Source organism: Salvelinus namaycush, chromosome 37 (assembly GCF_016432855.1).
Source record: "Salvelinus namaycush isolate Seneca chromosome 37, SaNama_1.0, whole genome shotgun sequence".
Classification (NCBI taxonomy): Eukaryota; Metazoa; Chordata; class Actinopteri; order Salmoniformes; family Salmonidae; genus Salvelinus; species Salvelinus namaycush.
The window spans coordinates 5,021,548-5,153,800 of NC_052343.1; the positions used below are offsets into that span (position 1 = coordinate 5,021,548).

General features: G+C 42.4%; 2 protein-coding genes across 2 annotated transcripts; one reads left to right on the top strand and one right to left on the bottom strand.

The window, feature by feature from the left end:
* The first annotated feature begins 7,713 nt into the window (after positions 1-7,713).
* LOC120030831 (transmembrane protein 74-like) lies at positions 7,714-9,668 on the top strand. Its single transcript, XM_038976289.1, has 2 exons — positions 7,714-7,801; positions 8,465-9,668. The coding sequence occupies exon 2, from the start codon at positions 8,527-8,529 to the stop codon at positions 9,373-9,375; it is 849 nt and encodes a 282-aa protein (XP_038832217.1). The 5' UTR covers positions 7,714-7,801; positions 8,465-8,526; the 3' UTR covers positions 9,376-9,668.
* A 51,670-nt stretch (positions 9,669-61,338) lies between these two features.
* LOC120031036 (ER membrane protein complex subunit 2) lies at positions 61,339-121,106 on the bottom strand. The gene is made up of 11 exons (XM_038976574.1): positions 121,043-121,106; positions 116,227-116,340; positions 101,605-101,669; positions 98,039-98,124; positions 90,286-90,343; positions 81,019-81,104; positions 80,592-80,651; positions 77,444-77,525; positions 77,072-77,182; positions 73,889-73,993; positions 61,339-61,894 (listed from the first exon to the last, which is right to left on the bottom strand). The coding sequence occupies exons 1-11, from the start codon at positions 121,080-121,082 to the stop codon at positions 61,808-61,810; spliced, it is 894 nt and encodes a 297-aa protein (XP_038832502.1). The 5' UTR covers positions 121,083-121,106; the 3' UTR covers positions 61,339-61,807.
* Positions 121,107-132,253: the final 11,147 nt, after the last annotated feature.

Sequence of the window (132,253 nt, forward strand, 5' to 3'; positions counted from 1 at the left end):
TATCACAGTACTTAATTAAGCAGATATCATTTAAGAGTCAGCGCAGGCAGTGAACATATAATCATTAAAAAACAACACAATACCTGAAATGACATGCACTCTCACGGGTGGCCCAAAATTACAAAGTGAAAACCACGCCCCATTAGGCCACGCCTCCAACTCTTATGCTAGACTATCGCCACTACATTGCACCCATCGCTATGCAATGTGAATGCGCATGAAGTGTTGTAAGCAATTGAGAAGCATCAATTAATTATTATTTTTTATCACATTGATCGGTCAAATTCGTTATTTGATTTCAGACAAATTGAATTGAATAGGTTGAACGAACCAAAGTGTAATTTTGAATCACAGTGTCTAAATGACTAAAATGTACAGTACCAGTCAAAAGTTTGGACACACCTAATCATTCCAGGGTTTTTCTTTATTTTTACATTGTAGAATAATAGAGAAGACATCAGAACTACGAAATAACACATATGGAATCATTTAGTAACCAAAGAAGTGTTAAAAAAAATCTAAATATATGTTATATTTGAGATTCTTCAAAGTAGCCACCCTTTGCCTTGATGACAGCTCGGCATCCTTTTTTACATATTCAACCCCTTTTATGGGCAGGTACAAAACTACCGTAATACTTCCGTTCATTTAAAAAAAAAAAAACGGTACCGGTTACCACCATTGTGTTCTTGAGAGTCTCCCCTTTCCACAGAGTGGTCATAATAGTTATTAAGTCAAACCGTTCAGACCCTACAGGAGTTTTGTGTCATGGTCTGACAAACACTGCTCTAGCTCAGCCACCTTTCACCACAGATGCGTAAGTGCCACAGTGCTAGTTTAAATTGACAGATTTTGATGGGGATTTTTGTATTATGCTAGCGAGATTGACGCACCGGTTCATCAATCGACTCCAGGGCATTTTAAGCACAATAAATGTGTAACATATTCCATGAATTGGATTTATAACATAGCCTATCATACAAATTCGTAACATATGACACAAAATGGATGCGGTAGTACACAATTGGATGCAGTGGTGGGCCGTCAGGGCCTGCAAGGCCTTCTCTGCTGGCCTAAACATCATCAGAATATAATATTTTTTTTAAATATATTTTCCCACAAATATGTATTAAATTATTCCCCAGAGTAAGAGTTATACTCTTCATTTCATAGCTTTCCTCTTGGTTGCACTGCTTCCAGCCCCAGGTTGAGATTTGGAGGGCTGGTCTTTATGTTAGATCTTTTATCCAATCATATTCAGCCATCATGTGTTGCCAGGGGTCTAAAATCTGCCCTCAGGCCTTCAGAATCAACAGTGCGGGCGCTTGTAGCTTATAGTGAATGGAAATGAAAATTTAGTGTCAACCAATCAGCTTTAGACATTTACATTTAAGTCATTTAGCAGACACTCTTATCCAGAGCGACTTACATTTTTAACCTTTATTTAACTAGGCAAGTCAGTTAAGAACAAACTCTTATTTTCAATGACGGCCTAGGAACAGTGGGTTAACTGCCTTGTTCAGGGGCAGAACGACAGATTTGTACCTTGTCAGCTCGGGGATTTGAACTTGCAACCTTTCGGTTACTAGCCCAACGCTCTAACCACTAGGCTACCCTGCCGCCCCGGCAGAGTTGGCTATTAGAGTTGGCTATTGTACGCCTGCTGGCTGGCTCCAGTGTTACACAGGAGCCAGCTAGCAGGCGTAGTGCGTGCACGTCTTTTGATTGGATTACCAATATTGAGAGGCAGGTCCTATGGGCAGGTCTTTGCAGATCTAGGAAACTGAATTTGATAAACGAATTAATTCGCGTACTACTAAGCTGTTTTTTCAACCCACAATGGCGGAAGGAGGAGAAGATATCGATTTGGTCGAGGATATAATTATAACGCCATTCTCAAGACGAACTTTTCAAGAAAAGTTAGACATTGTAAGGAGAGGTCGCCCGACGCTACAAAGCCTGTCACAGGCGGGAAATGGGTTCGTTCGCTCGCCACTTTCAAAGTTTCAACTACGAGCGCTGTCAATGGCTCACAGGCTCCTACAAGCAATGGTGCTTTTGAAAACTTTTGGGGACACCGGAGTGGATCTACAGCTCAAAGAACAAGCGCACAGGGCAACGGAGCTGCACAATGAAAAGGTGAAGGGAAATATTGAAAAGACTCATTGATTGTGTCATGTTTTTGGGTAAACACTGTTTACCCAAAAACGTCAATTTGTCAATTTCAAGGTGACGCAACGCCTGGTTATACTGCGTTTCTGTCTAAATGTATAGTGTCTAGAGCCATGGCATCATAATGATGGTATTAAGAGGTGGATTAATTCGGGTGGGACTGTGTAGTACCTCACTGAAGGCCCAGGCCCCAGGCCCACGGCACGCCACTGATTGGATGAAGTAGTACACAAAAAACGGGAAACCCGTTTCGGCTTGTGAGCACCACTTTCAAAACTACTGGCTGGAGTTAAACATAAAGTTCAAGAGTGCATCTGTGTTGAATGGCTGAAATAGTTAATGCTGATAATGCATCAATTAATAAACGGTCTTGTCTGCTGTGACCCATCTGCTCCTGTGTGTCATTACTTTATTGTCATGGCTCTGTCGACCCATACCATGTCAGTAGAGGGATACATATATTAGTTATGTAGCAGAATATATATATAGTGTATCCGTCCTCACAGGCAGAGTTCAGGAGGTTAAGAGCACACATTTTTCAAAGTACAGATGGAGAGAGGCATGTAATTACAATTGGACACCCTAAGCACAATACCTTCACTAAAGGGGTTCAAAATGACCTCAGTCTAATATGTTATCGATACATATTGAAGGGTTGATTTGAGGCCTCGACTCCCAAGGCTGATGTGATAAATCTCTGGGTTGACGTCAATTTATTTGAATTTATTTATTTAACCTTTATTTAACTCAATCAAAGGGTTACTGGGATCAATATGTCAGGTTACTGCTGTTGTGACCTGGAGCAAGGTACTTGTTGTTTCCAGTCTGTCGTGGGTTTACAGCAAAAATAACAATGAATGTGCAAACGGCCAATAAAAATATCCCATTGTAAAACCTCTCTGTGATTGGACATTTAAGCATGATTCAGTAAGAAAATTGTTATAGTTCATATATTAATATACCACACCACCTAAATAATAGTCATGGACACCGCTCACAAAACAAATGTGACTTGATCAGTGGAGTGTTCTCATAATCACATCGACATGATTCTGCAGGTACTCACAAGTATTATTAGAATGGGCTTTCACTGCCATCTTGTGGACAAATTGCAAATAGAGGGACTTGGGGAAATACATCCACCACAATTGTGTGCTTTTGTTTAGGTCAAGGAATGCCTAAAGGAATATGAAACACAACAATTAATTAGGACTCTTAACAGACCCAATTATACTCAAGGGGGATAATTATGAAAACTGTAACTTCTTAATGCAGATTCATTCATCACTGACGACTGCCCCCCCCCCCTCGCACCCCAACCCAGAACAGCCTCATTTCATCAGGGGATTGACTGAATGAACAGGATACGACAGGTTATAGAAGGATTTTTAAGTATGTATTGTATTGTGTATGTGTGCCATTCAGAGGGCGAATTGAATGGGCAAGACAAAAGATTTAAGTGCCTTTGAACGGGATATGGTAGTAGGTGCCAGGCGCACCGGTTTGATTGTGTCAAGCAAGAACTGTAACGCTGCTGGGTTTTTCACGCTCAACTGTTTCCCGCGTGGAACAAGAATGGTCCACCACCCAAAGGGAATCCAGCCAACTTGGAGTCAACGTGGGCCCAGAAGCCCTGTAGAATGCTTTTCGACACCTTGTAGTCCATGCCCCGGAGAATTGAGGCTGTTTTGAGGGCAAAAAGGGGGTGCAACTCAATATTCTAATGTTTTATACAGTCAGTGTATTTTTAAAAACAGTCAAACTGTCAATTGAATCCCCAAACTGTTTTGGTATCAGTTCAACTGCACTCTTGCAAAATGGTAATGTTATATTATAGAGGAAGAGGTAAAAACTGCTTTTGTTTCTCACCATGTGGACAAGTTTCCTCTGTTACCACCAAACATATTTCAATTTTTGAACTGCTGCATTCTCTCAGGAGGGGGGGGGGGGGGGGGGGGTATTCCTTTAGGCTAAATAATCTCTTGGGTGTGTTTGCTGAGCGAGTAGTCTGAGACATAATTAAAATGTTGGGGTCATAGTTGACTGGCTGTGATGGATTATCATTAATCTTAAACTGAAACGTGAATGTGTATCTGACTAAGTTATTGCAGCGTTGTCAGGTAGAAGGAGTCCATTAATTTATGAATATCTATTTCATAAAATGTTTGACTGTGATGTAATCCTATTTTATGCTAATGCCATGAATTATTTATTACAAAGCATTTTGTGAGAACATTCCTTTTCTAATTTAACTTTCGAGCTAAACTCCACAACAACAAAAATAAAGGTTTGTTTTATTTTTTGTATTTGCCTTGGTTACTTTGCCAACAGACTTCTCAAGGTTTGGTATGTTTCGCCTCCAAAAATGAATGACATTTGGCCCGAAGTCAAGCTTATGTAATTTGACTAATGAACAAAACCTATCCCTGCTTCAAACCTGTGTGTTTTCCATAATAAACAGCTTTCCTGCAAAAAAGTATGCTCTGCATACAAAAAACACCAAATAGCTGTTTTTATGACCCAACACTAAATCCCCATGACGTGGTTTGATCGCAATAATAGCAAATATTGCTCACTCTAAAACTAGATTTTCAACTGTATGGTGTAATAATATCATAATTAGATACAGTAAAAGTATCTAAATATCACAAAGAGATAGGACTAATATTTCAGTTGCATAGACATTTAGGGGCAAGTCGTAGAATTGCACAAAATAGCTTCCAGATAAATTAGTATGCAAAGGAAGCCACGCTATGGTAGAGGCCTTAGTTGATAGCATTAAATGAATTATAATGCAGAGAGTGCGGGTAGACAGAAAATAATAATCAATTATCCCTGCCTAGAAGTTTAATCGAATGAGCAGCATGAGTTAATGATTGTTGCAAAAAAAGTGTTTTATCTCTTTATCTTTTCATCAAAAGATGAATGTCTTCTTTAATCTGCCAATCTGGGGCACACACACACACACACACACACACACACACACACACACACACACACACACACACACACACACACACACACACACACACACACACACACACACACACACACACACACACACACAGCCTCACCTTCCTGTGTTTTTGCTTCCATCTTTTGAGATGTATTCCTTCTGAAAGGCATTAAAAAAAAAAGCTGATTGATATTCAAATGAGAGAAAACAGCACTACATTGCGAGAAGTTACAACATAACCCATAGTATCCATGTCAGGGCAAGACCTTGGTCCAATTAGGAAAACCATTCAATGAACCTTCAGTGCCAACTACTGAATATTTGATGACCCTGTCTAACTGTTACCAACCTCTACAACCGCTCTCAGATTTCTCTACTACTCCCTATCTCTCTATTATACTCTGTCCTTTTCATCTCTAATAGTGTCCCTGAGGTCATTTTGTTTTCTCGTAATGCTCTGGCCACCCTGCCTTGTCCTCCCCTGAAAGACGGTGTCAAAACATCTCAAATGCAGCTAGGGTTTGCGTGACAACTCTCAAAAAACAATCTCTAAGGCACACGCCACTGAGCCACCTCCGTATTATTAATCCAGCAAGCATTGGCCTTGAGATGCCCAGAGGCTGATGCTTGATCATATTTCCTTCTGTACACTTGAAATTGCTCGTAAATGTAATTGAAATAAGTCGAATAGATGAATCGAATCATATATCATCACGTGACATGGGCATGTACAGTGGGAGCCTGTTACCTGTTTACATTAGCTGGTTAATGTTTAGTGCTTAGGTTTTAGACCTAGGCTTTATGTTCTATTTATGTACAGTACACTGCCCGCACCTCCGTACCATAACAGATAACTAAATACCACAACCCATCTATACTGCAATAATAAGTATGGTGTTTTATAGAACAGTGTCAAGATTGTTCTAGTACATACATATTCTTTGTACATCCAGCATACTTGCTTGTAAATATCCTTTCCTATTTTGATGTTGTTAGTTAATATGTTACGTTGTCTTCATTGTGATCGCTGCAAAAGGAATTGCCTCTTTGAGGACATGGACAGTTTTCTGAATCTAAATGTGTTATCCCCTAAAGATAATGCACAAGGAGTGGCCTATCCATGTATATCATCTACAGCCCATTCTACCTTTGGATGTGCCAGTGGCATGAGACACTCTATGAAGATGTACTGGCCTCTGGGCTGCTGTCTTTGCCGCATGCAGGGCATTTGTCCTTGGCGGAGTGGTGTAGCCTAGCTGTAGCAGATAACAACCGATGGCCTGTAAGTCTGAGATAAGTACACAGTCACATACTGTACCAGCTCTGTTCACACTTGGAATAGACAGCAGCCTGGCCATTCTCATAATGCAGGGGCATGATACATCAAGCCATGACTGAGCAGTATTGCTTCCCAAGCTCTGCTGTAACAACTGGCTAGATTAATCACTTCCCTCCTCTCTCTCCTCTCTCCTCCAGCCTCATCTGTTAAACGGTAGCTTATTGGGCCATGGGCCAAAGTCCTTCTCCCTGTACTGCTTCTGGTCTGCTGCTGGCAACGTGTGACTGGGCAATTCTGTCTGATGCTGTTGTCTTTTTTGTGGTCTGGAATGTATAGTTGGCTCTCTCGATATTTGCATGACCTCAATAGCTTTGAATTGTGGTGCATGGGACACAGCTGCATAAAGGGATAGGGTTATACTAACAAATATGCAGGTGGAGTTGACAATGGCATCAATTGAAATGCAAAGTGTTGCCATTCGGAAAAATCATTGTACTGTATCGTTCGGATTGCTTTAAAGCTTTACAAAGATGAGGCGGGACTCAGGATATGTGAATGAATGACATGTACTAATATTTTCAGGGCTAGCTCTCTAGATTTAACATGGATTAAATTATGCCTTTGACATAGTGACCACTAATCTTCCATGGGGCCAGGGCACAGATTGTTGGGCCAATAACCGAAAGGTTACTGAGCAAGGCAGTTAACCCCCAACAACTACTGCTCCCCTGGCGCCGATGACGTGGATGTCGATTAAGGCAGCCACCCGCATCTCTCTGATTCAGAGGGGTTAGGCTAATTGCGGAAGACACATTTCAGTTGAATGCATTCAGTTGTACAATTGACTAGGTGCCCCCTTTCCCTTTCTCCCATGTGGATCAGTTGACAATTCACTGTAAACTGGCTAGTGGTTTAGGCCTATGCATGTTTTCACTTGATGCAACCAAGCATCTACACGAAGTATACATCTTGAGAAGATTTATTAACACAGCTCTAGTAACGTTAATTGACATTTGATCAAATAAACGATATCGAATTTCCATAAGGTTGATACTTTAGGGGCAAAATATTTAAGTCTATATGGACTTCAAATGCAGAGGTCCATAAGAATTAAATCCTCTCTGGTGTGTGTTTATTTGAATGCACACCGAAGTAATCTGCATCTGTTCAAGGGTACCGGGGGTAGCCAGCTCATTTCAGCACCATAGCGAGGCAGCTTAAACCCGTGCGTGGGAGGGAGGGACTACAGCGACAATCTTTCCTCTCAAGCAGACGAGGACTCGAGGCTACGGTTTCAGTTTCGTTAAAGGCATTTAGTCATCGATCTATTATGATTCCTCGATACAAAGTATTCTGGCATATGAAGACAATTCGACATAATGAATTCTGAAGAAGTAAGTGCTTTTATATGAATTATTTCCTGAAATGCAGTAGTTTGTATTAGCTGAGCACACTAAGCAGATGCGCTGTGGCTAAAGGGAAGACTAGGCATGCTCCAAATACACATCGCAAAAACTATACCGTGATTTGATTCATCTTCAACATTTCACAGCGATGTTGTGAATAAGCATATTGCAAGGCGTTGAAAGCGTTTTATCTACTTCAAACTCATCCCCATTCCGGCACAAAGCAGCCTACTGAAATGATTTATCTCCATAACAGCCTATTATTGGAAATTGTATGTGCCCTACGATACAGTTATGTACACTTCTCATGACTAGGTATAGTGAAGTGTGTGTTCTTCCATAATATGATATACATTATGTTTGAAAAATAATTACAGATAATCGGGTTTAAGGGGATTGCACACTAATTGGATACTGCTAATCGGTCACTTTAATCGCTTTGTATACATGGAGCAAATTACTTAAACCCAAACAATTGTACAATTTTAGGCTAAGTATTTCTGATAACATCATGAGCATACTTGCCCAAAATGCGCTTGAAGCGCCACAAATTACGCACAGGTGTCTGCTGTTTTCCCAATGCAATAATTTGATCGTTTTTAATAATCAGGCCCTATGGTGACATCTGCTTTGTCAATTATTTCTCATCAGGGATGCTGCGGACTCAGAACGCCGTGGGGAAATAATTGAAGTGAACCAGCGGAAAGAATCGAATGGCTTCTGTAGAGCTGCTTTATATAGATAAGGGAGGAAGAGGCAGACAACCCGATCCTCCCTGCGTCCTTGACTGGGCTTCCAATCCGGTTCATGTTCGTAAAGCGAGCAGTTCAGCCGGAGGGGCGCTCTCTATCTCAGCTCCGGGCTGCAAAGGACTGTGTAATTCAGCACCAAGGACGGTTCCCCTTAACGGAGGTCCGCATTTTAAACACGGTCACCCTGCGGTGGAGAAGGTCAGAGTGTGCTGCGACGAGGAATCAGAGACATCTTTCACCTATGTCGACGAGAATGTGAATTTGCGCCTGGCAAGCCCTGGGAAAAGTGGGGAAAGTATCCACAAATCCTGGTGTAGGCCTAATGACTGTGCGAGCGACATTCGGCCCGAGGGGTTGCATGAGCTCTCCCTAATGTCAGATGACGATCTCGCATCAGAAAGTTCGGGGGCATCTGTAGATTACGGTTTTATAAGCGCGGTCACTTTCCTAGTCACTGGGATCTCGTTAGTGATTATATCCTATGCAGTCCCTCGCGAGGTCAAAGTGGACCCGGAGAGCGTGTCCGCGAGGGAGATGGAGAGGCTGGAAATCGAAAGTGCCAGGGTAGGGGCACACCTGGATAGGTGCGTGATAGCAGGGCTTTGTCTACTGACGCTGGGCGGGGTAGTGCTGTCCACTCTGCTAATGATATCTATGTGGCAGGGAGAGATGTACAGGAGAAAAGCCTTTGCATATTCCAAGCACTCAGCGAAACTATATGGCTCCATCATTTTAAAAACGAGGTCTAGCCCTAGTCGGTCGTCCGCACACCTGTCTATGAAGGAAGAGATAGATGAGACCTTGAATTAAAATGATATCCAGTTGACAAAATACTTTGTCTTGTGTTACTAAGCCAGGGCAACACAATGATGCATGGTGTAGGTACTCCAGACCCAAAGCGTGCAACCTGAACACATCAGTCGGTCTACCTACAGTCACATTAGCATAACTGTTCAAATATGAATTTGTTTTAATATCCAAGATTATGAAGTATACATTGTCTTAAAGTATCATCTCCATATAATTTAATGGAAGTGCAAGGCATAGGCCTATTTAACCAGGTAAGCAAATTGCCAAAATGATACAGAATAAATAAGCATGACAACAATAATAAAAAATAAAAAACATCTACGTTTTTTTTATTTTTTTAACTTGTTTTTGGAAATGGAAAATGCTGGGTCACATTTTTCCTAAATGCAATCTCTGAGAGGTTTCATTTATTATTAAGGTGATCCATTTTTTATGTGAAAGTGCCCGACAGTCTGTAATGTGATGCATACACGCATTTTAGAGGGAAAAGTGTCTGTCTCATGAGTTTAGAAAGTGAGATATATTAGCCTAGTCTAGTGCACTATATCAAATCTGATATGACAAAATCTGCTCAGTGGTGCACATGCTAACATCCAATGACCTTTCTTACTTCCTCAATGCAGGTGAGCATAATTCTCACTGTGGTTTCTCACTGTGTGTGTGTACAGAGGGGGGCCACATAATCACACATGAACGACTTGCCCCAGTTTATAAAGCTGTCCTGCCCTGTATTGTACTGTACACTTCAAATAACCTACTTCTAATGTACTGTACCTGCAGTATATGCAATTATCATACTTGAATGATCACGCAACATGAGAACTCACTGGGTCACAATATAACAATGCAATTAATAGTGTATCTTTAAGAGAAATAGGCTTTTATTTATAGGCTAGGCCTACGCTACCAATGTTTTTATTATAGGCCACTAATGGACGCACATCCTACAACACTCTAAACCGTATTGTATTCCTTTGAGAAGTCTCAGATATGCCTTTAAAATGTTACTGGAAGAGGGATCTATTTCTTTTAACAAACCAGAAATGATGGGTGCAACAAAAACAGGAAATGTTCTATTCAGTTCATAGAACTGTTGTTTGAGAATCATTTTCTCCATGGTGAAGTGAGACACACCACCACTGTCATTTGCGATCGTCTCTGTATTGTAGGACTACTGCAGTGGCCTATAAGTCAAGAGGCATCAAAGGAGACTTGTTACCTTGAAAATGGTTCCATGATTTCAATTCTTCAAAGCGTTTATTCACAATCACAAGTGTTTGCCTCGAGGGAAAATATGCTTGTTGGTTATCACTAGCAACAGCTAATTCATGTTGTCATTTTGTGGGGCAAATTCATGTTGTACTCATTATACTCGTCATGTGTTTTCCACTCTACTGTTCGATCATGCATATATACGGTAATGGAATAAAATATACACCCCAAGAATTACAGCAACATGGTAAGACTGTTGTTACTATAACTGTAATGAGACCCTACAGTCTCGAGAACATCTTCTTTTGTGACAATTGCACAGTTATGGCTAATGTATGGTACAGTAATACTACATTAAATGTACTGGTAGTGTAACTGTACAGTAGCAGACTGATGGTGAAACATAAACTCTTCAACTCAATGCATTACTTGACACCTGTCCTAAGTACCTTTAACATCACACAACCTAGCCTAGTTGGATTAGATTTTTAGCAGACGGTTTTATCCATAGCAATTTTCAGTAGCGCCTGCATACATTTTCAAATGTGTTTGTACTGGTCCCCAGTGGGGATTGAATCCAGAACCCTGGCATTGCAAGTGCAATGGGCTACCAACTGAGCTACACGGCAAGTTTGTCTCAGTCTAAATCCCTCCAGTGGAAAAGGACTATCACTTTTCTTGTTCACTCTTCCCTCGTCACCTAGGATGCATCCCAATAATCTCTCCTTTATTTTGAAGTGTGCACTTCCCTTAATTGATTTGACAGGAAATGACAGTCATAAGGAACTCCTCCAGCCCATGCCTACACCAATCCGATGCTTTTAAATGTGTGGGGAGTAGTGACCGAGAGCACACTTCAGGAAGAAGGAAAGATTATTGGGACATACTTCTTATTCTCTGGTCACAGAGGAGTAATGGAAAAAGGTATCTGCACCAGAGAAACGGGAGAATAAGGAGAATAAAATGCCAAATCAGAGAGCTTTCCAGAAAGTTATATTAAAAAATATGTATATTTCTGTACATCCAAGAATATTATGTTTGGAGGCAAGGAGATGAAGAGGGGAGAGGCCACAAAGATGCAAGGAAACATAATTGAAAATGCTATCTCGATTTCGATTTGCACGATTCCTCACATCCTTTCTCTTCGCCTCCTCGATTCCTCACATTCCATCTCTTCGCCTTCCTCCCGACAATAAAGGAGAAGAAGGTCTAAGGTCCCTCCCGTCTGACTTTACTCTCCAATACATTTTCAAAAGGAGGCGAGGTGGAGGACGTGAGAGATCCCGTTCTCCTTGTTGACGTTGTGCTGTAGAGCTCCCGCCGTGCCCCCGTCTCTCTGCCATCCAAATGTCTCTAAGGGATTTGATCAGGGATTTGCTCAGTTCGACAGCATTTTACAAGTCAAGCTCAAGTCTATTTCCAGAGGTTTCATGCATAAGCTCTTTATCTGTGTGAGAGAGCGCTTCACAGCTAAGACACACTGATTGATATTTTGTAGATCCCTGTGTTGGAAGATCTACCAAGGTAAGACAGGATCAGAGACAAGAGAGGGGCTGAGCTGCCATTAGCATTCATTTCCCAAGTGTACTACATGCTAACGTGCTGTCATTTATGTTAATTGGCCAGTGTGTGTGTGCATGTGTGTATGTGTGTGTACGCATGCATGGGGGTTCCTGCGCATGAGGATATGGGTGTGCATGTGTGTGTGTATCTGTGTGAGGATGAGACAGGCAGAGCTTACTTTCCTCTGCCATACAACTGATTTATATGGCTTTTGTGAGGTGAGCTCATCCCTTCATCTCAGGCGTACGGTAAGCGACTCAGGAAAAGTTTCCATTTCTATTGATTGCTCATGAGGGGCACACTAAAGGCGAACACTCCAGGGACGTGACTTCACTCTTGGCCACTCTCACCAGCCTTACTCAGAGGGGTTATTTTTAACAAGAGTGCATAATGCATTTTCTGGAACGCTTACAAGCTGTTATTTACATTAGTTGGAGCATCTTGTTGTATTGTGAATTTAGTCCAGTAAGCTTCTTGCTCAGAATACACTACTAAGCCGTGCCGAGTTTTTCATTTAGAATGCATCGATTTCCATTGTTCAGCCCATGTAGGCCCTCTTGCGTATTTTTCATGTTTGCATGAAATTAGTTCTAATGCTCTTTGGAAATCCAGGTTTATGTTGACATGACCTCTTAAAGCACACCTCATCTTGAATCATACCCCCTCCTCTGTGCCCTTCTATTTCGGGAATACTCAGTGCTTCAGCAATGTATTATATATATTATATTAGCGTTTTAGAGAGACATTCTTAGGAGCAAAAGGCAACACGTGCAGCTCCATGTCAAAACGATTTACACTTCTACGACTTCTGGTCGTCCGTGTTCTGCGTCATTGACATTGAGGCGGTCGAGGGTAGCGGCACTCTGTCACTCGCTCCGTAGCCAAATGCTCTGAACTCCTTTGAGCTGCATCATCCTTCAGCCCCACAATCAAGTCTGCACAGTCCTTTCCTGTGTTGCCCTTGGCACTTGCAATCACTTTCTTCTACACCTGAAACTATTAGTCCGCCTGCCTCCTTCTGCCTACTCTGTGATTCCTACTCTGTGATTCCTACTCTGTGGCATCTAGTCCAACAGGAAATTAGGTCATTGTTTTGGTCAATCTTAAAACCACTTAACCAATGTAAGCAAGAAGGAGATGCCATGGTGCACATGTGTGTTTATTTCAAATGCTGAAGGAGAGTATAATTGCAAAGTGGGCAAATTGAATATTGGATGAGCAGTAGTGTAATATAGGCTGTTTGCTACGACACTGGCCATAATAGTCGTACCAGTGTGGTGGTTAAAGAGTACCGTAGGAATTCATGTGGATATAAAAAGCCTGCTGGTAAAGGCCTAAATGCAATATTGGTACCATTTGTGTCACTTCACATACAGCGACTTCGGGAAACTATTCAGACCCCTTGATTTTTTCCACGTTTTGTTACATTACAGACTTATTCTAAAATGTTTTTTTTTTTATCTGCAATCTACTGTACACATAATACCCCATAATGACAAAGCAAAAAGAGACTTTAGAAGTTTTTGCAAATTTATAAAAAATAAAAAAACAGAAATACCTTATTTACATAAGTATTCAGACCCTTTGCTATGATATTCGAAATTGAGCTCAGGTGAATCCTGTTTCCTGAGTCCATCTGTGGTAAATTCAATTAATGATTTGGAAAGGCACACACCTGTCTATATAAGGTCCCAAAGTTGACAGTGCATGTCAGAGCAAAAACCAAGCCATGAGGTCGTAGTAATTGTCCGTAGAACTCAGAGACACAGATCTGAGGAAGGGTACCAACAAATGTCTGCAGCATTGAAGTGTCCCCAAGGACACAGGGGCCTCCATAATTCTTAAATGAAAGAAGTTTGGAACCACCAAGACTTTTCCTAGAGCTGGCCGCCCAGTCAAACTGAGCAATCGGGGGAGAAGGGCCTTGGTCAGGGAGGTGACCAAGATCCCAATGGTCATTCTGACAGAGCTCTGGAGTTCCTCTGTGGAGATGGGAGTACCTTCCAGAAGGACAACCATCTCTATAGCACTCCACCAATCAGGCCTTTATGGTAGAGTGGCCAGACGGAAGCCACTCCTCAGTAAAAGGCACATGACAGCCCACTTGGAGTTTGCCAACAGGCACCTAAAGGACTCTCAGACCATGAGAAACAAGATTCTCTGGTCTGATGAAACCAAGATTTAACTCTTTGTCCTGAATGCCAAGCATCACGTCTGGAGGAAACCTGGCACCATCCCTACGGTGAAACATGGTGGTGGCAGCATCATGCTGTGGGGATGTTTTTCAGCAACAGGGACTGGGAGACAAGTCAGGGTCGAGGGAAAAATGAACGGAGCAAAGTACAGAGAGATCCTTGATGAAAACCTGCTCCAGAGCGCTCAGGTCCTCAGACTGACAATTCACCTTCCAACAGGACAACAACCCTAAGCACACAACCAAGACAATGCAGGAGTCGCTTCGAGACAAGTCTCTGAATTTCATTGAGTGGCCCAGCCAAAACCTGGACTTGAACCCGATCGAACATCTCTGGAGAGACCTGAAAATAGCTGTTTAGCAATGCTCCGAATCCAACCTGACAGAGTTTAAGAGGATCTGCGGAGAGGAATGGGAGAAACTCCCCAAATACAGGTGTGCCAAGCTTGTAGCTTCATACCCAAGAAGAATCAATGCTGTAATCGCTGCCAAAGGTGCTTCAACAAAGTACTGAGTAAACCGTCAGAATACTTACAGTACCAGTCAAACGTTTGGATTTCTACAGGATCTCTACAGATTGGTGTTATATTTGAGATTCTTCAAAGCTTTCACCCTTTGCTTTGATGACAACTTTGCACACTCTTGGCACTCTCTTAACCAGCTTCATGAGGTAGTCACCTGGAATGCATTTCAATTCACAGGTGTGCCTTTTTAAAAGTTAATTTGTGGAATTTCTTTCCTTCTTAATGCGTTTGAGACAATCAGTTGTGTTTTGACAAGGTAGGGGTGGTGTACAGAAGATAACCCTATTTGGTAAAAGACCGAATCCATATTATGGCAAGAACAGTTCAAATAAGCAATGAGAAGTGACAACCCATCAATACTTTAAGACATGGAGGTCAGTCAATTCGGAAAATTTCAATAACTTTTAACGTTTCTTCAAGTGTAGTCGCAAAAACCATCAAGCGCTATGATGAAACTGGCTCTCAAGAGGACCGCCACAGGAAAGGAAGACCCAGAGTTACCTCTGCTGCAGATGATAAGTTCATTAGAGTTACCAGCCTCAGAAATTGCAGCCCAAATAAATGTTTCACTGAGTTCAAGTAACAGACACATCTAAACATCTACTTTTCAGAGGAGACTGCGTGAATCAGGCCTTCATGATCGAATTGCTGCAAAGAAACCACTACTGAAGGACACCAATAATAAGAAGAGACCTGCTTGGGCCAAGAAACACAAGCAATGGACATTACAAGGGTGGAAATCTGTCCTTTGGTCTGATGAGTCCAAATTTGAGATTTTTGTTTCCAACCACCGTGTCTTTGTGAGACACAGAGTCGGTGAACGGATGATCTCCGCATATGTGGTTCCCACCGTGAAGCATGGAGGAGGAGGTGGATGGTGTGGGGGTGCTTTGCTGGTGACACTATCTGTGATTTATTTAGAATTCAAGGCACACTTAACCAGCATGGCTACCACAGCAATCTGCAGCGATACGCCATCTCATCTGGTTTGCGCTTAGTGGGACTATCATTTGTTTTTCAACAGGACAATGACCCATTAACCTCCAGGCTGTGTAAGGGCTATTTGACCAAGAAGGAGAATGATGGAGTGCTGCATCAGATGACCTGGCCTCCACAATCACCCGACCTCAACCAAATTGAGATGGTTTGGGATGAGTTGGATTGCAGAGTGAAGAAAAAGCAGCCAAAAAGTGCTCAGCATATGTGGGAACTCCTTCAAGACTGTTGGAAAAGCATTCCAGGTGAAGCTGGTTGAGAGAATGCCAAGCGTGTGCAAAGCTGTCATCAAGGCAAAGGGTGGGTACTTTGAAGAATATAAAATATATTTAGATTTGTTTAAACACTTTTTTGGTTACGACATGATTCCATATGTGTTATTTCTTCTTCTGACGTCTTCACTATTATTCTACAATGCAGAAAATAGTTAAAATAAAGAAAAACCCTTGAATTAGTAGGTGTGTCCAAACATTTGACTGGTACTGTATGTAAATATGTAAATATGTAAATGTCAGCTTTTTATTTTTTATAAATTAACAAATATTTCTAAAAAAAAAACGTTTTTGCTTAGTCATTAGTTTTAGAATAAAGCTGTAACATAACAAAATGTGGGAAAATTCAAGGGGTCTGAATACTTTCCGATGGCACTGTATGTAGCATATGAGATGAACAGCATTTGTCTCCATATCAGAAATAATCACCTTGCTGGCCCTCCTGTATTTGTACAAATGAGAGATTAACTTCATTCCTTTCTTCTCTTCGATCTCTGTTTGTGTTAAATTACTAATGCGATTGTGAGTTGTGGCCTCTCATATGAGTGTATCAGCCTCTACGTTGTATCACTTCCCACTGGGCAAAAACTGGTTGAATCAATGTTGTTTCCAGATCATTTCAACCAAAAATGTCATGTGATGTCGTTGAATCAACATGAGCGACTGATTGGATCATCAACCTAACGCTATTTCATATTTTTTTTATACAGCTAGTATTGTAATCTAGGCATTAAAATGTTAACTTGCACTCTATCGCAGTGAAAAATAAATTTTTATTTCAAAGTTCTTACTGCACCATCAGAGGCATATTCAGAAACGTATTGCATATGTTGCTGTTAAATGATTTTTGGCGTCATCTTGCAAGAGAGTTTGCCATAATAACAATGCACATTATGTTTGGTTGTTTTCACCCATCTTTTAACATAAATCCAATGACACAGTGACATTTTTCTGTCGATTTCACATTGAATTCACGTTAGTTGACAACTCAAAGAAATGTCAATCAAAACTAGACATTGAACTGATGTCTGTGGAGGCTGGTGGGAGGATCTATAGGAGGATGGGCTCATTGTAATGGCTGGAGTGGAATTAATGGAACAGAGTCAAACATGTGGTTTCCATATGTTTGATGTGTCTGATACTGTTCCAGCCATTACAATGAGAACATTCTCCTATAGTTCCTCCCACCAGCCACCACTGGTGTCCAGTAGGTCGTTACATTTGCCTTTAATTACGGCTGAGAATGATTGCTCCCAAGTCTGGTGTACTTAATTAGTGGAGTGGAAAGCGTAGCTTTTAGAAAGCTATCAGCGTGCCAGAGGAACGGTGTGCCTCATCTTAACCCACAGTGCCTGGAGCAACATCTGAAGAACAATACAACACAAATGAACTAGCATCCTGAGCAATTTGGCATGTCGAAGTGTGTGTGTGTGTATGTGTGTTTGTATCTGTGTGTCTGTGCGAGTGCGCGTGTGTGCGAGCGAGCGAGCACGAGAGAGAGGGAGATAATTAGTATAACTTAGTTGGTGTTTGTAGTTGGAAGCCCTCTCTGAAAGCCCCAACTGAGCTCCATGTTTGCGGTTAGCAGCACCTCTGATGCATTGTTCAAGGCTCTACAATATGGCTCGCTGACGAAGAGGAGACAGAGATCAAATCAGCTCTGTTTAGAGTGGGAGACGCCTTGCTGCTGTTAGACAATAGGCCCTGGATGCCTGCAGAGTTAGCGGTCGGCCCGAGAGCCAGGGCCAGATTGGGAGAAACAGCCAGTCCAGTCCAGGGCTGATTGTTTGCGTTGCACTTCATTTGCTCCCTGTGTTGTGTTTCTGGAGAGAAGTGGACTGATGATGAAAGATGATACACACTGGTCTGGTGGGAGAGTGCCAATTAACAGTATGTGATGTGGAGAGAGAGATACCAATGGGTCGAACTCTAACACACTATTACCCTTTTTAACTACTGAGCCGAGCAGAGCTGATCTGTACTGTGATGGCCTGGTTTCACATCCACTATAGTTGTTGGAATGGTGCTGGATAGGACCATTTCTAAATAAAATATCTGAGCCAGCAAAGTACGGTCCGGCACTCACTCACACTCTAAACACGATATAAACCTTTGTCTGGACTTGTTTCCCAAGATAGATTACTTACATATAATCTCCCATTTAGTCATGTTTCTCAACTCAACAGATCAATCTATATCACACATACAGTAAAGTACTATCATGCATTATCTTGGCATGGTGATTGTTCCAAATATAACCAGAAGATGGCAGCCTTAGACCTAAAAAAAAACACAACCACATTTTCGGGAAACTTGCTCAAACATACACGATGTCTTGAGTTGAAAGCAATAAATTGCAATTGTTTGAATAATTTTTTTGTTCTCTACCTTTCTCACTCAGGATGAGTGTATGCTTTCATGAGTCACACTTTCAGTAAAAGGTTTAATCCAACGTGATTCTGAGCCGGTCAAACAGCGACAACAACTGGGGTGTCATACTCATTCCATGTAGGGCCTAGTGTCTTTTAGTTTTTTTCCCCATTCAATTAAGACCTAGACAACCAGGCGAGGGGAGTTCTTTACTAATTAGTTACCTTACTTCTTCATCAAGTACAAGGGAGGAGGGGAAACCCACAGACACTCGGCTTTACGTCGAATGAGTTTGACACGTGCTCTACAGTATTTCTTCCACAATGGATCCACTCACCCTTGAGTACATGCATCAATGCAATCCCACAGACCACGCTCTCTAGAGTCCTCCTCCTAAATAACAGCCCCCTCCTTACCTTCCGCCTAGACCCTAGCGTGTTATTGGACAACATCTGGCCCAGGCTCTGTATTGATCTTGGCTGGGGTCAACATGGAGAGGCTCCTGTGAGTTAAGTGCACAGGGCCTTTTTAAAGACCTCTTGATTGTCCCACTACTGCACATTTACCATCAAGTGGAGCTGAGCTCTCCTCGTCGACCCAGGATCCCTCCAGAGACCAACTCACCAGGAGCTGAATTATTCATCCAGGTCTGGTCAATGGCCCTCAGAGGACCAGCATTCTGGGCTGACCGTAGAAACGAAAGCACCTCCTTTCCATGGATCTCACTTTCTTCATCTCTCTCTCTCTCTCTCTCTCTCTCTCTCTCTCTCTCTCTCTCTCTCTCTCTCTCTCTCTCTCTCTCTCTCTCTCTCTCTCTCTCTCTCTCTCTCTCTGTCTCTCTCTGTCTCTCTCTGTCTCTCTCTAACAGTTTCTTATTATCTTTCTGCTGTGGCATGGAGTGTTTTTGCACTGATATAAGATAAGACCGGTGATCTGATGTTTTTAACGTAATAAAACCTCCACCCTGCCCTCCTCTGAGGTCTACTGGAGGAAAGAGCCTCTTTGCGGGAAACAGTATCATACAATCGTATCTGCTCCCATCTCAGGTTTCTAGTGGCACAGTCAGAGACGTGATGCATACTCATCACTCTAACCTTCAGCCAGCTCTCCGGCCCGCACTTCACAATAACACAGATAGAGAGGGGGAAGGAGAGAGTGGGAAGAGGGAGAGAGTGATAGAGAGATGACGTGAGGAGTGGAAAGCAATATGTACAAGCAGTGGCGATTTTAGCATGTAAATCTTGGTTGGATGCATGCCAGCAAAGCCACTACACAACACACCACTAAGCAATACATGAATTTCACTATACCACTGCTACACCTGGCTATCAGCGGAGCCTTGTCTGGCAGCGAAACAGTTCATTTCAGCCGCATTTACTGCCTTTTTAAAAAAAAACATAGCTGATATGGCTGACTTGCTTAAACAAATGTGGTTTCTACTGACAATTGAGATGTACAAACTATGGCATAAGGGGACGACACGTGGATCGTCTTCAATGAAGACGTTAATGAGCGAGCTAGGACAGAAAAAGTCTGGAGCTGCTCTTCCAGACTTTGGCCTGCCAAGGTTTCATGAGTAGAGTGTTGGTGTGTACTGTGACTAGGTTCTAAAGTTAATGCTGCTCAAAATAGATTCATGTTAAGTGAAGCGGCTGGCTATTAGAACGGTTTTAGAGAGGGCCTCAACTAGCACATTTGGTTGCTTGGATGTTGTGGGAATGTATATTTTTGGTTTCCCATTGGTTCTGGGAACGAAGCAATACGTTTCCTGACCGATAAAACTGAACGTTTTTTAAACGTTCTGAGAGAGGAATAAATATTTTGCCTGTTCTGTCAACTTGTTGTGTTTTATTTGTTTGTTAAAATAGGGGGTGGATCAGTTTTAAATATTGCAAATAGATTGTGGCTTATATCAATGTAATTGTCTGCATAATTTCCAATCCCCCATTTATTTTTCAACTGTGCTGTGTATTATTATATTATTGTATCAATAGGACTATGACTTTTCAGATCAGAGAGTTGCAATTGTTGCAATTCTTGTTGCAATTCTTCAGACATTCCTGAACCTGCGACCAAAAACAAGCTACAAATGGACAGTACCAAAACAAATGATTAGTGGAGGCTACTCAGAGGAGGAAGGGGAGGACCATCCTCCTCAGTGAACTTCATAAAAATGTAAATGGTAAAACATTTAAAAAGGTATCCTTTTTAGATAAAACTATACTAAATATAATTGCATCACCAAATAATTGATTAAAACACACTATTTTGCAAAGAAGGTCTACAGTAGCCTCAACAGCACGTTGTAGGATAGCACCAAGGTGTAGCCAGAGGACAATACAAAACCTAGGAGGCTCATGGTTCTCACTATGACAACTTCCGGAGGACATCCTCCAGCCTATCAGAGCTCTTGCAGCATGAAATTACTTGTTGTCCACCCAATCAAAGGATCAGAATGAATCTAGTACTGAAAGCATAAGCCAGCTAGCACTGCAGTGTATAAAATGTGGTGAGTAGTTGACTCAAAGAGAGAGAAAGACAATAGTTAAACAGTTTTGAACAATTTAATTTATTCCAAAATGAAGGAGAAAAAAGAGAGAAATACAGAGAGAATTTCCAATTTTTTTTCCACTTTCAGTTTCACTTACTTAGCTAGCAAATGCAGCTAGCTAGTTTAGCCTACTGAAACACCCTGCTCAATGTAACAGATGGATGCTATGTTAGCTAGCTGGCTATGACTTTCCAACACAACACTGGAACTCTTCCAAGTCAAGTTAAGCTTTTGATATTACTAATATATTGCCACCGGGGCCCGCCGGTGTAACTGCTTACTGACTGTAACGTTACTGCATGATTTCATGATGGTGACAACGATGTAGGCTGTGTGTATCAGCTGATGTGTTGTTTATTGAAGTCCACAAGTGAAAGGAAGAGGTGAGAGGAGGAGAAATATGAGAAGGAATACAACGTGGCTGCTATGAAAGTGAATTGTGTTTACGCGTGATCAGGGGTGTATTCCTTACACCAATTTGGTTGAAAAACGTTTCTTAAACGGAAGCAAGTGGAACAAAAAGGGAATAAACATACCTGAATTTGTCCAATAGAAACTCTTGTTTGCAACTGTTGGACCAATGATTATACCCTATATCAGGTAGATGCAGTCAAGAGTGTGCGAGGCGGTATTGAATGTCACTGTCTGATGATCTAATGATTCTGTCTCTTCGCAGCAAAAGCTGCAGAGCTGGGATGGTTGTATCCCCCATCTATATACAGTTGAAGTGAGAAGTTTACATACACTTAGGTTGGAGTTATTAAAACTCATTTTGTAACCACTCCACAAATTTCTTGTTAACAAACTATAGTTTTGGCAAGTCGGTTAGGACATCTACTTTGTGCATGACACAAGTAATTTGTCCAACAATTGTTTACAGACAGATTATTTCACTTATAATTCACTGTATCACAATTCCAGTGAGTCAGACGTTTACATACACTAAATTGACGGTGCCTTTAAACAGCTTGGAAAATTCTAGAAAATTATGTCATTGCTTTAGAAGCTTCTGATAGGCTAATGTACATAGTTTGAGTCAATTGGAGGTGTACCTGTGGATACATTTCAAGGCCTGCCTTCAAACTCAGTGCCTCTTTGCTTGACATCATGGGAAAACCATGAAGCACGGGGGTGGCAGCATCATGTTGTGTGGGTGCTTTGCTGCAGGAGGGATTGGTGCACTTCACAAAATAGATGGCATCATGAGGAAGAACAATTATGTGGATATATTGAAACAACATCTCAAGATATCATTCAGGAAGTTAAAGCTTGGTCGCAAATGGGTCTTCCAAATTGACAATGACCCCAAGCATACTTCTAAAGTTGTGGCAAAATGGCTTAAGGACAACAAAGTCCAGGTATTGGAGTGGCCATCACAAAGCCCTGACCTCAATTCTATAGAAAATTTGTGGGCAGAACTGAAAAAGCATGTGCGAGCAAGGGGGCTACAAACCTGACTCAGTTACACCATCTCTGTCAGGAGGAATGGGCCAAAATTCATCCAACTTATTGTGGGAAGCTTATGGAAGGCTACCCAAAACGTTTGACCCAAGTGAAACAATTTAAAGGCAATGCTACCAAATACTAATTGAGTGTATGTAAACTTCTGACCCACTGGGAATGTGATGAAAAAAATTAAACCTGAAATAAATCATTCTCTCTACTATTATTCTGACATTTCACATTCTTAAAATAAAGTGGTGATCCTAACTGACCCAAAACAGGGAATTTTTACTTGGATTAAATGTCAGGACTTTTTAAAAACTGAGTTTAAATGTATTTGGCTCAGGTGTATGTAAACTTCCGACTTCAACTGTAAAATTCTATTGATTGCAAAAATTTTGCATAATAATTTTAATTGAAAAACAATGTTTTGAATCCGGCGTCGTCCTGTGTATCAGTTCATAAACCACGTGCCATGGAATCGGTACACCAAAAATATCTTTCCAATTACTTTGCAATCTGTATGTCACAGCTGTACATGTTTTGGTCCTTAAATGAAACTGGTATACTCTTTTATTTATGACAATTTTCTTTAACCAATATTGGTCTTCAATGGAGGGCCAACAGACAAGTTCCTTACTTTCTCCTCATTCCACTTGCATCTTCCATTTTCTTTTTTATCAATTTGTATATTTGAGATTAACCATACTATTTGTTGTAATACTTGTCATGTCTTTTCTGGTGGATTAAAATGAAATTGCAACCAACTTTCTATGGCTTGTTTTAAAAATAGCAGCATTTTGGAGATTATTTCATTTTCAAATAACCTAAAGAGAGAGGTGGTAATCTGAATAAGGGAAAAAGGCCATTCTTGAACAAGGGGTGAGCCATTCTTACTAACATGCTAGAGAACCAGTTTGGATTTATGTATAGCTTTTGTATGGCTGAAGCCTTTAGTGAGAGGTCTAATGCTTTAATATGTAATAATGTCTGCCCCCCGAATGCATATTCATTATTTAAATAGTCCTGTTAAATTGGCTTGCCCTTCCAAATAAAATTTTATATATTTTGCTCATATAATTTTAAAAAACAAGTCATTAAGTGTAGTTAGGGCCATAAGCAAATAGGTAAACTGGGATATGACTAAAGAGGAGATTTTAATCAGGGAGATTTTTACACAAATACCTAACGATTTGTCTTTCCATGGTAGCAAGATCTTATCTATTATTAGTAACTTTCTATTAAAATGTTTTGTAGTGAGATCATTTCTTTCATTCGGGATATGAATACCGAGAATGTCCACTTCACCGTCAGACCATTTTATTGGTAAACTACACGGTATTGTAAAAGTTGTATTTTTTTGTGATCCAACATGTCATTTGGTTGTAATCCAGAGAGGTTAGAACAAGTATCTAGATCCTCTATGAGGCTGTGGAGGGATCCGAATTGTGGATTTAAAGAAAACATGAATCATCAGCGTACAATGACACCTTTGTTTTTAAGCCCTGGATTTCTAGCCCCTTGATATTATTGTTGGATCTGATTTTAATAGCTGCAATTTCGATGGCCATAATAAATAGATATGCCGATAGTGGACAACCTTGTTTTACTCCTCTTGACAGTTTAATAGTTTCTGAGAAGTAGCCGTTATTTACAATTTTACACCTAGGGTTAATACAGTACATTTGGAAAGTATTCAGACCCCTTCCCTTTTTCCACATTTTGTTACGTTACAGCCTTATTCTAAAAGGTATTACATGCATTTTCTTCCACATCAATCTACATACAATAACCCATAATGACAAGGCAAAAACTTTTTTGCTTACATTTTTGAAAATTGATATTTTTTTTAAACAGAAATACCTAATTTACATAGCTATCCAGACCCTTCGCTATGAGACTCGAAATTGAGCTCAGGTGCATCCTGTTTCCATTGATCATCCTTGAAATGTTTCAACAACTTGATTGGAGTCTACCTATGCTAAATTCAAATGATTGGACATGATTTGGAAACGCACACATCTGTCTACATAAAGTCCCACAGTTGACTACGCATGTCAGAGCAAAAATCAAGCCATGAGGTCGAAGGAATTGTCCGGAGAGCTCCGAGACAGGATAGTGTCGAGGTACTTATCTGGGGAAGGGTACCAAAACATTTCTGCAACATTGAAGGTCCCCAAGAACAGAGTGGCATCCATCATTCTTAAATGGAAGAAGTTTGGAACCACCAAGACTCTCCCTAGAGCTGGCCGCCAGGCCAAACTGAGCAATCAAGGGAGAAGGGCCTTGAACAGGGAGGTGACCAAGAACCCGATGGCCACTGACAGAGCTCAGAGTTCCTCTGTGGAGATGGGAGAACCTTCCAGAGGGACAACCATCTCTGTAGCGCTCCACCAATCAGGTCTTTTTGGTAGAGTGGCCAGACGGAAGCCACTCCTCAGTTAAAGGCACATGACAGCCCGCTTGGAGTTTGCCAAAATGCACCTAAAGGACTCACACCATGAGAAACAAGATTCTCTGGTCTGATGAAACCAAGATTGAACTCTTTGGCCTGAATGCCAAGTGCCATGTCTGTAGAAAACCTGGCACCGTCCCCATGTTGAGTAAGAGCGTTAAACAGGTCAACATTCACAAGGCCGCTGGGCCAGACGGATTACCAGGAAGTGTCCTGCGAGCATGCACTGACCAACTGGCAAGTAGTGTGGCAGGTAGCCTAGTGGTTAGAGCATTGGACTAGTTACCGAAAAGTTGTAAGATTAAATCCCAGAGCTGACAAGGTAAAAATCTGTTGTTCTGCAGTTAAAGCACTTCATGGCTACAGATGTGAGTGCTACGGGTTGGTAGTCATTTAGGCAGTTAACCCACTGTTCCTAGGCCGTCATTGAAAATAAGAATCTGTTCTTAACTGACTTGCCTAGTTAAATAAAGGTAAAAAATAAAATAAGTGTCTTCACTGACATTTTCAACCTCTCCCTGTCCGAGTCTGTAATACCAACATGTTTTAAGCAGACCACCATGGTCCCTGTGCCCTAGAACACCAAGGTAACCTGCCTAAATGACTACCGACCCATAGCACTCACATCTGTAGCCATGAAGTGCTTTGAAAGGCTGGTCATGACTCACATCAACACCATTATCCCAGAAACCCTAGACCCACTCCAATTTGCATACAGCACCAACAGATCCACAGATGATGCAATCTCTACTGCAACACACACTGCCCTTTCCCACCTGGACAAAAGGAACACCTATCTGAGAATGATATTCATTGACTACAGCTCAGCGTTCAACACCATAGTGCCCTCAAATCTCATCAATAAGCTAAGGACCCAGGGACTAAACACCTCCCTCTGCAACTGGATCCCGGACTTCCTGACGGCCACCCCCCCCCCCACCCCCCAGGTGGTAAGGGTAGTTAAAAACACATCTGCCAAGCTGATCCTCAACACAGGGGCCTCTCAGGGGTGTGTGCTCAGTCCCCTCGGGTACTCCCTGTTCTCTCCTGACAGCCAGGCGCCATCATTAAGTTTGACGATGACACAACAGTGTTAGGCCTGATCACCGACAACGACGAGACAGCCTATAGGGAGGAGGTCAGAGGTGCCAGGCAGTGTGGTGCCAGGACAACAACCTCTCCCTCAACGTGATCAAGACAAAGGAGATGATTGTGGACTACAGGAAAAAGAGGACCGAGCACACCCCCATTCTCATTTACGGGGCTGTAGTGGAGCAGATTGAGAGCTTCAAGTTCCTTGGCGTCCACATCACTAACAAACTAACATGGTCCAAGCAGGACACTGAAAATATTTGACATGGGTCCTCAGATCCTCAAAAGGTTCTACAGCTGCACCATCGAGAGCATCCTGACTGGTTGCATCACTGCATGGTATGGCACACTGCTCGGCCTCCGACCGCAAGGCACTACAGAGGGTAGTGCGAACGGCCCAGTACATCACTGGGGCCAAACTTCCTGCCATCCAGGAACTCTATACCAGGCGGTGTCAGAGGAAGGCCCTAAAAATTGTCAAAGACCCCAGCCACCCTTGTCCTGGACTGTTCTTTCTGCTACCGCACGGCAAGCAGTATCGGAGTGACAAGTCTAGGTCCAAGAGGCTTCTAAACAGCTTCTACCCCCAAGCCATAAGACTCCTGAACATCTAATCAAATGGCTACCCAGACTATTTGCATCCCCCTCTCCCTCTTTACACCACTGCTACTCTCTGTTGTTATTTTCTATGCATAGTCACTTTAATAACTCTACCTACATGTACATATTATCTCAACTAACCGGTGCCCCTGCACATTGACTCTGTACGGGTACCCCCCTGTATATAGCCTCGCTATTGTTATTTTACTGCTGCTCTTCAATTACTTGTTACTTTTATTTCTTATTCTTATCTGTATTTTTTAAACTGCATTGTTGGTTAGGGGTTTGTAAGTAATCATTTCACTGTAAGGTTTCACCTGTTGTATTCTGCGCATGTGACTAATAAAACTTGATTTGATATGATTTGTCGACCTCCAATCATTACGTTAATGCAAGTTAGCGTTGGCTCACAAAACTACCTCTAACTTCCTTCATACTAGACATAGAGACATAAAAATGGTATCCATGAGTTAATTTGATTCTGGGGAAGCAGCCAAATATGATCCCTATAAAATGACTATAAATGTTCGAAACTCAACAATGATGTCACTGTACGTCATCACCGTTTAGCAAATGTTTACATCCAACCCAGAAATTCATAACCAATTGTTATCACTAAGATTCTGACTCAGCACATTGATTTATGAAACTTCAGATCAACGTGGATCTTTGCTGGTTCACTGTGAATACATAATACCACACTCTTCTTCTTTAGAGCAAAGATTATGGATATATTGACAAGACAGACACCTCTCTCCACCCTAACAATGGGAGTTGTTGTCCACAAAGTGGCATGGCGGGCTGTCTAGCTCCGACCTATCATTTATTTTGATTGGTGGATACCTCTCATTATTGTAATATTTTTTTTTATATATCCGATGAGGGTTGTTGACGTCAACTGCCTGTATTCAATGGAGAGAGATGCTATGCTACTAGCCTCATGCCAGGAATATGCATAGCCATCTCGAGATGACTCCGATATAAAGTGTTTTTTATCAAAGTTGCCGGGGCTTATGTCAGTACACTCGTAAGAACTTAAGCATTTAGAGAATTCTATTCGATCAAATAAACTTCACATAGCAAATATGCCATACATTGACCTCCATACAAACTCCTTGCTTGTTGGGCAAAACAATGAAAAATCGCCACCTGCTGGAGGGAGCTGGATTTTCCGCCGAGTTGTGCCTCTCTTCCTCTTCCTCTCTGTTTAGAGTTTCTCTTTTCATTTAACCATTGAGCTGTCCATTGATGATGATTAAGACGTTCTTTGTCGCGTCTTTAGACTACAACAGCGGCTAGATTCGCGGGATGCTCTTAAAGGGGTACGCACAAATTAACCATCATGAGTAAGGAACTATAAAAACAAAGAAAATATTTCAATAAACCCTATTGAATAATAAAAAAAGGTTGAAATAAATACATTAATAGGGACATTTTAGCCTTAAACCATGGTACACCTTGATGGGATCTAAAATTCTGCGGCACCACTAGTTTTGCGGCACACCTAGTTTACACCCAGTAGGGAGTCACTCCCCTTCTCTCTGTCCCCTCATTCCATCTTCCCGCCTCTTCTCTCCTACCTAGCGCTGGAGTCTTTTAAAACAATGGATCTCTCTCTCTCTCGCTCTCTCTTTCTCTCTCTCTCTTTCTCTCAATCCCTACTCTCTCTCTCTCTCTCTCTCTCTCCAGTGCCCAAGGTTAGAGTGGTGCGAGGGAGACATTCGGTGGGGGGAGGGGTCTAAATAAATCTGTGTCCTGCAGGACGTCCTCCTGCCAAGGTTTGTCTGGGGGGGGGATGACGTGATCTCCTTTATCCCAGCCAATAAAAGAGAGTGGCCAGTGAGATCCGGAGCCGTACGTGCCGTCAAATTCAATAAGGTAGTGCTTTAATGTTTTCTTTTAATCAATCAAATTGCATTATACACCCAGTGCCGCCTCCCGCCGCGAGGCATCCTGGCAGGAAAGCAGCAGGGGAGAGTCTGACTGTGCCGGGCAGAGGGGACCAACCGGACTCTCTGAGGGGGCCGTTTAAAAAAAAATTGTGTGACTGTGACATGTTGAACGTATGTCATTTCCGAGTCTTGTACCATACAGACCAGCGGCTACGTCATCTTGATTATGAATGCTAAGTCAACTCCAGAAGATCAGTGCAGAGCGCATGTACACACACACACACGGGCACACACACCCTCCTGCAGCTGCTCGTGGCTCTTATTGTTAGCAATGCTGTAACGGCAGTCTAGCTCTTCCTCCTCCTCAGAAGAGGAGAGGCGAGAAGGATCGGAGGACCAATGTACAGCGTGGTAAGTTTCCATGATTTAATAACAAGAAAACTAGACAAAATACAAAACAACAAACGTACTAACCGTCACAGTCCCGTGTGGCACAAACACTGACACAGGAAACAACCACCCACAAAATCCCAACACAAAACAAGCCACCTATATATGATTCTCAATCAGGGACAACGATTGACAGCTGCCTCTGATTGAGAACCATATTAGTCTGAACACAGAAACAGACAAACTAGACACACAACATAGAATGCCCACCCAGCTCACATCCTGACCAACACTAAAACAAGCAAAACACATAAGCACTATGGTCAGGACGTGACAAATGCACAGTGTACAGTGAAGGGGATGGAGGGGGACTTAGAGCTGGTCTAAGGTGTGCCATTCCAACCAGTTCTATCCCCCTACCCTGTCCCAGCTCTGTCCCTCATAATGCTACCCTATCGTCAATCACCCCCTACTCCCCCCTCCCCTCCCCCTGCCATTGCTCAATGAGTCAATCACAACCCGTCCTCCTCCAACTCCTTCACCCCCCCCCCCCCCCCTTATCCCGATGAGTTCACCATGCATTAAAGATAAATCAGCAAAGTTCTTCCAAACTCTTTGTAATCGCTTGGAATAGCATCACCCATTCTGAGTTATTTGGATTTTTATTTGGATATAGGTTTTATTGTTGGATGTGTCATCCGCCTTGTATCACGCAGTGCTCCTGTAGCTCATAGCTTATACCCGTTCATCCACATGATATTATTACAATGAGATAATAATAGCCTACTTCATCAAATGTAATCCAATGACGAATAATGAGTTTACTATCCCATTGCCTCAGGCAACATTCACCGTGGAATATTTACCAATAATGACTACACCTCAAACGTTGGTTTTCTTTGAAATACTTTAGGTGTGCTTGATTTTCAGTAGCTTTCCTGGCATAATGGAATCAATAGAACAGTCCCAAAAGTGCAAGTCCTGCCTACCCGCACGGCGGGTGAGTTAAATCAAGTGTGCCTAGAGTATTGGAAATAGAACATACTTTTTCGACACAGGACTGCTACAGTAGGAATGAGGGCTCTACTGAAGGATGATACAACAACAACAACAACAACAACAACAACAACAACAACAACAAGATAATCCTAATCACCAGATCTACATGTCAGGAGGGACGTTGCTATAGTGTGGACTATGCACAACAACAGAGTGGTGGCTAGCCACAGCTAGTGTCTGTCGCTCCCAGGAAAAACAATGACTTCAGCTGCAAAGTCACTTTGGCTCAGCGAATCAGGAATCAGGTAACAGGATCAGGCTACATTAGGTGACTTCAAGCGAGCTGGCAGGCGGCCAGGTGAGCTGGACGCACAAATGGACATTGATTTTTCAATAAGGAGCCATGGAGCTGTCAGCCGACCAGGCTATGGTGATATCTTCCCTCTCAGGGATCGGCTTCTTCTGCCTGATGGCCTGACTGGCACTGCCGACAACAGACCATACCCAAACCCACTCCTTCACCCCCATTCCCTATGGTCTCCTACCCTTACACGGGGGGGGAGGGGTCGGCATTGTGCTTGTGTGAGGCATGTGGTGTCAGTTTGTGTCCTATACCGAATTGTGAGTGTGTGTCTGTGAGCAGGTTGACTTGTATTACCATCGGCGTGGGGGTTTCGGTTCACATGCTCGTGGTCTGGTAGGATGAGGGAGGTTACACTCACCCTCTCTTGTCAGGTTAAACATACTTATCTAGTAGGGTTCTCTGTAAGGCCTCAGCCTGGCCTTCTCTAACCCAGGCCGGAAGGGCCCTGCACCCTTAATGGTTTCCATCCATCAGGCCCCTCCCCCCCTGGCCTCTGGCCCACCCTGTGTCTGTTGTGCAACAGAAGTGAAAACTATATCTGTATTTGGCGAGGGCTCTCACTTGTAGGGTTATCAATTATGCTAAAAGGAATGAAAAACAAGGCTATTTTTATTTAAGCACAATATCAGGTACTGGCCATCGGGAACATAATACAAATGTGCTAATACTTACTGAGAAGTCCTATCCAATGAGAGGGCACTTTTCAATACTGCGGTCATCTTACCCAAAGAAAGAATGGTCAAATCTTACAGTGAAATAACATTCTAATCTGTCTATCAAAAGGTGGGACCGCTGTCTGTTGTCTGTTGTCTAGGTAGGGTGGGGCATCTAAGAACCCCCTTATTTGAGTCATGGTAAAACAATTGTTTTATACCACAGACACTGTTCTAAGTGTTCCATTTCCCAAGAAGCACTTGTTCTCCATTTTGGTTTCTAATTTCACGCTCCACCTCAATACTCTCCATCAGTCACCTCTGGAAGCATGTCATGTCCCTCTTTCTGCTATAGGCATTATATCAAGTTTGACACCAAATAGCTAATAATGACTAAATGTGGCAGCAGAGTGCAACCGAGCAACTAGCCTCCCCGATGTTAGTTGGAGCACATCTATTTTTCTAATACATTCAACTATTTTACACTTGGATGAAGTGTTCACGTTAAATGTCCTGTAGTTTATACACTGAAACCTTATATGAACAGAGCATTATAAATCATACTCTCTGTCAGATGTCTCCAGGTAAGCCAGTCTCTCGTTTAGGAAATGAGCCGTCCTGTGTCAACAGTCTAATGTTCATAAAACCTCCAGCTCGCATTAGATATCAGGCTGTAAAAGAATCACCTGAAGTCTTTTGGAACTCCTCTCCCTCCTTATATCAATCAAGTGCAAAGCTTAGTTCTCACACCGGCCAGATTTTAATTTCTCTCTAAGCTTTATTGGAATTTGATTTGCCAAGATAAAGCTTGAGCTATTCATCTTTTTTCCCCACTCCTCACTCATCCCTTCAAAGAAACTCAATGAAATGGGCAGAAACGTCTCTGTGCTATGCATTTCTGAGGAGGGAATGAAAAGGTATTTTTTGATGACAGAAGTTTGTGTTCTATTCAAATGTATACTGCCAATATTGAGCAGTGAATAAAACTCTAGCGGACATTTGAAACATGGACAAAACCATGACAGTAATCACTTTCACAGTTTGCAATGTAACCCCAAGCTATATAACACAGCCCTACTCAGCCTAGACTAGTGCTCTAGCTCTAACTTACACATAATTCATCCAGAATCGGTGAGATTGAAAAAGTGAATCCTTGACATTCTGTCAAATGACATTTCAAGATTGACCCAATACTCTACTTCTTGCAGACTACGTCATCTCAGAGTGTGATCTCACTCGTTCCTATATATTTACTGTATAGAACAAAAAACGCTTCCCATTTTAATTAAGGAAAAGTGCACTGGGTTCATGTCTATGGGAACTCTGCTTCTTTAATCGTTTTTCTTAGCATCTTGGACGAGCATGCCCGTTCCACATCTGTCAACATCAATTACCCCGGGATTAACCCTGCCTCTACACAACGACTTCCTCCCCTCCCCGATACACACAAACACATACACACACGCTTATATAATTGCTCATAATTCTCCAGTGCTGTCTGTACATGGCCAGGGGTCAGTCGGGACTGCCACACAAGTTGCCGTTGGAAGTACAGCAAGGACCGAGCCCGCTGGATCGCACCGCTCGCCTCTGTCTTACTACCCGCACATTTCTCAAACAAATTTTCCAAAACTAGATTGTCTAGATTCCTGCAGCAATTAAAGCATTTCTCTCATTCCCCGCTCCTTTCTTCTCTGTCCCTTTGGCATCAGAGGCAACCATGTTGGTCAAGTCGTCTCGGTGTTCCTGGGCCAAAGCTGACACAAACAATTTGCGGAGGAAACTGTGATTTGACAAACAAAAGGAACAGAGGATTACTGCTCGGAGGACGTCTGGGGTTTGAGGAGCAGTGAGAACCTCACAGGGCGTGCCATTGTTTCCCAACCACAGGGAGTTTTTGGCAGCCACCAGCCCTTTTCTATTCCTAAACTCGAGGAGTCGGCCTGCTCTGGCTAAAGCCTCATAAAAGAGACATACAGAGGTTGCAGTGAAAATAAGAAGCGCTTGTGGGCTTAGGGGCTGTTGGCGTTTCGCTGGAATGTAAAACCCTTTTCTGGAGGTGAAAGGGCGAGGGGGAGGGAAGGGAGAGGAGTTCTGCCATATGCTAAGGATGCTCTTCACGAAGGTTATGAGTCACTTAGACTTGAACGTACGTGACAAAAACAATGTCTAACAACATCAAATACCAGATTGCTGATAGGGTGATTGGTTGCAGCAATAGTCTGGTTTATTTTAACAGTAGTGTAATATTTGGAAGCCTTGGTATGGTCAGTTTTTCTTCTCCATTGGTTTCATGTGCATCAGTGGTAAAATTGTCAATACAGAAATATTGAGAATGATATAAAGGCACTCTTTCTACAATTCAGCACGTGTGTGGGTGCGTGCGCACGTGCGTGCGTGTCTGTGTATGTGTGTTTTCACCGTGACCCTCTGCCCTTCCAAGTTGATTGAGGCGAGTGATAGTAATATTTTAACCTGGTGTTTCAGAAGAAGGCTGCTCCACGTTGCCCTCGGCCCATCTGGTGAGACAGTAACGACAGACTTTATCAACCATGGACCCTACCTCTTTCCCGAACGACAAGGATGTGATGGAGAGAGATGGAGGCAGCCAGGGCTAATGCAAATGGTCGACGTCGGACTATCTTTAATATCGTTAACTGCTTGTCCATTTCCATCCCAGGCAAGGAGGAGGGCAAGGAGGAGAGAGGGGGAGAGTGACAGAGGAGAGGACAGGAGAAGACAAATTTGGCTGCCATTTTTCAGAGTAAAGCAACGTCAGTTTCATGTCTCCTGCTAGACTGCATATACAGTATAGGTCGAAATGAACGTTGGGTACTTAACTATTATCTTTTCATTACAATATCCTGTCTTATAACTTCATAAACAATTCCAAAATGATGTATTATTATTTATAGAGCCAGGTGGTAGGGTGTGTATGGGCGTACCAGTACAATAATATTAAATAACCTGGTAATAAACCGCTGAGGGTTTTGACGATGTGCAGGTTGGAAACTCCAAAATATTCCCACCTCATTCAGGTCAATAAAGTTCATCATAAAAGGCTATTTATTTTGGGGTTCCTGTGTTTGGATTACGTGTCTGTTTCTCGTGGGAAAGGTTTACTCTCGAAAAACACAAACTGCTCTCGACTTAACACTTGAATGCAAATCGTCCTAATGATGTTGTGCTGTTTTTTTACATTTGAAACATACTAATATCACCTTTGAAAAGGATGGAGACGAGTTGATCACCCATGCTCTGGAGTGGATCCTCTGAGACGTCCGTGTAAGTGGACGCCGGGAGAGAGGTTGTGTGTAATTAGGGAGAAATAAATTCAGCAGCAGAGCTCGCTGTGCTTGACGTAACAGAACGCTCATCAGTTCGACGGCCGCAAACGGCAATATGAAAAACATCTGTTTCAACATCTCGCACTTCCCAAACAGCAATGTGCTTAAGTGGATTGTGGCACCCTGACCTTGATGGTGTTTTGTGTTATTGACTTCTGGACTCAGTTTAAATAGACAGCTCCTCTGCATGAATATTACCGTGGGGTCTCGCTACCGCTATGCTATGACTGCTAACTATGGCTATAGTGATGACTGCTATGGCTATGCTGTGACTGCTAACTATGGCTATAGTCATGGTCAGTCATGGTTATTCCCCTTCTATTCTGTCCGGGTGGGGGCTTGCTGTGTTCTTTCTCCTGTACTCTGGCACTGTGTCAGACACCAGACTGACATACAGTATATATTGTATATCGGTGCGAAAAACACTCCTTCAACGTTTTTTACACAGCAGAGCCTCAGCAGAGCCTTCGCTAGTGTACAATAGCCTTTTCACACCATACCATGCCAATTAGTATTGGATCATTTATTTTGTACGTTGTCGTTAAAAGCACAGTTCCAGCAAATATGGTGGATGAATAACCAGAACTGCTCAGTACAGCTTGGTTTGGCTTGACTTGGTTCTGGCTCGGTAGTGTGAAAAGCCCTTAACACTGACCTGTTGAGAAATGACACAGGAAGGGTGAGTCTGGGATCGGCTGTGCAGTTTCCTGTATGAGTCTGATTGACAGGCGGTTGAGCACGCTCGCCCCCCAGACGCCACGTCCAATTCAATCAGTGTTAAAAAGCTGTAGGACGAGACGTGAATACCTAAGACTGGCTGATCACATCTACTGTATAAGAGGCTTATGGTAAACCCCCCTTCCGCCAAGTTCCCGACTTTGCTACTGTATAAGTGGATCCATCGATAACACTTTGGTGTCATCCTGCCTACCTCCACTGGATTCTCCTCATGCACGTCTTTTAGACAAGCAGAAAAGGAGGACATTCACTTCAGCAAAGTTTATTTGAGAGACTGTACCCAAGAGTTGGCCTACACATCCCTATTTCTTTGAAAACCATATTCAATTGAATAAATGAGACATTATAAAGACAACGTATTTAGATTATTCTTCAGTAACTTCCCTCAATATCAACTAAAGTAGATTTCCTAGGCTGTATCCAAATACGAGTCTTTGTGAACTCACAGTATGGGTTACGTGAGGATATATTCCAACTGGCACACTGTTAGCTGTGCTGTACGTCAGACCTCTTAGCCTAATGAGAGATGGTAGATATAGAGGGGAAGCAGGAGTAATGCCCAAGGGGATTGTCATACTTTCTTAAACACTGTTGAGACGGTTGCGTCCTATTCTCCATTTTCACATGCTGTTTCTCTGGGCTTCTGGGCCCAATGAACCGTCTGTACAGAATCTTGGTTCGGGCAGGAGGAGTCACCAGGAAAGTAAAATATTATTGCAGCGAAATCCAATATGTGGGCACAACTATGACAGTTAATAACTTGGCCCCCGCACTCCCCTTCACTCTGCCTGCACCACCCACAGAGAGACGGCCATGAGCAGCCTTACAGCTCCCAGCCTCTGACTGACTGAATGACCTCACACCTTACAGGATACACAAGGGTTCTTCTCGGTCAGGGCCCAAAAATTCACCCCATAACTCTCAAACAATGTTAATTTTTCTGCCCCACTCTTTTACAATCCAAACAGCACATAGTTACAGTTGCAATATTTTCAGGAAAGGGTGCTCAGTTGTCTGAAAAATGCTGTTCTAGGTGTGTCCAGATTAGTTTATGCCGCGGCCGCCGGCGCCTGCATTGTTCCCTCTTTGTTATTTTAGAATTTAAAAACCCATGAAGGATGGTTTTCTCTGGCCACTGGGCAAGGGTCGTGTGAGCTTGTCTCCAGAGGCATCCACACCACGCCGCCCCTCTTACGGTCATCTGTCTGGCAGGCCTCCGGCTTCCTGGAGAGGCTCTAACTCTCAGGCCACATGAAGATATACCCATCGCCAACGATGTGTCATCGCACTCTGACAGCCGTAATTACAATGTCCGCCTGTTTCAAAACGCAGCCTTACGGGAATGCTGGGGCCCCATTACTGCTCCATCCCGTGCGCTAGGGGCCCATGGGACCATAAAACGCTCATCTGTAACCAGCAATAAAAACAGCAGCAGAGAAAAAAACAACAAAAAACTTGGCTCTGTTACAACGTGGTATTTATTGCAATAATAATCATACCCCCTTTTTGCTTTTATTGCATGTAAGCTTGATTGATTCATTGCCTTGGAAGGAGCACATGGGAATATATTTGTCAGAGTGTTTCGTGACCCTGGCAGCACTGTTTCCAGGGACCATGAACAGCCATGCAATGTCTGTCTGTGTCCATGTATCTGGGATGAGAACCATTGGAGGTGAGACAGTTAGCCATATTACTGATGAAGGGGTCTACTCTTCAGAATACCAAGCAGTCCTATAGTATTTAGTCTTGTTTTTAAAGTCACCATTGGCCTCATGGTGAAATCCCTGAGCGGTTTCCTTCCTTTCCGGCAACTGAGTTAGGAAGGACGTCTGTATCTTTGTAGTGACTGGGTGTATTGATACACCATCCAAAGTGTAATTAATAACCTCACCGTGCTCAAAGAGATATTAAATGTCTGCTTTTTTCTACCAATATGTGCCCTTCTGTGAGAATCTGTGTTTGAAATTCACAGCTCGACTGAGGGACCTTACAGATAATTGTATGTGTAGGGTAGAGAAATGAGGTAGTCATGAAAAAAATCATGTTAAACTCTATTATTGAACACAAAGTGAGGCCATGCAACGTATTATGTCAATTGTTATGCAAAGGTTTACTCCTGAACTTATTTAGGCTTGCCATAACAAAGGGGTTGAATATTTATTGACTCAAGACATTTCAGCCTTTCATTTCTAATTCATAAAAAAAAAAAAACATGATTTCACTTTGACTTTATGGGGTATTGTGGGTAGGCCAGTGACAAAAAAATATATTAAATTCAGGATGTAACACAACAAAATGTGGAATAAGTCAAGGGGTATGAATACTTTCTGAATCCACTGAAACTGGGTCCAACCATATGGTAGCTATAGCTAGCTAGCAATTTAACTGGATTGTTAGAAAGGTTTTATAAATACTTTATTGTGACTTTATTGCCACCAACGAATATACATTGACTGTACAAAACATTAGGAACACCTACCTAATATTGAGTTGCACCCCTTTTTCCCCTTAGAACAGCCTTAATTCGTTGGGGCATGAACTCTACAAGGTGTCGAAAGCCTTCCACAGGGATGCTGGCCCATGTTGACTCCAATGCTTCCCACAGTTGTGTTAAGTTGGCAGGATGTACTTTGGGTGGTGAACATTTCTTGATACACACGGGAAACTGTTGAATGAAAAATCCAGCAGCGATGCAGTTCTTGACACTTTCAAACCAGTGCGCCTGGCACTTACTACCATACCCCTTCTAAGGAACTTAAATCTTTTGTCTTGTCCATTCACTCTCTGAATGGCACACATGCACAATCCATAAAAATCATTCTTTAACCTGTCGCCTCCCCTTAATCTACAAGGGTTGAAGTGGATTTAATAAGTGACATCAATATGGGATCATATCTTTCACCTGGATTCACCTGGTCAGTCTAGGGAATGGAAAGAGCAGGTGTTCCTAGTGTTTAGTGTATAGCAGTAGTTTCAAAATTCCAACTCTTCTTTGGAGCGCCACCTATACAAAATATTTGATTGGTTGTAAGTGTCAACTTTTCTCCCCTTTTTTGAGAATTTGGTTCTCCAAATGTACCAAACTGAGATGTGAGTAAACCTGGAACCGAGGTTACGTTAAAAGTAACACAATATGGACTTTAGGAAGACACAATATATTTGTCACGTTCCTGACCTGTTTTCCTTGTTTTTGTATGTGTTTAGTTGGTCAGGGCGTGAGTTGGGGTGGGCATTCTATGTTATGTGTTTCTATGTTGGGTTTAATGTGTTGCCTGATATGGTTCTCAATTAGGGGCAGGTGTTTGACGTTTCCTCTGATTGAGAACCATATTAAGGTAGGCTGTTCTCACTGTTTGTTTGTGGGTGATTGTTCCTGTGTCTGTGTCTGTCGCACCACACGGGACTGTTTCGTGTTCGTTCGTTTGGTTAGTCTGTTCCTGTTCTTCGTGTTATATTGTAAGTTCTCAAGTTCAGGTCTGTCTACGTCGTTTTGTTGTTTTGTAATTTTTCAAAGTGTTTTTCGTGTTCGTCTTGTCTTTAAATAAATTCATTCATGTATTCATCTACCGCTGCGTTTTGGTCCGACCCTTACTCCTTCTCTTCAGACGAAGAGGAGGAGAGAAATCGTAACAATATTTCACTTTATCTAAAATCCTGTCTCTCTTATATTAGTCAATTAGAGCGTTTTACATTATTTTGAACAGTAGTCTTTCTCTGTCTTTAATGTCTATTAAACCCATCATATAAGAACCAAATTAGGCCCACATGATCATTTCCATGACTATTTGCCAAAATAATATTGATCCTGTTAATTAAACGACTGAGGCTAAAGATGGACAAAGCCCAGCATCAGAGAGGGTCTCAAAATAATCACTCAGCGATCAGCTCATCCCCAACCTGTCTTTGGCAACTTCACGTGACTGTATGGATATGAGGGCACGGCTCAATGAAAAGGCCAAGTGTTTGGATTTAAACACGAAGCCAACACATAATAAATCCTCACCACTAACAACAGCCAATGTGACGAAGAAACCCTTACAAAATCTATTAATCCATTCTTAACCACCCCACCCCAGCCAGACATACTTTTTCTATTTTCTATCCTGGGCCTGGAGAGCCTTATCTGATGAGTGACTTGGTCAATATCCTTCTGATTAGATGAAAACTCAGACGGCCCCTCCAGTAAGCATGGAGTCTCTGTGCGCTCAGTCCATTCATACCTCCATGGGAGCGACAGAGAGAGAGAGAGGCTCTGCTGCAGTGGAGATGGCGTGGAGTGGTGTGTAGCGTGCCTTGAACCCTCAGAGTGGAATTGTTTAACGGGCGGAAGGATGACCATCAGCCTGATGGCCAACATAGATGGCCGACAGGATACACAGCTAAATGGGGAAGGGCACCCAGTGTCAGATGACGCACAAGATGCCATTCCAAGTGATGGAAATAACCCAGAGATTTCCCCTAAGAAGACAATATTCAAGGTTGACTTCATGTTGTCATTTGTTTTCACTGAAAGGCATGGATGTTCACAGATGGATTATGGTGAACCGACGCATAGATGTGTCAGTGTTCAGAAGCTAAACGTTTCTGTCATCAAGCCAAGTAACTAACCAATATTGTGCCTCGTCTCACATCAGTTCTACGTCATTTATGAGGAATAGCCTCAAAGTTAGAGTCGTTGGTCTGAATCATCACTCAAAGTGGATTTGCCCGACAATTCTCTTTGACAACAATGAACATAAACAAAGGAGACAGGCCAGTGGAGTTACAGCAAGTACAGAGACATGCACGTTATCGCGCACTGTAGCATAAATCATGCATTTATATCAATGGGAGATTTGCACACAGAAATAAGTTCCTTTCTAATGTTAGAATTTTACCCTGAATAAATACACATTTCTACTCTCCATCTCTTTTTACGTCTCCTCTTAAACTTATGTAACCTGAGTTTTAATACTGACTTCCTGACTTAGCAACATAATTGAGATAAAACCTACATGGTTATCATTATGACATTGTTATTGCACTGCTATTATTCTGTAGACAGTAGACAGACAGATAATTGGATTCATGGCAGTCATTCAATTCAGTGGCGAAAGAACTCAAGCCTGTTTAGCAATATCATATTGCTAGCCATACAGTATATCAATATAATATTGCTAGCTGTACAGTATATCCATATTTACGTTGCCTTCATAATACATCTCCATCATACACTGTGAAATCAGAAATGATTGTGTTTCTCGCTGAATACCACGTGAAAACGTTTTGACCCTGGGTGTTCTTCGGTTCATGTCGGGATATGTGAAAACATCCCAGCGACTGAGGAGTTGATGCTTTGATCACCTCACCGGTTCAAGCAGACTTGAATCAATTAAAGAACCACGGTAGACATCCAAGAGCTCCGGAGAAGCACTGAATAGAATTGCTTCTGCTCACTCTGCTCGGAACGTCCAAATCAAGGGTTTGGGCCTCTCTCTTCAGGTTTTTTGACTGGAGGCCACGAGAGAAGGCCTAGGCAGAAAAACAGGTCAATACCGACTGTTAAAAGCCCATGATTGGATGTTCTGTGGTCTGACCGTTTAGAAGACTGCATACAATAACAGTTTACTGGGTTCATAAACCCCTGGTGGATGTAAGAATGGCCCCTCTATAAATCCTAAAGTGTTAAAGGCGAGGCAGTAAGGCCGAAGCTAAAGGAAAACAGAGAATGTATGGAGAAGCTGAACTCTCCACTCTCAGCCAGAACAGTTCACAGTTTGTTATGTGATCTTAAGATGACGGTGGGAACCATGAGTGCTAAGCGATCATCACTTAGAACAAATGTGTCTATGGAGACAGCCAGTGTCAGTTTACAAGTATGCCCGGGCCGGTGTGAATTTGATTGTTTGATTGGTGTTGCATTGCATGGTAATGACTCATTTGATGTTACATCAACACTGTTAACCAGGCTATATGGCAGTATTAGGATGGATAAAGTATCACAGTATCGTTATACTGGCTGTTGGAATGGATTCACCGTTCCATGCATCACTTGATTTGATTTGGACCAGTGGTCTCTCACGAAGGACAATATTATGGAAAACCCAATACACTCTCAATGAACCGTCTAAGTTACAGTTCAAAGTAGATGTTCAGAGATCATTTTTTTGTCATATTTATGAAATATGACTCAATGCAGTATTCTGGATGAATACACAGCCATTTCCACTCTTTTTCCTTTTATTCCCTTTAAAGAAAACAGGTCATTCGGTTTGACCTAGTTCATTGTCACTGTCTCATGTTGTGAGGGGGCTCCCCGTCCTCTTTTTTTTATGTAACACCTGCTAATCTCTCTTCCTCCCTCCTTCCCTCTAGGTAGAAGTAACAGAAGTTAACACGCACATGTGAAATCTAGCCTCATAGTGGTTGTTTGAGCCCATCCTCTCAGGAGTTGTGAACCAAAATGGGAGGCCCCGCCGGAACCAATATATAACCCGGCGTGAGTCATCCTGCTCTGGACCCGGAGGATCTGGTGTCCCCTCTGTGCGGCTGGTTCAGACGGGCCTCCGTGCGAGGCGCAAGCGTACACCCTCTCTGATCGAGTTCAGATGTTCCACTCGCCAGGGATGGGGAGACGAGGGGCATCAATCACCAACCCGGATGTCCCGGTTTCATGTTCTTCTGAACTACTGGCCCTCTCGGATCTGTTTGGGTTTGCTGGAAGACACTGGTAAAACATTATAAAAAATACAATACCGCAACGAATCATCGGGTATAAATGGTTCATGTATGTGTGTGCATGCATCTGTATGTGAGTGTGTTTTTATGAATACTGAACAAAAATATAAAAGCAACATGCAACATTTTTTCATATAAAGTTCATATAAAGAAATCAGTCAATTGAAATACATTCCTTAGACCCTAATAGACTGGGAATACAGATATGCATCTGTTGGTTACAGATACCTTAAAAAAAGGTAGGGGTGTGGATCAGAAAACCAGCCAGTATCTGGTGTGACCACAATTTGCCCCATGCAGTAGCGTTGCGTGGGTAAAACCACCGGGGAAGCCAATCCAGGAAAAAATGCATTATTAAAACCTATGTGTTGTTATAATTGCGTTGTTTGCTCTATAACCTGCTAGTTCATATGCCTGGACACCGTGATATATAGGCCTAAGGCCGAGAAAATAAGAAGACACAGTGGCAGAAAAAATTCAACCACGCATGTGTTTCATTACAAAACCGCAGAGCAACATCTGTCCGCAAGTCCACAAAACATATTGCATGTAACAAGCAAGGTAATGTTTCTGACATTTTCGGACTACTAGATAACTATTGATTTAGAACCACAGAGTTACTGCAAGGCACAAAGAAAACATGAGCTGCCAGGCCTCCCGAGTGGCGCAGTGGTCTAAGGCACTGCATTGCAGTAATAGCTATGCCACTAGAGATTCTAGGTTTGAGTTCAGGCTCTGTCGCAGCCGGGAGACCCATGGGGCGGCGCACAATTGGCCCAGCGTTGTCCGGGTTAGGGAAGGGTTTGGCAGGCAGGGATGTCCTTGTCCCATCGCGCACCTGTGGCTGGCCAGGTGCAGTGCACACTGACATGGTTGCCAGGTGCACAGTGTTTCCTCTGACTGCGGCTGGCTTCTGGGTTAAGTGGGCATTGTGTCAAGAAGCAGGTTTGGTTGTGTTTTAAAGGACGCACGGCTCTCGACCTTCGACTCTCCCGAGTCCATATGGGAGTTGCAACGATGAGACAAGACTGTAACTACCAATTGGGGAGAAAACGAGGTATATAAAAAAAATATATAATAAAAAATTGAAAACATGAGCCGCCTACACTATTCCAGCACCATTTCAACTTCAACTTTTCAACATCAACTAATCACCTATGCTTAGACTAATACAGTGACAACTAAAAGATACCAAAAATGATTTACTCCGATCAACGTAAGCTAAATATGATGTGGCTGTCCATGGTACTGATTTCTGTGTGTATGTGTGTGTGTGAGAGAAACGCAAATGCCATCTTCCTCTCTTTCATGTTGCCAAAACGGTCTATGACTCTGTCATACAGTACACACTTTAATATTTGTTGTCCTTGAATACCTGGCTAAAATACTTGCTCACTAGCCTAACTTCCTTTCACTGGCAATGATGTGCCAGGCCAGCTGGTTAACATTAGCATACTACATCTAGCTACATGTTGAACTTACATCCTCTCAAGCCAGGGACACAATGTATGAATTTATGGTTGGATCAGAATCGCCGTTATAATCATTGGCCAGTACGGAGAATTACTGTAAGTAAAACCACAAGTCCAAATCCTCATGTCCATCCATGGCTAATTTAAGAAAGGGACAATTTTAGCTAGCTAGCTAACCACCGGAAGACAACAACACAACGAGATGCAACAATTCAAGTAAATTTAATGACATTTGGCTTGTGATGTGATTGGTCTGAAGCCAAATCCAAACTGGCTTTGCTTGACACTTTTTTTTGGTGCGCCAGGACCATTCACACCTGAGCTCACTCAGTTTAACTCTACGCAGATTGGCAATTATTTTTTATATTTTTTATCAACGGAGGCCAAATGCTCGCTGGCTTCCCTTGCATTCAATGCTACGGGAAGCAACAATACCATACTCTTTCTGACCAGACCGCATCAGATAGATATACTACACATACTGACACAGAGCGGCAGGGTTTCGTTCGCTAGGAAGCTTTCTCCGGTGAGATACCCTCAGCCTTGCGAATGAAAGGACATTTATGAAACACAGAGAGACAAAATATATTTTTTCTTTTTTTCTTGGCCTAGTTTTCCATGAATACACGCAACTGGCCTCATGCAGTGCAACACGTGTCCTTCAAATAGAGTTGATCAGGCTGTTAATTGTGGTCTGTGGAATGTTGTCCCACTCCTCTTCAATGACTGTGCGAAGTTGTTGGATATTGGCAGGAACTGGAACACGTTATCGTACACATCGATCAAGAGCATCCTAAACATGCTCAAAGGGTGACATCTCTGGTGAGTATGCAGGCCATGGAAGAATTTAGACATTTTCAGCTTCCTGTGATTGTGTACAAATCCTTGTGACATTGGGCCGTGCATTATCATGCAGAAAAATTAGGTGATGGCGGCGGATGAATGGCACGACAATGGGCCTCAGGATCTCATCACGGTATCTCTGTGCATTCAAATTGCCATCGATAAAATGCAATTGGGTTCGTTGCCTGTAGCTTATGACTGCCCATACCATAACCCCACCGCCACCATGAGGCACTCTGTTACAACGTTGACATCAGCAAACCGCTCACTCACACATTGCAATACACGATGTCTGCCATCTGCCCAGTGCTGTTGAAACCGGGATTCATCCGTGAAGAGCACACTTCTCCAGCGTGCCAGCGGCCATTGAAGTCAGTAACGCCGCCGAATTGCAGTCAGGTTAAGTCCATGGTGAGGATGACGAGCTAGCAGATGAGCTTCCCTAAGATAGACAGTTTGTGCAGAAATTCTTCGGTTGTGCAAACCCACAGTTTCATCAACTGTCCGGGTGGCTGGTCTCAGATTATCGCGCAGGTAAAGAAGATATACCACACCTGTCAGGTGGATGGATTATCTTGGCAAATGAGAAATGCACACTAACAGGGATGTTTGTTCATCTGGAACATTTCTGGGATCTTTTATTTCAGCTCATGAAACATGGGACCAACGCTTTACATGTTGCAATTATATTTTTGTTCAGTATATATGGTTGAGGGTGTCGTAAGTCAAATACACACAGGGGAACGACTAAGGAGACAGCATACCCAAAATGCACTGTGTTGACTGCAGAGCCAAGAGGAGCTGAAAGAATGCATCCATTTCAGTGTGTTTTTCCTGTACATGGTTGGGTGTGTCATGAGTCTGATACACATATCGTATACAAAGCATGTACTGTATTACTTGAGGATTAATGTCTGTTGACGTGCAGGGATCGATGCTAACAGAGGTCGTATACTCTACATGTTGTTGATTCATCTATATGTGAAGTGGACAAGTCACTGCCCCCAATAGAATGGGTTTCAGAGATAGCACTTATCCCTGTGGATATTCAGAATCACAATACCCGACTGACTCAGCCCTTTGTGTTATTTCATAGCAGTCCAGCCCTTCATGGGCTCGGTTTGCCCACATGGGAGTGATTGCTGGACCTGAAGCTCTGTTCAGTTCCAGACCTGTGAGTGGTGCTGACCCCATGCCTCCCAAAAGTCCCTGGCAGGTGCCAGTAGCTCCCCAACAGAGATCACATGAAAGAGAAGTGGAGCTGTTGAAAGTAAACAAATTAACCATTGGCTTTTTTACGCGGAGCAGGTTTGCATGCATTTTGTTTTTTTGGAAGCATAACCGTCCTGGATATAAAGAGCATGTGGTATGTGTTTGAAGTGATATCCATTAGACCAATACGGCGCTGGGTTAGAAAAAAATACCTGCAGAGTGCCTGGAATCTGTTAGTCCAGGAGTTCACAGGAGAAATAATTTAAAGAGGTATTTATTTTTGTCTGTAAAATGAAGTGCCGCCCCTCAATACTTATTTATACGGTACTTATCTGAGGTAGTCTCAAGCTACTCAAACATCAACCACAGTAGCCCTACTAAGTTGTCTATGTATGTGTTGTTTTTCCAATGAAATCCAATCATGTCCACAGTTCAAGTCTATGTAATAACAATGCCATGTGCAGCAGACTGAAGATGTACTGGATGTTGTCCTCTGTGTTTCCTCCACTGTAATGATTATACCCAGTGACTGGATCAAACACATGAAATTCACCCGCTCCTATGGACTGATGGGACGATTTGCTTTGCTCATTTCCTGTCGAAAGACAAAACCGTGCAATTGCATACCTACGTTCTCTTTCTCCGTTTCTCTCCTGTACATCTGGAAACACACATATATATTTATTGCTCTCATAAGACATTGTCTCAGTTGTATAGCTGTTACAGTGCAGGGGGAGAGAGACCGCGAGGGGTAAAAAAGTGAGAACGAGAGAGATCAAAAGAGAGGCCTAAAGAGAGAGAATTTAGAGAAAGAGTCAGCCTAGACAAATTCAGTTGAAAAGGTCAGAGATATTCAAGACAGAGACAGAAACACAGGTACAGTATGTGATGTATCTGGAACACGCACGTTTTCCCAGCCTTGCCATTCTTTCTCCTGCATGTTATCGTGCGGAGTGCGGACGGCCATGTGTCCTGAGTTTCACGCTCTCACAGACTCCCGCCAACCCCTAATGACCCCCTTCCGACCCCCCCTGGACCCCCATTGCTCACTGCTGTCCTGAGACCTGTCCGCTGGTCTTCTCGGCCCTAATGAGCCTCTTTAGTAACCCGGCACCTTTCACGTCGAGCCAAGCGCTCTCCAGGAGACAAATCGGACACAGAAACCATATACACATTTCCACAGATTCCTCAACCCGAGGGCCGTTAATAGGCGCCACCCCCATTGCTCAAAACCTCCTTTCCCCACGCCCAGAAACATCGACAGTCATAAGGAGATTTCAGAAATGTGCTAATTTTGAGATGGATATTCAGTGGGATCTATGACCTGCTGGGATCAGTATGGGAGCTGACCACTGCATTGGAACAGTCACAACATTTTTCCATAAGCAAGATAAAACCCCATAGAATCTAAAGGCCAGATAGAACATACCAAAAAACATAATAATATTTAAAAGTATATGGTGCTAAGAGCATGGGTTTAGTGTCCTCGTGAACAGCCTTTGCCATGTGATCGGGTTTGTCGAAATGTGTGAACAACTCAACCCAAAAGTGGAATCCTGTCAATCATGCTCTGTTTTGGACGTTCTCAACCCAGAACCTCTGCTCTCCCGTTATTGAGCCATCACATTTATTGGAAAACCATGAGAGGGGCATATTTGGAGACAGAGGACTCGTGTTAATCACGATTTCACGATGTGTTTCAGGACGTGACTCGAGCACATTTTCGACCTGACTGGGCTCCACAGATGAGCTCCTCTAGTAGGCGCTCCACTGGGCCCCGCTCCACAGATATCTAAATAAATACCCACCAAGCATTCATCCATCAGAAAGCCTTGGCTCTCCACTTCACTGGCTGACATGTGAGTGACAGTGCCTCCCCCGCCCCCAGGACTTCAAAGCAGGCAAGGATGCAGAGAGTACGGGCTAAGACGTCAGGAAGAGCTGCAGGGAGCATGCCATGAAGGATAGTATGAAGGTTGGAAACTGGCAGGGACATATCCCACCATCTCCTCTCCTCCACCGCTTATCGGGTACACTATCTCTCCTCATCCTCACCTTGTTCTGTTGTTCGCACTGTAGAGAGAGAGAGAGAGAAAGAGAGAAAGAGGGAAAACAGAGAGAGAGAGAGGGAAAACAGAGAGAATCTTCAAGAGGCCCAGTAATTCTAACCCTGTAGTGTCCCGCTGCATGAACACACAGGGCTTCCATTGTAGCGCTAAGGTCAGGTCACAGGGTCGTTGACATGGACAGGGGAGTTGGTGGTGGCTATGACGTTAATGTCTGTTCTGGACGACACCGAATAGCCTTGGTCTCTTAGACGCTGGAGGGGATGCGTCACCGGGGAGAGTTAAGTGTTAACATAAAATATGCCAAAAATGCCAAGCCTCGATCTGTCAGTGTGAAAAATGGCCGACCTGTCTGCGGGACGGTGTGGTTTATGGAGGCCGTCTCATTAATCTCCTGTGACTGATTCCCAGGCAGTCAGCCGTCAGAGATCAGGCTGTGCACCGCTCTTATACTCAAACCCAACACACATGTACCAGGGCTGGGCTCTTCCAGGGGAGAGGGGAGAAGGAGAAATGAGAAGGGAGAAGGAGAAAGGGGAGAAGGGGAAGGAGAGAAAGGATAGGGGAGAAGGGGAAGTTGAGGCTTGCCTTTACTGTGCTCCCACTCTCCATTTCTGCCTCTCTACCTCTCTCACCAACTAACCCCCACCAAAAATACTTTGGCATCCACATACTCCCTTGAAATAAAAAAATAAGGGCCCATACGGAGCTCACTTGAGATGCAGATTTGAACACACTAGTTCTCCATCTGTTTTCTCGAGTTTGAACTGTGATTCGAATGTGAGAGGTCAAAGCATTTTGACTTCTTTGGGTCAAAACTATGTGGATTATACATAAAGGTAACATATAAACTCCTGGGTTCAACATGATAAGTGCTTGATAATACTCCATGAGAGGAGCAAAACTAAATACTAAGAACCTCAACTGTGGTGACGCACAAAGGAAAAGCAAGCAGTAATGGTCTCAGAGTACTTAATCGTTTTGGTTTGAATCTCCCTCCTCTGCCCCTCATCCGCCCCCAGAAAAATTGCTCTAAATTGGGGTTTGAGGAAACTGGGTCCATTCAGCCTCCTCCACAACATTTTGAATTAGCATTCAGCATCACTTGTCAAAGGAAAAATTGACAAACACCAAGTTGACAAATAACTAAAGCTCCAATAAAGTGTCAAACTCTTGTGTGAGAAAAGTCAGCCACGTTTCCCCATTTGACTTTAACAGTTAAAGGGATACTGCGAGTTTCTGGCATTAAAACGTTTTTTTTCTGCTTGCAGTATGAAGTAAGTTAGCGGTAGTTTCGCGAGCCATTTCTACCTAACATTAGCGTTGTCACATCTTCTCCCGCTCCCCCTCTCTGGCACTCGAGGTCGCCAGGCTGCTCATCATTATGCACACCTGTCACCATCGTTACTGTCACGCCCTGACCGTAGAGATCCTTTTATTATCTATGTTTGTTTGGTCAGGGTGTGACTCGGGTGGGAAAGTCTATGCTTTCTGGTTCTTTGTTTTTGGCCGGGTATGATTCTCAATCAGGGACAGCCGTCTATCGTTGTCTCTGATTGGGAATCAGACTTAGGCAGCCTTTTTTCCTTTTCTCATTTGTGGGTTGTTGTCTTTGTTAGTGGCATGTATAGCCTTACAGAGCTTCACGTTCGTTTTGTTGTTTATTGTTTTTGTTGGTGACATTAACTTCTTTGGGGTAGGGGGCAGTATTTTCACTTCTGGATGAAAAGCATGCCCAGAGTAAACTGCCTGCTACAAAGCCATAAAAGCTAGAATATGCATATTCTTAGTATATTTGGATAGAAAACACTCTGAAGTTTCTAAAACTGATTGAATGATGTCTGTGAGTATAACAGAACTCATATGGCAGGCAAAGGCTTCCACTAGATGTCAACAGTCTTTAGAACCTTGTCTGATGCTTCTACTGTAAAGTGGGGCCGAATGAGAGGGGATTGAGTAAAGTCTACCATGACCTGAACATGCGCTGACCATGCGCGTTCATGTGAGAGCGAGCTCTGTTCCATCGCACTTCTGAAGACAAAGGAATTCTCCGGTTGGAACATTATTGAAGAATTATGTTAAAAACATCCTAAAGATTGATTCAATACTTCGTTTGTCATGTTTTTACGGACTGTAATATAACTTTTTAAACTTTCGTCTGTACTTTCCGCTGGACTTGCCCGCGCGTCGTGAGTTTGGAAAGTGTACTGAACGCTAGAACAACAAGGAGGAATTTGGACATAAATGATGGACATTATCGAACAAAACAAACATTTATTGTGGAACTGGGATTCCTGGGAGTGCATTCTGATGAAGATCATCAAAGGTAAGTGAATGTTTATAATGTTATTTCTGACTTCTGTTGACAGCACAATATGGCGGATATATTTGTGTCTTGATTGGGCTCTGAGCGCCGACCTCAGATTATTGCATGGTTTGCTTTTTCCGTAAAGCTTTTTTGAAATCTGACACAGCGGTTGCATTAAGGAGAAGTGCATCTAAAATTCCATGCATAACACTTTATTATGAGTATTTCTGTAAATTGATGTGGCTCTCTGCAAAATCACCGGATGTTTTGGAACTTCTGAACGTAACGTGCCAATGTAAACTCAGATTTTTGGATATAAATATGAACTTTACCGAACAAAACATACATGTATTGTGTAACATGAAGTCCTATGAGTGTCATCTGATGAAGATCATCAAAGGTTAGTGATTCATTTTATCTATATTTCTGCTTTTTGTGAATCCTCTCTTTGGCTGGAAAAATGTGTTATTCTGTGAATAGGCACTCACCTAACATAATCGTTTGGTTTGCTTTCGTCGTAAAGCCTTTTTGAAATCGAACACTGTGGCTGGATTTACAACAAGTGTATCTTTAAAATGGTGTAAAATACATGTATGTTTGAGGAATTTTAATTATGGAATTTCTGTTGTTTTGAATTTGGCACCCTGCAGTTTCACTGGCTGTTGAAGAGGTGGGACGCTACCGTCCCACATACCCTAGAGAGGTTCAAAATAAAAGAATGTACTCTTACAACGCTGCACCTTGGTTCGGTCATTTCCTTGACGATGATCGTGACAGTTACGCGCACCAGCACTTCATCGGACTCACCTGGACTCACGTCATTAATTGCCTCCCCTATATCTGTCACTTCCTCAGTTTAATTCCCGTGTCTGCATTGATGTTATTTTGTTTCTCTGGTCCAGACGCTGTTCTTGTTTAGTTTCATGTCTATTTATTATTAAATCCTCACCTTGTATTTGCTTCAGGTCTCCCAGCGTCTGTAGTTATGGAACCGTTACAAGCGTAATGGCTGTAAGTCTACAGGTAGAGTAACAATGCTATTGCTAACTTCCTTCATACTGCACGCAGAGACATTCCATAACCTCTACGGGATCGGTGTCCCTAAACTGGGATGGTTGTTGCTAACGTGCGCAAATGTGACTAGAATGATGTTGCAAACAACAGCCAACTTTATGGGACATAGACATGTCTTATATGGGCAGAAAGCTTATATTCTTGTTAATCTAACCGTAGTGTCCAATTTACAGTAGCAATTTACATGCTATTGTTTGAGGAAAGTGCACAACAACAAAACACTTTTAGCACGGCAACTGGTTTGACACATTCATCTCTGAAGGTAAATAATGTACTTACATTCAGTAACCTTGCTCTGATTTGTCATCCTGAGGGTCCCAGAGATAAAATGTAGCATATTTTTGTTTGATAAAATCTATTTATATATTGTAGGAACTGGATTCTACAGTTTTTTCATCTAGTGGACAAAATCTAAATTACACCTAGACTCCTATCTGAATGTATGGCCTTTCTCTTCCATTTAAAAGATGATGGAACAAAAAAATATTTGTATTATCTTTTACCAGATCTAATGTGTTATATTCTCCTACATTAATTTCACATTTATACAAACATCAAAGTGTTTCCTTTCAAATCGTATCAAGAACATGCATATCCTTGCTTTAGGTCCTGAGCTACAGGCAGTTCGATTTGACTCTGTCATTTTAGGCAGAAATTGAAATAAACGGTCTGATCCTTTTAAATTCCAGAATCTCACAGTCTCTCTTTAAGAGTGACACAACAGTGCTTCCTCGTGTGCAAGGGCTTAGGAGACAGGGGGACATGTCCCTCCCAAATAATAATCCTTTGTTCGACTTTTATTTTGAAAAACAAGTTGCCAGATTCACTGAGGTACTTTTCCCTGCCCCTACTGACTGCTTCAATCGAACGCTCGATTGTGGCAGTGTGTGAGTGAGAGAAAATGCACTGTACAGCACCACCATCATTACTCACTGCACTGGGGAAAGTAATTGTTGTTGGCAACAATAAAGTAAGTTTAAGTACAAAGTGTATGAACGTGAATAAACTTTGATATGTTAGAAAGTACGTGAGCAACTGGATGCTTTCTCCTGGCTAGTAGCTAGTTAGCTTTACATTTACAGTTTAGTAATTTTTAGCTATGTCAGGTTTTATCTCTGGCTAATGCTGGGTGGGTAGTTCTGGCCGTGCGAAAACTGATAGTGAATGTGCCAGCAGTCAAGAAGAGAACAAAAAGAGGTCGTAATAGTTTTTTCAAATGAGTACAAAGAACTGTAAGTAAGGTACTTCGCAACTGCCCGCACACCACCCCTGGCAAACTAGATGGCAAATGTTTGTGCTTTCAGTTTAGATGTCTTTCATTTCATCACAGTGATGATGGGTCAAGACAGTGTGTGCCATGTGTTAAGACTTTGTTTGTGCTATCATGATCATGGCAGGAGAGTGACAGCCATGAACGGGGAGCGAGGGAGAGGCCACAAACCAACAGGTAAGCTCATGAGAAGTGCCTCTCCAAGCTCAGAGTTCATAGACTGATGATCTGTCATAATATATGATCTCTGATGAAATGTTATCAGCACATGTCTAGAGGGTGTATTGCACGTGTTAACTTCATGCTGGAGAAAGGCAGCCAAGATATTTGATTTTTGATTATTGTGTAGTGGAGATTGATTCATTTCAGTTTGACCTATCATGCATTTTATTTTAATGTGTAATAACTGTATTATAAGTTGGCAATATTAAGTTACGTTTCAAACCATACAATATGTACAGCAGCAGTAGTAACAACCTGACATAGCGGAAGTTTAAAAAAATACTATCAGTAGCAGAGAAAGGACAAAATGGTTGTTGAATTGAAAATATACACCTTAACAGTCACACTGGTATTCAGTACAGTATGAATAGCCATGGCCCTAAGACTAATTGGACTGTACCAGAGAAAGTGCCCCTCTGCCATGTCTCCCTTAGCCTTGTAAATTTGCAGATTTTTGTCTGTATCCTTTTCTCAAAAGTCACTAGAAATTAGCATTAAACACCGGTAGCAAAATGTCCCCCCCCCCCCCCCCCCCCCCGAATTGAGCTCAATAGCCCGTGGGTGAGAGGGAAAATGACTGGACCATGCAGAATTTGATACCTTTAAGGAGAACTCAATCTCCTCGTCAGATTCATTGTGGTGACATTCAAGCTCCACTGGATGTGCTGAATGCACAGCTTCCCCAACCAGAGAGGTTTCAGTCGTGTAATATTATCTCAAGGCCGCGTGGTGATATCGCTTAAAAATATGACATTGAATAACAATGTTCTATGACTCATCGCCACTTATGTTTTGAATCATAGTTAATGATCGCTTCAAGGGATGGAACTGCCGTCACAGTAAATGTGAGGCATTATACATCAATGCTTCGATTTTGCTAATTTAATTTCAATGTTCCATGTTTCGCCCATAGATACATACCCCTTGTGAAAATAATACATAATACATACATCAATTCAAGGTGATGAGAATCCTGTGATATGATAACATATTCTGAAAAACATAGTCCCCTCAAACTTCTCGCAAACAAGTATTGAAGGCCACCTCAAGAATTATATTCTAATAACTCAGCTGCATACTTGCATAGCATCCACTTGTTTTTTTTAAATGTTATTTCTGTTCATTTGAACTCCATTTAACAAGTATCATTAGTGCCACTAAGAATATCCCTGGATAGATATTTTGTAGTGTCTGTGTATGATTAGTATTCGTAATGTGAGTCTACAGAGTCTGGTTGAACACAATTGTGTCTATAAAAGGGTGCCATTGATAATGACTTTGAATGCTTTTTATATTCATTTTCTGGCCAATGATTTAAAGTGTTCATTTGGTTGAGGACCCAACTCATAAAATAAGTTCTTTCATTTAATTTTTCTAATGCCTTTCTATCATTGGCTCAGCATATGGCTAACCTTTCTCTTTGGATCGGCTATATCATTTTTCTCTCTATAAATATGTTATTTTTCTCCGCTTTATATTTCCCATGACCAAAATATCCTTTCCAGACAGAACATTCTGGATCAGCAGTTCATAAAAAGTAATTGGAAATAGGAGGGAAAAGGGAAAAATATTTTGTGCAGACAACATATGCATAAAAGATTTTGCACACCCAGTCGGCACCACCACAGACAACAAATCAAATCAAATCGAATTGTATTTTTCACATGCGCCGAATACAACAGGTGTAGACCTTACCATGAAATGCTTACTTACAAGCCCTTAACCAACAATGCAGTTCAAGAAATAGAGTTCAGAAAATATTTACTAAATAAACTAAAGTAAACATTTTTTAAAAGTTACACAATAAAATACAATGAGACTATATCAAATAAAATTGTATTTGTCACATGCGTAGAACACAACAGGACCTACCGTGAAATTATTACTTACAAGCCCTTAACCAACAATGCAGTTCAAGAAATAGAGTTAAGAAAATATTTACTAAATAAATTAAAGTAAAAAAATTATCAAAAAGTAACACAAGAAAATACATAACAACAATGAGGCTATATGCAGGGGTAGAAGGTGTTGAGGAAGGTGTGAGCCCTGACCAGCCTTTCAAAGTACTTCATGGCTACCGACGTGAGTGCTACGGGGCGGTACTGATTTAGGCAGGTTACCTTCACTTTCTTGGGCACAGGGACTATGGTGGTCTGCTTGAAACTTGTAGGTCTTACAGACTCGGTCAGGAAGAGGTTGAAAATGTCAGTGAAGACACTTGCCAGTTGGTCCGCGCATGCTCTGAGTACACGTCCTGGTAATCCGTCTGGCCCCGCGGCCTTGTGAATGTTGACCTGTTTAAAGGTCTTGCTCACATTGGCTACGGTGAGCGAGATCACACAGTCGGCCGGAACAGCTGGTGCTCTCATGCATGCTTCAGTGTTGCTTGCCTCGAAGTGAGCATAAAAGGAATTTAGCCCGTCTGGTAGGCTCGTGTATCTGGGCAGCTGGGCAACAATAGTATGATTGAAGTTTTAGAGTAGTATGACTGTGTTTATGATAAGAACAAACTTCTTAAATAATATACCATCAGTCAACATATCGTAAGTTAAGAGCCAATGTGACAACTAGCACATCCTAAACTAAATAAATCTTATTTCCAGTCATAAAACAGTAGACAACAACAAGCTGTGAAGTTTCCATGTGCAGCCTAATAATTAGGGCCCTTGCTTTCATTAGTAAAAGCGGCATCAGCCTGCCCCAGTGCATAATTCTGGTCAAGGAATGAAGAGAAGAGTCCCTGCTACTGTCTCGGAGATAGAGACTGAGTGGAACCCATCACTATCACCTTGACTCTCCCCACAAACAGATGGTAGCATTTACCGCTTGCCAAGTTTCCTGGGAGGAGGATGTGTGTGTGTGTGTTTGTGTGTGTGCGCGTAAGCGTGTGCGTGTAAGCATGTGTATGCACACCCATGCGTACACACACAGCACTAACAACACATTTAAAATAATCTCCAATCTCAACACTCGCCGCTCGGCGCTCGGCTATTCATCTTGTCAGCCCAAAACTAAATATGATTGTATGTCACCTCAATCAGAGTAGCTCATCCTCTCTCAGAAGCAGATATCAGAGAGAGCAGAGAGCGAGAAAGGAATGTTAGTTTGCTACTTTTGATATATTCCCTGCCAAATATGTATCCAACAGAATATGTCTGGCAACCTTAGCATGCCATACAGTAACAGAGTGAATCAATTGCACACTATCACTGACTGAGTGGGTGAATTCATCACAGTCGAAGTGACCAACCGCTCTGTCATCCTAAGCCCTCCGCAGTTTGTCCTGCAGATGCACAGTTAGCGCAGTGGATCGTCAATCTGCATCTTCAATTTCAACCGATAAACAAATCACACAGAAGAGGAGCGAGTCCGTCTGCTCAGACGAGATCTTTGGGGTTTGTCTTAAACTCTTCCGTGTTTCCCAATTATTATCGTTGGGAATTAGCAGTTATCGTTGGGAATTACCCCTGTAGACTGTGGAGGAGTTTGAATCTTTTCCGTGAGGCGAGGTCTAACCAGACTACTGATAAGTCAAACCATGCGTGTCCACAGAGATCCTCACGAGCCCATGTGGACGCCATCAATAACGCTGTTGTTGGTTTTAGAGATTCGAAAAAAGAAGAAACATGTTATTGTAATGGATATAACAATACTCACATTTCCAGGGATGGGGGGGGTTGGAGGTTACTTCAGTGTGCTATTGGTGCCAAAAAAAGAGGTCAAAAAGATGAAGAAAAGCAGGAAAAGACTGAGTCATGATGGATGCAGGCAAGAGAGGCCTGCGACGTGTGGGTCCTGATTACATCTGCCACAGTGAAATCAAAGCCCCGGGGAGGAAGTGTTCACATCAAAGGAGAAATTTGGGAAATATGGAGAAAAATACCTGTCATGTCCCATTGTTGCCGTAATGAATGAGGTTTGGCACACGGCCTTGGAACTCCTTTGACTCAAGCGTTGTTGAAAGCAGTTAAAGATGTGTTACCCATACCTACCTACCTGGCTATGTTGTGTTGTGTTCTGTTGTGAGTTTAAACACTGACAAGGTGTCTGAAACACAAAACACCCACCATGTTGGCGAGCAAACGTAACGGCTTGAAAGTGTTGCAGGTTGCAGAAACCTCTCTCTCCATCCCCAACTATCTTGACTTTGCCATCCTCCCAGTCTTTCTCTTATATCCAGCTCCGAGTACAAAATATCCCTGTGGTTGCCAGCAACATCCACCCAGGAAGCACAATCAGTAGCCGATCCTGCTTTTTCCTTCTTTTTTGTAATTAGGTCTTTGGCCTTTTTGTGGGGTAAGCCGCATGCCTTCTGGCCGAGAAGACGCTCTGAGAGGGGATTTGTGGTCTGCGAAGCCTGGGCTGGAAAGAACATCTGTCTACTGAAGCCAGCAGCCTGCCCCTCTCTCTCTTTCTCTATCTCTAATTCGACACATGCCATGTGCTGTGACGGAGTGTGCAGACAGGATGCTGCTCGGGGACGGCATGTTGATGGCCAACCCATCACCACGGCCATGTGGAGCCTGACGCAGGGCCCAGCGACCAGACCAGAGCAGAGACAGGCCTCTAGAGGCTACAGAAGATCTCCTGGCTGGAAGGAGATGGCAGCAGTCTGGAGCCTCATGGTCAAGTGGCCTGGGAGATGAGCTGCATTTAGAGCCAGTCTCATTTTCCAATGCAAAGCTCACAGTATCCCAGAAATGACCACACCCACGCACACAGAGATATACACGCGCACGCACACACACTGGCTGTGAGTTGTCCTTTTGCTTTGAGAGAAAACTATTTCCCAGCATCATTGCCCTTTGAGAGTAAACTCAGTTTGTTCAGAATCTGTGAATTGGCTGGGTTCTGAAAGGAGACATTGTGCAGCAACAGAGAAAGGTTAGCATTTTGGAATTTGCAAATTGACCTCACAGTTTCATTTTTGCAATGTTGCCATTTTCTTATGCAATAGCGATCTCTTCTTTTCCAATGTGGAAAGTTATGTGATACCTATCTTTAATACCGAAAATAACCATATTCGTTACTAATGTCAAAACGCTGCGGTGTGGCAGAGATTCCGTCTCTAGTTGAATGAGAAATTTACTAAATTCTAAACCCAACTCTCTGTTTTTCATGGCATGAAACTGGAGGGTCACTGGTTGTCAAAACGGATTTTCCGTCAAATATATTTCACCCTGAAAAACATAGTTACTTGAAATCACAATAAGTTACTGGTGACTTTTCAAGTGTATCTGTGTGTAAACAGATGAGCTTAAATGGAGGTGAATTTATTGCGGTGGAGCTATTATTCATAGATTCATGGCTCAGAACAACAGATTGCAAGCGGTCCTTTTTGTTGAGTTTTTCGGGAGCAACATGCTGATCTTCTATGTTCTTTTCAAAGGGGGTTCAAGCCCTTTTGTGCAGGTAACAGGAATCTGACCACATCAGTAGACCAGGACCTCAAGATCAAACACTGTTTTTGATCCTCGTGATGGGCTTGATTTAGACACTCAAGCCTGTGGAATCTTGGTCCGTACTGATAAATCATTGAATAGCTTTACAGGGAAAAAGTAATTATTGAATTGCGGTGGCATTTGGGCATGCTTTGTATTTATATAAATGTATTTGGGTACGTCTTCCATCTCATTCTAAACTAATACCTTAATGACTTTACATAAAATGCACCATTACAATAACATTGTGCCAACAGTAGGAGTAGTAACACTAAAGACGGTAACACCAATGACACATTTTAGGTAATTGAGGATTTTCGTAGCCCACAGATGCTCAAATCTAAGATCATTAACACTTTAAAAATCATTTACTAAAGTGATATGATTAATACTTTTCCTCACATTTAAATTGAGTAACACCAATGACACTTCTTATTTAGACACCATCTGCATCTGTGGGCATGTGTGTTTCTGGCAGACGAGCCCCTGACATCTCTACTTTGTGTCAGGTGTTATTTGAGCAATCCGTAATCGTTGGTCCCGGGGGTCTCGGTTCCTAACCAAACACTTTCATCACCTCCCCCACCCCCAAAACAGAAAGAGACGGATGGGCTCCCCGTTCCCCCGTCCACCCACTCCACTCTCTCACCTTGGGAAACTTCTCTCCAGTCCGTACCATGGATGGGGCCGGGCCTGCTCATCCTCCACACCCTCGCCCGACCCTCGCCCTAGTGTCAATATCTTTCACTGCGCCGCATGGCAGATGGTTCACAAAGCTACTCGAACATCCACTCATACGCATAGTTCACATTAATGATGACATTCATTTTTTTCTTCTCTCCAAGCCTGGCAGAAATATAACTTACTGTATGGATTTCTTTGGTTAAAAAATAAAAAAATAAAAAATGCATAGCATGGTTCAGGATTTTTCTTCCTGGAGCTCTTCCAATCGTGTCTCTAGCTCCCGATCAAGACGTCCAATCCGTGGCTAGCGGAGTTCACATATCATCCCGATCTTGACTGATGTTCTGGCCGAGGACGGCTAAGTCACAGTGTAAGCTCATCACAGAGCCTTATCCACTTCAGCTGACCTGACCACCGTGGAGCCTGGATCCAACAGAGCCTCTAGACACTAGCAAGCTCTCTTCAGGCTAATCTCTTTGGGAATAAGGGATTACAGGCAACACTAATGGCTAATCCACTGCACTTTGTAACCCACTGAGCCGAGCCAACAGTTTAGGGCAGGCTGGGTTTCCCTTCCTGCTGCTGGTCTGTCTGGGAATCTTCACACTGCTGTGTGTGTGTGGTGCACAGCAGTGGACTGAAGCTGACTACATGTAGAGTACAAAAAAGCAAAAAACAGAACAGGACTATAAGGCTGAGTTTACACAGGCAGACCAATTCCGATCTTTTCCTAGTAATTGGTCTTTTGACCAATCAGAACAGCTCTTTTGCAAAAGATCAGAATTGGGCTGCCAGTGGAAACACAGCCTAAGACAGTTGCATATAAAATACTTGCCACGTGCACGTGCTAGTAGGAACTAGGAAACTCGTACATTTCCGACTTGCTACCTGGTTGTAGTTATACACGTTCAACCAGTTAGCAAGTCGGAAATGTCAGTTTCCTAGTTCCCGACTAGCACGTGCACGTGGCAACGGACCTGGTGGAAGTGCATTTATACATGATTAGGTATTTTCTTTTTGTGTCATGTCATTTCTATCTTTTGACAGACATTAATTAGACCCTTTCCATATCCATGGGTCTGTAATTGATCATGATCCTTACATATAAGTTGTTTACCAAGATAGGCTATCACTTGTATTATAACGTGTAGGAAAGAACTTCTGATGAAAGAGTGTAACCTTGCATTCTCATATACTCACAACTTAATATTCTCTTCTTCCTTGAACTCCCAGAAGTTCTCTAAGTTCTACCTTCAGACTACAGATGGCACTATTGCATCAGTCACTATTGGACAGTGTCTACATGTCAATGCCTTGAACTGATCATTCACACATCACTATGATTGACAATGAGCCTTTATAGACCATTTACAGTCATTTAATTACCCTCACCACAAGAACAGGCCTAGTTGCCTGGGTCGGCAAGTAAATTACATCCTCTCTCAAATTAAACATCCCTTATAGCTCTTCAAAGGTGTCATTTACCTTCAGCGAATCCTGTAAAAGTGACCACTATCAGTTTATGCTCAGAAATAGTCCCTTGGCATTCATTGGTTCTGACAGATTGGTGTGCAAAATCAAAGGCATACACATCATACACTGACCAGGGTATTAAAAACTGGGGGGGGAATGGCTTTCCCCAAGTCGGCTGAGAGCTCCGCGACCTCTTTAAATCCCAAAGCTGTCCAAAACAGGCCATAAACTCAACGCTCAACTTTTCCATCAGTCTGCGAGTGAAATTATGAGACAATTGCTGCGACTTAATAAACAAAAAGCGATCGAAGTACCAGCTGACCCTGCATGGGTGAGCGAGAAACAAGACATTAATTTGAACCAGCCCGGATCCGACAATCACAAATGAGTGTGGTATTGGAAACCAGACCTCCTTTTCACGGCATTAATTTCAATTTTTTCCCCCTCCGTTATAAACGTTCCCAGTGGTGTAAAGTACTTAAGTAAAAATACTTTTAAGTAGCACTTATGTCGTTTTTTTGGGGTATCTGTACTTTACTATTTATATTTGACAACTTTTACATTTACTCCACAACATTCCTAAAGAAAATAATGTACTTTTAATCCTTACATTTCCCCTGACACCCAAAAGTACTCATTACATGTTTTATGCTTAGCAGGACAGGAAAATTGTGTAATTCACACACTTATCAAGACAACATCCCTGGTCATCCCTACTTCCTCTGATCTGGCAGACTCACTAAACACAAATGCTTCGTTTGTAAATTATGTCTGAGTGTTGAACTGTGACCCTGGATATCCGTAAATAAATGTTTTAATTGTGTCGTCTGGTTTGCTTAATATAAGACATTTTAAATGATTTATATTTTTACTTTTTATACTTAAGTACATTTAAAACCAATTACTTTTAGACTTTAACTCAAGTAGTATTTTACTGGGTGACTTTTACTGGAGTCATTTTCTTTTAAGGTATCTTTACTTTTACTCAAGTATGAAAATTGGGTACTTTATCCACCACTGAATGTTCCCAGTTTCATGAATTAGATTTTTGTCTGTGTTTTAATTACTGGCAGCCAGTCCGTGTACTCTGGGTCTCCCTAAACTGAAATGACAGAGGTGTTCTCCCGGCCGCCGCACGTTGCAGTTACAGAGCCCTTACGGTGTCTGGGTAATTGAAGGGCGGGATTCCCAGCTGGATCCAGTGTGAGAAGCAAAGGCCTTTAGCCTCGCTGCTGCCCGTTTAATGAGGACGCTTCTCTCCCGCTCACTGGAAAATGGTTTAAGCAGACTGCTCTGCTGTTGCTACTGGTGGGGTAGAGTGGTTAGAGTGGCTGGGACTCAATTACCATAAATTCAGAGAAGATTTTATCATCATTATCATAAAAGTAATGAATCCACCATTATCATTAACAGTTGTGTCAATGTACTGATAAGAAAAATTGGTCCTATACACAAAAACCGAATAGAACCCAGGAAAAACCCAGAACACCAACCCACTGAAATTAGAAAATTTGCTCCAGACCGCAAACAATTCAAACCTTTATTAAGACATCTGGATGGACTGACAGAGGGAAAAAAAACTATAGTTATGATAAAAACGTTTTTTAATTTCATTTACAGACATAAGGAAATGTTGGGAGGGCCTAGCTGCATCCAGACGGACCCGTCTAAGCCCACTCTTTATATTAGCATTTACTACAGCCTCTCCTCTACTCACATCTCAGTCCCTGACCTCAATGCGGGAGCATCCTCTACCTGGCCTACGTCTCAAATGTCACCCTATATCTCATATAGTGCATTATATTTGCTTAGATAGGGCTTGGGTTAAATGTACTGCACTATAAAGGACAGACCGGCTCTAAATAATCTAAAAAGAGGGGGAGGGGAGGTGGTGGTCGAGTCTGGAGGGGGGAGGGGATAGTGCACAGCATTGAGCCAACAGAGCTGCCTTGTTGAGCCATGTAGAACAGGGGTGGTAAGAGTTGGGGGTGGGGCCTAGGACATGGTGATCTGCATGGACTCCAGCATCTCCTCCACGGCCTTCACGGAGCATTTGTTCTCCTTTGTCCCGCGACCGGCCAGCTGCATGACAGAGAGAGGAGAGAGAAAACATCAGCTCATAACATCTTTAAAGAGGCCAAAGCACAGGGCTGGCTGAGGGAGAGCCAGCCAAGCCAAAACACTCTATCGCACTCAGAATGTCACGATAACCGCATAGCCCCGTCTCACGCTCACACCACATCAAGTCGAAACAGACTAAACTACACAGAGTATACCAAACATTAGGAACACCTTCCTAATATTGAGTTGCCCTCAGAACAGCCTCAATTCGTCCGGGCGTGGACTCTACAAGGTGTTGAAAGCGTTCCACAAGGATGCTGACCCATGTTGACTCCAATGCTTACCACAGTTGTGTCAAATTGGCTTGATGTCCTTTGGGTGGTGGACCATTCTTGATACACACGGGAAACTGATGAGCGTGAAAAACCCAGCAGCGTAGCAGTTCCCGACACAGACCGGTGCGCCTGGCACCTACTACCATACACCGTTCATAGGCACTTAAATCGTGTCTTGCACATTTGCCCTCTGAATGACACACATCCACAAGCTGTGGACTAACGGGGCCAAGAGAAGAGAAGCACCACCTGGAGTCAGTGATGTTCCTGGCCTGTTGCAAAAAAAGCTGTGTGTCTGTGTGTGAGGAGGGGGAGAGGTGAGAGAGAGGGAGGGCCAGGATGTCCTGATGACTCATTGTCTCAAGGCTTCTCGCCTGGACAGCCCCAAACTAACCCATAAACTAGGGATGAACAATATATCCGTGAACATATCGGAATCGGACGATATTAGCTAAAAATGCCAACATCGGTATCGGCCCGAGGTCTAGTTTAACGGCGATGTTAGAAACCGATGTCAAAGCTACCGTGCATACCTATATAACGTAGGTACATGACGTAATGACACCACGTACAATTTGGCGCTACACGTGCAACACAGCATTCCTAACCTAGCCCACACAATGTCTGCTGTGTGGATCGAGCAGTCATTTGAAAGAGTAAGAAAATTTCAGCGAGACAACTCAAAGGCGAAATCCATTAATGCCAAGATAATATAATTAATTGCCCTTGACAATCAACCGTTCTCTGTCGTGGGTGATGTTGGCTTTCGCCGACTGGTTGAGCACCGGTACACACTACCAAGTGCGCTATTTTTCCAATGTTTCCCTACCGGAGTTACACAGTAATAGCTTCACAACATACATACTATGGAACGCCGTTCGGGTGTTTGCGTGTCAAAAAAGATACAGTAGCACTGTGAAAGCTGTACAAAAACATCTGCAAACAAGCAAACACCGGCCACGAACGATGTATTTACAATACCGCGTTGGTAATAAAGCATCATTTGTTCGACTGCAACTTCTGGGGTAGCTAGCTTTAGCTTGGTACCTAGCTAGCACCAATACAACCAGCCTGAAAACAATGACCAGTAGAAACTGCAGTCATTTTCATTATTTAGGAATCCTTGTAAGTATTAGCTAGGTAGCCACTTGTTGTTCGTCAATTGAAATTGAACTTCAGTTCATGAAAATAAATAACTAGCCAGCTACTTAACCCTGTTGCCCAAAGCTAACGTTATAAGCAGCATGCTAGCTTCATCTGGATAGTGACGCTCGACCGGACCGGGTTATGGGTTGTGAAGCTAGCCACAATAAGGATTTAGCACAATAGTGGAATTTGCGGTTTGCCTTCAAAATAAAAGTTTGTCATTGAGAGTGATGCAAATGATTACAAATAGTAGAATTATGCCCTACTTTTATTTTGAAGGCTAACCGCAAAATCCACTATTGTAGCTGTGTGTATGTAACTATTGAGGTGTGTGTATGTAACCTTTATTTTACTAGGCAAGTCAGTTAAGAACAAATTCTTATTTACAATGACGGCCCGGACGACGCTGGGCCAATTGTGCGCCGCCCTATGGGACTCCCAATCATGGCTGGATGTGATACAGCCTGGATTCGAACCAGGGACTGTTGTTACGCCACTTGCACTGAGATGCAGTGCCTTTGACCGCTGCGTCCATGTGTGTGTTAACTATTTAACTCTACTAGAATGCTTAAAAGGCCGCTAACATTTTTAATATCGGTTATCGGTATCAGGCTTTTTTGGCAAGGAAAATATTGGATATCGGTATCGACCAAAAATGTCATATCGGTGCATCACTACCATAAACCACTGCTCCTAATCTCTGCCTCCCTCTCTCTCTGCCCCACTCTCTCCCTGTGTGTCTGTGTACACGGGCAAGACTGGACTTCCTCTGTGACTCACACACACAGCCCTTCAGACCTCTCTATCTCCCAATTAAACCACAATCAGCCCTGCTATTATCTGAACTCAGGAGGGGGTCCTCTCCTCTCGGCCCTGTCCCCAAACTACATAGACTAACAGATAACCTAATTTAGCCACGCTAGGAGCTAGGACATGTGCCCCCTGCAACAACACCCACAGGCACTTGGCATTAGTGAGTTGTGCGGTAGACTACTCCTCCGTTCTCATTATAATAACTGCTATTTGGGCACAGGGACAGCAGCGTCGGGGAAAGCTTCCTAAGACTTGAGAGCAGGGTTGGTGTGTGTAAGGCCACATCTGCTGCTGGGCGGAGAGCACACAGACAAGTCAGAGCAACGCAGCGGAGGACATCTTTGGCCTTTTCTCAATAAAATCATTATGAAAACCACACTATAAACTGGGTGGTTCGCGCCCTGAATGCTGATTGGCTGAAAGCCGTGGTATATCAAACGGTATACCACGGGTATGACAAAACATTTATTTTTACTGCTCTAATTATGTTGGTAACCAGTTTATAATAGCAATAAGGCACCTCAGTGTTTGTGATATATAGCCAATATACCACGGCTAAGGGCTGTGCCCTAGCACTCCGCGATGCCATGGTATATTGACGTGGTATATATTGGCCATATACCACACCCCTTTCTCCCACATGGCTGATGTACCATTTTTGGCTGGACACAGAGAGGAGCATATTCGGCCTGTCCTCAGGAATGAGCGATAGGTCTCCGGAGATGCTCTGACTCCTCATTATAGACCAACATTCAATCCCAAACTAACCCTCTTCATCTGGCTTCTACCAGCTTGCTAAATAGCAGAAGGCTTTACAGTAAATGTGTATATTCCAACACAAATCCACATTATACAAGGTGAGTTTCCCAACATACAAATGTAAAGCGCTGCTGCTTGGAGAACCTGGAAAAGTGTTATATAAATATATTCCATTATTATCGGGAATAGTGACGCAGGGCTTGCTGTCAACCATTTATGAACCTGTTCACATACAGTATACACACACATGCATAGCCAATATAATGTTCCCATATGGGGGGGAAACTGTGTTTTCAGAGTGTCAGAGAGGGCATTTGGTGAAAATGTACCTTTGGCAAAGAAGTAATTTCCGAGCGTGACTCATGCAGACGTATTAAAGCGGTGGTGTGGCTGAGGGGGAGTTGATGGTCAGCGCGTTTCGATGTGTGCTTCCCTAATGTCCCATTATCCCCAACCACAGAGCCAGGCAGCCAATTATCTCGCCTGCCCAAGGTGAGGGGACTGTATTAACTCCAGCCCAAAAACCAAACTATCCGACTCAAGAAAGACTAATCAATGACCGAAAAAATATGGCTCCACTGTCTATATTTCATTAGTTTATCTAACTGTAGAGTAAATGTACAAACGAAAAACGACTAAAAACGCCACAATTCAAGTGTTAAAATCCATTAAATAAACACCACCACCAAAGATCATTCATTATTCATTCGTTAAGGACAGATCTTAAGGAACATGAATGTAAGAAAATGCATTTCAAAAGAACAGAATTGCATATTTTGAGTTTAAATATATTACTGTGCTTTGATTGTTGAGAATGCATGCTAGGGATTAACATGGGTAAGCGGGATACTGGGACTGTCCCGGGAACACTACACACTTCCCCCAAAGAATTAACGACAAGACCTGGGACATTACAACATTCTCCCCCAATGTTAACACTACAAAATACACAACATGTGCAGCAGTAGATTACCAAAAAATGCAATAGCACATTATCCAAACAGGTCCTCGCATGGAAGCTTTTAACCTAGCATATTAACTTCACACAAAGATGCCACAAATTCAAAGCACACGCATAATTGACACCGCCGGACTGCACACGCGGCCCAAATGCAGTTAATAAACCCTACAGTATAGGCTATAAAATAATGTGCGCTGTTTCGTACTTGCTGCTCATACGAGAGCTATGATTCAACAAAGCTATTCTCAGGATGCCCTCTGTGCATCCTGAGCGCGCTCTGTGTCGAGGTAGCCTACTGCTAAAATGTACTGAATTAATTGAGGAACATGATAACGCTCAGAATTTACGAACGGCCTGTTTCGCAATTCACATGTCATTGCCGATCAAAGATAGCTACTCTATCATTACTAATTATGATTTTCATTTTCGCAGAAATCTTTACATAATGGCGCAGCCAACCCAACAAAGTGGCGCAGTGACCCTCGTTTGGAGAGAACCCTGGCATAGTGACCATATCTTGGTTAATATCCTGGGACTCTATCTGTTATGTTCCCCAGCAAGAAGACCGAAAATGTTGCTCAAACAGAAGGGGGAACTAACAAAGAGTCACTGACAACAACTAAAACGAAACAGGTGGAGTTTTAGGAGGGGGTCTAAAAGACTCATGGGGGTGTCCACTTTAAGTTGCATAGCAACAACAACTGGGACCTAAAAGACACCCACCATGAGCGCCCCACTAAATTTGCCCGCTAAGAGGCAAACAAAAGAAAAACCCACACCAAACTTAAAGACAGGAAGCAAACCAAAAAGGTGGAGCATAACAAAATCAGGGAAATCAGATCAAGGATTGTTTGCATAGAAATCAAAATAGGGAGAGCCAACTAAAGGTGCCAACCGTCCGCATCTATCAAGACAACTGGAGCACTAGGTCAGCCACTCTTAAATAGCATCTGGGCCAGCACAGGTGAAACACCATCCAACTAACGAGATGGCAACCAGCACAGGTGTAACACATATTGACTAATGAGGTGACACCAATCGATGCGCCCTGCGTGCAAACGAGCGATACGTCCAAACTCATAATATAAATGGAAAAAACAAAACCTGTGACACTTCCCCCCTTCAGACATCAAATATATCCTATAGTTGCTCACCACCAACAGAAAACAACTTCCATTTCACAACATAACCAACTTAAATGCATCGCTACTTAAATGAGTCGCCTTCTCCAATATAAACATGGCGTCTACTGGCTGTCAACAATTAAATACAAGACAAAACAGCCACCTCAAAAAAACAAAATCTTTTTTCATAAACTCACGTATGCTTCTATAACTCTCATCCCTTTCGAACGAGCGCAAACAAAACAAAACTTTCACAGAAGTGCGATTGACTTGGAGTTACATTGTGTTGTTTAAGTGTTCCCTTTATTTTTTTGAGCAGTGTACATACCAACTTTCCTCTCGTGATTTTCCTTAGTGGAAAAGAGTGGCAGCACACATGACCAAATCAAAATGGATTTGCCACATGCTCCGAATACAACAGTGAAATGCTTACTTTACAAGCCCTTAAACAACAATGCAGTTCAAGAACTAGATGGTTGAGAGAAACTAGTTACCACTCTTTGCTTTGGGTAAAGGACCAACAAAATCCACCAGAACCCTGCTGAAAGGTTAGTCTAAAGCAAGAACGAAACCGGTACAGCTTGGTTCGGGTTTACTGTCCGCTGGCAAACGCGGCAGGATTTATAGTAAGACAAAACATCTTGTTTCAGACCAGACCAGACCAGAAGAAGTTAACCAAAATACGGTTACATGTCTTGTTGACCCCAAAATGGCCTGCCATACATCGTCAGCCAACCTCTGTATCTCTTGTTGAAGCGTAACTGGAACGGCAATTTCAGATACACTGGGCCAGTCGCCTTGCCCAGAAGTGGCGCGAGAATACCATCTCTGTCAAAGTAACCCACACTAACTTCATCAAACTGCGCCTCTGGACGTATCTCAGCGAAAAGAGGGGAGAGGGAAACATCTTTAGTCTGTTACGCAATTAGCTGTTTCCTAGACATCAACGTGTCAACTGTAGGAACCCTTCTCTTCCTTAAGCGGTCCTACAAACTCACTCACCTTTGGTGTTTTCAAAGGAGAGGTCAACCGAAATCAGAATCACCCATAAACGTCTCGGACAGATCGACCATGGTGGGATCGCTGACATCCTCCTCAACACTAGACTTGCTCCCGGCGACATTCTTAGACATAGCATGTGTAACAGCAGACGCTGGGAACACGCTAGCGTACTTTTCGGTTAACCCATCAGGTTCCTCTGGGTTCCTTACAAACGACAGGACTTGGCACGACCTTCCCTCCAGCCAAATCTGAACGACAAATTATTCCCGATATTGACATGTGGTCGATTTTGGGGAAAATATTAATCTCTAGTGCACACAGGGAGCACACGTTATCATGGTAATTCTGCCAAAAAGTTATACTTTGAAAAAAGTTTAGGGTTAAATACGCAAGACACATTTCAGTTGAATGCATTCAGTTGTGCAACTGACTAGCATTCAACAGAAATGTGTCTTGTGCATTTAACCCAACCTCTCTGAATCAGAGAGGTGCAGAGGGCTGCCTTAATTGAAGTTCATGTCGACTCAAGGGTCATTTTTTTGTTGTTTGGCAAGGATAGGTGATTTGGAAACTGCATAATCTGCTCTTTTTGATACTACAGTTGAAGTCAGAAGAGTACATACAACTTAGCCAAATACATTTAAACTCAGTTTTTCACAATTCCTGACATTTAATCCTCATAAAAAGTCCCTGTCTTAGGTCAGTTAGGATTACCACTTTATATTAAGAATGTGAAATGTCATAATAATAGTAGAGAGAATGATTCATTTCAGCTTTTATTCCTTTCATCACATTCCCAGTGGGTCAGACGTTTACATACACTCAATTAGTATTTGGTAGCATTGAAGGTAGACCTTGAAATACGTCCACAGGTACACCTCCAATTGACTCAATTGATGACAATAAGCCTATCAGAAGCTTGTAAAGCCATGGCATAATTTTCTGGAATTTTCCAAGCTGTTTAAAAGGCACAGTCAACTTAGTGTATGTAAACTTCTGATCCACTGGAATTGTGATACAGTGAATTATAAGTGAAATAAATCTGTCTGTAAACAATTGTTGGAAAAATTACTTGTGTCATGCACAAAGTAGATGTCCTAACCGACTTGCCAAAACTATAGTTTGTTAACAAGATATTTGTGGAGTGGTTGAAAAAAATTATTTTAATGACTCCAACCTAAGTGTATGTAAACTTCCGACTTCAACTGTAGACATCAAAACATCTTACCTGCTTGTGACTGTCGGAGAATTTGCAAAAGTCACTTTCTGGCACTCACATTAATTTTCCTGCCTCTGTGTCAATTCCAAGCTGCACTGTTCCATCAGAATCTTCATATACAATTTAACAATACATACTATTCTCACACATCAGACTATTGTCAATGTAGTATTGTCTTTACGGTAACTATTATTACATGTGTGAAATTAGTTTAGCTATATACTGAAAAAAATATAAAACGCAACATGCAATGATTTTACAGTTCATATAAGGAAATCAGTCAATTGAAATAAATGTATTAGGCCCTAATCTAAGGATTTCACATGACTGGGGCAGGGGCGCAGCCATGGGTGGGCCCACTCACTTGGGAGCAAGGCCCAGCCAATCAGAATGAGTTTTTCAGTTTCATCAGATGTATGGGTGGGTGGGTGGTCTTAGACGATCCTGCAGGTGAAGAAACCAGATGTGGAGGTCCTGGGCTGGCATGGTTACAAGTGGTTTGCAATTGTGAGGCTGGTTGGACGTACTGCCTAATTCTCTTGAACGATGTTGGAGATGGCTTATGATAGAGAAAATAACATTCAAATCTCTGGCAACAGCTCTAGTGGACATTCCTGCAGTCAGCATTGGCAACTACACGCTCCCTCAAAACTTCAGACATCTGTGGCATTGTGTTGTGTGACAAAACTACACATTTTAGAGTGGCCTTTTATTCTCCCCACCACAAGGTGCACTTGTGTAATGATTGTACTGTTTAATCAGCTTCTTGATATGCAACACCTGTCAGGTGGATGGATTATCTTGGTAAAGGAGAAATGCTCATTAACAGGGATGTAAACAAATTTGTGCCCAAAATTTGATAGAAATAAGCTTTCAGGGATCTTTTATTTCAGCTTATGAAACCAACATTTTACGTTGCGTTTATATTTTTGTTCAGTATAGTTTAGGTGTAGTTTCGATGGGCCATCAGCTGTGCAGGCTGACTGCCAGTGAATGACTGGCGGTGAATGATGGGCAGGGTGAAAAAAAAATGGACATGTCCTCTTAAAACTGCCTATAACACAAATTCTGTTTGCGATATTAAGATTCTAACAACGACAGAGTAATTCAAAAAGTTAATTTGTTTTGAGTCAATATTACGCTATCAAAACTTCTCTCTGGGTCATTAACATGTCAAAGCCGGGACCTTGCTTTCAGTTTTCAGTAATAACATTTTTAACGGCCTTGCCCCAGTCGCTTTGACCCCATTGTGACGTCTGCTCCCACAACACCACTCACCTGTCGCCTTTTCTCGCACTGAGGTATGACAATCACCAGGTACAGCGGGTCATAAAAGCGGGACGGCTGACACGAGTAGCCCTTTAAAGCCCCCGTCAATCAGTCAGCACAAGCAGCCAGGCTAGCCCTGCGGAGGCCCACAACGTTCCACAGCGGCTCCCTTTCAAATAGCCCAGCACCCATTTAAAAAGTCGGAGAAAAAAAAAAGTCGGCGTTAAGAGTCAAGTCAACCTTGCGCCCTGTCATTTTTCCTCTCACACGCAGGGTGGGGTCCCCGCTGCCCCTGCCATTACCAGGCAACTTAAAACAAACACAGCCCAACAGGTTGCTGGCCGGGCCTGCCGGGAGCCTCTTCCTGTTCCCTGGATAAGGGTGTGGCTCTGGCTCTGTCAGAGTGGAGACCAAAAACACACATGATATTTTTGCTCAAACACCAAATAGAAATACTTCAAATGTTAATACTCTTTCCACAGCCACGCTGTTGAGCTTAACATTGTAAAGTGTGCCTGATTGATTGACTAACACAGTTAAGTGTTCTTGATTAATCAACACCCAAAGCGTTAGATACCCAACACCCCTACTACTACTACTACTACTACTAACAGAGTCATTCCGTGCCTCTGTGGTGGAAACCCTCCCAGCACTCCAGGAGGGAAAGACAGCGCTGAGTGTGTCAAGACGTGGGCTTTAGTGGCTCAGCGTGGTTCCACTCTCCCGATAGAGCACGCACATGCCGAGCAAGGAACTGCTTATTGCATGTTTAACTGTCAATGCCTAAATAAGCAATGCATACCACCCCTTATGGCAGCAAATAGTTATATTAAATACACATTTATGCTCAAGGTGCCATGGCGACAGCGTAAACCGGTTTAGTGATGCCATCTGAGCAGCTTTTCACTTTTTCCTGCTCTTTCCCCAGTATCCCCCTCACTCTTTCCCGCCCTTTTTCTCAGAAAGGTAGACCCATCATACCTCCCCGTGCCACCACTAGTCATCTTTGTTCCACTCAAATCTTACATGATTCAACTGTGGGGGGGGGGGGGGGGGTCGATAGCCCAGCAGAGCGGGCCTTGTGGTCTTAAGTCAACACATTAGCTGAAATCTACCCAAACAGTGAGACACTCAATTGAAGCCCTGGGTATAGGACCTTTAGGTGGACAGTCTGGAACCCCCCTGCTGGTCAAAACCATTCTCAGTACAGCCGTGGCCTCAGAGGGTAAGTAGGGTGGTTGTAGAGTATTGCAAGGGATTAGGTTCTTGCATAGCAGGGGAAGGTAAACCTGGTCCTGAAGTGCCACTGCAGGATTTCGTCCCAAACAGTCATGCACCACTAGGGCTATGGTGGTCATGACATTTTGGCAGCTGGTTATTGCCTTCAGAACATCTACAAAAAACATCTAAAAAAAAGTCGAAGAAATCCATTTAATATACACTAACACAATATATCCATTATTTATTTGTTGGCAGGTCTAAAGAAACATGATATGAAGAAAATGTATTTCAGAAGAACCGAATAGGAGTCGGCCTAATGTATGTTATCTGGCTGTATGATGTTCTGATTTTATTGTAAGTATAATATAATTGAACTAAAATAGAAAGGACAGTACGCATATGAAGTGGCTATGTTGGGCGTAAAAGTGATCCTTTTAAAACAGGTCCTATACTCTAGATTTAGAGTTACTTGGCAAATTTAGTTGTGAATGATCCAAACCTTAGAATGTCTTAGAAATTAAAACATAAATGGGCTGCAACTATAGGCTATTGACTAATTAAAAAAGGTGGGTGCTTAAAAAGCTTGCTTGCGCTCTGTTCCTTGCCTCAGGCCGCACACCCTGTTCTCTCATCAAGCGATCATATTTCACCCATCAGACTACTCTCAATTTCATCTTGTCTTTACTAATATGTCAAATTGGTTTTGACTTAGAATGGCCCATTATCAAATGGGTAGACGCAAGGGGGGGGGGGGGGGGGGGGGGACATGTCATCCGAATGCACTTGGATGGCGAATGGAGGCCGATGTCCCGCAGTTAAATCCTGCCGGGTAGGCTACTCCAGTTTAAAATCGTGGAGCAGCTGAGAAATAGGCCTAAATATTGTAGCAGCTGGGATCATCCACATTTCAGTGACAACCATCAAAACTCTGCTTTCACACAGGATTGCATATAGAAATGTCTGGACTTATAAGAACATGTTTCACTTCACGCATCAACCACTGTTTGAGGAGCACGCAGGCTCTCGCTGCGCGACAGGTAATACTCCGCCCAAACCCTGTATGCCATGGGCTCTCCAACCCGTGTTCCTGCAGCTACCAAGTGTTTCATTTGGGAAACCAAGTGAAATCTGTTCGGGAACATCGATAGTAACATGTTTTCACAACTAAACATATTTAATTAAACTGTTGACAGCTCCCATCTCTGCTCACTCGAGAAAGGAATGAAGGAGATAGGAGGAAATGGAAATGCACAGTGGTGGGATATTCTGTAGCTAAAGGTAATGTACCATCCTATTGATTATCAAAAAAAAAAAAAAAAATCCCTATTACTAGGCTATTCAAAATCAAATACAAATGCACTATAATTGTAGGCTAACTCTGTAAGCCGCCCTGCACATTCAATGAACCAACAGCATCGCCTAGGCCTATACATTCTCTCCCAGACTCATGGATAGAACGTTTGGAGCGTAGCACCCCTTAAAAAAAAAAAGTTACCAGTCCATCCAGTATGCATAATAATACAGTCCACACTCAAAGGCGATTACTAGAATTTGTTTAATTTGGAAATATCGGCTAGAAAAATGATGTACAAAAGACATGCAATCCTATGCTTTTTTATTCTGCCTTGCGTAATATGCGGTAGGCTATTAGGCTATGTATTGCATAACGGCACAATCATTATTTTAATTCAGGTTTCTTTTTTGGGCTTGGGCTCATACGTCGGCAAATGTTTACGCATAAGCTGTAATATATGTATGGGTGTTCTACACACAACCTCTTAATGCTTCGAAATAATCATCACCTTAGAAAGCGCTGTCCATTTCGTTGCGTTTGGCTTTGAAACAACATCCACAACGACCATGTTTGTCACTCAGTTTCAACCTGTTGTTAAACCAGGAATGACTACCCTTGTTGTATAGGAACAGTATAGGAACAGTTAAGTGGAAAAGGCAAGTGGGAAAGGTCCCATGTGGCTCAGTCGCTATTGCATGACGCTCGCAACACCAGGGATGTGGGTTTGATTACCACGGGGAACCAGTACGAAAGAAAGTAGGAAAATATCTGCACTCCACTGTAAATCGCTCTGAATAAGAGCATCTGCTAAATAACTGAATTGTAAATAGTGTAGCTTCCAGAATTAAAAGTAGACACCTGGCGTGACTCACCTGATAGGCTCGGTTGATTTGATTGGTGGCCCAAGCAGCATACTTCACATTTGCCTTTTTCACCGTGGCGTTCACTTTGGGGCAGGCAGCAATGTGGCTTGCCGACTACACAGGGGAAGAAGAAGGGAGTGGAAAGCAAGGGGAGAGCGGAAAGAGGAGAGGAAAGAAAGGTGTCGTCATATCAAAACAGCAATAAAAGCATAAATGAGATGAATGTGCAACCAACTCCACCGTGGGCAGGACGAGAAAAAAATTGGCCCGACGACACAAAGAAAACTTATACGGGAGAGGAAAAAGTGAGTACTTTATTTAATGCCCCAGCTCCCCGAGTGCAGTGTCACTTAATGGGCCCTAATTTCTCCAACACCATAGATAGGCGGTGATGACAGGGCCCCCGGCATGTCTTCAGTGTGTCTTCAGAACCCGCGGTGCTGTGGCGAGCGAAGCGCGATGTGAATCATGCTCTCTGCCCGCCCCAGCTCCCCTCAGAACCACAAAACCCATGTCTTTCCCATGCTACTGCCATCGTCTCCGAAGTGCAACCCCCACTAGGCTTAAACGGGCAGCACTTCAAAGGCGTCCCCATGGACATGCTGAAACTTTAACTACACCCCAATCAACTTTGCCCCCCCTATTTTTTTTTATAGATTTAAAACGATTTTGCTTCTGGATTTCTTCTTCATAACCTCCAGCTTATGATGTCAGCTCTACCCCAGAATTATGTCGTCCTCCGTGAGGATCCCCGCTAGTGCGGTGACAGAGCACTGACCAACACTAGCTAGTGTTAGTGCTTCTGCGTTGCTTGCTGTTTGGGGTTTTAGACTGGGTTTCTGTACAGCACTTTGTGACATCGTCTGATGTAAGAAGGGCTTTATAAATACATTTGATTGATTGAACCTCACAGTGATCACGGCTACCAACGACTCAGCTGTACCAGGTGCTCTGAACGACTAAGCTGAACCAATCAAATAGCTCTTCGCTGCCCTACGGTGGTGTTCGTGAAGCTTCACAGTCTCCCAGAATCAGATGAAATGGTCAGAAAGTCATTGCCTTGGCACAATCCCATGTCAGGAACGAACTTGCACTTGTCAACGATTTCAGCTTTGGACCTCGTGCACACTAACTTTTTTACGATCAAATTTAAACCCGAAACCAGCGTTATGCCAAAATACAAGTGGCAGTGGATGATTTGACAGAGGAACATAAAGTCCTCTATGTAAAACTATGTACGCCTTTCCTATGCACTTCTCAGTAGTTGATATTCAGACTTACCTTATGCAGGTGCGTAACGAGCTGAATACATTTAATTCAAACCACTGAAAACCCTCCCACTTGCTGGCCAACAGATTTTCTCATGGAGTTTTCATTCAATAGGGGTTTCAGTGCATTTAACTAAAGCCATCCCTTTTAATTTGGCGTACCTTTAATCTGAATTTTCTCGACAGACTCACTAAAATATGGAAAGAACGGTTCAGAATATTAGGGATCAACGAAAGAAAGCCTTGTAGACCTAAATACACGCCTATTTGTCTCATTTTGAACACCAATTGCTAGATTAAAAAAAATATTCAGATCTTCTATATTATTTACGATTAGGAAAGTATTTATGAATAAAAAAAACAGGTTTGGAGAGCCTATACGCACAAACTATATTGGTGAATCAAAAATACAGTGGTTCGATTCATCCCGAAGGCTGACATTCAAATTGTTCAATCCATAAAATATTGGAAGGTGAGAAAAGTGTACAGTAGTGGCTGAACAGTAGTCAATAAGTCCACCCTAATAATCCACACTAATCATGGAACTGGGATGAGAACAGTCCAGCTGTCGTGAACAGTGTGCCAGTCTCCAGGTTTAACCCGCTACATGTACTGTATGTATGGTCTACAGCTCATAATGGTTCCAATAGGCTACATGTCCCAAATGATTGCGCAACTTGTAATACGTTAGCCCCGATATGATCCACTATTGCTAGCGATCCTCAGGAACAACCACACGAACGTGACCGAGGAACTAACTATGTAATGGAACGATGCAACATGTAAGGAGAGGAACACTAAAGTGACCGTCATAAATGTATGTGGGTATAACTGACAGTGGCATGGTGAAATAGATCTAGAACAATTGTCATTTATATCTACAATCCCCTCATCCAAATGGCCTACTCATTTACCTAGCGCTTACCAATCGCTCTTATCAATGTGTCGAGAGAAAAGCGCATACAAAGACAATTACGTTCCGTTTACGTGCTCTTAACAACAGTAACTTTGGAGGTTAAGGGATCTGAAATTCTTGAATTGATGCTGCTTTTTATGCATGTTCTGCAGCTAGCTAGCACCTTGAAGACCTTAGTCTTACCTCTTTTTCCATTTACCCTGAAAGTAGTCTACGGGCCAGGAGAGACAGTCATTGACGGTTTGAATTTGTTGAAATAACATGAGCTAATTTTAACCCCATGGACTACTTTTAGAAACATAACAGTTAGTCTATAAAAGAGAAGATATCTCTTCAAAAGACCATGAACGGATCTCCAGTGGTTGTGCCCCTTTCCGGGTGTGAGATGTTTTGACTGCTTGAACCCCTGTGGCAGTAGGGAGAAAACACTGGAAGGCCTGTGTCGCTGCTTCTCTCTGCTCTGGCCATCCACCCACCCTTATTCCTGCACTCTCCGTTTGTGTTCTTATGTCAGGACTCACTTACATATGACGCATTGGTGCTAACGGACAACTTTCTGTTGAAATAAATATGCAGATGAAAGGGGGGCATTTGGCGCAGGCTAAATAAAAACGTTAACCTGGGCCGGGGCTGGGGGGCTGCCTGCGACTGACAGAACGCGGGGAGGAGGCAGTGACCCTCTCTTTCCCCTTTTCGTACTGCCACTGCTCTTTATTTATTTTTGTCATTTTGGTCCTCAACATGAAAAAGGTCCCGTACGAAAGCCTAGAGGGGTAAAATGACCAAAATAGAGCGCTTGAAGGGGCAGACTTTACCAAGCCGGGGGGTTTACCCAATGAGTCAGGATTGACCTGACCTATCTGAAAGCGAGACTCTGTGGTCGCTACACAAAGGCAGTAGGAGGCCTGCACATTTTGACAAACCACAGGAGAAAAAGGGATGAGTTGTTGCTCTTTCACCCCCTCCCTCGCTCCTCTCATCATGCGACGGTTAGATGTGCGAACTCACCATATACAGACCGAACAAGGCCCTCATGTTCCTGTTGTTCAGCTTCAGAGCCTGGGCAAAATACTTTCTGGACAGCTCCAGGTTTTCCAGCCCCCCTTGGGTGTACTTCACCTGTGAGACAAGGCATTCAAATATGGGCATGAGGCGTGTCAACCGGGGGGGGGGCTTACGCAATGCCTACATGGCATCTGAATAAGCACGACATGACAAGCCGTGTAAACATCTCGACATTCATGAGCGTGTATTCCCGTTGACGTTAAGTGCCAGCGGCCGGCTCCTCCATGTGAGAGAGAGCATTCACGTAGAGGGCTGGGGGAAACATTATTCCATAGTTAGGCCGCTTGATGATGGACATGCAGAAGTCATACCTACCTCAGCGTACTGCTCACAGTACAAGTGATTGTGAGGGTTGGTCATCATCAGCTCCTCCAGACAGAAAGCTGCTTTTCCATAGCTGTGGAAACAAGGGAACAATGAATAGATTGATGACTAAGAGCGATGGACATTTCATCTTCCAGCTTGAAAATAGCAAAGGGGAAATGTGCTCCAGTTCATCTGTGACGTAGTCTACCCATTCCAATCCGAGAGTGTACATTTGTCCTGCAGAAAGTTCTATTGCCGATTGGTTTACTGTACATTTTGGCAAGTTTGGATCTAGGAAGATGCATCCAACAAACTAAGTTTATTTGCAGACTAAGGGGATCTGGTGGCCTATGTGGTTATGTCTATATTGGCGAAACTCTTCAGTTTTGGAAAGTGGAACATTGAAAAGGAGAGGAGCGGGGCTCTCCAGACACACAGGATCAATCTGTCTGTCGAGCGATGTGTTTTTTCACTCTGGTAATGTGTAGTTAAATACCTTCCTGAGGTCAGCGTTACAGTAGGAACTGGCACACTGTGCCCTACTTCAGATGAGATCACTTCTCAGCAGACTGCTGAGCTGTTGACCTCACGCTAATCTGCAGCCATTCCACATCGAACACACAGTTTCCCCTTCAGGGGACCCGTCCAAGGGAAGGCAAGTTTATCTCTCCAACACACACAGTCAGAATTACACAGTCCACACACACTCAATTCCCACGCCTTGAAAGACTGCATGAACTCAGAAGACTAAAACAGGGCCATTTAACTAAAATTGGACAAAACACAAAACCCAGCATTCACTTCTAGTGTAGAGAGACTGTACGTGATCCAGCATATGCTGTACCAGCGCTTGGAAATGTGCAGAAAAACCAAAAATGGTGCTTGTGGTGGCTGGGGGGGATCATAAATGACACAAGATAAGGATGCTAATCTGTAGCCATTTCACTGCCACAGAGGGAGAAAGGGTCGGGGGAGGGGAGAAAAAAACGCTCTGACGCAAGCTGGGTGTTTTGGCGGGAACAGACAGGACCAAATGCTGCCTCGCACGACATGAAGAGACGATCGGCCCATTTAGAGTCTGTTTAAAGGACTTCAAAAGAAAGAGAGCAGCAGCATTAGAGTGGTGGGGGAGAGCGAGGGGCGAGTTCGAATGAGAGAGAATGGGGGGGGAGAGAAGAGAGAGAGAGAGAGAGAGAGAGATCGGGGTATTCGGAAGGTTGGGGGGGCTGCTTACAATTACCACTTCCTCCCCATAAAGACTTTCAGATGTGCTCCTGCAGTGGCCCCGGGCCTGCAGCGGAGAGGAGAGGCAGCCTCCATCACCAGGCAGAGGCCTGGCTGACTGCAGTACCGCACCCTCCAATCTTCAACCATCACCACCACCACTCAGCTCCAACTCCCTAAACCTGGGTTCAGAGACCACGCTGCTACCTCGTGGTGGTGGCACTGTTAGGATGACTCACACATTTGCTTTGAACACCAAACCAGACAATGGTATGTTTTTGGTGCTACCAATTGTGAAACCACAGTTTGACTGAGTTCCACCCCAAAGCTTTTTCCCCCAACTAGACTGGGCAAACAGATCAAGATTCCCCCATTAGACTGTGCAAGCTGACCACAGAAAGTCATCATGCTCCATCGGATGACCAGGCCAATCTGAACCGATAGACAGTCGTGAAATAAAGCCTAATTCAACAGCACTACAAGCTCAGATGATTCCCAATGAGTTGAAGCATCTCAACGGTTCAACGCCACAATAACAAAAAGGCGCAATCTCAATAACGTCCGAATATCACTCAGCGGTATGAGGATTTTTTTTGTTGTTGTATATATATATATATTTTTAAAGTTTCCACTGTGTTAGGCTATTAATTACTGTCGTAATGTTTGAACACTGACGCCTGTAGACATGTAACAATGGCAGGCCGTGGGTGATTTGTATATTTTTAGCTTGCGGGGCGCTACACAGTGAGGGCGGAGCAGTTCATTTCTCTTCCTCATCAGCCTGTTTTTTTCTGGCTCTGGAAACAAAGTGCCACCAACTTCTCCTGGGAATCTCTCTGCAGCCACTCTCCCTCCCTCTCGCTCTGTGGAAAAGAGAGGCGATAATGCCATGCTGTCCGGAAGAGGGGAGGGGTAAAAAAGGGAGTTTGTTACCCAAAATAAAGAAAAGAGAGAATAGAAATGGACACGCCTGTAGATAAGGGGCTCGGGGAGTGAATGGGGTGATATTACAAAAGTTTGGCTAAGCTGGGAGATAATCCGCTCACCCCTGGATTTCCTCTACTACAGCAATAAAGCCCCTTGGGACAAAAACATGAAATATCCAATAAGCAGCCCTCTCACTGCGCTAAACATTCCTGCAGACACTGCCCTCTTGCCAGGGTGACCGCAGAGCCAGTGTGCTGCTCACACACACACACACACACACACACACACACACACACACACACACACACACACACACACACACACACACACACACACACACACACACACACACACACACACACACACGTACAGCAGAGCGCTTACACACACAAACACACCTCCGTGAAAGACGTCTGCTTCCCTGACTCCTAAGCCCCCAAGACAATTAAGGAGGGATAAAAAGTGACAAAACCAAACAAAAACATTTCTTACAATGCTCTTGTCTTGGGAGGCTGACAATTACCCCTGGCAACAGAGATATCAGTAGGGGGTTGTCTTACCCCCATATGTATGAGCGGGGGGCTTAGGGTCAAAATCCTATTACCCTCCTCTCCATGTGACAAACATAGACAGGGGCTCAATGCGGACCCCTGGCTGAGTTCGGCATTTCAACGCCCCTCTCCATTGTGCCCATCCTAATACATCCCCCTCTGGGATCAAGCCGTCAGACTGGGAGAGAGGAGTTACTGCTTACAGACACTCCCCAGTCCGTCCCGCCCCCCCGAGTCTGTTAGAAGCTGACAGGTATGATAAGGTGCTGTCTCCAGGTCTTGACACCAGGGAGTGCTGGCAAAGCACTAGAGTCGAGAATAACCCACAACACTCAAACCTGGAACGGTCACACCGGTTTTTTCTCACCACTGGAATAATAAGTCAGTCGAAAACATCACAAGTGATGATGTCGATGACGAGGTAAACTAATGTGATAAAGAAATGCGATGATTACTCGTGCTCGTTGATGTAGAGTTCCGACAGCTCGTGCCACGCTTCCTGGTCCCCGACGAACCTGTAAAACAGTGAGACATTTAGGAAGTCTCCCGTTGAGGATGCAGTTCAGCACCATCACACCATGCTGTTTAGAACCCTTATTAGCGAGAGGATCATCAGCAATAACCTCTCTAATATATAGTACGATAGCTGAAATCTCCACGTTTCAAATCAAACCAGAAATCGTGGCATTATATAACTAGGCTAACAGAGACGGACAGGACAGAGAGGCAGAGCTCTCAAGATGGAGTCGAGTTGAGGGGGTCTCGTGGACAGGTTGTGGCCCAGCCCGGATCAAATCGAATGCAAACCCCCTTTTAATTAAAAAGGCCAGGGGAGGTGCGTGTGAGGAGATCGTCCAAATCCCCTTGTAAAACACTACTCACTGCTCCAGATACTCGTTGAGCTCGCGGATGGCCTCGGCGCTCTTCCCCTGGGCCTTCAGAATCGAGATCTTCCTCTTCCTCGCCGCCTGTGGAGATCGGCGTCAACAGAGGATTAGTAAGGTCTTAGCTCCTCAAGTGTTTGACCGAGGAGAGGGGGGTCTCCTCAGAGCTCACACAAATAAAAGGGAGAGGAGAGAGAGTAGGGAGGAGGGTATGTGTTAAATGAGTTCGGTAGTCTTGGAACTGTGCTCAGGTGGAAGTTGGGGGGGTGGGGTATGGGATGTTGGTCAAAGCTACCCCCCTCTCTGCTCCTGGCCGAGCCCCTTGGGAATAGGGACCATCAGTTCACAGAACGCCAAGTCTATGGAGGGGAGGACTGGAGTGGTGGGAATCGGGATTTTACATTTTCTCTACGGAATCATCAGCCAACAGCGTTGATGTGAAGTGGTGATGTTCAGTACCAAATGATTTCAGTTAAGAGATATCTTCATTTAGGAGAGAGATATTGACTGCATGAACCAGCCTTACTGAGCACTTTTCTGTTACAGTTCTTCCACAGCGGTGAGAAGCCTCGCTACTTAAAATGCTGATGTCCCTACTATTATTGACATTGTTACGGGGCAACTTTAAATTGATGTGCCAGCATCTCATAAGAGGTAATGGTTAGCTAGGCTATATCTGTGGAAAGAAGAACACAAATCATGAGTCGATGTTTGAGTCGGCGTGTGCGAGCGTAGTGTCTGAGATAAAGTGGTGAGTCATCCCCGTCTAAGTGGGGAAAACAGCGCCTTTACCCCAAAACCCAACGGCCAGCGCATTCAGAATGAGCTTGTGAAGCCACGCTAACTTACATCAGCCTCCAATTGCCTTCTCTTTCACTTTGATGTTGAAGTGACCTTAAAGTGGATTAGATTCTCATCAATCTGAATCAGAAAGTATTACGCCCGCTCCTCGGACTTTTCCAGGCGGCGTTTTGGAGGGTGTATGCGGGCTGCTGTTGCCATTAGAATGGTGCTGCCCTGCCTGCCACGGCCCATTTTATTTATGGACTGGCATTTGATTGAGTGGGGCTTCCTTTCTCCCACACTCATAACCAAAGCCATTGAGGGCTGTGCATGAGTCACGTCTGAGCCGCCATAAATCTGGGAATCCACTGACACCGCCGTCACAATAAATCCACTTATCCATCACCCTGAAACAGGGACCTGCACTACAGCCTGGCTATGGTGCTTACTTACACAACACACCCACACACTAATGTAAAGTCAGCAATTTTTTAAAATAAATATCTAGATTATTGTTGACCTGTATTACTGTTTGCATTTGTTCTAAAATAAACACATACCATGTGAATTGATGTTTGAGAGTGGTCCTCACACAATTAAACACAAGCATCATCAAGTAAATATTATTCAAAAGGATGCATTTATAGAGCAATCGGAGTGAGTTTGGGGGGGGGGGGGGTCGCACCAACTTCCTCCTCTCTCCCCCCTCTACCCATAAAACACATATCTCCTCAAAATATCAAACTATTCTACATGGACCATATTCTACTGGGGCTTGATGCTATGTGAGATTAAGGAATTTTTACTCACTTCCAACCAAATTGCTAACATGTGTATTTCGCCCCGTCCCGATACCAAAAATCTGTCAGAACACCAACTTCCAGTGTGATTCTTGCAATTGTAGGCCTACCCCACTCTCCTCCCTTTCCCCCTTCCTCTCTTCTCTCCCAGTCCTTCTTTCCTGATAAAGAACCACTTGGGGCTCACTCAGAACATATGGAAGTTGGTAGCCGCGAAGGAGTCACACAGAACTTTATTAAATGCGGAGCTCTTCCAAACCGCTCTTCCTCTCGCTCTCTCGCTCTCTCCAAACTAATGATCCAGACGAACCTGGCAGCAGGGATAATCCCACCGTTGTCATGATTCTTTTTTAATTACGGTTCTCGAGGAGCACTCAGAGCACTGGATTTTTTTTTTTTAAATCACCCCTGGCTCTAAACTGAGAAGGACTCACCACAACCCAGGCTCTGACTGCGAGGACAACGCTGGACACCTAAGATAGGCTGTTATAATAATGTTAAATAACATACATGGAGGGAGAGATGGAGGGGTCGAGAATGGAGGGAAAAGAGATGGAGAGAAGAATACAGAGAAAAATAAGGGGGGGGGGCCATGAACGACGTTATGTGCCGCTGTTGTGAAATAGCTAGTAGACGAAGGTATTAATGCAAGGTATCAAACATTTGTTTACAGTAATAAAAATAATAAAAAACTGTTACACAGATGTTTCAAATGCCTAAGAGTTTTACTTGTATTACTTGGAATCAAAGTATACCAAGGCATCCAGAAATCAAATACAGAAGCATTGTCTAAATAGTGCCTAAATCATATGGTTGCAAAGAGCCAATATTTTCAATTTCAATAGACATCTGAGTGCATCTTGACCTCTGTAAAAATGATCTTGTCCTACACTCTAATTGCATACAATTCCCGTTCAGCCTCAGTAAGGGATTCTCGGTGACCTCAATTACTTTCTCAATAAATACGAGCTGTGTTCCTACACAACAATAACGATAAAATGAGGGTCGGAATTCCATTTAACAGATGAATCATCCAGTGTCATTTGGACTCTGAATGAATAATTCATGAAGTTACCTTTTGTATGAAAATGTGGTAGACAGACACTAGGCGAGGCTCTAGCTTTTTAGCCAAAGTTCTTAAAGAAAAAAAGATGAGAGAAGCACAAAAATGCATTTACGCAAGCAGACGAGAAATTCTCCAGATCATTGCTGTAGGTATTGGAACACAATAAAACTATGGAAGGGCTAAGAGTTCGACACATTCTTTGGACACCGCCATGGCAGAGAAACCTTGAGCAATTTCTGTTGATTCAACAATTTTGGTTAATGGGTACCACATCTATTCCACAGCCTGTAATTACAACAGCTCAGTTTCCAATCTCCAGCTCGGCATGCTGGGATGCCTCACAAGTCCTTGCTGTGGTTGCCAATTTTCCGCCATTTCTTTGAGCTCCATCCCCTCCCTCATCATACAGAACATGTTAGAGAACATGCTGGACTGGGAGCAGTGGAGATCCTTCATTCAAAGACAGGTGACCTAAATGATGTCAGCCCCCGTCCACACCACACCCTCACAAGCCAGGAAGGGTTGGTGGGAAAAAGCTGGTCTGGAAGACACCAGGGTTCAGTGAGGACCTGTTTCCATTCCCGCCCTCAGGTTTAACCGAAAGGGCACTGGTGTTACGGATGACAACCACCCAGCCTTTGGAGATCAGGAAACGGACCGATCACATCCCCAGGACATCGCCTGGGTGGTGCTCTGATTGGCTAGCGAGTACTAGTACCCACCATTCCCACAAGGGTACTATTCCCAAGAGGCACCTCCCATTTCCCATTGGAGAAGATCTCACAACCCAAAGAATGATTAGGGCAATGGATATTTGAACCAGTTTACCCATTAAGTAAACTATTATGTGTCATAAGTAAAGCTTCTAGAAAGCCTTTGATAATTCAGAACCCGGTAGACTTTCAGCGAAGTCTACCTAAAACATTATCCTTTGCGAAGGCTGATTTTACACTCTGCCTTTCCAAGTTCAGTTTAGGCTAACATTTTTGACGGTATACCAGGGTATTTGGAAATGGCCACGGGATGTTTTTTCAATACCGGCAAAACCATTTATTTGACTTTTTTTTATTTATACATTTGAATATTTGCAGGTACTTTTTAAGTAAATACCTGCAGTCAACTTGTGTAATATGTTAGAAAAAGAAAAAAAGATTGTGTTCTTCATTTCACCTGCAACATCATTTTTCATTACGGAGCTTACCGGTAGTCCCCAGTCACGTGGTGTTTGTTTACAAGCAGACAACGAGAGACCGGAGCCTTGTGAGTCACTCACCGTTGTGCAGCACGCACCAGGTGATCTAGTTACAGGAATTCACAACTAAATGTTTGCCTGCTAGATATCTTATAATTATTAAGTTAACTGCCTAGAATGTGCTAAATGCTCTGCAGTTGTGCATGTGGTTTTCTAATTTAGTAGCTAGCTAGCTACAGTGGCTTGCGAAAGCATTCACACCCTTGGCATTTTTCCTATTTTGTTGCTTACAACCTGTATTTTGGGGAGGGGTTTGTATCATTTGATTTACACAACATGCCTACTACCACTTTGAAGATGCAAAATATTTTTTGGGGTGAAACAAACAAGAAATAAGACAAAAAAATGGAAAATTGAGCGTGCATTACTATGCACTCCCCAAAGTCAATACTTTGTAGAGCCACCTTTTGTAGCAATTACAGCTGCAAGTCTCTTGGGGTATGTCTCTATAAGCTTGGCACATCTAGCCACTGGGATTTTTGCCCAATCTTCAAGGCAAAACTGCTCCAGCTCCTTCAAGTTGGATGGGTTCCGCTGGTGTACAGCAATCTATAAGTCATACAACAGATTCTCAATTGGATTGAGGTCTGGGCTTTGACTAGACCATTCCAAGACATTTAAATGTTTCCCCTTAAACCAGTCGAGTGTTGCTTTAGCAGTATGCTTAGGGTCATTGTCCTGCTGGAAGGTGAACCTCCAACCCAGTCTCAAATCTTTGGAAGACAAACAGGTTTCCCTCAAGAATTTCCCTGTATTTAGCGCCATCCATCATTCTTTCCATTCTGACCATTTTCCCAGTCCCTGCCGATGAAAAACATCCCCACAGCATGATGCTGCCACCATGCTTCACTGTGGGGATGTTGTTCTCGGGGTAATGAGAGGTGTTGGGTTTGCGCCAGACATAGCGTTTTCCTTGATGGCCAAAAAGCTCAATTTTACCAGAGTACCTTCTTCCATATATTTGAGGAGTCTCCCACATGCCTTTTGGCGAACACCAAAAGTGTTTGCTTATTTTTTCCTTTAAGCAATGTTTTTTTTCCTGGCTACTCTTCCGTAAAGCCTAGCTCTGTGGAGTGTACGGTTTAAAGTGGTCCTATGAACAGATACTCCCATCTCCGCTGTGGAGCTTTGTAGCTCCTTCAGGGTTATCTTTGGTCTCTTTGTTGCCTCTCTGATTAATGCCCTCCTTGACTGGTCTGTGAGTTTTGGTGGACGGCCCTCTCTTGGCATGTTTGTTGTGGTGCCATATTCTTTCCATTTAAAAAAAATGGATTTAATGGTGCTCCGTGGGATATTCAAAGTTCCTGATATTTTTTTAGAACCCAACCCTGATCTGTACTTCTCCACAACTTTGTCCCTGACCTGTTTGGAGAGTTCCTTGGTCTTCATGGTGCCGCTTGCTTGGTGATGCCCCTTGCTTAGTGGTGTTGCAGACTCTGGGGCCTTTCAGAACAGGTGCATATATACTGAGATCATGTGACACTTAAATAAAAGTCCACCTGTGTGCAATCTAATTATGTGACTTCTGAAGGTAATTGGCTGCACCAGATCTCATTTAGGGGCTTCATAGCAAAGGGGGTGAATGCATATGCACGCACCACTTTTCCGTTTTTTTTTTTTTTTAAATAATTTTTTGAAACTTTATTTTTTCCATTTTACTTCACCAATATGGACTATTTTGTGTATGTCCATTACATGAAATCCAAATAAAAATCCCTTTAAATTACAGATTGTAATGCAACAAAATAGGAAAAACGCCAAGGGGGATGAATACTTTTGCAAGGCACTGTATCTAGCTAAGTGGTTAGCTTCTTCCAAAATCAAGCTTCGCCTGTTAACAGCAGAGAATCCCTTCCTGGATCAAGAGCCTTGCTTTGTAATATTTGTTTTGTGCGTGCAGCAAACTGTGAGTAGCATTTTTTTGTTACTTCTATACTTTACTTGTATATTTTAGGTCAGAGACTGTATAAAATGTTTGCAATCTGCTCGTTAGCATTTAGTTACTATTCTCTATGAGATTTTACATGTAGTTATTAGCACGGCTAACCTTCGGATTGTAAGGCACAAGGTCGGTATAAAAAGGTATGACAATTTGGATACATCCCAAACCTAATTTTAATAATTTTCTTCATTTCCTACACAAATGTGTTACCATTGACACACTGTGTCACATTTTGAGACATATGTGGCATTGTGTTGTGTGACAAAACTGCACATTGTAGAGTGGCCTTTTATTGTAATGATCATGCTGTTTAATCAGATTCTTGATCTGCCATACCTGTCAGGTTGATGTATTATCTAGGCAAAGAAGAAATGCTCACTAACAGGGATGTCAACACATTGGAAAGAAATAAGCTTTTTGTGCGTATGGAACATTTCTGGGACCTTTTATTTCAGCTCGTGAAACCAACAATTTACATGTCGCGTTTATATTTTTGTTCAGTATATTTATTGCTGAGGTTGTGGAAGTGCCTACACTGGCAACTTCACGACCAAAATCAGTTGCTCTGGAGGCATCACGGCCTATACAAACTAACTTGCCCTTCCCACCACCTGCCTTGTCTTCCATGACAGAGTATTCAATGTGCTTATAATTGAAATAGGACATGGTGGATCTAACCTGTGTAAAACAAATAGATCTCTCATTTTAATAGAAGAACGAACAGTGTGACTGGTTTTGTCCAACAGAAACAGAGTAAAATAAAGAATGACGGTAAATGACAAAGTGAAGAAGGTGTAAAGGGGTCTGAACGAGGGGGAGCAGACAGTTACACTCCAGGGAACCGATAGAGATGAGGGGGCAATTCTTCCACACCAGAAAGAAGGGGAGGTGACTGCATCAGAGCATACCCAAGTTTATTGATTTTGTCAGCAAGGCCTCCGTTTGTTTGAAACAGACAGTCGCTGAGGTGCATAATCCTCACATGGTGTCCAAAGAACAAATGTTGATGCTTCGTCTCTCACACTTTGCCAGCCAAGAGAAAATGTTTAATATATCTAAGCAAGTCCATGTGTCGGGGGCAACGCAGAAGCTTGTTGAACGTCTACAGGAGGACTGCCAAAACAAATAAGGTCATGGTTTCTTTTGAAAACCCTTTAAAACATGTATTTTCTTGCGTGGCCACATGTCCTTATGGAAACAATTAACAGCAGGTACAATGTGTTTTGGGTTGGTGGTCAGGGATTGGCAGAACACTGGATAGACATGGTCTTGCAAGTGATTCAGCTGAAATTCAATATAAATTGAGAGAAGACTGTATGGAACTTAAGGCAACAATTGTGTATATCTAAAGGCTATACCCATTTAGAATCTGACGGACTCAAATGGTTAACTGCTGTGTAAACCAGAGCGTTGCATTTGTTGGAATTGTTTTTGTGGGAAAAACAGTTTTGCTACATCACTATGATAATGCAGACTAATTGGCAGATAGACAGTTATACATATGACACACAAAAGACAACATATGGATAGAACTGATACAGCAAGTGGCGATCAAGATAGTGGGAAAGTAACAGCCCAGATGCTCTACAAATCTCACAGTGCACTGTGCATGGGCCTAAGATATAATATAACAAGAACTTGAGTAAAAGTAAAACGGCTCCCTGTATCTGTTTCTACTGTTTAGAAATGAACGCTGGGCTTTGCACCTGAAGGAGGGATGCACATTTCGATCAATTCTGCTGTCGACTAACCGACCCCAACAGTAAAATTGTGACTAACAGAAAATACTATGCATGCATACAAGAAATTGAACTTTTTCATTAAGAGAACCATGCAACAATAGCAAGCCTATCATCTTTCAGTCAAAAGGCTATAGCCTATTATTAAACATGGAACTCCAGTAATGAAGCAGCTAATAAAACGGCATTTTCTAAATTCAATTTGCGGAAAACTCCGTTCTAAACAGCACACCTAACGCAAGCGGTTCCACATGTGACAGATGAAAATCTCAGTTAGAAAGATAGAACGAGGGGGACTCTAATAGCAACAACTAGGATGGTGTCTGGCTTCTGGACAACAAAAGAAAGTTATGAAAACCAATAGAACAGGAGAAAAATGCTGTTTAATGGCATGAGGAAGTCAAAATAATTGCTTCCACGTTTCTATGGATGGATTTTGGCTACTAGGCTACTTTGCCTCATTATTTGAAGTAAAGTAAACCGTTCAGGTTTCAAACAATTATACTGCCTCATGCTTACATTGCAAAATGGTGGGTGACGCGCTGATAACCTGTCTACCGTTGACTAGAGCCTATGCACTCAAATGACGAAAGGGAGGCGCGTTTTAATTATGAGTTGAGATAAACAAAAATATTAGCTCTTTTTAAATCATAGCCATCAAAATCGTAGCCGTGGGCTTACAAAAGCATGTTTCGCTCTCACAGTCTCAGTGCAGAATTAAACGTTTATCCACGTTTCTCCAAACACCAAATTTCGAAGTTGCTCCAAACGTTACATTTCAAAGTGCTTTTGACACCTTGGGTTGATCCTGCTGTTCTGTATTGTTCCATTTCTTCAAATGTCAAATTTAGAAGGATTATGTTTAGGCACTCATTCCCGAATGGAACAGGTAAGGGTTAAAGTTTGGGAAAGGGCTAAAACGAAACCATAAAAAATACATTTTTTTTTTTTTTTTTTTTGTGTCCACCACTGGGATAGAACACAGAACCTTCTAATCCAGAGTCTTGGGATTAGCACATCCCCCATTCCCGTCCACAACACCCTAGCAAAACCAAAACAACATGGTAATAGCGCTCACTGTTGCCCCAAAGACATGGATAGACGTCCAATTTAGAAGTCAAACTTGAACGATCTCCCTGGTTTCACTCCAGTACCAGCTTTCTGAGGAGCTACTCTCGTTTTACAGGTGATTGGCTATTCCGCTCCTCAAACAAGGTTATGTATGCTGTGCGCGTGTGATAAATAATGTACATGATGACTAACGAAAATACACAGGCGCCAATTTAATACCACTAAATTATGAAAACGTACTCGGACTGATAAGCATTTTCACGACGGTAATGGAGGACGTAATACAGAAGCACAGTCCTGCTCACCCCAGAAGGGGTCTAAGAACTACCTGTATATCACCGTCTTCAAAGAGCAGGCATTTAGTTTAGCCTTAGTTCCACCCAACATGTCCAACTCTGCCTTAGACCCCCCCCCCTCCCTCAAACACTTGTCATTTGTGTGGGTGAGAGCCTGATCAACAATGTGGTTGAGGTCAAAAAGGCCAAGGGGAGTTTAACTAAGCAAACTCGCACTACTAATACCAAAACTTTACAGCAGATTCAAAAGCTGTCCAAAAAGTTTGGACAACAACTGTAACAAAATAAGAATAAGTGTGTGTTTTTCCTCACTTACCGTATTGGTGGGATCGTCTTGCAGTATTGAATCATACTGCTTGCTGGCATCCTCGTACCTTCAAAAGGCAGAAGAGAAGAGAAGAAAAAAAAGGACTCACCAGTCAAGACAAATTAGGCGGTGGGGAAATCAAACAGAGTTCAAGGCAATCAAGTTTCTGTACACAATGCAGCCGGTCTCTATGGTTACACCGTGAACCCTTGCCAAAATCAGCAGTGATCTAAAAGAGGAACAGTCATTACTGTTGCTGCTCAAATAGCCTGCGTTGTGAGAGGCTTACGCCACTTAACAATGCGTTAAGAAACCAGTACATAAGAGCAGGGAAGCACACTGATTTGAAGAGTGTACACACAATTATAGCCTTTGATTTGTTTAAAGGTGAATCGAATCAATCTGTTCAGTTTCGTTTTTAAAGGCCTTTCTTTTGAGCCGTGTAGAATAATAGGCTACCTTCCATTACATACAAGTCTGATCAGAGTTACACAATGTGTGTTTTAAAGTTACGAGGCAAAAGTGGGAATCCATACGATTCTGTTTAAAATGAGTGAGTTATGAACTGTAAATATCAAACCATGCAGAAATTTCCTGGCAACAGGGAGGTGGGGAGGCGTGTTCACTTCACTTGTCATGTCAAATCATGGGTCCGCAGGGATGATTTTGAACTTGTTTTTTTTATTAGAGGCGAACTGCAATGCTAACGGTTTAGCGGCCAAAAAGCCGGGGCTCCATGATCAAAACCTGTTCTGCCCACCACAACCTACAACAGAAGCAACTCTGTTTCCCATTAGCAGTGAGCAGCCCCACTTCCAGTGCCACTCCTTCCCTCACATCCACTTTACTACTCAACTGCACTCTGGGAGATTTCAGATGGCACCAGGCAACCACTCCTGAGCCACTTTGATATGCTTTATTTACTGGGGGGTGGGCTCAACGAGACACAGTGTGTGTGTGTGTGTGTGTGTGTGTGTGTGTGTGTGTGTGTGTGTGTGTGTGTGTGTGTGTCGGGGGTGGGGGATAGTTAGTTGTTTGAAGCCGTTTCATTCCAGTGTACTTCCGCCTGAAGCCAATTAGAGGCCAGTGTGCCATTTATTTAATCTGACAGTGCAGGAGCAATCATTCTCAATTATCACATCAACTCTGACATAACCGATAAACGAGTCATGGTGATCAGGGGTGGTAAACAGATGGAATTACCCTTACTCCAGTTCCAGTCCAAAATACTGTGTTTATCTTGTACCCTTTCTGTTTTTATGAATCACATTTGCAGATTTGAAAATAAACCGTGCTTAGAAGAAACAAAGCTGAAACTGTGGTGGCGTGTCAATGTTTACCGGCAGGCAAGGCCTCGCCTCTCGGCTCGGAGACGAAAAGCACAAGAGAATGAAAAAATTTGAAAAAACTGAAGATTGAGGGACCCCCAGAATAGCAGTGGGAGCAAACCACTTCCTTCCTGGGGAATCCCTCGCTCAGGCTAAAAGGGCCGAGCACTGAAACATTCACTTATTTTTTCTCCCCCTTTTTGCCAGTGGAATGGTTGTTTCCAACACAAACAGAGAGCCCACCACACACACACACACACACACACACACACACACAGACCATCGTACCACTTAGGATCTACAGTACACCCCACCCCCCTTTACCATGGGCCTATAGGGTAAATTCTGTTTAATTCAATCACTTTTTGACAGCATCCCTTTTGATTAGAACTAAACTTTCCATACGTTTGCCCTTGGAAAAAGTGGTCAGAAAGTGACTTTTTGGACCTGAATGCCAAAACATTCAGAAGATAAAGGTGCTCAAAGTGCAACCATTTTCCATACCATGCAACATCCATGTCTTCATCACTGGAAAAGATCAACGGTTGAGTTTGAGAATTTAAAAGCTTACAAAAAGTGGTCAAACTTTAATTATTTATTGAAAAAAAGGTTTTATAATAAAAATAAATAAAACCTTTAACATCAATTGTCTAAAAACACAAACTTCAGATTTCCTTGCATATTCGCATATGTTGTAGCTTAGACCCTATTTCACATCTGAGGTTTTTGTGTTGTGCCCGCCATCGGTTGAGACACAACATGCTCTTGAATACAGGGTGAGTGCCATTTAGGGCTGACCCCATTTAGTCGACAGGTCGATTGTTTGGTCTATAGGCTGTTGGTCGACAGAGATATTTTTAGTCATGCGGTCGCAAATCGTTTACATTTTTTGATGGCACACGAGACACGTCTGACTTGTGCCTGTCTCAGCGGACTTATCCATTGCAGAGGCCGAGGGGATGGCACTGTCAATCACTCTAAGACAGTGGTTCCCAACCAGGGGTACTAGGACCCCTGGGGGTAATTGGCCTATCCACAGGGGGTACTTGAGAAGAACCATGAGACCATAGGGTTACTGATAAAAATGCACATTGGGGGGGGGGGGGGGTGTAATTCAGGGGTACTGTGGGCAGAGAAACATGCAATTGTTGGTTCAGTAAGTGAAAAAGGTTGGGAACCATTGCTCGAAGACATCCAGTGTCTTCAGAAAGTATTCATACTCCTTGACTTATTCCACATTTTGTTGTGTTACAGCCTGAATTCAACATGGATTAAATCGATTTCTCACCCATCTACACACAATAACACATAATGACAAAGTGAAAATGTGTTTTTAGACATTTTTGCAAATTGACTGAAAATTAAATACAGAAATATCACAGTCAATACTTTGTAGAAGCACCTTTGAGCGGCGATTACAGCTTTAAGTCGTCTTGGGTATGTCTATCAGCTTTGCACATCTGGATTTTTTTTACCATTCTTTCTTGCAGATTCTCTCAAAATCTGTTAAGTTAGATGGGGAGCGGCAGTGAACAGCAATCTTCAAGTATTTCCACAGATTTTCAAATGGGATTCAAGTCTGGGCTTTGGCTGGGACACTTAAGGACTTTCACATTCTTGTTCTGAAGCCATTCCAGCGTTGCTTTGGCTGTATGCTTAGGGCCATTGTCCTGTTGGAATATAAATCTTTGCCACAGTCTAAGGTCGTTTGCACTCTAAAGCAGGTTCTCATCAAGGATTTGCCTGTATTTGGCTCCCTTAATTGTTCCCTCTACCCTTACCAGTCTCCCAGTCCCTGCCACTGAAAAGAATCCCCATAGCATGATGCTGCCTTATCCTCTCTCATGTGCCTTTTTGCAAAGTCCAGGCATGCAGTCTTGTGCTTTTTCCTCTGGAGTGGCTTACGTCTGGCCACTCTCCCCATAAAGTCCAGATTGGTGAAGTGCTATCGAGACTGTTGTCCTATTGTTAAACAAACCTAAATATATTTTATATTTTTGATTCTTCAAAGTAGCCACCCTTTGCCTTCATGACAGCTTTGCACACTCTTGGCATTCTCTCAACCAGCTTCACCTGGAATTATTTTCCAAAAGTCTTGAAGGAGTTCCCACATATGCTGAGCACTTGTTAGCTGCTTTTCCTTCACTCTGCGGTCCAACTCATCCCAAAACATCTCAATTGGGTTCGGTCGGAGGATTGTGGAGGCCAGGTCATCTGACGCAGCACTCCATCACTCTCCTTCTTGGTTAAATAGCCCTTACACAGCCTGGAGGTGTGTTGGGTCATTGTCCTGTTGAAAAACAAATGGTAACAGAATAGGTAACAGATTTTTTTTTTTATTATAATAATAATTTTCATTAGTTGATGTTACTGTAGGCTATATGTAAAACAAAAAAAAACCATCAAAAACACATTAATTCAAGCGTTCAATAAATTTTATTTGTGGAAATAGAGCCGAATATATTGATAAAAGTCAACTTGTCCGAGAGAGATTTACATAGTTATCAAAACGTCACGCCAGGGTAAAGCCTACACTAAACACAGCCCCTATTTTAAGTGTTAAAAAAAATTCCTATGGAAAAAATGAATGGTGGAAACCATTTCCCCATTTGACCGCTAGGTTTTATGGGTATTATGACACCTCCATTGTGGGGCTCTATTAGGCCTACTTAAGACAAAATATCTTTTAAAAGTCTGCAGTACGGCAGCATTTCATTGTAGTTAAGGATGACGCCAAAAAAGAGGAATGCAAAACCTGCAAACAGCTTACCATAGTTGGACAACGAACAAGACATAACACTTGAAAACAGTAAATTAGCCTACTTTGTTTTTCGAGTTGCAGATTCTAGTTGGCAGATTGTATATGCTTGTCAGTGGCCACTGCAGTGGAGCTCTCCAAGGTGATGAACTGAATCTTCACTGAGTGCTTTCTTCCGCATTGGACAGCGGTCGCTCTCTGCCGTTCTGAAACCATCTTCGGTACGCAATCCTGGTTTGCATGTTAAACAACATAACTCTTCATTTTCTCAAATATAGTTAAAACAAGACTTATCGTGTAGCCCATTACCGGCAACTTCCAGAGCGTAAATGTTAGAATCTGCGAAGGCCAGAAGTACCGAAAGTAACAACAATTCTAGTACCTAACCGTTTTTCATGTTATAGTATCGAAAAAGTACAGAGGTTTCAGTATACCGTAAAACGGTATACGGTATAAACGTAAAACGGTATACCGCTGAAAATTTTCTTCACAACAAACATAGGCTCATTCTGTTCAGAACAAGCCATGTCATCTTGTAACCCTACATCAAACATAGTGATCACAAATGTTGATGAGTTTTAAGATTTGGAAACGTGAAGTGCACATTTGGACTGACGGGTGTTTGGCTAGCTTGTATGACAACAATGAGGTATTTATTATAATCTTCAATGTCTCATCTTAATTTATAGCATTTCTCTCCCTCACACAACACATTCTTTTGCAAAAGTTGCCCAATTACTGGGAGGGAAGGGGCAACTTCTTGTCGTGCGCGGTGCTCAAATTTAGAACGGCTGTCAGTCAGAGCTCTAGCATGTTACTGTACAGCCACTACGTTCCAATTTAGGCGCTTATTAGTGCCCAAATCTTCCATTTTAAACCCGTATACGGGTACGAGTGTGAAGGGTTAAAGCATCAGACAAGCACAGTACATATAGTTGATTTTATTATAGGGTGTGTCTATATGGAAATATACACATTAACATTTTTTTTTAAATAAATAAAACACTTTTTTTTTGTAGGGGACAGCCCTAGTGTTATTTCAAGCATAGCAATATAATTCATATAATGGACAAATCCCTTCAGACTACTGCAATTTAGCCAGTACATCATCGAAATGTCAAATGAATTGACATTTTTATTTCTAATTACTGCCACAAATATGACCACGGGTCCACCCACCAGCGAATCTCATGCCTTTTCTATTACAGTATCTACACTTCTATGATTCCAATAGGTTTTTATGGAGGATTGACAGTATAATTTAAAATAACATATTCCAATTCAACTCAACATTCTCTGATGTGTGGAACTCCAACCATCTTTGTGGTACCATTTGAAAGTTGAAATGTTATTCCCATTTTAGTACATTTATCAGCCAAAACATGACAACCAACCTGTGTTCAAGAGAATGTTGTCTCTCAACTGATGGCGTGACAACACAAAAACCTTAGATTATGTAAAATAGGGTTTTTATTTAACCTTTATTTCACTAGGCAAGTCAGTTCAGAACAAATATTTATTTACAACGACGGCCTACACCGGCAAAACCCGGACGACGCTGGGCCAATTGTGCGTCGCCCTATGGGACTCCCAATCATGGCCGGTTGTGATACAGCCTGGATTTGAACCAGGGTGTCTGTAGTGACGCCTCTAGCATTGAGATGCGTTTTTTTTAGATTTAAAAAAAAATCATTATAAAATAGTTTGACAGCCCTGTTTGTAAGCTTTTAAATTCTATAAATCTCAACTGTTTTTCTTTTCCAGTGATGAAGACATGGATGTCTCAATGGGTCAACTTTGAAAGGGAAATGAAAGGGAAAGGGGACACCTAGTCAGTTGCACAACTGAATGCAGTCAACCGAGCACCTTTATCTCTTGAATGTTTTGGCATTCATGTCCAAAGTCACTTTCTGAGCACTTCTGCAATGGGCAAACACAGTTGAAGTCGGAAGTTTACATACAACTTAGCCAAATACATTTAAACTCAGTTTTTCACAATTCCTGACATTTAATCCTAGTAAATATTCCCTGTCTTAGGTCAGTTAGGATCACCACTTTATTTTAAGAATGTGAAGTCAGAATAATAGTAAAAAGATAATTATTTATTTCAGCTTTTATTTATTTCATCACATTCCCAGTGGGTCAGAAGTTTACATACTCAATTAGTATTTGGTAGCATTGCCTTTATATTGTTTAACTTGGGTCAAACTTTTCGGGTAGCCTTCCACAAGCTTCCCACAATAAGTTGGGTGAATTTTGGCCCATTCCTTCTGACAGAGCTGGTGTAACTGAATCAGGTTTGTAGGCCTCCTTGCTCGCACACGCTTTTTCAGTTCTGCCCACAAATTTTCTATAGGACTGAAGTCAGGGCTTTGTGATGGCCACTCCAATACCTTGACTTTGTTGTCCTTAAGCCATTTTACCACAACTTTGGATGTATGCTTGGAGTCAATGTCCATTTGGAAGACCCACTTGCAACCAAGCTTTAACTTCCTGACTGATGTCTACAGATGTTGCTTCAATATATCCACATAATTGTTCTTCCTCATGATGCCATCTATTTTGTGAAGTGCACCAGTCCCTCCTGCAGCAAAGCACCCCCACAACATGATGCTGCCACCCCCGTGCTTCACGGTTGGGATGGTGTTCTTCAGCTTGCAAGTCTCCCCGTTTTTCCTCCAAACATAACGATGGTCATTATGGCTAAACAGTTCTATTTTTGTTTCATCAGACCAGAGGACATTTCTTCAAACTGTACGATCTTTGTCCCCATGTGCAGTTGCAAACCGTAGCCTGGTTTTTTTATGGCGGTTTTGGAGCAGTGGCTTCTTCCTTGCTGAGCGGCCTTCAGGTTATGTCGATATAGGACTCGTTTTACTGTGGATATAAATAATTTTGCACCCGTTTCCTCCAGCGTTCTCACATGGTCCTTCGCTGTTGTGCTGGGATTGATTTGCACTTTTCACACCAAAGTACGTTCATCTCTAGGAGACAGAACGCGTCTCCTTCCTGAGCGGTATAACGGCTACGTGGTCCCATGGTGTTGATACTTGCGTACTATTGTTTGTACAGATGAACGTGGTACCTTCAGGCGTTTGGAAATTGCTCCCAAGGATGAACCAGACTTGTGGAGGTCTACAATTCTTTTTCTGAGGTCTTGGCTGATTTATTTTGATTTTCCCATGATGTCAAGCAAAGAGTTTGAAGGTAGGCCTTGAAATACATCCACAGATACACCTCAAATTGACTCAAATGATGTCAATTAGCCTATCAGAAGCTTCTAAAGCCATGACATCATTTTCTGGAATTTTTCAAGCTGTTTAAAGGCACAGTCAACTTAGTGTATGTAGACTTCTGACCCACTGGAATTATGATACAGTGAGTTATAAGTGAAAAAGTCTGTAATCAATTGTTGGAAAATGTACTTGTGTCATGCACAAAGTAGATGTCCTAACCGACTTGCCAAAGCTATAGTTTGTTAACAAGAAATTTGTTGAGTGGTTGAAAAACTAGTTTAATGACTCCAACCTAAGTATATGTAAACTTCCGACTTCAACTGCATGTATGGAAGGTTTCGTTCAAATCAAAAGGGATGCTGTCAAAAAGTGATTGAACTCAAATGGATTTACCCTTTAGTCTTTCGGCCATGTTACAAATGAGAGACTCTGAAGCTTACTTTTCCAAAGCCTCCAGCCGCATGCCTGCTAATCGCTTCACTCGTTGGCTACCTGGAAACTGCCTCTTCAGTTCCTGTAGACAAGTCTGCAAGGGAAGTGGGCAGAAGGGAGGTGCAATTAGAGTTGGCTGGCTGCAACATGTTACAAGCGTACAGGGCACGTACACTTTCAACTACTTAAAGCCCCCCATGCAGTCTTTGTAATTGTATTTTTAAATCACCGCAAATTATCACTCTGTGATCACTTTTTTTGTTCAAACAATGTCACAAAAGTTCAACACCAGCAACTGGTCAGTGTTCAGAATAATCAGATCAGATTTTGTCATGCTGTGGGGAAAAACTCCATACTGAAAAGGCTGACATTCCAGGAGTTTTTTTCAAAAAGCTCTTACACTAAAAGGGCATTATCATAAATTCACAATTTGAGTGTTTTTTCAACCTCAGTGTGGAAATATCATACAAAAAAAGAAAATCGATTTTTGACCGCACTGCCCCTTTAAACACAAACAAATATACTGTATCCATGTAAAACATTAATGGTTTTGAAATGTCATATGCAGTGGGGGGTTTTTTGTGGGGTTTTTTATGATGCAATCCAGTCCGCCCAGACAATTGAGATAGTTGGTTTCCATTCATGGGATCCATGATAAAAGATCAACAACACAGTCCTGAAGAAATTATGTGAAAATCAGCAGTTGACGTGGTTGAAGATCATGTTGGCTTGTGGCTACCCACAATTCACCACTTGCTACTATAAAAAGGAGAGGCAGGATGCTCTTTACGGTGAGTTTTTTCCCCTCCCGTTCCTATGAGGGAACTGGAGTTTGTTTTTTCACACACTCATGGCAGAGGTGAGGAATGGTTATCGCCACGTCCAACGATATCCTGGATGAGATGGAAAATCTGTTCTGCAGCCCGGATCATTTGACCTATCCAGCTACAGTCGTGGTCTTTCTCACTGGGAGCAGGTGATTGGACAACTTTACGTAATCTCGTTTTGTCTTCTCCAATATTCTTTGCAATGCATAGGGAATCCTTGCAAAACATCCTCATATACTATTTCACCATCACCCATAAAATACTTTTTTTTATTTTTATGTACCACTCAATTTTAAGCAGGTATGAGCAAAACTGACAGGACATTAACTAGGCTTCAATAGTACATTTAGCCTGTTCAAATCAGTCCAGAACAGTGGGAAAATGCCATAGGTTCCTGTTCTTTGCAGTGAAAATGCACGTTTTGATTTAAATCAAACTAAGCAAGAACAATGTTATCTTTCCACAACGCAAATTTGATTGAATTCCAATCCAAACGCACAGGGTAATGCCATTGGTTCCTGCTCTTTGCAGTGAAAATGCACCTTTTGATTCAAATCAAAATAAGCAGGAACAATGTTATAATCCACAATGCAGATTTGATTGAATTCCAATCCAAAACGTATTGGAACATCAAAACATGATACATTGACTGTTAATACAGTATTAGTTCTGACTAACACGAGGTGCTTTCTTCTTGTTCTACTGGATCATAGGAAGGACAGGAGATGGCCCTAAGTGATGCCTCAACAGGAATAGGCCTCATCTACTCTCCTAGCATGCTTCTTTTCAACTGTGGGCATTCACTTCAAACTTTTCACATGCATTTGCATATGAGAATACCTTGAACAGGAAAATGATGATTTTCTGCTATCTAGGCATGGTTTCTTATCAACCCAGAAACTCATAACCCGCTCAGTCACCATTCGGTCCTAAAACAATGTCTGTTTGCTATCTAGGCATGGTTTGTCATCCACCCAGAAACCCATAACTCACTCAATTACGATTCAGTCCTAAAATGAGTAAAACAGAATAATCTCATTCTATCACGTGCTGGATTTGCAAAATCAGATCTTAAAAATAAACTGGATAAAAAACAAATTAGAAATAACTGTGGTTTTAAATTCCCAATGTTATATTAGAAAAGTGTGGTGGTCTTAACTTTTTGCTCTCGTCATATTAAATGTAATACATTTTCATAAAGCCCTTTAATCCTTAGAGTATAATTTCTCTCCTCAAGCCTCACACTTGTATTATTAAGAATAATCAATATGTGCGGCATAGAAATAAAAAACATGTATTTGATGTACAAGGGACATTAAAAAATATATATAAAATGATCATGCTTTTGTATCAATCTCTCTCCTGTATGCTTTATGTTGTTCAATCAAAAAATACGTGGGAGGAAAAATCATAGTGCCTTCAGAAAGTATTCACTCCTTTATTCTCCCCCCCCCCCATCTTGTTGTGATACAGACTGAATTTAAAATTGATTAAATTTAGATTTTTGTCACTGGCCTACACACAATACTCCATAATGTCAAAATGGAATCATGTTTTGGGAAATTTTTACAAATTAATAAAAAATGAAATGCTAAATTGTCTTGAGTCAAGTATTCAATCCCTTTGTTATGGCAAGCCTAAATAAAGTCATGTTATGGGTATGCTTGTCCTAGGCAAGGACTAGGGAATTTTGGGGGGGATAAAAATAAAGGGAATAGAGCTAAGCACAGGCCTTATCCTAGAGGAAACCCTGGTTCATTCTGCTTTCCAAAAGACACAGGGACACAAATTCACCTCTCGGCAGGACAATAACCTAAAAGACAAGGCCAAATATACACTGGAGTTGCTTACCAAGATGACACTGAATGTTCCTGAGTAGCCTAGTCTAGCAATGATCAACAACCAACTTGACAGAGATTCGTTTTTTGTGTGTTTTTATAATAATGTGCAAATATTGTACAATCCAGCTGTGTAAAGCTCTTAGCGACTTACCCAGAAAGACGGGCGGCAGGTAGCCTAGTGGTTAGAGCATTGGGGCAGTAACCGAAAGGTTGCTAGATCGAATCCCCGAGCTGACAAGGTAAAAATCTGTTGTTCTGCTTCTGAACAAGGCAGTTAACCCACTGTTCCTAGCTCGTCATTGTAAATAAGAATGTGTTCTTAACTGACTTGCCTAGTTAAATAAAGGTTACATAAAAAAAGACTCACAGCTTTAATCACTGTCAAAGGTGATTCTAACATGTATTGACTTAGGTAGATATAATCAAGATATACTTTTACAAATTGTGTAATTTTTCTTCCACTGACTTTACAGATTACTTTATGTAGATCATTGACAAAACATGACAATTAAATACATTTTAATCCCACCTTGTAACAACAAAATGTGTAAAAAGTCAAAGGTCAAAATTCCCTAATGCTTTCTGAAGGCACTTTAAGTAACACAATCTGTAACATATTAACTCTGGGATGGCAGATGAATTAACAAGGAAAGGGGGAGTTAAACTCCATAAAGGTTTACAGCTAACACTAACACTGTGTTCATCTATAGTGAGTTTTCTACACTCCCTTATTCCAACACTGCTCAGCAAATGGTTTTTCCAAAGTACAGACAGATGGGGTAATATTTTTGGCCAAATAAAAATATTTTCACATTTGGCAGCGGGGGTGACAAAGTAGCAATGACTGTGAGAGATGGATTTTGGAGGTTGTTGGGCGTGTGTGGCAGCTGTCGGTAGTTCACTTACCCAAGCCAAATCATCCCGACTGCAGTCCAGCGCAGCTATCATCACCTGCTCATAAATAATCCATACTGGGCACAGGAGAGAAAGAGAAAAGGCACTGTTTTAATATTCCAGTACAGTGTCAAGTAAACATCAAAACATGATCAATTGACATATAGACTGGTATTACAGTATTAGTTCTGACTGTAACACGAGGTGCTTTCTTCTTGTTCTACTGGATCATAGGAAGGACAGGAGATGGCCCTAAGTGATGCCTCAACAGGAATAGGCCTCATCTGCTCTCCTAGCATGCTTCTTTTCAACTGTGGGCATTCACTTCAAACTTTTCACCTGCATTTGCATATGAGAATACCTTGAACAGGGAAAATAATGTCTGCCTGCTATCTTGGCATGGTTTCCTATCAACCCAGAAACTCGTAACGCCATTCCGTCCTAAAATAATGTCTGCTCCATTAGCCCTTGAATCCTGGGGAATTGCTTTCAAGTATAATTGCTCTCCTCAATCCTCACACTTATATTATTAATAATCATCAATATATGCTGGATAGAAATAAAACCATGTATATAAAGGACTGGATGGACAGTTCAATACAACAACAAAAAACGCTCTATTAGACCTACTTAACTTAGAGGATCAATCATGATGAATGACCATTGACCAAGTTAAGGCTACATAGACCAAATTCTGCTGGTATTCCAAGATGTTGTTCTTCATGGAAAATGTTCTAAACTTCATAAGATATTGGGCAACTCCGTACAAAAGACAACGCTTTTCCAACAGCACAAAGAACGCAAGCTTACACAGCTGTTATCCAGGGCAGCAGAATATTATGTCATTTCCCCTCATTTCGCTGTGATACTCTAACCAGTTACGGTGTGACGCCTTATTCACAAGGCTTATCAACATAGCCAGATAAATTTCATCCAGTGGCTTAGAAATAAAGATGAAATGTTTATTGAAGTGTTTATTCAATCATTCAACTGTAACAGTAAAAGACAGTGATTAATAATAGGCTTGGCCAATGGATCCAATTAATGGAATTAATGCTAAATGTCAGACCAGTCTGTTTTGACAAGCACGCCAGACGTCCTCTGCCAAACGCTGTCTAACTGTTAATTGAGAAAGAACAATAAAACCCAACTCAACAAGAAAACTGATATGCCAAAACAAACAAACGCCTGGAGTTTTTCTCTCCTTTTTATGATTCCAACTCGTGTTTTGATAATTGCCATGTTGTTTCACAGCCAATTTAAGAACTGGTTTCAATAAAACCGGGGCGTGTTAAGTGTTTACCCTGCTCTTTAAAGACTATGAATCATAATGACTACGAGGAAAAGAGACTTCCACAGAGTCGTTCAGCAAGACTACCTAGTGAGAAAGGAGCAGACTATCATATAGCCTAAAGGCAAAACTGAGTGTACCGCTACCAACCATCACATATGGGTTCTTTTTTAATCAAGAAAAGGCTTACCAAGCTTCTGCATCATTCAATTCAAAAGTTGAGTCACATTGGTAAGCCTACTAAAAATACTGAATAGGCCTGGGCTTCTGAGAACTTGTGATACATTAAAGCTGGAATTCGCACAAGATGAAACACCACTGTTATTGTTTTTGTTTTGTTGATGAAATGGAGGAGAGGAACGTCCAGCATCTTTACAAAAAATATATATATACACATCGCAGTACATATTCTGCTGAGGGGTATACTACAAAGTAGGATCAAGAAGTTAGCCAGCTAACGAGATTAAATATTCTGATAAGTTTCTTTCAAAAAATGTAAAGTTAAAATGGGCATGGTCTAATTGATTCAACGGACATAAAACACATCTAAGTTTAGCTTTTTTAATGAACGAGAAATTAGGTATTTCTGGTTGCCTATCAAAGATAGCTGGCTAACTTATTGATCCTGCTTTGTAGTATACCCCTCTGTTCCAACATTGTCTGAAGTGACTATTTGTTGTTATAACCCAAACGAACGTGGCAGTTTCACCAAACCGATTCCAGCTTTAAAGATACTAGCCTATACGGTTTGCCTTTTGAGGTGGGAATTTATTATTTTGGATTAAAAAGAACGTCTTCAGGCTACACTAGTGCCTTCACAAATTAATCATAACCCTTGAATTATTCCACATTTTGTTGTGTTACTGCCTAAATTCAAAATGGATTAAATAGATTTTTTTTCTCACCCATCTACACACAATAACCCATAACGATAAAGTGAAAATATGTTTTTAGAAATTCTTGCAAATATATTGAAAATAAATACAGAACTCTCTCATTTACATACGTATTCACACCCCTGAGTCAATAATTTGTAGAAGCACCTTTGGCAAAGATTACAGCTGTCAGTATGTCTGGGTAAGTCTCTAAGAGCTTTCCACACCTGGATTTCTCAAAATTTGCTAATTATTCTTTTCAAAATTCTTCAAGCTCTGTCAAATTGGTTGTTGATCATTGCTCGGCAACCATTTTCAGATCTTGCCATAGATTTCCAAGTAGGTTTAAGTCAAAACTGTAACTCGGCCACTCAGGAACATTCACTGTCTCTTGGTAAGCAACTCCAGTGTAGATTTGGCAAAGTGTTTTAGGTTATTATCCTGCTGAAAGGTGAATTCATCTCCCAGTGGAAAGCAGACTGTGCCAGGTTTTGATCTAGGATTTTGCCTGTGCTTAGCTCCATTCTGTTTATTTTTCTCCTGAAAAACTCCCCAGGCCTTAACGATTACAAGCATTCCCATAACGTGATGCAGCCACCACTATGCTTGAAAATATGGAGTGTTACTCAGTAATGTGTTGTATTGCATTTGCCCCCAACATAACACTTTGTATTCAGGATAAAGTTAATTATCCTGAATTAAAAAACAACAACATTGCTGCACATCAGTTCACAAACTGTGCACATCAGCACACAGTTCACAAAAGAACACCTGAATGTTCCACAGCGCTACTGGCAAAATATTCTGTGGACAGATGAAACTAAAGTAGAATTGTTTGGAAGGAACACAACACTATGTATGGAGAAAAAAAGGCACAGCAACATCAAAACCTCCTCCCAACTGTAAAGTATGGTGGAGGGAGCATCATAGTTTGGGGCTGATTTGCTGCCTCAGGGCCTGGACAGCTAGTTATCATCGACAAAAAAAATTATTCCGAAGTTTATCAAGACATTTTGCAAGAGAATGAAAGGCTATCTGTCCGCCAATTAACACTCAACAGAAGTTGGGTGATGCAACAGTACAACACCACAAAACACAGAAGTAAAACAACAGAATGGCTTCAAAATAAGAAAATATGCCTTCTGGAGTGGCCCAGTCAGAGTCCTGACCTCAACCCGTTTGAGATATTGTGGCATGACCTCGAGATCGGTTCACACCAGACATCCCAAGAATATTGCTGAACTGAAACAGTTTTGTAAAGAGGAATGGTCCAAAATTCCTCCAGACCGTTGTGCAAGTCTGATCTGTAACTACAGAAAATGTTTAGTTGAGGTTACTGCTGACAAAGGAGGGTCAACCTGTTATTAAATCTAAGGGTTCACATACTTTTTCCACCCTGCACTGTGAATGTTTACACAGTGTGTTCAATAAAGACATGAAAACGTATAATTGTTTGTGTGTTATTAGTTTTAGCAGACTCTGTCTATTGTTGTGACTTAAATGAAGATACGATCAAATTTTATGACCAATCTATTCAGAAATCCAGGACAATCCAAAGGATTCACATACTTTTCCTTACAACTGTATGTGACTTAAAAAAAATATATATATTTTTTTTATTTCACCTTAAATTTAACCAGGTAGGCCAGGTGAGAACAAGTTTTCATTTACAACTGCATCCTGGCCAAGAAAGCAAAGCAGTGCGACACAAACAACAACACAGAGTTACACATCGAATAAACAATAAACAGTGTGTGCAAATGAGGTAGGATAAGGGAGGTAAGGCAATAAATAGGCCGTAGTGGCGAAGCAATTACAATTTAGCAATTAAACACTGGAGTGAAAGATGTGTAGAAGATGAATGTGCAAGTAGAGATACTGGGGTGCAAAGGAGAAAAAATAAAAAATAAATGGGGATGAGGTAGTTGGATGGGCTATTTACAGATGGGCTATGATCTGTGAGCTGCTCTGACAGCTGATGTTTAAAGTTAGTGAGGGAGATGAGTCTCCAGCTTTAGTGATTTTTGCAATTCGTTCCAGTCATTGGCAACAGAGAACTGGAAGGAAAGGCGGCCAAAGGAGGAATAGGCTTTGGTGGTAACCAGTGAAATATACCTGCTGGAGCGCGTGCTACGGGTGGGTGCTGCTATGGTGACCAGTGAGCTGAGATATGGCAGGGCTTTACCTAGCAGAGACTTGTAGATGACCTGGAGCCAGTGGGTTTGGCGACGAGTATGAAGCGAGGGCCAGCCAACGAGAGCGTACAGGTCGCAGTGGTGGTAGTATATGGGGCTTTGGTGACAAAACGGATGGCACTGTGATAGACCGCATCCAATTTGCTGAGTAGTGTTGGAGGCTATTTGTAAATGATATCGCCGAAGTCAAGGATCGGGAGGATAGTCAGTTTTACGAGGGTATGTTTGGCAGCATGAGTGAAGGATGCTTTGTTGCGAAATAGGAAGTCGATTCTAGATTTAACTTTGGATTGGAGATGCTTAATGTGAGCCTGGAAGGAGAGTTTACAGTCTAACCAGACACCTAGGTATTTGTAGTTGTCCACATGTTCTAAGTCAGAACCGTCCAGAGTAGTGATGCTGGACGGGCGTGCAGGTCGGGCAGCGATCGGTTGAAGAGCATGCATTTAGTTTTACTTGCATTTAAGAGCGAAGCTCGCCTGGAGGTTAGTTAACCTGTTGAGGACAGAGGGCGCTGTTTTCACTTTGGGGGAAAATCGTGCCCAATTTAAACGGCCTCGTACTCAATTCTTGCTCGTACAATATGCATATTATTATTACTATTGGATAGAAAACACTCTCTAGTTTCTAAAACCGTTTGAATTATATCTGTGAAACAGAACTCATTTGGCACAAACTTCCTGACCAGGAAGTGGAAAGTCTGAAATTGAGGCTCTGTTCTAGGTCCTGCCTATAAATGGGCATGATACGTATTAGTATACATGCACGTCATACACCTTCCCCTGGATGTCAAGAGGCGGTGAGAGAAGAAATGGAGTGTTTATCTTGGTCTGAAGTGGAATAAATCCTCTTGGAATGACGTGTCACCCATTTCCTGTTTTCAGGAAGGCGCGAGAAGGAACCGGGGATTGCCTTATGAAAAGCTTTCGTTATAGGCGACTACTATCTCCGGCTTTGATTTTATTTGATACATGTGACCATATCATCGTAAAGTATGTTTTTTCAATATAGTTTAATCAGATTATTGAAATTTTTTCGGGAGTTTTGCCGTGTTCCGTTCTCTTCCGTTTGTTGACATGGAGAGATTCGTGCCACTTGGCTAGTGTGCTTGCTAAATCGAGAGGGAAAAAGGCCGTTCTAAATCCAAACAACGATTGTTCTTGACAAAGGACCCCTTGTCCAACATTCTGATGAAAGATCAGCAAAAGTAGGAAACATTTTATGATGCTATTACATATATCTGTCGTACATGTGAACTAGTCGTTGGCGCCCAGCTTTTGGGTACTCTCTAGCTATACCGAAGCTGTATGTCGTAATGAAGTTATTTTTTAGAATTCTAACACGGCGATTTCATTAAGAACTAATGTATCTATCATTTCCTATACAACATGTATTTTTTAGTTATGTTTATGAATAGCTATTTGGTCAGAATATGTGTGTCAGAAAAAGTGTCAGAAAAATATCCGGACGTTGTGGGAAAAAGTAGCTACGTTAGCACAATGTATAACCACTGATTTCAGCTCTAAATATGCACATTTTCAAACAAAACATAAGTGTATGTATAACCTGATGTTATAAGACTGTCATCTGATGAAGCATATCAAGGTTAGTCAAAAATTATATATCTTTTGCTGGTTTGTTACGATCGCTAACTTTTGCTACTGGGAAATGGCTTGTGTTTCTGGCTATTGTGGTAAGCTAATATAACGCTATATTGTGTTTTCGCTGTAAAACACTTAATAAATCGGAAATATTGGCTGGAATCACAAGATGCCTGTCTTTCATTTGCTGTACACTATGTATTTTTCAGAAATGTTTTATGATGAGTAATTAGGTATTTGACGTTGGTGTCTGTAATTATTATGGCTGCTTTCGGTGCAATTTCTGATTGTAGCTGCAATGTAAACTATGATTTATACCTGAAATATGCACATTTTTCGAACAAAACATAGATTTATTGAATAACATGTTATAAGACTGTCATCTGATGAAGTTGTTTGTTGGTTAGTTTGGTTGGTTCTTGGTTAGTTAGGTTGGCTTTGTGCATGCTACCTGTGCTGTGAAAAATGTCTGTCCTTTTTTGTATTTGGTGGTGAACTAACATAAATATACGTGCTGTTTTCGCTGTAAAACATTTTAAAAATCGGACATGTTGGCTGGATTCACAAGATGTGTACCTTTCATTTGCTGTATTGGACTTGTTAACAGTGTCCAAAGAAGGGCCAGAAGTACACAGAATGGTGTTGTTTGCGTAGAGGTGGATCAGAGAATCTCCAGCAGCAAGAGCGACATCATTGATGTATACAGAGAAAAGAGTCGGACCGAGAGTTGAACCCTGTGGCACCCCCATAGAGACTGCCAGAGGTCAAGGCAACAGGCCCTCCGATTTGACACACTGAACTCTGTCAGAGAAGTAGTTGGTGAACCAGGCGAGGCAGTCATTTGAGAAACCAAGGCTGTTCAGTCTGCCGATAAGAATGTGGTGACTGACAGAGTCGAAAGCCTTGGCCAGGTCGATGAATACGGCTGCACAGTATTGTCTTTTATCGATGGCGGTTATGATAGAATTTAGGACCTTGAGCGTGGCTGAGGTGCACCCATTACCAGCTCGGAAACCAGATTGCAGAGCGGAGAAGGTACGGTGTGATTCGAAATGGTCGGTGATCTGTTTGTTAACCTGTCAGGGAACGGGGAACCCCTCGCCAACAGCCAGTGAAATTGCAGGGCGCCAAATTCAAACAGCAGCAATCTCATAATTCAAATTTCTCAAACATACAAGTATTAGACACCATTTTAAAGATAAACGTCTCGTTAATCCAACCACATTGTCTGATTTCAAAAAGGCTTTTCGGCGAAAGCACAACATATCATTATGTTAGGTCAGCACCTAGTCACAGAAAGCATACAGCCATTTTCCAACCAAATAGAGTCACAAAAAGCAGAAAGAGATAAAAATGAATCACTAACCTTTGATATTCTTCATCAGATGACACTCCCGGGACAACATGTTACACAATACATGTATGTTTTGTTCAATCAAGTTCATATTTATATCCAAAAACCTCAGTTTACATTTGGCTTTGCCTCCAAAACATCCCGTGAATTTGCATAGAGGCACATCAATTTACAGAAATACTCATAATAAACATTAATAAAAGATACAAGTGCTATGCACAGAATTATAGATATACTTCTCCTTAATACAACCGCTTTGTCAGATTTCAAAAAAGCTTTACGGAAAAAGCAAACCATGCAATAATCTGAGTACGGCGCTCAGAGACCAAAACAAGCCAAACAGATACCCGCCATGTTGTGGAGTCAACAGAAGTCAGAAATAGCATTATAAATATTAACTTACCTTTGATGATCTTCATCAGAATGCACTCCAAGGAATCCCAGTTCCCCAATAAATGTTTGTTTAGTTCGAGAAAGTCCATAATTTATGTCCAAATACCTCGTTGTTGTTCGTGCCTTGAGTTCACAAATCCAAATTCATGATGCGCGTTCACTATGTCCAGACGAAAAGTCAAAAATTTCCGTTACAGTCCGTAGAAACATGTCAAACGATGTATAGAATCAATCTTTAGGATGTTTTTAACATAAATCTTCAATAATGTTCCAACCGGAGAATTCCTTTCTCTTTAGAATTGCAATGAAACTCAGGTCGCTCTCACGTGTGCACGCGTGATCAGCTCATGGCACTCTGGCAGACCTGTTACTCAATCAGCTCTCATTCGCCCCCACTTAACAGTAGAAGCCTCAAACAAGGTTCTAAAGACTGTTGACATCTAGTGGAAGCCTTAGGAAGTGCAACATGACCCCATAGACACTGTATATTCGATAGGCAATGAGTTGAAAAACTCCAAACCTCAGATTCCCACTTCCTTGTTGGATTTTTTTCAGGTTTTCACTTGCCATGAGTTCTGTTATACTCACAGAGATCATTCAAACAGTTTTAGAAACTTCAGAGTGTTTTCTATCCAATACTACTAATAATATGCATATATTAGCATCTGAGCCTGAGTAGCAGGATGTTTACTCTGGGCACGCTTTTCATCCGAACGTGAAAATGCTGCCCCCTAGCCCAAACAGGTTAACTTGGCTTTCGAAGACCTTAGAAAGGCAGGGTAGAATAGATATAGGTCTGTAACAGTTTGGGTCTAGAGTGTCTCCCCCTTTGAAGAAGGGGATGACCGCGGCAGCTTTCCAATCTCAGACGATACGAAAGAGAGATTAAACAGGCTAGTAATAGGGGTTTCAACAATTGCAGAGGATAACTTTAGAAAGAGAGGGTCCAGATTGTCTATCCCAGCTGATTTGTAGGGGTCCAGATTTTGCAACTCTTTCAGAACATCAGCTATCTGGATTTGGGTGAAGGAGAAATGGGGGAGGTTTGGGCAAGTTGCTGTGGGGGGTGCAGGGCTGTTGACCGGGGTATGGGTAGCCAGGTGGAAAGCATGGCCAGCCTTGGAAAAATAGTTATTTAAATTCTCAATTATCGTGGATTTATCGGTGGTGACAGTGTTTCCTAGCCTCAGTGCAGTGGGCAGCTGGGAGGAGGTTCTCTTATTCACCATGGACTTTACAGTGTCCCAGAACTTTTTGGAGTTTGTGCTACAGGATGCAAATTTCTGTTTGAAAAAGCTAGCCTTTGCTTTCCTGCCTGTGTATATTGGTTCCTAACTTCCCTGAAAAGTTGCATATCGCGGGGGCTATTCAATGCTAATGCAGTACGCCACAGGATGTTTTTGTGCTGGTCAAGAGCAGTCAGGTCTGGAGTGAACCAAGGGCTATATTTGGTCCTGGTTCTACATTTTTTGAATGGGGCATGCTTATTTAAGATGGTGAGGAAAACACTTTTAAAGAATGACCAGTCATCCTCTACTGACGAAATGAGGTCAATATCCTTCCAGGATATCCAGGCCAGGTTGATTAGAAAGGCCTGCTCGCTGAAGTGTTTTAGGGAGCGTTTGACAGTGATGAGGGGTGGTCGTTTGACCACAGACCCATTACGGACGCAGGCAATGAGGCAGTGATCGCTGAGATCCTGGTTGAAAACAGCAGAGGTGTATTTAGATGGCAGGCTGGTCAGGATGATATCTATGAGGCTGCCCGTGTTTACAGATTTGGGGTTGTACCTGGTAGGTTCATTAATAATGTGTGTGAGATTGAGGGCATCTAGCTTAGATAGTATAACGGCCAGGGTGTTAAGCATGTCCCAGTTTAGGTCACCTAACAGTATGAGCTCTGAAGATAGATGGGGGGCAATCAATTCACATATGGTGCCCAGGGCACAGCTAGGGGCAGAAGGTAGTCTATAACAAGCGGCAACGGTGAGAGACTCATTTCTGGAAAGATGGATTTTTAGAAGCAGAAGCTCGAATTGTTTGGGCACAGACCTGGATAGTATGACAGAACTCTGCAGGCTCTCTCTGCAGTAGATTGCAACTCCGCCCCCTTTGGCAGTTCTATCTTGTCGGAAAATGTTATAGTTAGGGATGGAAATGTCAGGATTTTTGGTGGCCTTCCTAAGCCAGGATTCAGACACGGCTAGGACATCCGGGTTGGCAGAGTGTGCTAAAGCAGTGAGTAAAACAAACTTAGGGAGGAGGCTTCTAATGTTAACATGCATGAAACCAATGCTTTTACAGTTACAGAAGTCAACAAATGAGCGCGCCTGGGGAGTAGGAGTGGAGCTAGGCACTGCGGGTCCTGGATTAACCTCTACATCACCAGAGGAACAGAGGAGAAGTAGGATAAGGGTACGGCTAAAGGCTATAAGACCAGGCTATTTAGACCAGGTGAGGTTATTTAGACCAGGTAAAGGCTATTTAGATCAGGTGAGGTCACCACATGTGTGTGAGGTGAAACAAAAGGGCTAGCTAAGGCATATTGAGCAGGGCTGAAGACTCTACAGTGAAATAAGACAATAATCACTAACCAAAACAGCAATGGACGAGACAGGCATGCGTAGCCGAGTGATCATAGGGACCAGTGGGAAGCTAGGAGAGCTGGAGACATGGCGATTCAGACAGCTAGCAGGCTGGGGCTAGCAAGAAGGGCCTTAGGGGGACGTCGTGACGGAAGAAGTCTGTTGTAGCCCCCTTGGACGGTTACGTCGGCAGACCAGACATGTTGGATCGGCAGGGCTCCGTGTAGGCAGTAAAAGGGTCCAGGTCAATTGGCAAAATAGGTATTGTAGCCCAAGAAAATGGCTTCAGCTAACAGTCCGATATGCTCTAGACAGCTAGCGGACCGCAGCTAGCAGGCTAGCGGATGGGCCTTCAGGGGATGTCGCAACGGAGGAGCCTGTAGCAGTGGCTAACTGACTACTAGCTAGTAGCTAGTTAGCTGGCTAGCTGCTGTTGGGGTTTCTGGTTCTAAAGTATAGAAAATAGCAGATCCGTACCACATTGGGTGATGCGGGTTGAAGGAGATTATGTTGAAACGGAGGTTAAAAATATGAAAAATATACGAAGGGTAAAAAAATATATATATACACAGGACACGACAAGACAAAGAAACTGAACTGCCACGCCATCTTGGAAACATGTATTCCTGAATTTATTTAGGCTTGCCATAACAAAGGGGTTGAATACTTATAGACTCAAGACATTTCAACCTTCACATTTGTACTTGTAAACATTTTGAAAAACATAATTCCATTTTGACATTATGGGTTATTGTATGTAGGCCAGTGACCAAAAATCTAAATTTAATCTATTTTAAATTCAGACTGTAAAACAACAAAATGTGGAAAAAGTCAAGGGGTGTGAATACTTTCTGAAGGCACTATATTTTGAGGCCCTAACTGCCCCTTTTCTGGCCCACAAATTGATTTTGACAAACAAATCGATGAAATTACATGAGGAATATATCAATATTGTGGTGTTTTGGGGGGGTGTAAGGTTTCCGAGGCGAGTACTAGGCACCCAAAGTGCCAGAGCAAGACACGTTACCCCTGCTCCAAAAAGAGTTACCAGAAGTGCACGACTCCAACACCGTCGTTAAGTTTGCTGATGAAAACAGTGGCAGGCCTGATCACCGACGACAAGACAGCCTATAGGGAGGAGGTCAGACACCTGGCAGTGTGGTGCCAGGAGAAAAACCTCTCCCTCAACGTCCGCAAGACAAAGGAGCTGATCATGGACTACAGGAAATGGAGGGCTGAGCACACCACCATTCACATCGATGGTGCTGTAGCGGAGCGGGTCGAGAGCTTAAAGTTCCTCTGTGTCCACATCAATAAGGATCTATCATGGTCCACACAAACCAACACAGTCGTGAAGAGGGCAGGACTACGCCTCTTCCCCCTCAGGAGGCTGAAAAGATATTCAAAGTTCTACAGCTGCACCATTGAGAGCATCTTGACTGGCTGCATCACAGCTTGGCATGGCAACTGCTTGTCATCCGATCGCAAGGCAATACAGAGGGTAGTGGGTATGACCCAGTACATCACTGGGACCGAGCTCACTGCCATCCAGGACCTCTATACCAGGTGGTGTTAGTGGAAGGCCCTAAAAATTGTCCAAGATTCCAGAGATTCTATGTTACCGCACGGCAAGCAGTACTGATGCACCAAGTCTGGAACCAACAGGACCCTGAACAGCTTCTACCCCTAAGCCATAAGACTGATAAATATACTGAACAAAAATATACACAAAACATGTAAAGTTGTTTCATGAGCTGAAATAAAAGATCCCAGAAATGTTCCATACACACAAAAGCTTATTTCTTCAAATGTGTTTATATCCCTATTAGTAAACATTTCTCCTTTGCCAAAATAATCCATCCACCTGACAGGTGTGGCATATCAAGAAGCTGATTAAACAGCAAGATCATTACACAGGTGCACCTTGTGCTTGGGGAAAATAAAAGGTCACTAAAATGTGCAGTTTTGTCACAACGCCACAGATGTCTGAGTGTGAAATTGGTATGCTGACTGCAAGAATTTCCATATGAGCTGTTGCCACAGTATTGAATGTTCATTTCTCTACCATAAACTGCCTCCAAAGTTGTTTTAGAGAATTTGGCAGTTCGTACAACCGGCCTCACAACCGCACACCACGTGTAACCACGCCAGCCCATGACCTCAACATCCAACATATTTACCTGTAGGATCGTCTGAGGGAGGGGTGGGGTTGCTGAGGAGTATTTCTGTCTGTAATAAAGCCCTTTTGTGGGGAAAAACTCATGCTGATTGGCTGGGCCTGGCTCCCATGTGGGTGGGCCTGGCTGCCAAGTGGGTGGGCCTACGCCCGCCAAGGCCCACCCATGGCCGGTCTCTCTGACAGAGCTCCAGAGTACCTCTGTGGAGATGGGAGAACTTTGCAAAAGGTCAACCATCTCTGCAGCATTCCACCAATCAGACCTTTATGGTAGAGTGGCCAGGAGGAAGCCAGTCCTCAGTAAAAGGCACGACAGCTCGCTTGGAGTTTGCCAAAAGGCACCTAAAGACTCTCAGACCATGAGAAACAAGATTCTCTGGTCTGATGAAACCAAGATCGAAGTCATTGGCCTGAATGCCAAGCATCACGTCTGGAGGAAACCTGGCAGGGACTAGTCAGGATTGAGAGAAAGATGAAAGGAGCAAAGTACCGAGAGATCCTTTATGAAAACCTGCTCCAGAGCGCTCAGGACCTCAGACTGGGACAACGACCCTAAGAACACAGCCAAGACAATGCAGGAGTGGCTTCGGGACAAGTCTCTGAAAGTCCTTGAGTGGCCCAGCCAGAGCCCAGACTTGAACACGATCAAGCATCTCTGGAGAGACCTGACAGAGCTTGAGAGGATCTGCAGAGAAGAATGGGAGAAAATCCACAAATACAGGTGTGGCAAGCTTGTAGCGTCATAACCAAAAAGTCTTGATGCTGTAATCGCTGCCAAAGGTGCTTCAACAAAGTACTGAGTGAAGGGTCTGAATACTAATGTAAATGTGGTATTTCAGTTTTTAATTTTTAATAAATCAGCAAAAAAATTGAAAAAACTGTTTTTCCTTTGTCATTATGCGGTATTGTATGTAGATTGATGAGGTAAAAAAAATGTGGAAATAGTCAAGGGTTCTGAATACTTTCCAAAGGCACTGTATGTATGCATGTATGTCTGTAATAATGTATGTATAATGTATGTATGTATATATAGTACCAGTCAAAAGTTGACACACCTACTCATTTAAGGTTTTTCTTTATTTTTCGTATTTTCTACGTTGTAGAATAATAGTGAAGACATCAAAACTATGAAATAACACATATGGAATCATGTAGTAACCAAAAAAGTGTATTATATATTTTAGATTCTTCAAAGTAGCCACCCTTTGCACACTCTTGGCATTCTCTCAACCAGCTTCACCTGGAAAGCATTTCAATTAACAGGTGTGCCTTGTTAAATGTTGTGACTCTTTTTTGACCAATCAAAAACGATGCATACATTATATGACCGCTTGAGTGGACAGTCTCCCATTGGACTACCAGTGAAAAAGGTGTAAACTGAACGGGAAGGTGCTAACAAGTGTATGGTCGCTCTCTTTCTAAGTAACAGGACTACATGTATTCAATGTCTTCGCAGCATAACACAGGCCTAATCATATCTCCAGCAGTATCCTTATGAGCGCAGGTTGGTTCCCTGTTATTCTATGCCTGTACAAAGGAAGTCGGTACTCCTTGATTCCACACTGAACTAATTCACCATTGGAGAACCAGTCATTTTCTAAGAGATTGATGCCCTTCCTTGCTTTCATGAGCAGAGAACTGTGACAAGACCAAATCAGTCATAGGCCTACTGTACAACCTGTTCTAGCAATCATGTTGCAGAGAAACTACAAACCATAGCAGTCAATATAAAATCTAGATTGTAGTATTTGCATGTTTTCTGCCAGACTGAGAATACAGTATATTAATTCATTTCCCCTTCTGCCACTAAATGTAGTCAAAATGGAACATGCTGCCCAACTGTAAATGTTGGCTTTGTGTATATCTTTGATGCCAGAAAACACTATACACCTCCATCACCTATATGTCTAGCCTACATCAAAGTTCACATCCTTCATATTATAATGCTACTTTTTCTTCAATGAATAAAATAAATCAAGAATGGAACCAAATTGACAAATCAAGTCCTTGGCTCCCAAGCATCTTGTGATGGATGGCTAGTGTTGTGGATCATTGTGTTGTGGATCATTGTGTTGTGGATCATTGTGTACAAACAGATTCTGCCTACTACAGCAGCACTAGAAATTGGTCTGATGTGAATCTTGATTTCATACATATGTACTTACTGTCATCTCCAAGTTTGGACGCGTGCTCATTTATCAATTCTTCACCAACATCCACGATTTGCTCACTGTTTCTGTGGTTATCCTCCCTCCACTTCCGCAGCTTGTCTCTCATTTCTGTGAACACAATTATCAAAAACATTACAATTATCAAAACCTGCTAAATAGCACAACGGTAGTGGATGGTAATGATCCTGAAGCAGCAGCCCTCTACTCGAGTAGGCAGTTCAGTGCACACTTTTTCTGGTTACTGGTCCAACTCTCTAAAACCTGGGCTACCTACTGGTTCCTGACATACAGTGCCTTCAGAAAGTATTCACACCCCTTTTTCCACATTTTGTTGTGTGGAATTAAAATGGATTTGTCATTTTTTGTCTAACACTAATATATCTTGATTACATAAGTATTCAACCCCCTGAGTCAATACATGTTAGAATTACATTTGGCAGCAATTACAGCTGTGAGTCTTTCTGGGTAAGTCTCTAGAGCTTTGCACACCTGGATTGTACAATTAGTTTGGCTGAGATAATGGATGGGCTGGACATGCCAGGAGAGGAGTTTGGATTGGTCTGCCATGTAGCATGCGTCTGTCTATAACGTGAGCTGTTCAGTATGTGATGGCAGTCCTTTCTACCGCGCCGTTTTTGAAAGATATAACATTAGCCATCGAGAACTTCAAACGTTTTGCTACTTTTCTCAACATCATTGATGACCCCAATTTAGCGGGCGCTATCGACAGATCAGTTAGAAAAAGTGATGGGCTACTTTCTTCACACGCCACGGTCAGTGTGAACCGGAGTGACTTGACACAACGCTGGCCAGACAAGGGGTGTGCTCGTAAATTCACTCTGGCTATGTGCTCCGACAGAATAACTGATGAATTTACGAACGCTCAACACCCGTTGAATATTGCCGGAGTAAGTAAACCTTCCCCCCCAATTAAAAAAAAAAAATTGTTGCCAGCAGCACAGTTACAGTCACCAACGCTCTGGATAACATGAAAACAGCCTAACCAGGTCTGCTATGGCGAGTAAAATGGTCAGAGTGAGATTCTCTCTCATTTGTGTCCGGAAGTAGCTGATGTTAGCTTGGGTGCTTGACTGCCGTTGTGAGGACAGAACGCTCGGACCAACCCTACTGAACACTCCAAGAGCGAAACCCTCTGAATTTACGAACGGACAATCTGACAACGCTCTGAATTTACGAACGCCCAGAGCGCACTCTGGCACTCCATAATGAATTTACGAACACACCCAAGATGTAGCTACAAACAAAACTGAGTTAAATGGTTCCAGTCTGCCGCGAAGCGTTCATCCATGTATAAAGTTAAGAGTCTAGCTATATTTTCAGATAAGTTTCACATTTGTAAGAAAGTCATTTTTATTGCAAGTTAAAGCGTACTGTTAGTTACAGCAGCTAGCAAACGTTAGCTTACTGGCTCGATAGCTAACATTACGTTTATGATCTGTGTAGTAATATTATTAAAATCAGAAATCCATTTGCATTGCTAGTTATAGCCTAATGTTAGCTAGCTAACATTGAACCTAATTTGTTAGCTTTAGCTAACTTCAGATTCATACTACAGCTATGACAATGTTTGTATTGGTAGTAGTAGTATGAGTTGGGATTATGGTAGCTAGCTAGCTACCTACCTACATGTCTAAACAAGACTCCACTTCGGCCAGATTATTACATGACCCATCAAATTAGCCAGGTGTGTCTGGGGGTGATTACGGCCATCTATTGTATTTCATGAACATGTGTACATGTCTAGACATTAGTGACCCATCCACTTAGTTGGATGTGGCTGGGGGAGGTGGTTATATCATTTCCTTCACATGACCCATCATTTTAAACAAGTGTGTCAGGAAAGTGTAACCTAATAATGATAACATATTAATTAAGTTTTTTTATCTGGAAACATTCTGTTTTTGATATTACTACTATGCAAGTAACCACTTCAATGTACCATTTACGCCTTCTGTATCCTGTGCACGTGACAAATAAACTCAGATTTTATTTGATATTGCATGTGTTTACCACATGGCCTCACATGTACATCCTTAAAGAGATGGGTGGGGCTAAGGCTTCAGAGAGTGTGAACGATGCTGAATGGGTGTAGATAAAGAAGAGCTCGCCAGAAGGTGTACCAAAACATTCAAGGACCATTTCCTCAAAAGTGGGGTTACAAGTTTATCAACTTTCAAAGCAGAATTACTTTCCCATTGTTCCTCAACTGCAGTGTATGATATAGCATTTTCTAGCTCTGAGTCTCTACTTTTAGTCAATGTAAAAAACACATTCTCAAATTTTGCTAAATAAGACTGAATCGAGGCGGTCGGTCACATATTTGGCCTTAGATTTTGCCTGTGCTTAAGCTCCATTCCGTTTCTTTTTTATCCTTAACGATTACACCCATAACATGATGCAGCCACCACTATGCTTGAAAGTATGGGGAGTGGTACTCAGTAATCTGTTGTATTGGATTTGCCTCAAACATAACACTTTGTATTCAGGACAAAAAGTGAATTGCTTTGCCACATTTTTTGCAGTATTACTTTAGTGCCTTGTTGAAAACAGGATGTATGTTTTGGAATAATTTTATTCTGTACAGGCTTCCTTCTTTTCACTCTGTCAATTAGCTTAGTATTGTGGAGTAATTGCAACGTTATTGATCCATCCTCAGTGTTCTATCACAGCCATTAAACTCTGTTTTAAAAAGTCACCACTTGCCTCATGGTGAGCGGTTTCCTTTCTCTCCAGGAACTGAGTTAGGAAGGATGCCACAGTCTTTGTAGTGACTGAGTGTACTGATACACGATTCAGAAGTGTAATTAATAACTTCACCATGCTCAAAGGATATTCAATGTCTGCTTTGTTCTCTTTTTACCCATCAATCGATAGGTCCCGTTCTTTGCGAGGCATTGGGAAACCTCCCTGGACTTTGTGGTTGAATCTGTAAGATAATTGTATATGTGGGGTACAGAGATGAGGTAGTCATCAGGATGTCATCCATTTTTACCTCAGAATGTTTATACCCAACACGATGACACAAGATCAATTGCTTAAAACAGATCAAAATCTTTGGGTTTGTACTATTGATTTTGTCATATGCGCTGGGGTTCGCAGGACTTAGAATGCAGTTACCCCAAACGTTTGCCCCCTATTCTATTTATTTGAGAGTGTTATCGATGGATGTGATTAACAAAAAAAGTGTTGCATGGCTGTGTGCTTAGGGTCGTTGTCCTGTTGGAAGGTGAACCGTCGCCCCAGTCTGAGGTCCTGAGCGTTCTGGAGCAGATTTTCATCAAGGATCTCTCTGTACTTTGCTACGTTTATCTTTGCCTAGATCCTGACTAGTCTCCCAGTTCCTGCCGCTGAAAAAATCCCCAAAGCATGATGCTGCCAACACCATGCTTCACCATAGAGATGGTGCCAGCTTTCCTACAGACATGAAACTTGGCATTCAGGCCAAAGAGTTCAATATTTGTTTCATTAGACCAGAGAATCTTGTTTCTCATGGTCTGAGAGTCTTTAGGTGCCTTTTGGCAAACTCCAAGCGAGTAGCTTCCATCTATCTGGGCACTCTACCACAAAGGCCTGATTGGTGTAGTGCTGCAGAGATGGTTGTCCTTCTGGAAGATTCTCCCATCTCCACAGAGGAACTCTAGAGCTCTGTCAGAGTGACCATTGGGTTCTGGATCACCTCCCTGGCATTTTTTTGGTACCCTTACCCAGATCTGTACCTCGACACAATCCTGTCTCAGAGCTCTATGGACAATTGGAATGGTTTTTGCTCTGACATGCACTGTCAACCTCATATTGACAGGTCCACAAGTGGACTCCAATCAAGTTGTAGAAACATTGAGGATTATCAATGGAAACAGGATGCACCTGAGCTCAATTTCAAGTCTCATAGCTTAGGGTCTGAATACTTATGTAAATAAGGTATTTCTGTTATTTTTTAAATGAACTAACATTTCTAAACGTGTTTTGACTTTGTCATTATGGGGTATTGAGTGTAGATTGCTGAGGAATTTGTTTTATTTAATCAATTTCAGAACAAAGCTGTAATGTAACAAAATGTGGAAAAGGTCAAGGGGTCTGAATACTTCCCGATTTGGACACTTTAAAACGGTATTTTGGCATTGTCCTATTTATCAATATGTCTTGTCAACAGAAAACAGTAACAGCATAATTTTAAATGTCAGTTTTAGGAATTCAATTACATTTTACAACATAAACGTCCAATGGTATTGTACAAAACTAATCAGTTAACTGTTGAGGCCAAAAACGTGCTGTGATTTATTTTGATGGTAGACAAGAAATCACCAAAACGGGTTTCCCCTGCCTATTAGTAGTGTCCATTGCAAGACCGTGTATTTTAGCAAGCCAGCTAAAGAGGCAGAACAACGACGGCAGGCAGCTAACTAACTTAGTTATAATCAGATGACAGGCGTAAGGTACTTAAACTGGCTAGCTAGTTTAGCCTGCTGTGTATTCTTGCAAACTCACACATGCTGTGGACTGTTAGCTACGACAACAATAACAGATTAAGCAATTCTTAACGTTAGCTAACCAACTTCGATAATTTAGAAATAAGAATTCTAGGCAGAAATAATGTGCTAGCTAAGTGGCTATCTCGTGTTAGCAAGCTGAAATAGCTAGCTAACAAGTCAGCAGCTGGCGTGATGAGATGGACATACGCAGCTACATTCGGCGAACGACAGCTAAACTGCACTACGTCGAATTATACAAGGATTTAGCAACACACCTTCAGTCATACAGTACATTATAACGTTTAATCGTCTGTGTTTACCTTCCCAGGTTACATCGTACATTTCTGACACCGACGCCATCGTTCTTGGCAGCACAGGTTTCACGTCATTGAACTGGGTGTGGCTTGTTTCTGCTGACCCTTTGATCTCTGAGTAGTGTGACCACAAGTGACCATCAGTCTACAAGCTCGAGAATAGTCAAATAGTCATATTTTTGAGACATGTTCAATGTATTTTGTTCATTTCTATGGACTTAAATATTTCTGCTGCTTCCGTAGTTTTTTCCTGCTATTAATATGAGTGTAATAAAAATTGTCAAAGACTCCAGCGGTACCGGAGCATCAAGTCTAGGTCCAAGAGGCTTCTAAACAGCTTCTACCCCCAAGCCATAAGACTCCTGAACACCTAAACAAATGGCTACCCAGACTATTTTCATTGCCCCCCCCCCCCCCCCCCCCCCTTCTTTTACTGCTGCTCTCTGTTGTTATCATCTATGCATAGTCACATTAATAACTCTACCTACATGTACATATTACCTCAACTAACCGGCACATTGACTCTGTACTCTCCTGACTCTGTACCCCCCTGTACATAGTCTTGCTATTGACTATTTTACTGCTGGTCTTTAATTACTTGTTACTTTTATTTCTTATTCTTATCTGTATTTTTTTTAACTGCATTGTTGGTTGGGACTCGTAAGTAAGAATTTCACTGTAAGATCTCCACCTGTTGTATTCCGTGCATGTGACTAATAAAATAAAATTTATTAGGATTGAGTGGTGGGGCGCAAACTGTCCATTTTTATTGACATGAGAAGATTCATGGAAGTCAAATAATTTATGATTAACGGGAATGGTAAGAGAGGTAAGGACAACATGTTACTTTAAGCATGGCTTGCTCAAAGGCTGTGTTTTAATTGAGCAGGCAAAGCTATCATGGATGTTCACTTTGAGGCAGCTGTTCAATCATTGGGGTAATTGAATCTTACTATCTGATGCATGGATTGCATCAGGTACCTGTCTACTTAATTTAACAATTGACACTCAGAACAGACCACAGTTTCAACACCTGCAAAATGTCACTTTAATCCCTGCGGAGAGGATCATAACAGACTGGTTAGCATAAGAGTTATGAAAGCGCTGGATGTTGGACTAGATGTAAACAAAAGCAATGCATGCACTTGCTCGGACCCTTTCCCCCATCATACCCAGGTATTAAATCTGACAATGCTGATTTACACATCGCCTCCAGTTATTATTCATGTAACTGGGCCTAAAATTACCCTGTTTCAACCGACCACAAAACAGGGCTTGAACCGTAACGCTAGCCCTCTCCAGAGGTTTAGGTCTCCGGGCTCTGCGATGCTGCTCACACTAAATGTATATTAATCATACACCTAGCTTTCATGAGGCATGGTTAGATGTGTGGTTGTTACCAGGGAAGGCTGGAAAGGGGTCAGAGATGCTGTATAGTCTCATGCTTAGTTTTGTAATGTATTTTCTTCTGAGGTAGGTTAAGCAGACTGTCAGCAGAAGAATACTTGTGTGTTGAACGCACGTTTGAGATGCTGTGTTGTCCCTTTCTTTTCTTGATTTCCCTCTCAAGGGACCTCTGACTGTCCCATGTCTCTGACTTTGTAAGTTACACGCCACACTCCACTACCACATTACACACTTGTTGAGGTGGACTCAGCACAAACTCACTTACAGAAACATTTCAGAATCCTGATGTCATCCCTTGTACCGCTCACTGCACTGTAGATACTTTGTTAATGTTCTATTGTCTGAGGTCAACAGGACTGTTTTTTTTACAGGACACTGCCATTGTAAAAAGGCAGAGCATGGTCATTATTGGGCAAGTACAAGTGTACAAGAGGACTATAAAATGTCATCATCTCTGTCAGGGATACAAAAAATAACATTATGTGCGGTTGAACTTACGTTCAGCTCAAACGATCCGTGGACTTGTAATTTTCAAGTCTGCACATGGCAGTCAGTTGATATGTGGTCGGGTTTTTGCTGGAAACCAAAATACTGAGGCGACCACATTAAAACAAGCAAACACTGTCCTTCAGGGTAAAGGGCTTTCCCTTCTCTGCCAGGGTGCTGTTAAAGGCCAGGGCCCTGCTCTCTTCCCGACCCGCACCAACGACCAGAAAAGACAGTGGGGCCTGACTCAGAGGACGAGGCCATGATGGTAAAGGCCCTCTGTACCATGTACAGGTTTAACAAGCTGTCTTTAACGTTGTCAGCATGAGATGCAGCCGTATCTGGAGGTAGTGAAAGAAGAAAAAAAACATCTCAACATACAGGCTGCTGTTTACCTCAGCTAGAATGTCACGATGAGGAGAGATCAATAGCAACCATCCTGAAAACCCAAATTGTACTCCTTGACTGCTGCTTATGTAGGTTTTCATGCTGCGAGAGCCCCACGTACGGCACATGAGACAGGCAATACACTGAGTGTACAAAACATAAGAACAACTTCCTAATATTGAGCTGCACCTCACCCCATCCACTTTTGCCCTCAGAACAGCCTCAATTCGTCGGGGCGTGGACTCTACGCTGTGTTGAAAGTGTTCCACGGGGATGCTGGCCCATGTTGACTCCAATGCTTAACACAGTTGTGTCAAGTTGGCTGGATGTCCTTTGGGTGGTGGACCATTCTTGATACACACAGGAAACTGTTGAGCGTGAAAAGCCCAGCAGCGTAACAGTTCTGTACCCCCCTGTATATAGTCTCGCTATTGTTATTTTACTGCTGGTCTTTCAATACTTGTTACTTTTATTTCTTATTCTTAACTGTATTTTTTTTTAACTGCATTTTTGGTTGGGACTTGTAAGAATTTTCCCGTAAGGTCTACTACACCTGTTGTATTCGGCGCATGCGACTAATAAACACGGGAAACTGTTGAGTGTGAAAAACCCAGCAGCGTTGCAGTTCTTGACTCAAACCGGTGTGCCTGGCACCTACTACCATACCCCGTTCACCCTCTGAATGGCACACATACACCATCCATGTCTCAATTGTCTCAAGGCTAAAAATCCTTATTTAACCTGTCTCCTCCCCTTAGTCTACACTGGTTGAAGTGGATGTAACAAGTGACATTAAAAAGGGATCATAGCTTTCACCTGGATTCACCTGGTCAGTCTATGTCATGGAAAGAGCAGGTGTTCATAATGTTTTGTCCACTGTATATATTTTTTCCTTTCAGTCTCCTTTCCTTGTCTTCAAAAAGACAGGCTTACAGTAGAAACACTGCACATGCATTATATTTTGATTTCTGACAGAAGCAATCAGAGTTGGCAATCACTAAAATGAACAGTTACGGCCTGAAAATTGATGTGGAGTTTAGGTGCTCTGCGGTTTTGAAACAGTTCCTGTTAGTTTCCAGCCTTTTCTTTCTTTTTCACCGGTGTCATACAGTTGCGGAAAATGAAGACAGATGCAATTAGCAACAATGTTTGGGCTGAACCCTCTGGAGCCAGCTGTGCTGTGTCTGCTTTGAAAGCTGACTACAACCCCTGTCTGACCAAGTTGCTTTCAGCTCACCGCGAATCACTCTCTACAGATGACTTCAGCACACATTGCCTCTGATGATCTCCTCTCCGTAGCACCCTTTCACCTTACCCTTAGCCTGCGTGAGAGGCCCAGAGCGGGAAAACTGTGGGCCATCACAATTTAGCTACCTCACTCTCTCACTCACTCTCCCTAGGTTTCAATGCCAAGAACAATATTCAGCTCAATGTCAGCCCCCGCACAAGTAATTTACATTACTCACACAGTTAGAAGCTCAGGATGTATGGCTCCCCTGACACCTACTGTAGTAGTGTGATTGCTCATAGTGGAGTAGTGTATTACCACATGCAGTACATGATGTGTTGCTGGATTGGATTAATGTCCACCGTTCTTTCTCATTAAATTCATTTTAAACAAGTGTAACATCACCAGGCAAGAGAAGAATCTTAAAAGACTCATTCTCCATGTGTGTTCAGATGTGTTCACCCACAAGTAACCCACTGCAATTTAGGCATGTATGAAATGTCCCATCAAGATATGGGTTGATTTTAGAGGTACAAAATCAACTAAATCCCTAATTAAGAGGCTTGAAGCTGAATTCAGATTTCCTTGACTTTATCCTAGTAGTTGAGCAGTCTATTCAACAATAGTGTGAGAGAAATGTTTTATCTTTCAATGCCAACCTTTATTTGAAATTTAAAAAAAGGTATTATGCTGCACCATGGAACATTATTTCTTCTTTATCAATTACTGTAATCTTAACGAAAGGATACAGATTCAGACTTTGAATTGTGACTTCTCACGCACATATGATACGCCATACAGTGACCAATCTGTCATCTACTGTAGAGAGCCTCTTTCATGTTTGGATGTTGATTTCCTCATATAACTTTATACTGGCACCGATTAAGATCAGGGAAGAAAAGTTTACTCTGAGTAGAGCCTAAATTTGAGTGTCCTTTAAGAGCTACCCTCACAGATGGTGGCCCTTCTCAGTAACGGTATCCTGAGCAGTAGTGGTCTGACCTTTAGCCCAAAGCTATTGCTACAGCTTGAAACATGGAACACTTCTACATCCTCCTGGGGTTCAGAGTTGAGGTTTACCATTTAGAGGAGTTATGGCCCTTTTCACTCTCATAATTACTTTCCTCCAATTGTTTTGAGACTGGTTTTCTTCTGAGCCTTCAACTAAGTTACATAAATATATGCAACTGCAATCATTCCAGAAATTCCGAATCCAGACGAAGAAGTATAAATTAATCCCATCCCATCTTCGACAGAAGCCATTGCTAAATAGCATGCTCATGGAGTTATTGGATTTCACATGTCTTTTCCAGTAAGAGTGTCCATGACCACACATTTGGAGATAACAAGGCATTCCCTGTAATGTCATGTTTTCAGAGAAAATTGCAGAGGGGAAATCAAGCTATGCATGTCATGAGGAGTGAGCATGGGAACAGAGTTTGGTGAGGTACTGTAGAGTTGGGGCCCGAGCGAGTCAAATATTCTCTCTCTTTTTCTGAGTGGATAATATTACTGAAGTGTACCAACTACAGGATTCCAGCATCAAATGAACATACATACTTACAACACACACACACACAAACACACACACAACTTCTCCTCTCTCTTTCCGAAGACATAATATGACACGTGGCCACGTGAGGATTCTCCGGGGTTAGAAAAGTATTTACATGTTACTCTTGGTGTAAAAAGTTGACATGTGCTGTGCAGATGCTCTGCCATGCTTGGTGCAACTGGGTGCCTTGCCTGAGAGTTTGTATTGTTTTCTAGCCCCCTGGCTCGGTCGATAACCCCGATCCCACTGCCATCGAATCGGACGCTGCTGATGTCAGCATTGGGCTCTGGATCAGGAGTGTGGGCTGCTGATTTATAACCTGACACAGACTGCGCGCGAGGTGATGCATATCTAAAAGAATAATTGAAATTCATATGAGATACTGGCATTCAGATTGAGAGGAGACGCTTGGCTTTGCAACATCCAGCACAGAGACATTTGTCTTCAGATCGTTTTTATTTATTTTTTGACAGATATTAGAGAGAAGAGAGGCTGGTGGTGGAGGTCTTTGGCACTGTCTGCCTTCATCCCTCTTGGAATCGTTGACCGAGGAGGTTTTCAGAGAACTACAGAGCTGAGGTTTTTCATGGAATCCCTGGCTTATCACTATTGGCCCTTTAAGTTGATCCAGTTAGGAAAAGCTGAAAAGTATTTATCCTCTGAAAGACACACACATCAAGAGTTGGATCATTTTTCTGCATGCTGAAATATGTTGTTGTTTCTGACAGCATCCTTTTATTGGACTGAGATATACTGACAGATGGATCGTGTGTGGCCACAAACCCACACAGTCTCCAAAGGCCTCTATAGCGTTCACAACATTTACATTTTAATTCAAGGAAACAGAAATGAGCATGTGGATCTGTGTATTTACGGCAGTTATCGGTGTAGTGTTTTACAAGGCTCCACTCTGGATCACTTTCTTCATTAGAATGGCAGTGTGATATTTCCATGTCTTGCTGGGATCTCCTCATTAGTTATGTGTTTTTGCCTGTCCTACATGGTTTGGTTGACAGAGAAGCACCTTGGCAGTGGTCGACGAGACTAAGATACAGTCAGAAATATAACCCAGTCTATATAGCTAATTTGGAGACCACCCTGCCTCCGCCACAGAGATTGAGTGTGATGCAGAACAATGGGGCAGGGGGAGGTTCAACAATAACTCAGGTTCAACAATAACTGCTTAAACAATAACTCCCCACAGCTACATGCTGAACTGAGGCGCATGCAGTGGGGCCTTGCAATACACAGAGAGCGAGTGTGGTCTCAGGCCCTCCAGCTGGAAAGGTCTGCTTTGGGTTGACCCCAATGTCCTGGTGCTGTCTCCAGAGTCTGGCTCCAAGGTTCCAGTTTCTATCCCAGTCTGTCAAGATCTTGGACTAGGCCCTCCAGTTCTGGACGGTCTAGACTGGAACCCATCTAATGAGAGAACAAAATAAATGAGGGGTAAATAATTGTGTGTGCACGTTTATTTTAAACGCTAGGAAAACGAAGTGCATGCTCTTTAACCGATTGCTGCCCACACCCTCCCGCCTGACTAGCATACCTACTCTGGACGGTTCTGACCTAGAATATGTGGATAATTACAAATACCTAGGTGTCTGGTGAGACTGTAAACTCTCCTTCCAAACTCACATTAAGCATCTCCAATCCAAAATTAATCTAGAATCGGCTTCCTATTTTGCATCAAAGCCTCCTTCACTCATGCCGCCAAATTTACCCTTGTAAAACTGACTATCCTACCAATCTTTGACTTCGGCGATGTCATTTACAAAATAGCCCCCAGCACTCTACTCAGCAAACTGGATGTAGTCTATTACAGTGCCATCCGTTTTATCACCAAAGCCGAATATACTACCCACCACTGCGACCTGTATGCTCTCGTTGGCTGGCCCTCACTACATATCCGTCGCCAAACCCACTGGCTCCAGGTCATTTATTCTTACCTAGTCTTTGCTAGGTAAAGCCCTGCCTTATCTCAGCTCACTGGTCACCATAGCAACACACACCCGTAGCAAGCGCTCCAGCAGGTATATTGCACTGGTCATCCCCAAAGCCAACACTTCCTTTGTCCGCCTTTCCTTCCAGTTCTTTGCTGCCAATGACTGGAACAAATTGCAAAAATCTCTGAAACTGGAGTCTTATATCTCCCTCTCTAACTGTAAGCATCAGCTGCCTGAGCAGCTTACTGATCACTGTACCTGTACACAGCCAATCTGTAAATAGCCCACCCAACTACCTCACCCCCATATTATTACTTACCCTCTTGCTCTTTTGCACCCCAGTATCTCTACTTGCACATCATCATCTACACATCTATCACTCCAGTATTAATGCTAAATTGTAATTATTTTCACCTCTAGGGCCTATTTATAGCCTTACCTTCCTACTCTTCTACATCTGCACACACTGTACATAGATTTGTTTATTGTGTTATTGATTGTAAGTTTGTTTATGTGTAACGCTGTGTTGTTGTTTTTGTCGCACTGCTCTGCTTTATCTTGACCAGGTCGCAGTTGTAAATGAGAACTTGTTCTCAACTGGCCTACCTAAATAAAGGTGAAATAAAAGGTTTTTAAAAAATTTAAGAATCTATGGTAACACCTCTCAGTGTCAAAAAAGGGTCAGAGTGCGTAGGCGTGCATTCTGCGTTCACAAGTACATTCTGAGGAGTCTGCATCACAAAGTTTCCACACAGAAGTAGTAAAAACAAGTACCAACATCCGGTACTACTAGGGCTACTATTGAAAATAGTTCTGCCTTCCGCAGTCACATTACCACCCATTTCCATACACAGTGAGTAAACACAACATTCAAGAAGATTCCAATATGATAGGCTAGACCACCTTAGTTTTGGGTAGTACAGCACTTTAAACCTTTGTCGCAGCCGGCCCGCCAGTGAGGGCATATATCTTTGGATGTCAACTGTGCACACATGAGCATGGGCTGTGAGCTATGAGCTCACTCAGCGCATTAGTAAAGTACAGTAGCCCTATAAAAGAATAACATTCAAAATGTGGTCTGCCCTGAAGTCTATAGACCTCAGAGCAGTGTTCAGGTCCAAGAAAGGCTCAGGTTCAGTAGCCTCAAATGACTAACGCGGGCAGGTCCCCTTTTGCTGTGTAAGTGTTTCCCTCTAGTTGGAACCTCGATGTGTTAATCACCTTAGCTCTCACAGTTTCCTAAAACGTCCACCAAGCCACAATTGGGTATGATTCACTGTAAAACACATAGGCCTAATTCTGCTTTTCAGAGTAAGGAAATAACCCGCTGAAAGGATCCAGCAAGGGAAGGTGATCACAGCTTTTTGAGTGACTCTGAAACCTGATGGATGTTAATTTGGGGAAAATTGTGTAGTTTGTGTGATGACTTTTATCAAATGAAATGTGCATGCCACATAATTCAAATCCAGCACAGTATCCCCTTAGTGTTCTACTAGGGGGAAATGTGAATAGCTTCTGAAAAAAAAAAACGTTAACCTTCAACAGAAAACTGATTCAATCTTAAGAGAGTATTCCCTTGCCTGACTTTTCCCAACATACTCCCCAGGGCACCTTCATTAAAAACACTGGCTGGTTGAAATAAGAGAAAACAAAACTCTTTAGTGTTTGAATCACTCTTTCAAAAACACAAGATTCTTTGTCAATTATAATGTAGCTTGTGCTATTTAACCTGTGGTTGAAACATATTCATTGGCTGTTGTTTGCAAATGTTAGGTTTTGCCTTCTCCAGATGAATTTGTACATTTCTGTACCATGGTGTGTTTTGTTGGGTATGTTCAATAAAATAAGTCAAATACAAAATCTGCAATCAAAGTTGGAAGAGAAGTACCAGTCGTATCAGGGTTGGTTGTCATAACATTGACACTTTCACTTTGCAAAAATATATCCCTATATCTTACGATTAAAAAGACTGAGGAAGACAAACCTTAACATAAAAAATATAAAAGACTAAACAGTGCACTTCTTCTGAGTAAAACAAAACCACTTAGTAATAGCTGGTAATTTCTTCATAATAAACCATGAATAATTGTTTCACAGGCATTTCATGGACCCTAACCCTAACCCTAACCCATCCCAAGTAGTAAAACTGGCAAATAAGTGAATATGTGTAACGGTCGTCTGTTGAAGGTGTGGACCAAAGCGCAGCGTGGTAAGGGTTCATGCTTTTTATTGAAACTGAACACTAAGAACAAAATAACAACGAGCATAACCGAAACAGTCCTGTCAGGTACTAAACAGAAAATAACTACCCACAAAAACCAGGTGGGAAAAAGCTACCTAAGTATGGTTCTCAATCAGAGACAACGATAGACAACTGCCTCTGATTGAGAACCACACCCGGCCAAACACAAAGAAATACAAAACATAGAAAATGAACATAGAATGCCCACCCAAATCACACCCTGACCAAACCAAAATAGAGACATAAACAGCTCTCTACGGTCAGGGCGTGACAATATGCAGAATTTGTCAAAGCACTAAGCATATTTGGCACCATTTTCACAAAAGGAATGCTGTTCAGTCAGTGGTGATCCAAATGATAAAAAAGATTAGGCTATATCATAAAACAAAAAAAACTATTTTTAGAGTGAAGTCACTGCTAGGCCTACAAGTATGTGAGCCAAATGGAAGTGTGAATGCCAAATGGAGGCATGTTTGTCTTTTTGAAAGATGGGTCTATTCTTTGGCAAATATTTTATCCACTTCAGAACTGGCTGGGTAAATATAGTTTACCATTGGCCAAAATAATGCAAAATGATCAGTGTGTCAGTTATTGATGATTGTGAGGAAATGAAAGGTTTAAATCGCTCCCTGAACAAAATAACAAACTAGCGAGCATCTAGAGATCAAGTTACAGGGACATTTGTTAAATTTGTGCAAAAACAATCAAATTAACAATACAATTAAAAAATCTGAAATATATTTTACTCAAAAAGACCTTACTCAAAACTCTTGGGCAGAGGACACAAAGGAGCAGTGCTGGTGTTTTACTGACCTTTTTCTTCTTCTTCAAGTTTTAAAGATCACTGATTTTAAGTCAGGGCTGACTGTGTCTGAAGCACCCAGTAAAACAGCATCGGCCATGGTGAGTGGTGTCTGTTTATGACTAATTTCTAGCTGCAGTCGGAGGGCAGAGAGAGAGAGAGAGCGAGAGAGAGAGAGAGAGAGAGAGAGAGAGAGAGAGAGAGAGAGAGAGAGAGAGAGAGCTTCCTAGTAACAAGGGGGCAATTGTTTGGGGCTATAGGACAGTGCCATGTGGTTGTCAAGCAAACAAGGTAGTAGTGGAACCTATTAGAGACGGACCATTTAGTATCTGATATTGGCTCTTCACTGCTGGGTATGGCCAACACATGGGCATTTCTATGAGGCATCTGCTGAAGTGAGGAAAAAAGGGTTTGCTTTTGCTGGGTAGTCAAGACCCTAATAACTGTGTAGGCAGGCAGAAAACCAAAATGTTTAATTAGCCTTATTATTATTATTTAATCAGCCTTATTATTATTATTTAATCATATCTACGTTTATTTAAATCTCTGTGTTTTCCCATGTGCTTTATTTCATTGTGAAGAGTCAGTCTTTGAGCTTGGTGAACTCTATTAGACACTTCTCTATTGGAGACATATTGGTGGGTTCTGGGGAGGCTCAATGTTTTCAATTTCAACAAGTTCACTTGGCAAAGACCTCCCTCTTCATAAATGACATGTTTCATTGTATCAACACTACAGTGACATGATGGTAGTCTTGAAAGGTTTACTACATAGTCATGCTTCCTTTTGAGTGGGCCTATGCAGGAGAAAAGCTGAATACACATTTCCATATGAGCACACCACATTATAAAATATCTTCATGAGACAGCCCTGCAAGTCACAAGAGAAGGAGTTGTACACTCACAACACAAGTTCAACAATATTAACTAATTGGTTGCCAAAGGGATAACTTAATAATATTCTAATTGCAAAGTCTAATTAGAAGAAAATGTCTTCATGCACATGCCATTATCAGGAACAATTAAAAATAAATAAAATAAATTAGGACTGGAAAATTGTTAGACAGTATTTGCACTTACCCGCAAGGTACTTTATCAGTGTTGTACATTTGGTTTATTAGTTGAAGGCTACTCAATCCACTCATTTGTTGTATCTTGTCTACAAAAC

What these genes read in the sequence shown, in the direction of transcription:
- LOC120031036 (XM_038976574.1), bottom strand. Translation starts at nt 121,082, where the DNA reads ATGGCGTCGGTGTCAGAAATGTACGATGTAACCTGGGAAG. An exon ending in AAGACGATCCCACCAATACG is followed by an intron (nt 81,105 to 90,285) that starts GTAAGTGAGGAA and finishes CGATCTCCACAG; the next exon opens with GCGGCGAGGAAGAGGAAGAT. An exon ending in ACTGTGAGCAGTACGCTGAG is followed by an intron (nt 77,183 to 77,443) that starts GTAGGTATGACT and finishes CTTGTCTCACAG; the next exon opens with GTGAAGTACACCCAAGGGGG.
- LOC120030831 (XM_038976289.1), top strand. Translation starts at nt 8,527, where the DNA reads ATGGCTTCTGTAGAGCTGCTTTATATAGATAAGGGAGGAAGAGGCAGA.